Here is a 144,179-nt window from a genome sequence, read left to right on the forward strand (position 1 = left end):
AACACTCATCCACACTCAACCTACATCCCTTACCGTGCCTCTAAACACCCCAAATCCATTCTACATTATCAAAACAACCCAGAAACCATCATCACCCAATCTGCCGCAAGCAAGGGAAAGAAGACTGATTCACTCAATTGTTTGGCTCTTCATTCTGAGTTGTTGAACAATTTGAGGTGTATTCTATCTTATATTTCAATGTCTAATTCATGTAATCTTTGTTTTTCTTTGAGTATGATTGGCTAAATTTGTTTTGGCTAAGGGTGTATTCGAAACCATGATTATATATGTGAAATAAGTTGATTACTTCTAATTATCGTTGCATAAGTCATGAATACAATTTGCTTAACCGTTTGATTTAGAACTTATTCTTGTATATTGATTGAGAGTGCACGCTTAATTTGCATGCTTGAATCTGGTGCTAGGGTATAAGTTTGTTTCACCTAATCGTTATGAATTTATATTCACAAGTAGTGAAGGTCGCTAGTCACAATCGTGTTAAGTAGATTCCTGGCTGGAGTATCATGCTTTTCATAGTTACAAATGCCTTGTCGATGCTTATGATTTCCAAAGAACGTAATGATTCTAACTTGTGTCTTTATCATGTTGTTCATATAGAGAACTTGTTAGGAATAATTTGGTTGCGATGCATATTCATCCAATTCAATGATTCTAGGGAAATCTGAAGGTTAATTTAAGCGGACCTAATTAACTTGGAATGTCGAGGTTCATAACTTATTGAATTGATAACTGGAAATTGATTTACGTTGCATATATATCATATGTGGAGAAGAACCCCTTAGCTATTCCATCATCCATTGGTTCATCACAAATTGTCTTACAATCTGTTTTTCTTTACAATCTGTTCATTAAATTTAATTTCGTCCAAACACAATCCCCCCATATTTTCTTAAGTCTTAGTCATTATAATCTGTCTTATTTTGTGTTTTTAAGTATTTTGAGTCACAAGCACTTTCAAATTCGTCCATATCAAGTTTTAGTTTCTGTTTGAGTCAATTTGATTGTTTTAGGCAGTTTTGAGTGTTTCAAATCTGTTTTGAGTCATAGTAGTCTAGTTAGAGTCTGTAAGTTTAGTTTTTGTGTTTTTAAATCAATTTATATTAGATTAGCACCCCTAGTTAATCCCCGGTTAGAACGATCCCTACTTACATCATTACTACAATTGTCACAAATAGGGTTTAATTTGTGTGTCACATTCGTAACGCATCAAATTTTTGGCGCCGTTGCCGGGGATTAGCAAAGTTGCTAATCCCTTGTCTTGAGTCTTGTTTAAATTGTTTAGTTTTCTGTTTTGTCTTAAATTTTGCACCGTGTGTGCGTGTTTTGTTTTTGTGCCGTGTATAGGCGCCTTATTTTCTTACTTGTGCGGAGTCTATTAAGTTGGTTAATGACCTTGTTTGCTCTTGTGTGCAGGTACTAGTTTATGACCCGTAGCTCACAACCTGTTCGTGAGCATATCTTCGACTTTGACGACGATTTCGAGAGGATTTTGAGAAGAAGAAGGAAACTGCAAGAGTCTAATCCTCCTAGTCCCGAACCTGAATCAGAAGAGCAAGAAGTTGAGGTGGAAGTGGAGCCCACAACAAGGTTTGAAGAGGAAGTACCAACCATAGCAGCGGACAATCGAACCATCAAGGAGCTTTCTGCCTCGGGTTTGGACAATGCAGCCCCTTTTTGCATCCAATACCCTAGGGCAGCCCCTGAGAAGACCGATGAATTTGAGGTGAAGTCCAGTTTGCTACATCATATACCCAAGTTCCATGGGTTATCAATGGAGGACCCCAATAAGCATTTAAAGGAGTTCGAAGTAGTATGCTCAAGTATGAGACCGGTGAACGTGGACAGCAACATATTGAAGATGAAGGCTTTTCCTTTTTCTTTGTTGGAGAAGGCCAATGATTGGTTGTATGAGTTGGCTCCCAGAACTGTCACATCATGGGAGAGTATGAAGCGAGTCTTCTTAGAGAAGTTCTTTCCGACATCACGAGTCATTCTTCTTTGCAAGAAGATTAGTGGAATTCAGCAAAGCCAAGGTGAATCTTTTCCAACTTATTATGAATGTTTTAGAACTCTTGTTGCTTTATGTCCACGACACCAAATGAAGGAGGAGCTTCTTCTTTAATATTTCTACGAAGGTCTCTTACCAATTGAACGTCAAATGTTGGATGCATCCGCGGGAGGAGCTCTAGTGGACAAGACACCCATAGATGCCAAAACTCTCATTGCTAATCGAGCACTCAACGCACAACAATATGAAGGTGTTGGGCAGAGAGACACCCCACGGCCACATCATGTAAATGAGGTAAATTCTATTTCTGAGTTACAATCCAAAATGGCTAAGTCTATGTTATCTCAGTTTGTTGAAGGCCCCAAAACGCAAGGAACTACAATATGTGGTGTATGCTCCATTCAAGGACACCAATCTGATCAATGCCCTCAATTAATTGAGAATGGAGGGTGGGAATCTGCCAATGCCGTGGGTTATGGGAGTCAAAACCAACCGATGGGTGATCCTTTCTCTAATACATACAATCAGGGATGGCGTGACCACCCCAATTTCAGATGGAGAGATGCACCACAACCTGCCCAACAAAGTGGATTCGGACAACCCCTGGGTTTCTTTCCAAGGCTAATGGCACCACAACCACCTTCTCAAGCACAATCATCCCAAACCAACTCAGGTATGTCTATGAATGACGATAAAACATATCAGTTATTAACCACAATGGCACAAGGAATGCAGAACCAACCAAAGGAGCTTAATGAGCTAAAGAAGCAAATGGGCCAAATGGCAGAATTTTTGGGACAATTTAGTGAAAATGGTAAGTTACCAAGCACTACGGTGGTCAATCCCAAGGGTGGTTTCGAATCTGCAAAAGCTATCACACTAAGAAGTGGAAAAGAAGTGGGAAGCAAAGCACATGAACCTGCCCAAAACAAGGAAGATGAGAAGATACAAATTGAAGAAGAGGAGCAATCCTACCCCACGGCAAGGGTAGCACCACCCATGCCGCAGCCATCTAAGCACTCCCATCCATCCACCTCAGGTAATGTTGTCCCAAATGTTGTGATTTCGAACACTAATCTGCCCAATGTTCCTTTCCTTCGCAGATTTGCACAATCGAAGAAGGAAGAAAGCGAAAAGGACATTTTGGATACCTTTCGAAAAGTCCAAGTAAGCATTCCTTTACTTGATGCTATTAAGCAAGTGCCCAGCTATGCAAAGTTTTTAAAAGAGTTATGCACAACTAGGAAAAGAATTTCAAACAAAGAAGTTGTGAAAGTAAGTGAAAATGTATCCGCGGTTTTGCAACGAAAGTTACCTCCAAAGTGTAAGGATCCAGGGAGCTTTACTATCCCTTGCATAATTGGAAACACTAGATTTGAACAATGCATGTTAGATTTAGGTGCTTCTATTAATGTCATGCCATATTCCATTTATGCATCTATGAACCTTGGTGAGTTAAAACAAGATGGCGTTATAATTCAATTGGTCGATCGTTATAACGCTTATCCCAAGGAAGTCCTTGAGGATGTTTTAGTGCAGGTCAATCATCCTATCTTTCCTGCAGATTTTTATGTCTTAGAAATGGAAGATTCGAGCCATGGTCCATCATTGCCAATCTTGCTAGGCCGTCCATTCATGAAAACAGCGAGAACAAAGATAGACGTTTTTACGGGAACATTAACGATGGATTTTGATGGGGACATTATTAATTTTAATCTTTCTGAAACCATTAAATATCCAATTGAGGACCATTCTTGTTTTGCTATTGACATTGTTGATTCTTTGGCACAGGTACATTTGGATCAAATGAACGAAGATGCACTTGAGGTAGCCTTAGTGCACGGCATAGGAGCAAGAAAAGAGGGTGGGGGAATCCTTGCAACCCATGGCATGCAATCTGACCATATTGCCGTGGCCCCTTGTGGTGAAGTGATTGAAATGGTCGCTGCCCTCAAGTCATTGCCCTCATAATCTGGTAAGTCTCCACTCTCAATTTCAGATTCGGTTTTGACTAACAAGTTACTTCCATCAATTGTGCAGCCACCTACACTTGAGTTAAAGCCATTACCTAGTCACTTGAAGTATGTTTTCTTGGGAGAAGATCAGACACTACCCGTCATCATATCTAGCTCACTCACGGCCCAAGAAGAAGACAAGTTGATAAGGGTGTTAAAGGAGCACAAATCTGCCATTGGATGGACCTTGGTGGATATCAAAGGCATTAGTCCCACCATGTGCATGCATCACATCCTTTTGGAGGAAGGAGCCAAGCCATCTCGTGAAGCTCAACGTCACCTTAATCCACCCATGTTGGAAGTAGTGAAAAATGAGGTTATAAAATTGCTTGATTGTGGTGTTATATATCCTATTTCTGATAGTCTTGTCCACCAATGCTCCACCCGCCTAGGCATCGAGCATTTGACGTTCAATTGGTAGGAGCCCCTCGTAGAAGTATTGTAGAAGTAACTCCTCCTTCATCTGATGCTGTGGACAAGAAGCAACAAGTGATTTAAAACGTTCATAATTTGTAGGAAAAGACTCACCTTCTTCTTGCTGAATTCCACTTATCCTTTTACGTAAAAAGATGATTCGAGAAGTTGGGAAAAACTTCTCCAGGAATGCCCTCTTCATACTCTCCCATGATGTGACGGTTCTGGGAGCTAATTCATACAACCAATCTTTGGCTTTGTCCATTAAAGAGAATGGAAAAGCCTTCATCTTCAAAATACTTCCATCGACGTTGACGGGAGTCATGCTTGAACACACCACCTCGAATTCCTTCAGATGCTTGTTCGGATGCTCCATGGACAACCCATGGTATTTCGGAATATGGTGGAGCAAACTTGACTTCAACTCGAACTCTTCGGTCTTCCCTTGGGCAGGTGGGGGATATTGGATACACAAAGGTGCGGCATTATCCAATCCCGAAGCAGAAAGCTCCTTGAGTGTCCGGTTGTCCATGGCCATGCCTTGTGGCTCTTCAAAAATCCTTGTCGTGGCCTCTCCTTCCTCTTCTAGAACTTGTTCCTCAAGGTCAGGTTCTGGGCTTGGTGGATTTGATTCGTGTTGCTTCCTCTTCCGTCTCAAAGTCCTCTCAAAATCGTTGTCAAAGTCCAAGATATGCTCACGAATCGGTTGAGAACTCCGAGTCATACACTAGTACCTAAAACAAGAAAAACAAAACAAGGTCAGAAACTTAAACAAACTAAAATAAACAGAAAATAACAATCCAAGGGATTAGCAAAGTTGCTAATCCCCAGCAACGGCGCCAAAAATTTGATGCGAAATATATAAGCACACAAATTAAAACCCTCTTTTGACAATTGTAGTATATGTATAAGTAGGGATCGTTCTAAACCGGGGATTAGGAGGGATTGCTAAATCACTTGGAAACTGACTCAAAAACGTAAAACAAAGGTTAAAACACTAAACTAGACTAAAAGAATGCAAAACTAAACACTTAAAACACTAAAACAAACCAAAAGACTCAAAACAGCACCAAAACACTCAAAACTGCCTTAAAAACACAATCTGGGCAGTTTTGAGCACCTACACTAATTTGGACGAATTTGGGTGATAAATTGAATCAAAACACTTAGAAACACAAACTAAGACACTTTCTAACTAAATTGGACACTAAAGTAAAGGGGGATTTAGTTTTTGACGAAATTAAACAAAGTGCACATATTGGAATTAAAACAGATTGTAAATATGAATTTGATGAAAATATGGATGGAATGCTAGCTAGAAGGTTCTTCTCCACACATGTCACACTTGCATACAAGATGATTTTCAGTTGGTCTTTCGATGAATCATGAAACTCAACACCCCAAGTTAATTAGGTTCGCTTAAATTAACCTTCAAGTTCTCCTCAAGTTAATGAATTGGATGGGACAGCGCATACACAATTCAAAACATTCTCCAAAAGTCCTTTACGTGAAAAGCACAATAAAGATACAATCAAAGATCATTAAGCAACATGAAAACTATAAGTGTTGACGAGGCATTCGCTACTATGATGAGCATGAAACTAGTGCCAAGAATTCATTTAACGCGATTGTTTATAAGCAACCTCCACTACTTGTGAATATAAGTTTGTAACTATTAGGTGAAACTCACTTATATTCTAGCATCATATTCATGCATGAAAACTAAGCTTGCACTCTCGATAAACATACACAAATAAGTTATCAATCAAGCAGTTAAACGAATTGAATCCACAACTCATGAAATTCCAACCGAAGGTAATCAATTTATATTGCAAGCATAAACATGGTTTCGAATCACCCCCTAGCTAACTAGGGGTTTAGCCTCTCATGTTCACAGAAAGAGAAACAAAATTGAAATTATACATAGAGAACAAAAGATTCATTACACCTAAAACGCACAACGAATCCACTTTGAATTTCTGCACGTTTCAAGCTCCTCTTTCTCCTTCTTCTTGCTGCGGCAGAGAAGGTTTTATGGATTTTTGGGATGATTTTCTGGGTTGTAGATGGGTTTATGGGGATATGGTGGTGCGGCAAGGGGTGTGAGTGGTGGAGGAAGGTTGGGAATGGTGGCTGCAATGGAGGGAAGGTTGCGGCAGAGATGGGAGATGGATGGAAGTTGCGGCTGACAAGGTTTTAGTATTGATGGTGGCTGCGGCTTAGAGTGGGAATGATGAATGTGGCTGAATATGAAAAGAATGAATGAAAAGCAAGAGGCTCTAGGGTGAAATAAAGGGTACGGCTGAGATGTGGAATTAGGGTTATTGAAGAATGGATGGGAGTTGCGGCTGATATGGGATGATGAATGAATGAAAAGTGTGAATGAAGAGAATAGGGTGCAGCTAGGGTTTAAAATATATATGGTTTCAGAAAATAAAACCTTAGCTAATTTTTATTAACTAAAATTAAGTCAAAGGCTGCTAGAATTAGGAAATTAAATCAGAAATTAAAAGGGAAGTGGTTGCAAGGTGCGGCTAGGGTTTGGAGCATGTGTTTTAAGTGCATAACCTAGGACAAAATTGCCCCCCTTGCACGGCAAGGGAAGGGAAGAAGGGGAAAGGCACGACAAAGAGGTTTAAGGGGGCTAGGGCCTTTGTTTTGTGTCCTAAAGTGCCTACAAGGCCTTCAAAGTGGCTAGAAAATACGGACGTTTAAGATTAGGAAAGGTTACCAAAATGGGAAACCTAGGGTTAACTTTCCTACTTCAAGTAGGAATCCTTGTTGGAATAGGAATCCTCGTTGGAGTAGGAATTCATCGTTTCTTCAAGTCTTCAACTCTTTCGTTCCTTTTTTCCTCCAAAAGACTCCAATTTGCATCTTCTTGCACACTTTGGCTTTATAATCTGAAAATGCACAAAAGTGACTTTAAACACTAAAATAACTAAGGAAACACAACATAAATGCATGAGAACAAGCTAATTAAGTCGCATGAATATGCTCCTATCAAATTCCCCCACACTTAGCTTTTGCTAGTCCTCGAGCAAAACAAAACAACTAAAGAAAACAAGACGAAACAAAACAACCAAAACATAACCTAAACCTTCCAACGTTTGCCTCAGGGATTTCCAATTAACATAACATGTCAAAGATCATTACTCACATAGCTTTTAATCTTCCTTCTCCTCAAGCACATACTTAATCATAGTCACCATTCACTAGTTCGCATTTAATCAATTAAAACACATTTTGAATGTAGTAGCATGCCTTAGAGAATTCCCTCAATTCCTCACTAGTTATGCACTCAAATTTCACTCAGATTTTCTAACTACACACCCTACAATAGTTATATGTGAGAAGATTGATGTAAACATGAAAGACTAGTACTCACATATGTTATAACAAAGAAAGCAATTTCTGGAGTAATTAAACATGTTTCGATATGATCTCATGAATGGAATGCTACTACTTAGATGCGAGAACCAGTGACACCATATGCTCATACCAAATTCAAACTCCACAATTGAAATGCACAACACTCAAGATAGAAGTCAAGGGTTGTAACGGGGCTTGGGGTATTGGCTAACAAAGAAAGATAGGGATAAACAAAAGTTCTTTAAGCAATAGTGAGCAAAGTAATGAATTAGACACTTAGAATTCCCTTAGAACGCAAAAATCAACTTTGAACACCCAAGGGGAAGTCACACAAAACTTAGGGCCATATTCAACTTTTTGGACCCTTTAACAACCAATACTTGGGAACTCTTTTCACTTCTTTTCAACTCTTTTTCACTTTTTTTTTTTTTTCCTTCTTCTAGCTGTGCCTATGGCACATAAACTCACATCAATACTCCTTCCCCCACACTTATTTTCTGCAACGCATTAATCAAAAGGAATTCATTTTCAGTCATGCTTACTATGCTTCAAGAACAAGGACCAAGAGAAGACAACCTTCACGTGCCCCTTTGGCACCTTTGCATATAGGCGCATGCCATTTGGTTTGTGCAATGCCCCTGCGACATTTCAACGATGCATGGTGAGTATATTTTCTGATTATGTGGAGAAGATTATTGAGATATTCATGGATGACTTTAGCGTGTTTGGTAATTCATTCGATCATTGCTTGAATAATTTGACCTTAATTTTGAAACGTTATGTTGAAACGAATCTTGTGCTTAATTGGGAAAAATGTCACTTCATAGTTAAGCAAGGTATTGTTCTAGGACATATTATTTCTGAAAAAGGCATTGAAGTGGATAAATCTAAGGTAGACCTTGTTCGTCACTTACCCTTCTCCAACTTCGGTTAGAGAGGTTCGTTCGTTTCTTGGTCACGCAGGTTTTTATAGGTGTTTCATAAAGAATTTCTCCAAGATTGGACAGCCACTATGCCGATTTCTTCAAAATGAGGTGGCTTTCGAGTTTGATGATGCATGCTCCACGGCATTCAAACACTGAAAGGAAGCTTTCACTTCGACTCCCATTATCACACCTCCAGATTCGAGCCTTCCATTCGAGTTGATGTGCGATGCTTCAGACTATGGGATTGGTACTATTTTGGGGCAGCGAAAGAACAAACAATCTCATGTTATTTATTATGCATCTAGGACACTAAATGATGCTCAATTAAATTACTCAACCACTGAAAAAGAATTACTTGCTGTGGTATTTGCATTAGATAAGTTCCGATCATACTTCGTACTAAAGTTATTATTTTTACTGATCATGCAGCTTTCAAGTATTTGCTCACGAAAAAGGAGGCCAAGCCTAGACTAATTCGATGGATGTTGCTTCTACAAGAGTTTGACATTGAGATTCGGGATAAGAAGGGCGTGGTGAATGTGGTGGCTGACCACCTAAGTCGAATGGTGCATGAGGAAGCATTGCCAATTTCTGAAACCTTCCCCGTTGAACAATTAATGTCTATCCAGGTAAGTGAGCCTTGGTATGCAGATTTGGTGAACTTTTTGGTGTCTAAACATACCCCTAGCACACTTAATAGGAATCAACGTGATAAGCTTAAAAATTATGCTACGTTTTATGTTTAGGATGACCCATACCTCTAGAAATTTTGTCCCGATCAGATTGTACGACGTTGTGTGAATGAATCTGAGTTTCAATCTATTTTAACATTCTATCATTCATATGCATGCGGGGAACATTTTGGCACCCAACGCACTGCCCTTAAAGTCTTAGAATGGGGGTTTTATTGGCCAACCATTTTTAGGGATGCTAGGACATTTTGCCTTACATGTGATCGTTGTCAACGAATGGGTAATATAAGTGTTAAGGATCAAATGCCACAAAACCCTATACTTTCTGTTGAAATATTTGATGTGTGGGGAATTGATTTTATGGGTCCTTTTCCTTCATCACATGGTTTTCTCTATATCTTGTTGGCGATGGATTATGTTTCCAAATGGGTGGAAGCAAAAGCCACTTGTACTAACGATTCCAAAGTGGTTGCAAATTTTGTGAAGTCTAACATTTTTGCTAGGTTCGGAATGCCTCGAGTCCTTATAAGTGATGGAGGTTCACATTTTTGTAATCGCACAATCGAGGCACTGCTCAAGAAATACAACGTTACACATAGGGTTTCGACACCCTATCATCCTCAAACAGGCGGGCAAGCCGAGGTGTCGAATCGGGAGATAAAACAGATTCTTGAGAAGACGGTTGGGCCAACAAGAAAAGATTGGAGGTTGAGGTTAGAGGATGCATTGTGGGCTTATAGGACCGCCTACAAAACACCTGTAGGAATGTCCCCTTTTCGGCTTATTTATGGCAAACCATGTCACTTACCTGTGGAGTTGGAGCACAAGGCTCATTGGGCTGTGAGGAAGTTCAACATGGATGTAGATGAGGCGGGAATTCATCGTAAGCTTCAATTGAATGAACTTGAGGAGATACGGAATGAAGCTTACGAGAATGCTCGCATTTACAAGGAAAAGACAAAGGCCTTTCATGACAAGATGATTCGCACCAAGTCCTTCTCTGTTGGACAAAAAGTGTTGTTGTTTAATTCTCGCCTTCGTCTATTTCTGTAACTTTTCAATAATGTGGAGTTTGGAATTGATGTAAGCATATGGTGTCCCTGGTTCTCGCATCTAATTAGTAGCATTCCTTTCATGAGATCATATTCATATACATTCCAGAAAAGTGCTTTCCTTGTTATAAACATATGTGAGTGTTTAGTTTCATATTTACATCAATCTTCTCATATATACTTAGTGTAGGGTGTGTAATCAGAAATTCTGTGTGAAAATAAGAGAGTATCTTGTAAGGAATTAAGTGAATTCTCTAAGGCATGTTACTACATTCAAATGTTGTTTTAAATTGATTAAATGAGAACTAGTAAGTAGTGATTATGATTACGTATGTGCCTAAGCTTAAGGATGACTAAAATCTATGTGAGTAATGATCTTGAATATGTCATGTGCATTAAGAATCCCTGAGACCATTGTTGGAAGGTTTAGGTTTTGTTTTGTTTTTCCGTTTTGGTCGAGGACTAGCAAAAGCTAAGTGTGGGGGAATTTGATAGGAGCATATTTATGCGACTTAGTTTGCTTGTTTTCGTGCATTTATGTTATTATTTCTTAGTTATTTTAGTTCTTTAAGCTTCTTTTGTGTGTTTTCAGGTTCATAAGACGTATTTGGCGAAATGATGCATTTTAGAGCCTTTTGGAGCACTTTTGGGCACAAATTGGATAGCTAATGCTTGGAGCAAAGGAATGGACGAAATTGAAAAGTTGATGTCGCAAGGATTGCTACTACAACGAGGATTCCAATTACGAGAAGGTTTCCAAATTGAAGGAGGTTTCCCACTCACATGAGGATTCCTAGTTGGACGAGGATTCCTAATCACACAAGGATTCCTACTTGAAGTAGGAAAGTTAAGCCAAAGTTTCCTATTTTGGTTGACCTTTCCTAAATCAAGAACGCTCTAAGTTTTAGCAACTAAGATGGCTCCCGAGCACCCTTGGACAACAAACAAAGGTTCTTTGCAACTTTCCCTTCCTTGCCGTGCAAGGAAGGTTGTTTCCCTTTCTTTGTGTAAACTTCCCTATTTTCCATATGTGTTAGGACCTTTCCCTTATTCTAATACCTCTTGCTTTGTGTCTTACCTTTCCCTAAACTATGTGCCACACCCTTCCCTTGTGTTTCCTGATTTCAATTTCCTATTTCCTATTTTAATTCACTTTCCTAGTTCTAAAACTTTCCCTAAAGTCCTAATTTCTGATTTCTTTCAAGGAATGGACTTTTCCTTCCTTTTTTCGCACCAATTTCGTACCTTACCTTAAATTCTCTTAACTTGCTGTACAAGAGGTTTAATTTCTGATTCCTTGCAAGGCAATGACATTCCTTACTTGTTTAAAATTCATGCATTCCCCTTTTCTGATTTTATTTGGACTTTATTCACTTACCTTTTCTATTTAGACTAGGAAATCTGAATCATAACTCAATTAGGTATGTTATTAACTTCCCAAAACACTTATAATCAGCCCTTGGCCGAACCCTGGGGAGGATTCACCACCAAAACTCGTCCATTCACTCCCGCACACATCCATCCATCCCAAAACACCATCCTGCAACCGATAAACACAACCAGCCATTCCACCTTCTTCCACCATCATTGCCGAGTCCTCCACCACCTTCCAACCATCAAACACTCATCCACACTCAACCTACATCCCTTGCCGTGCCTCTAAACACCCCAAATCCATTTTACATCATCAAAACAACCCAAAAACCATCATCACCCAATTTGCCGCAAGCAAGGGAAAAAAGACAGATTCCTCAATTGTTTGGCTCTTCATTCTAAGTTGTTGAACAATTTTAGGTGTATTCTATCTTATATTTCAATGTCTAATTCATGTAATCTTTGTTTTGCTTTGAGTATGATTCGCTAAATTCGTTTTGGCTAAGGGTGTATTTGAAACCATGATTATATATGTGAAATAAGTTGATTACTTCCAGTTATCGTTGCATAAGTCGTGAATACAATTTGCTTAACCGTTTGATTTAGAACTTAGTCTTATATGTTGATTGAGAGTGCACGCTTAATTTGCATGCTTGAATCTGGTGCTAGGGTATAAGTTTGTTTCACCTAATCGTTATGAATTTATATTCGCAAGTAGTGAAGGTCGCTAGTCACGATTTTGTTTAGTAGATTCCTGGCAGGAGTATCATGATTTTCATAGTTACAAATGCTATGTCGATGCTTATGATTTCCAAAGAACGTAATGATTCTAACTTGTGTCTTTATCATGCTGTTCATATAGAGAACTTGTTAGGAATAATTTGGTTGCGATGCATATTCATCCAATTCAATGATTCTAGGGAAATCTGAAGGTTAATTTCAGCGAACCTAATTAACTTGGAGTGTCAAGGTTCATAACTTATTGAATTGATAACTGGAAATTGATTTACGTTGCATATATATCATGTGTGGAGAAGAACCCCTTAGCTATTCCATCATCCATTGGTTCGTCACAAATTGTCTTACAATCTATTTTTCTTTACAATATGTCCATTAAATTTAATTTCGTCCAAACACAATCCCCCCATATTTTTGTTAAGTCTTAGTCATTATAATCTGTCTTATTTTGTGTTTTTTAGTATTTTGAGTCACAAGCACTTTCAAATTCGTCCAAATCAAGTTTTAGTTTCTGTTTGAGTCAATTTGATTGTTTTAGGCAGTTTTGAGTGTTTTAAATCTGTTTTGAGTCATAGTAGTCTAGTTAGAGTCTTTAAGTTTAGTTTTTGTGTTTTTAAGTCAATTTATATTAGATTAGCACCCTTAGTTAAACCCTGGTTAGAACGATCCCTACTTACATCATTACTACAATTGTCACAAATAGGGTTTAATTTGTGTGTCACATTCGTAACGCATCAGATCGTTGTCAAAGAACCGGAAATATATGTCCAAAAGACCAAATGCCGCAGACATCTATCTATGGTGTTGAAAATTTTGATGTTTGGGGCACTGATTTTATGGGTCATTTTCCTTCATCTCAGGTTTCCTATATATTTTACTTGCGGTTGAGTATGTTTTGAAATGGGTGGAAGCAAAAGCCACCCGTACTAATGATTCCAAAGTGGTTGCAGATTTTGTCAAAACTAACATATTTGCTAGATTCGGAATGCCAAGAGTTCTAATAAGTGATGGAGGTTCCCATTTTTGCAATTGAACCATTGAAGCATTGCTCAAGAAATATAACGTCACACATAAGGTGGCAACACCTTATCATCCTCAAACAAGTGGGCAAGCCAAGGTTTCTAATTAGGAAATCAATCAGATTTTGGAGAAAATCGTTAGGCCAAACCGAAAGGATTGGAGTTTGCGTTTGAATGATGCATTTTGGGCATATCGTACGGCTTACAAAACACCAATTGGAATGTCCCTATTTCGGCTCATCTATGGGAAACCATGTCATCTTCCCATTGAATTGGAGTACAAAGCACATTGGGGCGTCAAAACTTGCAATATGGACATTGATGCCGCTGGAATCTATAGGAAGCTTCAAGTGAATGAGGTTGAGGAAATAAGGCATGAAGCATACGAGAACGCTTTTATTTACAAGGAGAAGTCAAAGGAATTCCATGACAAGATGATTTGTAGCAAGACGTTTGTTCTAGGGTAGAAAGTGCTACTCTTTAATTCCCGCCTTCGCTTGTTTCCAGGTAAGTTACATTCTACATGGATTGGCCCGTTTGTTGTTACTAATGTATTTCCTTATGGTGCAGTCCAAATTCAAAGTTTAAAGACCGGGCAAGAGTTCAAAGTGAACGGACATCGTTTGAAGCCATACTATGAGAACTTTGAGGAGCATATCGTGGATGGTGCAACCTTCTATGCCGTGGGCTCCAATGAAGCTTAAATGGAAGTATCATCCAACTGGAAGACGTTAAAGCAAGCGCTTCTTGGGAGGCAACCCACGCAAATAAAGAAGAACTAGGAAGCTCTAACACTCCACAACCAGATTTGCGTTCCTAAACCGTACTCTTTATTGCTTTTACTTTGCCATCTTTGTCATATTTGTTAGTTGTGTTATTTGGTTGTTTGTTTATGAGTCTATGCTTAAAACATTGAGGACAATGTTTGGTTTAAGTGTGGTGGGGGAAGGGGGGTAAACAAGCTGTTTTTGCATGATTTTCGTGGGATTTTATCACCTATCACTTCTAAAGTTGTTATTCATTGTTTTTAAGTGTTTTAAGTGTGTTTTGAAGTGTTTTTATGTGTTTTAAATAGAAAATCCGAAAATTTGAAACAAAAGAAAAATCGAAAAAGAGTGTTTTAAAAACCCAAAAAGAGTTGTTTTTAGAGTCATTTTTGTTTTTATGTTTGTTTGTGTCTTAGGGTACCTTCCAACACAATGATGAGGATTTGGTTTTTAATTGCATGACTATTAAAGAAAGTTACAAACATGGATGGAAGTTTGATATGCTCTTTCGTTTATGCTTAGTTGTAGTTGACATTTATGAATTCACATTTAATCACAAAGAAAAAAAATCAGTTTTTGTAACATGCTTGAAGGAAGAAACTCAAACTAACGCTACAACCCTGAGAGATTTCAGCCTAAACGTTCTTTGGAGAGTTATTAATCTTGATGTTTTTGTTTTCTAAAGTCATTGCATGATCTCATTATTCTTTGCTTGGTTGCTACTTAGAATGCGTTTCATCACTATAGTTCCAAATACTAGAACTCATGCCCATTTCATTCAAAGCATGATATTGATTGCATAACATACAATAAGATGAAGTTTTTTAGTTAAACCAGAGCTAAAACGCCTTACCCTATGCATATGTACTGTAGGTTTAACCCCTTTGAGCCTTAGTTAGCCTATTTTCTTTGATAACCACATTATCCTTACCTAGCCTAGAATAGGACTATCCATACCCTTGTTCTTAAAGTATAGTGAAGCATGACTTAGAAGGAATTCCTTTTGATCTAAAAATTGCAGAAAAACAAGTGTGGGGGAAGGATTTTCATGGAAATCTAGGAGGATGTATATTCATGTGCCAAAGAAAAAGAATAGGGCATGGAAAAAAGAAAAAAAAAGAAAAAAAAACGTGAAAAAGAAAAAAAAAGAAGAAAAAGTTGAAGAAAAAAAAGAAAAAAAGGGTTGACAATAAGTGAGAATGAACTCATAAATGCTGATTGTTGAAGAAAGGGTCCAAAAGTTTGAATCTGGCCCTAAGTATTGTGTGAAGTTTCCCTTGGTATTCAAAGTTGATTTCTGCATTCAAAAGTGAATTATAAGTGTCTATTTCATTACTTTGCTTACTATTGCTTTAAGAACTTTTGTTTATCCTTACCTTTCTTTGTTAGGCAATACCTCAGCCCCGTTACAGCCCTTAGACTTCGAGCTTGATTGTTATGCGTTTCAATATGTGGAGTTTAAAATTGGTTTGGGCATATGGTATCCCTGGTTCTCGCGTCTAAGTATTGGCATTCCATTCTTAAGATCATATACATGTTAATAATTCCAGAAAGTGCCTTCTTTGATTATACATATGTGAGTATTAGTCTACATGTTTACATCAATCTTCTCACATATACCTAGTGTAGGGAGTGTAATCAGAAAATCTGTGTGAAAATAGAGAGTATATCCAATGAGGAATTGAGGGATTCTCTAAGGCATGTGACTACATTCAAAATCATGTTTTAATTGATTAAATGGGAGCTAGTGAGTGGTGACTATGGTTAAAGTATATGCTCGAGGGTAGGGATAACTAAATTCTATGTGAGTGGTGATCTTTAATATGTCATGTTGCATTGGAAGACCCTGAGGCAATTGTTGGAAGGTTTAGATTGTGTTTTCTTTGTTTGGTTTATTTTGTTTTGCTCGAGGACTAGCAAAAGCTAAGTGTGGGGGAATTTGATAGGAGAATATTTATGGTACTTAGCTATGTTGTTTCCTTGCATTTAGTAAGCTAATTACTACTTATTATAGTGTTTTAAGCTATTTTCGTGTGTTTGTAGGTCCTAATGACAAAGTTGGCAAGAAAAGGTAATTTTGAGCCTTTTGGAGCAATTTTGGGCATGCATTGGATAGCTCAACTATAGAGCAAGGTGGATGGACGAAATTGAAGTCAAGAGAGGCTAGGAACATGCTACAAATCTGGAGAAACAAGTTCAAATACAAAGAAGATAAGGAAAGAGCAAGAAATAAGGAAAATTATCTAACCTTATCGTATCCTATCCTAACCAACCTTATCCTTTCCTCAATCTAGTATTATCCTATCTTATCTAATCTAAATCAGTTTGTGCCTAAATTCTAGCTATTTAGAAGGGATTAGTTATACATTTAAATACATAACTCAGATTCTAGAGATCTTATCCCTTTTGTGCCGCATATGTGCCATTCCTTGGTGGATTGGGAGTTGTAATCCCTCTCTTATATCCTTGCCACTTGTGTGGTGATTTAGAGTCAGAAATATGTTCTAAAACATCCTTTCTAGAAGCCCTATACTTGATCCTAATTGAATGCCGCAGGTTCTTAACCTTTTCCCTCTTGGTTTCTGCCAAACCCTAGTCCTTTTCCCATTGGATTATGCAATCCTTCTCCTTCAGAAATTGTGCAAGACCTAGCCTATAAATACAAGCCTTTGCCGCAGGTTTTAATCATTCCATTCACTCATTCATTCATTCATACATTTAGCCATCAAACACCATAATTCACACCACATCACCCTAGTGTCGCAAGCAAGGAAGGAAGGAGAAGAGGACTTGTGCAATTTGCCATCCAAGGGAGTGCCGTGCATGCCATTCGAGTGTGGAGTGTTTTTGGGTTCTTTCTATTGATAGGAGCATATTTAGGAGACTTAGTTAGCTTGTTTTCGTGCATTTATGTTGTTAGTTCATAGTTATTTTAGTAGTTTAAGGTATTTTCGTGTGTTTTTAGGTTCACATGGCTAAGGAAGCAAAAAGGTGCATTTTGGAGCATTTTGAAGCAAAATTGGACTTGGAATGGATAGCTTGTGCTTGGAGCAAAAGGAATGGATGAAATTGAAGACCTAAAGGTGTTAGGATTCCTAATCACAAGAGGATTCCTAATCACATGAGGAATCTTAGTCAAAGAAGGTTTCCTATTTGAAGTAGGAAAGTTAAGCCAAGGTTTCCTATTTTGGTTTAACCTTTCCTAATCCTAAAAGACCTTATGTTTCAGCAACATTGAAGACTCCTATGCAATTTAGGACACAAATCAAGCCTTCCTTGCACCTTAAGTGTCCTTGCCGTGCAACCCATTGTCTTTCCCTTCCTTGCCGTGCAAGGGAGGTCCTTATGTCCTATTCTAAGTCATTAAACCACATTCCTTTTTACCTCAATCTCAACCACAGCTCACATACCTATTCTATCCCAAAATCCTTGCCTAATTTGAGAATTAAATCACATTCCCTTTTCCTATCCTTTGCCGTAATTACCTTCCTTTTTCCCTTTTAATTTCTGACTTTATGACTTCTTTTCCTGATGGATTTAGGGTCTAAATCCTTTCCTAAACTATGTAATAAACTCTAGGGATTCTTGTTCCCAAATAAATAACTTAGCCAAACCCTTCATTCGGCCCTAATCACTTTCCTACACAACCTGCCATCATTCATAGAAACAAAGACTTTTGTCGCAGCCTTCCAACCATCCTTCCACCAGTCATACACATTCATACCTTCATCCAAGCATCCATACACCACCTTCAACCTTTGCTGCACCACCCTACCATCCTAAACCCATTCACAACCCAGAAATCCATCCACAAATCACCCTAGACCTCTTGTGCCGCAACTTTGCAAGGAAGAAGAGAAGAAGAGGAAGCCTTGGATATTTGTGCATTCAAGTTGGAGTGTTGAAGCGTTTTAGGTGTAATCTATCTTTTGTTTTTAATGTTTAATTCAATTTTCCATTGTTTTGTTGTGAACATGAGAGGCTAAACTCGTTTTAGCTAGGGGAGGCTTTGAAACCATGATTATGTTTATGATATGAGTTGATTAATTCCAATTGCAATTTCATAAATTGTGAATGCAATTTACTTAACCGTTTGATGGATAACTTATTCTTGTATGTTGATTAGGGAGGCCTACTTAATTTGCATGCTTGAATTTGGTGCCTAGAATATAAGGGAGTTTCACATAATCGTTACAAACTTATATTCATAAGTAGTTAAGGTTGTTTTCACAATCATGTTAAGTAAATTCCTAGCATGAGTATCATGATGTCATAGTTACAAGTTCTTTGTCAATACTTATGATTTTCATTGAACGTAATGATCTTTGATTGTATCTTTATTATTATGTCATGTAGGGAACTTTTAAAAAATGCTTTGGGTTGTCGTATGATGTCATCCAATCTAATAACTTAAGGAAAATCTGAGGGTTAATTAGTGATGTCACGGTTAATCTGGGGTGTTGAGGTTCATGGTTTATCGGAAAAGCAACTGGAAATCAATTTGTGTTTGAATATGTCATGTGTGGAAAAGTATCCCTTAGCTATCTAATCATCCATTGGTTTTTCCAAATTCGTCAAAATCTCTTTTAAGTCTTTTACTTGTTTTTCTCTTAAATTCGTCCAAAACCCAATCTCTTTTACTTACTTGTCTTAAATCTGTCCAAAAGTGTGTTTTTGAGTCTTTTGAGTACTTTCGTCCAAATTAAGTCCTAGAGTCTAAATTGAGTCTTTTTGATTGTCTTGAGTTGTTTTGAGTCTTTTAAGTTTGTTTTGAGTCATATAAGTTTAGTTAAGAGTCTTTGAGTTTGTTTAAGTGTTTTTAAGCATATTTTTGTATCTTTGAGTCAGTTTTCATTAGATTAGCAATCCCTCCTAATCCCCGGCCTAGAACGATCCCTACTTACATCTATACTACAATTGTCAAAAAGAGGGTTTAATTTGAGTGCTATCTTTTATCACATCAAATTTTTGGCGCCGTTGCCGAGGATTAGCAACTTTGCTAATCTGCCGTTGTTTCTTTTTGTTTCTTTTTCATATATCTTTGTTTTAGCTACTGACCTTGTTTCTTTTCTTGTTTGTAGGTACTAGTTTATGACTCGTAGTTGTCAACCTATTCGTGCAAACATCTTGGATTTTGACGACGATTTTGAGCGCACTTTGAGAAGGAAAAAGAATGACCCAGAACTTCACCAATCAAGTTCTAGTTCGGCTTCTAATTTTGAGGAGGAAGAGGAGCCCACGGCAAGGGAGGAAGAAGAGGTCCAAACCATGGCGGCGGACAACTGTACAATATTTAAAGATACTAGAGTATAAGGGAGTTTCACGTAATAGTTATTCACTTATATTCACAAGTAGTGGAGGTTGAAGTCAAAATCGTGTTAAGTGAATCCTTGGTATGAATCACAAGGAGTGGAGGTTGCTTGTCAATGCTTATGATTTTCACAAAACTTAATGACTTTTGATATGTATCTTTATTATGTGTTTCATATAGAGAACTTGAGAAAGATAATTTGAATGTAATGCATATTCATTCAATTCATTGAAATAAGGAAAATCTGATGGTTAGTTGTGCGATGCAACTAACTTGGGGCGTTGTCATTTATAGTCTAAAGGAATAATAACTGGAAATTGGTTTATATGCATTGTCATGTGTGGAGAAAGACCCTCTAACTAGCCTTTCACCCATTTAATTCACCCAACTTCATTTTTACATGCAAAGTTTCTGTTTTAAGTTTTAAATTCATCAAAAACAATCACCCTTTCATTTAGTCTTGTTATTTGAGTCAAAATGTGTTTTCCTTTAGTCTTTTGAGTCAATTTAAGTTTTATTATCGTCAAAACCACTTGTTAGGTCTAGAATTGAGTCTTTTTGATTGTTTGTTGATGTTTTGAGTGTTTAAAGTTAATTTTGAGCTATAGAGTCTAGTTAAGTGTTTTTTAGTCTTATTTGTGTTGATTAGCATCCCTAGTTAATCCCCGGTCTAAAATGATCCCTACTTGCATGTATACTACAATTGTCAACAATAGGGTTTAATTTGTGTGTCAAGTTAATTTTCACATCACTCACCAACTTGTCTTCTTCTTGTGCCGTGAGTGAGGAAGCCACAATGATGGGCAATGTTCTTGTTCTCCCAAGAAAACATACTTCAAGTGGTTTGGTAATGGTTTAAGCTCAAGGGAAGATGGTTGCATCACTGAAGGAAGCAATTTATTAGTAGAAACGGAATCTGAAATTGGGATTGGAGACTTACCATATTGTTGTGGCAATGACTCTAGGGCAGCCACCACCTCAATTATTTCTTCGCAAGAGGGCATGGCATGGAATTCTAGATTGGTGCCGTGGGTGCTGTTTGGTGCTGCTTCTTGGTTTTTTAGTCCTATTCCACTGATAATGACCGTTTCAAGTGCATCCTCATGTAATTGTTCAAGATGTTCCTGCACCAATGAATCAATAATATCAATAGAAAAACATGAATGATCATCATTAGGATATCTCATAGTTTCAGAAATATTAGAATCAATAACTTCCCCATCAAATTCCATCGTTAAAGTCCCTTTGAACACATCGATCTTGGTGCGGGATGTTTTCATGAATGGTCGCCCAAGTAGGATTGGCAAGGGCGTGAAATGGACCTATCTTCCATCTCAAGCACATAGAAATCAGCCGGGAAGTTCAAGTTATTAACCTGCACCAAAACATCTTCCAAAACTCTTTTTGGATATTCATTAGAACGATCGGCTAATTGAATAATAACTCCATCACTTTTCAGCACCCCTAAGTTCATAGATGCATAAATAGAGTATGGCATGACGTTAATTGAAGCTCCTAAGTCTAACATAGCATGTTCAAACTTAGTTTGGCCAATAACACAAGGGATTGTGAAACTACCTGGATCTTTGCATTTAGGAGGTAATTTCCTTTGTAAAACAGCGGAAACATTTTCATTTACCCTTACCACTTCTTTATTCGAAACCCTCTTCCTTGTTGTGCAAAGCTCATTCAAGAATTTGGCATACTTTGGAACTTGTTTGATTGCATCAAGGAGTGGAATGTTGACTTGCACCTTCCTAAATTTCTCAAGAATGTCCTTGTCATTCTCTTCCTTCTTTGATTGCATAAATCTGCGAGGGAAAGGTACATTGGGTGGAATAGGGTTAGAATTAATGGAACTTGAACCCAACTTACCTATATTGAACAAATTTGATGAATTGATGTCTTTAAGTGGCTGCGGCAAGGGTGTATCTACCCTTGCCGTGGATTGGCCTTGTCACTCTTCCTCAAATTGCAGCTTCTTATCCTCTTTTTGACTTGATTTGGATGGTCTTAGGTCAGTGCCAACTTCTTTATCACTTCTCAATGTGATGCCTTTGGTAGATTCGAATCCTCCATTCGGGTTAACAATGGTTTTACTAGGTAATTTGCCTTGGTCTCTAAATTGTCCCATGAATTCCGCCATTTGCCTCATTTGCTTCTTCAAATCATCCACCTCCTCAGCTTGATTTTGTACCCCTACGCCAAAGTGGTTAATAATTGAATAACCTTATCATTATCCAAAGATGTACCTAAATTTGATTGAATCGAAGGTGGTTGAGGTTGCATCGGTGTGAACGACTTTTGATATATCCCAGGGGGTGTTGGACGAAAACCTCCTTGTTGTTGAGGCTCTCTCCACGTCATGTTTGGGTGATCTCTCCATCCCGGATTGTAAGTATTGGAGTATGGATCATGCCTTGACTGATTTTGTCTTTGGCAGCCCACGGCATTGACACAATCCCATCCACCATTCTTAATCAATTGAGGGCATTTTTCATATTGATGTCCTTATATCAAGCACACACCACATATTGTGTTTTCTTGCATTTTGGGTTTTTCAACAACCTATGACACAAGAAGAGTGAGATTAGCCAATTGGGATTGAATTTCAGATATTGCACTTACCTCTTTCACATGTTGCTGCTGTGGTATGTCTCTCTGCCTAACTCTTTCATATTGTTATGCAGTCAAGGCTCGGTTTGCAGTCAAAGTCTTAGTGATGCGAAAATTAACTTAACACACAAATTAAACCCTCTTTTGACAATTGTAGTATATATGTAAGTAGGGATCGTTCTTAAACCGGGGATTAGGAGGGATTGCTGATGTGATAAATAATAGCACTCAAATTAAACCCTCTTGTTGACAACTGTAGTAAAGATATAAGTAGGGATCGTTCTAGGCCGGGGATTAGGAGGGATTGCTAATCTAATGAAAATTGACTCAAAGATATAAAAATATGCTTCAAAACACTTAAACAAACTCAAAAGACTCTTAACTAAACTTATTTGACTCAAAACAAACTTAAAAGACTCAAAACAACACAAAACAATCAAAAAGACTCAAACTAGACTCTAAGACTCAATTTGGACAAAAATAGAATTGGTTTTGACTCAAAAGACTCAAAAACACACTTTAGGATAGATTTGAAACAAGTAAGTAAAGAGGATTGGGTTTTGGACGAATTTAAGAGAAAAACAAGTAACTAAAAGACTTAAATGCAATTTGGACGAATTTGAGAAGAACAATGGATGATTAGATAGCTAGAGGATACTTTTCCACACTTGATACATTCAAACACAAATTGATTTCCATTTGCTTTTTCGATAAACCATGAACCTCAACACCCCAGATTAAACTTGACATCACTAATTAACCATCAGATTCTCCTTTAGTTATTGGATTGGATGACATCATACCACAACCCAAAGCATTCTTCAAATGTTCCCTACATGACACCATAATAGAGATACAATCAAAGAACAGTACGTTCTATGAAAATCATAAGTATTGACAAAGCACTTGTAACTATGACATCATGATACTCATGCTAGGAATTTACTTAACATGATTATGAAAACAACCTTAACTACTTATGAATATAATTTTGTAACGATTATGTGAAACTCCCTTATATTCTAGCACCAAATTCAAGCATGCAAATTAAGTAGGCCTCCCTAATCAACATACAAGAATAAGTTATCCATCAAACGGTTAAGTAAATTGCATTCACAATTTATGAAATCACAACTGGAATTAATCAACTCATATCATAAACATAATCATGGTTTCAAAGCCTCCCCTAGCTGAAACGAGTTTAGCCTCTCATGTTCACAACAAAACAAAGAAAACTTGAATTAAACATTAAAAACGAAAGATAGATTACACCTAAAAATGTTCCAACACTCCAACTTGAATGCACAAACATCCAAGGCTTCTTCTTCTCTTCTTCTTCCTTGCAAAGCTGCGACACAAGAGTTCTTGGGTGATTTTGGATGGATTTCTGGGTTGTGAATGGATTTAGGTTAGTAGGGTGGTGCGGCAAAGGTTAGGGATGATGTATGGGTGTTTGGGTAAAGGTGTGTGTGAATGGTGGAAGAAAGGTTGAAGGTTGCGGCAAAGGTTGGGAGACAGGATAAAGGATGGCTGATTGTATGGGTGAATGATTAGGGTTGAATAAGGGTGTGGCTTTGGGTATTTATTTGAAGGAAGGAATCCTAACTTTTATTACCTAGTTTAGGAAAGGATTAGACCCCAAATCTGCAAGGAAAATAAGACATAAAGTCAGAAATCCTAAGGAAAAGGGCAAGAAACTTGCGGCCCAATAGAGCAGGAAAGGGAATGTGATTTAAGGCTGAAATTAGGCAAGGATTTAGGATAGAATAGATGTGTAAGGTGCGGCTAAGAATGGGGTGAAAGAGGAATGTAATCTTGTGACACAAAATAGAAAATATGCATTTACCTTGCACGGTAAGGAAAGGGAAGTCTATGGAATGCACGGCAAGGGCAATTAGGTTGCAAGGAAGGCTTGGTTTGTGTCCTAAAATGCATGAGAATCCTTCAATGTTGCTGGAACATAGGGCTTTTAGGATTAGGAAAGGTCAAACCAAAATAGGAAACCTTGAGTTAACTTTCCTACTTCAAGTAGGAAACCTTCTTTGATTAGGAATCCTGATAGAAGCATATTTAGGTGACTTAGTTAGCTTGTTTTGGTACATTTATGTTGTTAGTTCATAGTTATTTTAGTTGTTTAAGCTATTTTCGTGTGTTTTTAGGTTCATATGGCTAAGGAAGCAAAAAGGTGCATTTTTGGAGCATTTTGGAGCAAAATTGGGCTTGGAATGGATAACATATGCTTGGAGCAAAAGGAATGGACGAAATTGAAGACTTAAAGATGTTAGGATTCCTAATCAAAGTAGGATTCCTAATCAAAGAAGGATTCCTAATCAAAGAATGATTCCTAGTCAAAGAAGGATTCCTACTTGAAGTAGGAAAGTTAAGCCAAGGTTTCCTATTTTGGTTTAACCTTTCCTAATCCTAAATATCTCTAAGTTCCAGTAACTTTGAAGGTACCTTATGTATTTTAGGACACAAACCAAAGATCCCTTGCACTATCCTAGTCCTTGCCGCATATATCCTTACCCTTTTCTTCCAAAATCTGCCATATATCTTCTTTCCCCTTTTCTCAAAGTTGTGCCGCACCTTTTCCTTCCCTTTTCCTCTTAGAATTCTAATTTGTTACCCTTTTTCTTGGAGGATTTGGAGTCTTAATACATTCCCAACTTAATTAATTAAGGCCTTAACCTTTCTCCCTCTATATATACATAATTTGCCGCACATATTGGAGACTCTAGACATCCATACACATCCATTCGAATTATTCCTCATTCTCCTCATTCATTCAGCCATCATCCACCCCCTACCACCATCCAACCTATCCATCCATCACCATAATTCATACCCAAACACCCTTGTGCCGCAACAAAGAAGGAGAAAGAAGAGAGGAGAAGCCTTGGACGTTTTGGCCATTCAAACTTGGATTGTTGGAGCGTTTCTAGGTGTATTCAATCTTTGTTTTCAATGTTTAATTTATATTCTCTTTGTTTTGTTGTAAACATGAGGAGCTAAACTTGTTTTAGCTAGGGGAGACTTTGAAACCATGATTATATTTGCAATATGAATTGATTAATTCCAGTTGTGATTTCATAAATTGTGAATGCAATTTACTTAATCGTTTGATGGATAACTTATTCTTGTTTGTTGATTAAGGGTGCACACTTAATTTGCATGCATGAATTTGGTGCTAGAATATAAGGGAGTTTCACATAATCGTTACAAACCTATATTCACAAGTAGTTAAGGTTGTTTTCACAATCATGTTAAGTAAATTCCTAGCATGAGTATCATGATGTCATAGTTACAAGTGCTTTGTCAATACTTATGATTTTCATAGAACGTACTGATCTTTGATTGTATCTCTATTATGATGTCATGTAGGGAACTTTTGAAGAATGTTTTGGGTTGTCGAATGATGTCATCCAATCCAATAACTAAAGGAGAATCTGAGGGTTAATTAGTGATGTCACGGTTAATCTGGGGTGTTGAGGTTCATGGTTTATTGAAAAAGCAACTGGAAATCAATTTGTATTCGAATGTATCATGTGTGGAAAAGTATCCTCTAGCTATCTAATCATCCATCGTTTTTTCCAAATTCGTCCAAATCCTATTTAAGTCTTTTAGTTACTTGTTTTTATCTTAAATTCGTCAAAAGCCCAATCCCCTTTATTTAGTTGTGTCAAATCTGTCCTAATTAGTGTTTTTGAGTGTTTTGAGTGATAGGAGCATATTCATGCGACTTAAATGGCTTGTTCTCGTGCATTTACGTTATGTTTCTTTAGTTATTTTAGTCCTTTAAGCTATTTTCGTGTGTTTGTAGGTCCAAAGGGCTAAAGGAGCAAAAAGATGCATTTTGGAGACTTTTGGAGCACTTTTGGGCTAAGGATGGATAGCTTATGCTTGGCGCCAAAATGTTGGACGAAATTGAAGACCAAAGTGTTGGAACTTTGTTCCCTTTAGTTTTAGGACATTTAAACCTTTCCAATTCCCTTATGCCGTGCATCTCCACCTTTCTCCCAAAACCATACACATGCTCCCATTACTTATCATAATCACATATCATATCACTTATCATTCACCACTTATCATTCATCACTTATCATTCACCACTTATCACTTATCATATCATTCACCACTTATCATTCATCAAACACATGCATTCACATGTTTTCACAATCTGCCATCATTCCAACCAAAACCGTGCACATGCTATCACCATGCATTCACATGCACTTGTTCCTCCATCATTCCATCCTTTAAAACATTGCACATGCACTTTAAACATTCACCCACATGCATTTCCACCCACATGCTATCCCATTTCAGATTGTCATTTCCCCTTTAATCAACACATGCATCCCCTCACCAAGAAATCATTCATTCCACATGCAATCAGAAAATCCACTTCATAACACATGCATCTTGGCAGATTTCACATGCACTCATGCACATTCACCTTAATCATTCACATAGCTTTAATTCACATGCAAACACATTGCATTACCATTCACCACCAGAAAATCACCATCATTGCCGTGAGTTTCATACACTTTCCAGCCATTCCACATGCCATTGTCATTCCACTTCATTTCACCTTGCATTTTCAGATTATTCCTTCATCATTGCACCACACATTCATTGCACATGCTTTCACATTCAACACACATCCAGAAATCCTCTCAAAACCGTGCATTCCCTTTCATTTCTGTCAACACACATGCAATTCCAGATTTCACATGCACACACAAACATTAGCACATGCAACCTAGCTGTCATGTTCCCCCCATTTCACCTATAAATACTCATTCATTCATTCTCATTCATTCACAATTCATTTCACAACAGAAATTGGTCCCTTGGGGCCGTGCCCTTCACAAAGTCCATCCATTCCATTCATACACTTTATCCATTGCAGAAATGTAGACCATAAACCCCCCTTTGTGCCTGATGCGAGATTTACTTGACACTCAAATTAAACCCTCGTTTGACAATTGTAGTAGAATGGATAAGTGAGGGATCGTTCTAGACCGGGGATTAGGAGGGCTTGCTAAAACCTTCTAAATTGACTTAAAAACATAAAAACTAAATTAAAATACTCTTAACAAGACTACTATGACTCAGAAAGGCTTTGAAAAACTCAAATTGTCTAAAACAAACAAAATGACTCAAATAGAAGCTAGAACTTGATTTAGACGAATTTGCAATTGTTTATGACTCCAAAAGCTTAAAGATACAAAAATAAAACAAATACGAATGATTAAGACTTAACAAAATAGGGGGGGGGGGGAATTGTGGTTGGACGATATTAAATTAAAAAGACAGAATATGATTAAAGGCAAAATGTAAATATGAATGTGATAAAAATATGGATGATGGAATAGCCAAGGGGTTCTTCTCCACACATGTTACACTTGCAAAACAAAATTGATTCTTAGTTGGTCTTTCGATAAGTTGTGAAACTCAATGCTCCAAGTTAATTAGATCCGCTTAGATTAACTTTCAGATTTCCCTAAATTCGTTGGATTGAATGGAATACGCATTACAACCAAATTATTCTTAATCAAAGTCCCTAACTATGGAATACGCATGATAGAGACATTCAACAAAGATCATTAAGTTCAACGGAAATCATAAACATCGACGAGGCATTTGTTACCATGGAATACGCATGAAACTTATGCCAAGAATTCGTTTAACGCGATTGTTTATAAGCAACCTCCACTACTTGTGAATATAAGTTCATAGCGATTAGGTGAAATTCACTTATATTCTAGCGTCATATTTATGCATGAAAATTAAGCTTGCAATCTCAATGAACATACATAAATAAGTTATCAATCAAACAGTTAAACGAATTGAATCCACAACTTATGAAATTCCAACCAAACGTAATCAATTCAAATTGCAAATATAAACATAGTTTCGAATCACCCCCTAGCTAAAGGGGGTTTAGTTCCTCATAACTTTGAAATCAAAGAAACACCTAAACATTCCAACAACTCAAACGTGAATTGTATGAACGTTTAGGCACTCTTCTCTTCCCTTCTCATACGTACAAAACAAAGAGAATTAAATTTAAACTTTGAAATCAAAGAAACACCTAAACATTCCAACAACTCAAACTTGAATTGTATGAACGTTTAAGCACTCTTTTCTTCCTCGTTGTTGTAGCACAAGGTCTAAGGTGAGCTTAAGGGCTTTAGGTGTATGTGGAATGGAGTAGGGAGTGGTTGGATAGTGGCTGCAATGAAGGAGAAAAACTGCACAGAAAATGGAAGGGGAATTGCGGCAATGGATGTGTATTTGTGTTGTGTGAAGTGTTATGAATGGAAATATGAGATATGAATTGAATGGGCCTAAAATAGGTTGGTTTGTATGGCATAATGTGTTATGTGATTGGGTTAGGGCCATTGTTTTGTGTCTTCAAGTGCATACAAGGCCTTCAAATTCGTCCATCCTCTTGGCTCCATGGATAAGCTATCCAATCCATGCCCAAAAATGCTCCAAATGGCCTCAAAATGCACTTACTTGCTCCCTAGGCCCTTAGAACCTGAAAACACACAAAAGAAGCATAAAGGACTAAAATAACGAGAGAAACATAATGTAAATACACGAGAACAAGCCATTTAAGTCGCATGAATATGCTCCTATCAAATACCCCCACACTTAGCTTTTGCTAGTCCTCGAGCAAAACAGAATAAAAACGAATAAACAAAACGACACTAAACACGTAAAACACAACCTAAACCTTCCAACAACCGTCTTAGGGATTTCCAATGCACATGACATGTTAAAAATCATCATTCTCACAGATTTTAGTCATCTTCACACTTAAGTACATTCTTAATCATAGTCACCATATACTAGTTCACAATTAAGCATTTAAAACCATGTTTTGAATGTAGTAACATGCCTTAGAGAATTTGCTCAATTTCTTTCAAGATATGCACTCAATTTTTACTCAGATTTTCTAACTACACACCCTAATCTAGTCATATGTGAGAAGATTGATGTAAACATGAAAACGACACTCACATATATGTATCACAAAGAACGCAAATTCTGGAGTTAATAATCAAGTTTAGATATGATCTCATGAATGGAATGCTACTACTTAGACGTGAGAACCAGTGACACCATAAGCTCATACCAAGTTCAAACTCCACAAATTGAAATACACAACACTCAAGATAGAAGTCAAGGGTTGTAACGGGGCTTGGGGTATGTGGATAACAAAGAAGGGATATGGAAAACAAAGGTTCTTAAAGAAATAGTGAGCAAGCATTTGAATCAACTTAGAATTCACTTTTGAATGAAAACTCAACTTTTGAACAAAAAGGGAGAATTTAGACAATTTACGCCCAGAATTGGTGTTTTGGAACCTTTCTTCAATCACTTATTCTTTTCTCTTTTTTTTTTTTTTTTTTTTTTTTTTTTTTGAATCTCAAAACAAAAACACTTAAACATTCTCTCCCCCACACTTATTTTCTTTCATAATGTAACTCAAAAGGAATTCAATTAAGTCATGCTCACTATCTTTTAAGAACAAGGGTAAGGACGGTCATATTCTAGGTTAGGTGAAGATAAAGTGGGTTAACAAAGAACATGGGTTAACATGGCTCAACGGGGGTAAAACTTACAACATATACGAAATATGGGACGCGAGGCTATTTGGCTATGGTGGCAACTACACAACTTCATCTTGATATATGTTATGCAAATCAATAACATGCTTTGAATGAAATGGGCATGAGTTCTAGCATTTGGAACTATATGATGAAACGCCTTCTAAGCAATAACCAAGCAAAGAATAATGAGATCATGCAACGATTTTAGAAAACAAGAAATCACAGATTATACTCTCCAAAGAACGTTATAGGCTCAAGTCTCTCAGGGTTGTAGCATTTGTTTGAGTTCCTTCCTTCAGGCATGTTACAAAAACTAAATTTTCTTTTATGATTGCATGTGAAGTCATACATTATAACCATAACCAAGCATATACCAAGAGTAAATCAAACTTTTCTCTATGTTTATAACTCTTTTTAACAGTCATGCAATTACAAACCAAATCCTTATCATTGTGTTGGAAGGTATCCTAAGACACAAACACACACACAAAAACAACTTTAAAACAACTCTTTTTGGGTTTTTCAAAACAATTTTTCAAATTTTTATGGGATTTTCGAATTTTTAAGACAAAACACACTAAAACAGTTTTAAAACAGTGAGAAACAACATGTGAAGTGATAGGTGATAAAATCCAACGAATTTGCATCAAATATACTTAGTTACCCCCCCACACTTAAATCAAACATTGTCCTCAATGTTTTAAGCATAGATTCACACAAAGCATAAGTAAATACACAAAAAACACTTAAACATACTAAACATGGCATAATGTAATTAACAAAGAGAAGAGTTTAGAGACGCAAATCTGGTTATAGAGTGTAAATTCCATCTTCTCCTTGGTAATTGCATTAAGGCTTTTGATCTTTGTGATTCCACAGGCTTACTCTTGAACTGGTTTCTGCCCATCGTTGATTTTCCTTTGTGCTACTTCTTGAACTGGGCAGCAGGATGGTTCTTTTGGTCTCCCCCGAAGGTCTGAGCTTATCCCTTTTATCTGTTTCTTTGTTCAATCTTTCCAATTCGTATTGAAAAGGGTTGGAGGATAACTCAGCCTATGTTTGTCTCCACATGCTTCAATGTATCATTTGCACTTGCCTTACTCGCTCCCCTTTGCAGAAGTGGTCCCTTCTCCGGAAGTGTATCAACCGTTGAAGATGACTACTCGAGAGCAACGCTAGGTAAGCAATCAGGAATAGATTTCAGGCAGTTGGCTCCAGAACGGAAGACTGACTCCAAGTGCCGGCTGATTGCTTGTTTTACTTTGCCATGCGAGTAAGAACAAGGACAAAGAAAAAGACAGGGAAAGAGCATGATATGAGATACTTTTGCTTTTGATCTTGATGATATGAGATACCTTTGCTTTTGAAGAAGCGGTGAATGAATCAGCACATGTATTTGTTGTGCTGTTTCCTCCTGGGTCATATGTACTCCAGGCATCTGGTATCATCTTTGGGGAAGAAGAAAGAATTGAGTCTTTCGAAAGGCTTTGCTGGGAGTACGCCCTCAGAGGTGAGGGAGAGTTGGGCATTTTTCTTCAGGTTTGCCCTGCCATAAAAGACGAAGGTCGACATATATAGAGATAATATCAAGTGGTGGTACTTTTTACCTTTGTCGACAAACGTTTTGATCCCGCAAATCTGGCTTTTTGAAATAGTGGCGCCTCTTCGATCTCTGAACACGCCTCTTCGATTTCTGAACACGCCTCTTCGATTTCTGAGCAGGCGCCCCTTCGATTTCTGAACGACGCCCCTTCGCTTTGAATGACACGTGGTAGTGCAGATGCAGCTCCTTTTGACAAAGCTGCACGCGTCTTCTGAAAAGCAGAGAAAGCGTCGCCGAACTTTGCGCTTGTCGGCTAAAGATGTGTAGTTGTGATGATGGCCTCCACGTGTTGTCTGAAAAGAAGAAATCTTTTGACAAAGTTGAACGCGCCTTCTGAAAAGCCGAGAAAGCGTCGCCTAAATTACGCCGGAGATTCCGGCTTTTTTTTTTTTTGAATTGGTGGACGCGTCGCCTTGGCTTTTTTATTGAGCTATCGATCACCACAACAAACACACTCTGCAGATTTCCCATTCTTGAAAATCGACTCCGGCCCTTTGAAATTTAACTCCATCCCTTCTCTTTGAACACTTTTGAAAAAAAAAAAATGGCAAACTCATCGAACCTTAGCTTGGAATTGAGCCTTAGCAGTGATACGGGCGCGCCGCGTCAAGGTAACGTATGGCGCCCTTCTTTCTTTTCTTCTAACGGTCCTCTCACAGGTGAAGACTCCGTGATGCAGGACGCCACAACAGCTACAATAGTAGCTAGGAACCTCCTCACTCCAAAAGATAGTAGGCTGCTGTCAGGACGGTCCGATGAGTTGGCCGTTCAAGAGTCCCTCGCACTTAGTGTTCAGTGTGCGAGTTCTGTGTCCAACATGGGCCAACGCCTGCTTGCCCGCTCCCGTCAGGTGGAATCATTGATGGCAGAGGTGGAAAGTCTCAAGCAGGAGATCCAGCAGCTGAAGTATGAGAATAGAAGTTTGCACGTGCTTGCAAACAACTACTCGACGGGCATGAAGAGGAAGCTTGATGAGCTGCAAGAGTCTGAAGGTCGGATTCACAGTGACCGTCAAAGGTTCTCGTCTTTCCTCCAGAGGCACCTTTTTCCTGGCTCATCCAGCGCTTGGCCAAGTATTGAGGCCTGGAATGCTCTATCTTCGATACCTCCCGCTCCGATGCCTTCTGTTCCTACGCCTTCCGCTCCGATGCCTTCTGTTCCTACGCCTTCCGCTTCAAGAGTAAAGCCACGTAGTGGGGCCTCAAGCAAACAACCTTTGTGAAGCACCATCTTTCTTTGTTTAGCAGTGCCTATCAATAAATCAAACATTTTCTCAATGTTACAATCATAGACTCACACAATTAATAAACAAACAAACAATAACAACTAAACAACCTAACAAGGCAGAAACGAAATAGCAACAAAGAGAAGAGTTTTTTTTTTTTTTTTTTTTATCAAATTTTCGGAGTTTTATACCAAGACACTATAAAACACACTAAAAAAAACGCTTAAAACAGCAAGAAACAACATTCTAAGTGAAAGGCGAATAAATCCCACGAAATTCATGCAAATACAAATTGTTTACCCCCCCACACTTAAATCAAACATTCTCCTCAATGTTTTAAGCAGAAAGTCACAACAGAGCAAGCAAATAAACAAATATGAGAAAGAAAGCAAAGTAAAGGCAGTAAAGAAAAAGAAAGGAATAAAAATAAGTCTCTTAAAGGGGTTTCCAAGTTCTTCTCTATTCGGATGCATGGGTTGCCTCCCATGAAGCGCTTTCTTTTACGTCTTGCAGCCGGACGGTACCTCCGTTTAAGCTTGACTAGGTTCCACGGCATGGAGGGGTACCTCCTCCACGACATGCTCCTCAAACAACTCGTAATAGGGCTTCAATCGATGCCCATTCACTTTGAATTCTTGCTGCGTCCTTGAACTTTTGATTTGCACTGCACCATGAGGGAAAACATTAGTAACAACAAACGGGCCAATCCATTTAGAACGCAACTTACCAGGAAACAAACGTAGGCGAGAGTTGAAAAGTAACACTTTCTGCCCAACTGTGAAGGTCTTGGTTCGAATCATTTTATCATGGAATGCTTTGGTCTTGGCTTTGTACATCCGGGCATTCTCATAGGCTTCATTCCGAATCTCCTTAAGTTCATTCAATTGGAGCTTCCTATGAACTCCCGCTGCATCTATGTCCATGTTGAAAATCTTCACGGCCCAATGTGCCTTGTGCTCTAATTCTACGGGCAAATGACATGGCTTACCATAGACGAGCCGAAAAGGTGACATCCCAATGGGTGTTTTGTATGCCGTACGATATGCCCACAATGCATCATCTAAACGTAAGCTCCAATCCCTCCTTGTTGGTCCAACGGTCTTCTCCAAAATTTGTTTTATTTCTCAGTTAGACATCTCGGCTTGGCCATTTGTTTGAGGATGGTAAGGTGTGGAGACCTTATGGTTGACATGGTACTTTTTTAGCAATACCTCAATGGTCCGATTGCAAAAGTGAGACCCTCCATCACTTATGATTACTCTCGGCATTCCAAACCTAGCAAAAATGTTAGTTTTCACGAAATCTACAACCACCTTAGAATCGTTAGTACGGGTGGCTTTTGCTTCCACCCATTTAGAAACATAATCAACGGCTAGCAAGATATAAGTGAAACCATAAGATGGAGGGAAAGGGCCCATGAAATCAATGCCCCAAACATCAAAAATTTCAACATTAAAGACAGGGGTTTGCGGCATTTGGTCCTTGGTTCCTATGTTACCCATTCGTTGGCAACGATTACAAGACATACAAAAGGTTCTAGCATCCCTAAATATAGTCGGCCAATAAAAACCACACTCTAAAACCTTGAGGGCAGTGCGTTGTGTGCCAAAATGACCACCACATGCATATGTGTGACAAAAGCTTAGAATTGAGTGAAATTCAGAATCATGCACACATCTACGTACAATTTGATCTGAGCAATACTTCCACAAATAAGGGTCATCCCAAACATAGAAACGTGCATCATTTTTAAGCTTATCACGTTGGTGCTTGTTTAGTTCATTTGGAATTTGTTTAGCCACCAAGTAATTCACTAAATCTGCATACCATGGTTCACTTACCTCAATGGATAGCAGCTGCTCATCGGGAAAAGTTTCAGGGATAGGTACGGCATGTTCATGCTCCTCGTGGATCATTCGGCTTAAATGGTCAGCCACTACATTCTCGCTTCCTTTCTTATCCCGGATTTCAATATCAAATTCTTGAAGAAGAAGAATCCAACGGATAAGCCTCGGCTTTGCTTCCTTTTTCGTGAGCAAGTACCTCAAAGCTGCATGATCAGAATAAACGATTACTTTAGTACCAATTAAATATGAACGGAATTTATCTAAAGTAAAAACCACAGCTAGAAGTTCTTTTTCCGTCGTGGAGTAGTTCAATTGGGCATCATTGAGAGTCCGAGAGGCATAGTATATGACATGCGGCCGCTTGTCTCTTCTTTGTCCTAGAACAGCTCCTAATGCATAGTCGGATGCATCGCACATGAGCTCGAACGGAAGGCTCCAATCTGGAGGTACAATAATGGGGGCCGAGACTAGCTTCTCCTTGAGTTGGTTAAATGCCGAATTACACTCTTCATCAAACTTGAATGGCACATCTTTTTGAAGCAATCGGCAAAGAGGGTTGGACATCTTGGAGAAGTCCTTGATAAAACGCCTATAGAACCCTGCATGGCCAAGAAACGAACGTACCTCTCTAACCGAAGTAGGAGAGGGTAAGTGACGTACAAGGTCTATTTTCGATTTATCTACTTCAATTCCTTTTTCTGAAACAATATGTCCTAAAACTATACCTTGTTTCACCATAAAGTGACATTTCTCCCAATTCAAGACAAGGTTAGTTTCAACACATCGTTTCAAAATTAAGGTCAGATTATCCAAGCAATTATCAAATGAACTCCCAAATACACTGAAATCATCCATGAAAACCTCAATGATCTTTTCAACAAAATCGAAAAATATACTTACCATACACCTTTGGAAAGTGGCCGGTGCGTTGCATAAGCCAAATGGCATGCGACGATAAGCAAATGTTCCAAAGGGACATGTGAATGTGGTCTTCTCTTGATCATCCGGGGCTATCACAATTTGGTTATATCCAGAGTATCCATCAAGAAAACAGTAAAAAGCATGACCGGCTAACCTTTCGAGCATTTGGTCGATGAATGGCAAAGGAAAGTGATCTTTCCTAGTCATGGCATTTAGCTTCCGGTAATCGATACATACTCGCCATCCAGTCTGAATGCGTGTAGGCACGAGCTCATTCTCATCATTCTTGATAACAGTTACTCCGGACTTCTTGGGAACGACTTGAACTGGAGAGACCCAATGGCTATCGGAGATAGGGTAGATCACTCCGCAATCCAAAAGTTTGATTATTTCCTTCTTCACCACTTCCATCATCGGAGGGTTGAGACGGCGTTGAGCCTCTCGAGTTGGTTTAGCCCCCTCCTCAAGAAGTATACGGTGCATGCATGTGGTAGGGCTTATTCCTTTAATGTCGGCCAAAGTCCACCCTATGGCCGTTTTGTGCTCTCGCAGCACCCTCACAAGCTTCTCCTCCTCCATTGCCGTGAGACTTGATGAAATGATGACGGGCAATGTTTCGCTTTTTCCCAAAAACACATACTTCAAATGGTCCGGCAACGGCTTAAGTTCAAGCGATGGTGCCTGAACAACAGAAGGTAGCATCTTAGTGGAAACTGAATTTGAAAGTGAGAGTGGAACCTTACCATATTGTTGTGGCAATGACTCAAGGGCTGCCACAACCTCAATTATTTCTTCACTAGAACCCATTGCAAAGAATTCCTCCTCCTTGTCGTGGCCTTGCATTGGCCCAAATCCTTCATTTTTGCGCTCTATGGCCTTAGTGATGGTTGTTTCCAGGGCGTCCTCGTTCAATTCTTCAAGGTATACCTGCGCCAAAGAATCGATAACATCAATGGAAAAACAAGAATGGTCATCAACGGGATATCTCATAGTTTCAGAAATATTAAAATCAATCACTTCCCCATCGAATTCCATTGTCAAGGTGCCTTTGTATACATCAATCTTCGTTCGGGCCGTCTTCATGAATGGCCTACCAAGGAGAATCGGCAAAGATGTAGAATGGGCTGAATCCTCCATGTCTAGGACGTAGAAATCAGCCGGAAAAATTAAATGGTTCACCTGCACAAGCACATCCTCCAAAACTCCTTTTGGATACGTGTTAGAACGATCAGCCAATTGTATAATTACACCATCTTGTTTTAATTCACCCAAATTCATAGATGCATAAATAGAATAAGGCATGACATTTATGGATGCACCTAAATCAAGCATGGCATGTTCAAAACGATTATGTCCAATTACACAAGGAATCGTGAAACTACCGGGGTCTTTGCACTTGGTAGGCAGTTTACGTTGCAAAACAGCGGACACATTCTCGCTTACCTTCACTACCTCTTTGTTTGCCCTTCTTCTCTTTGTATTGCATAGGTCCTTGAGGAATTTAGCATACTTTGGAACCTGTTTGATTGCATCGAGAAGCGGTATGTTCACTTGCACTTTCCGGAACGTTTCAAGAATGTCCTTCTCGCTTTCTTCCTTTTTTTCTTGCATGAACCTGCGAGGAAAAGGTACATTGGGCAGATTAGGACGTGAAGTACATGAATTTGAACTTAAATTACCTGATTTGGCCGAGTTAGGGTGATCTGCCTCAGGTTGTGTCGTCTCTTCATCTACTTTCTGGGCAGATTTGGGATTGTTTGGCTCGGTCCCAACTTCTTTTCCACCCCTTAGGGTGATGGCCTTGGCGGATTCGAATCCTCCCTTTGGATTGACTGTGGTTGAGCTAGGAAGCTTTCCTTGCTCTCTAATCTGCCCAAGGAACTCAGAAATCTGCCCTATTTGTTTCTTCATATCCATCATCTCCTTCTCGTTATTTGCTATCCGGTTGTTTTGATTTTGCAACCCCTGCGAAATAGAGGTTAGTAATTGCATAGCTTGATCACTTTCCAAGGACGTACCTGAATGAGATGATGTCGAAGGTTGTTGGGGTGCATACGGCTTGGAATAAAAACCAGGGGGGTTTGGCCTAAATCCTCCTTGTTGGGCAGCTTGTTGTGGCTCCCTCCATTTGAAGTTTGCATGGTCCCTCCATCCGGCATTGTAAGTGTTCGAGTATGGGTTGTTTTGATTTTGTCCTTGGAAACCAATTGCATTGGCAGATTCCCACCCACCATTCTCGATTAGTTGAGGGCACTTGTCGGATGGATGCCCTTGAATTGAGCACACGCCACAAACTTGGTGTTCTTGTGCTTTTGGACCAATCACAACCTGAGAAACAAGAGAAGTAAGATTAGCAAGTTGTGATTGAATTTCAGAAATAGCACTCACCTCATTTACACTTTGTTGCCGTGGGGCTTCCCTTTGGCCCACTCCTTCATATTGTTGAGCGTTGAGCGCTCGGTTGGCTATGAGAATCTTGGCATCCCTTGGTGTTTTGTCCACCAATGCTCCTCCCGCTGATGCATCAACCATTTGACGTTCGATAGGAAGGAGGCCCTCATAGAAATATTGAAGGAGAAGTTCCTCCTTCATTTGATGTTGAGGACATGAAGCTACAAGGCCCTTGAAGCGCTCATAATAAGCCGGGAATGTCTCACCATGATTCTGTTGAATACCACTAATTTTCTTCCGTAGGAGAATCACTCTCGAAGTAGGGAAGAATTTCTCCAAGAAAGCACGCTTCATACTCTCCCACGAAGTCACAGTTCCCGGGGCTAGTTCGTAGAGCCAATCTTTGGCCTTGTCCATAAGTGAAAATGGAAAGGCCTTCATCTTCAATATACTCCCATCCACATTGACGGGGGTCATGCTCGAACAAACCACCTCGAACTCCTTCAAGTGTTTGTTGGGGTCTTCCATAGACAAGCCATGGAACTTCGGAATATGGTGTAACAAACTGGATTTGAGTTCAAATTCCTCAGTCTTCCCCTCTGCAGCCGTGGGGTATTGGATACAAAGGGGCAATGCATTATCCAAACCCGAGGCCGAAAGCTCCTTGATGGTTCTATTATCTGCTGCCATGGCTTGTTCTTCTTCAAAAATCTGATCCGTGGGCTTTTCTTCTACACCTACTTCGTCTTCTTCAAGCCCAGGTTGTGGTGGAGGTTGTGGTGGAGGTTGTGGTGGCTCTTGTTGACTCCTCGTTCTCCTCAAAGTGCGTTCAAAATCACCGTCAAAGTCGGAGATGTTCTCTATAATAGGCCGAGAGCGACGAGTCATACACAGTACCTAAAAAAAAAACAAGGAAACAAACAAACTAAGAATTTGAAATAAGAATGCACGAAAAACAAAATATAAAAATAAAGACAAAGGATTAGCAAAGTTGCTAATCCCCGGCAACGGCGCCAAAATTTGATGCGAGATTTACTTGACACTCAAATTAAACCCTCGTTTGACAATTGTAGTAGAATGGATAAGTGAGGGATCGTTCTAGACCGGGGATTAGGAGGGCTTGCTAAAACCTTCTAAATTGACTTAAAAACATAAAAACTAAATTAAAATACTCTTAACAAGACTACTATGACTCAGAAAGGCTTTGAAAAACTCAAATTGTCTAAAACAAACAAATTGACTCAAATAGAAGCTAGAACTTGATTTAGACGAATTTGCAATTGTTTATGACTCCAAAAGCTTAAAGATACAAAAATAAAACAAATACGAATGATTAAGACTTAACAAAATAGGGGGGGGGGAATTGTGGTTGGACGATATTAAATTAAAAAGACAGAATATGATTAAAGGCAAAATGTAAATATGAATGTGATAAAAATATGGATGATGGAATAGCCAAGGGGTTCTTCTCCACACATGTTACACTTGCAAAACAAAATTGATTCTTAGTTGGTCTTTCGATAAGTGGTGAAACTCAATGCTCCAAGTTAATTAGATCCGCTTAGATTAACTTTCAGATTTCCCTAAATTCGTTGGATTGAATGGAATACGCATTACAACCAAATTATTCTTAATCAAAGTCCCTAACTATGGAATACGCATGATAGAGACATTCAACAAAGATCATTAAGTTCAACGGAAATCATAAACATCGACGAGGCATTCGTTACCATGGAATACGCATGAAACTTATGCCAAGAATTCGTTTAACGCGATTGTTTATAAGCAACCTCCACTACTTGTGAATATAAGTTCATAGCGATTAGGTGAAATTCACTTATATTCTAGCGTCATATTTATGCATGAAAATTAAGCTTGCAATCTCAATGAACATACATAAATAAGTTATCAATCAAACAGTTAAACGAATTGAATCCACAACTTATGAAATTCCAACCAAACGTAATCAATTCAAATTGCAAATATAAACATAGTTTCGAATCACCCCCTAGCTAAAGGGGGTTTAGTTCCTCATAACTTTGAAATCAAAGAAACACCTAAACATTCCAACAACTCAAACGTGAATTGTATGAACGTTTAGGCACTCTTCTCTTCCCTTCTCATACGTACAAAACAAAGAGAATTAAATTTAAACTTTGAAATCAAAGAAACACCTAAACATTCCAACAACTCAAACTTGAATTTTATGAACGTTTAAGCACTCTTTTCTTCCTCGTTGTTGTAGCACAAGGTCTAAGGTGAGCTTAAGGGCTTTAGGTGTATGTGGAATGGAGTAGGGAGTGGTTGGATAGTGGCTGCAATGAAGGAGAAAAACTGCACAGAAAATGGAAGGGGAATTGCGGCAATGGATGTGTATTTGTGTTGTGTGAAGTGTTGTGAATGGAAATATGAGATATGAATTGAATGGGCCTAAAATAGGTTGGTTTGTATGGCATAATGTGTTATGTGATTGGGTTAGGGCCATTGTTTTGTGTCTTCAAGTGCATACAAGGCCTTCAAATTCGTCCATCCTCTTGGCTCCATGGATAAGCTATCCAATCCATGCCCAAAAATGCTCCAAATGGCCTCAAAATGCACTTACTTGCTCCCTAGGCCCTTAGAACCTGAAAACACACAAAAGAAGCATAAAGGACTAAAATAATGATGCGTGATTTTATACGCACACAAATTAAACCCTCTTTTTGTCGATTTGTAGTATAAGTATAAGTAGGGATCGTTCTGGACCGGGGATTAGGAGGGATTGTTAATCTCTTAGAAACTGACTTAAAAACGTAAAAACAATATAAAACACTAAACTAGACTCAAAGAATTCAAAAATACTTTAAAACATAAACTAAACAGATTCTAACAAGTTCAAAAGACTCAAAACTCTTAAAAACACAAACTAAATTGATTTCTAACTAATTTGACATTAAAGTAAAGGGGGATTTAGGTTTTGACAAAATTAAACTAAATGAACAAATTGCAATTAAAACAGAATGTAAATATGAATGTGAATAAAATATGGATGATGGAATAGCCAAGGGGTTCTTCTCCACACATGTTACACTTGCATACAAGATTGATTCTCAGTTGGTCTTTCGATAAATTATGAAACTCAATACTCCGGGTTAATTAGGTCCGCTTAAATTAACCGTCAAGTTTTCCTTAAGTTAATGAATTGGATGGGTTAGCGCAACGCAATTCACAACATTCTCCAAAAGTCCTTTACGTGAACAGCACAATAAAGATACAATCAAAGATCATTAAGCATTATGAAAACTATAAGTGTTGACAAGGCATTCGTTACTATGATGAGCATGAAACTAGTGCCAAGAATTCATTTAACGCGATTGTTTATAAGCAACCTCCACTACTTGTGAATATAAGTTCATAACGATTAGGTGAAACTCACTTATATTCTAGCGTCATATTCATGCATGAAAATGAAGCGCGCATTCTTAATAAACATACATAAATAAGTTATCAATCAAACGGTTAAACAAATTGAATCCACAACTTATGAAATTCCAACGAAAGTTAATCAATTCATATTGCGAGTAATAAACATAATTTCAAATCACCCCCTAGCTAAAGGGGTTTTAGTTCCTCATATCTTTGAAATCAAAGAAACGCCTAAACATTCCAACAACTCAAAGTTGAATTGTATGAACGTTTAGGCACTCTTCTCTTCCATTCCTCATACGTACAAAACAAAGAGAATTAAATTTAAACTTTGAAATCAAAGAAACACCTAAACATTCCAACAACTCAAACTTGAATTGTATGAACGTTTAGGCCCTCTTATCTTCCTCGTTGTTGTAGCACAAGGTCTAAGGTGAGGTTTGGGGGATTATGGAAATGGATGAGGAGTGGTGGAAATGGAAAGATGGTTTTTGGATTACAAGGGAACTCACGGCAACAGGGGGGGGGGGGTTTGGATGTGTTTGTGGTATGTACAATGGAATGGATGTGTTGTGTGTGGAATTGTATGAAAATGAGATGTGAATTGAATGGGTGAATGCAAGGGTATTTATAGGAGTAGTGGAGGGAACATATGGCTATGTCATTTGTAGGTGAAGTAGGTGGATGTTGTAGGTGAAGTAGGTGGATGTTGTAGGTGAAGTGGATGTTGTAGGTGAAGTAGGTGGATGTTGTAGGTGAAGTAGGTGGATGATATGTTAAGTGATAAGTGATATGATATGTGGTTATGATATGATAAGTGGTTAAGTGGTGATGATAAGTGATAAGTGATTAAGTGATATGATATGTGGTGATGATAAGTGATAAGTGCATGTGGGTTAACTAATGAAGGAAATGCATGTGCAATGACAATGTGTTAGAATGGATGTGTGTTATGCATGGCATGATTGGGATTAGGAAAGGTTTAAATGTCCTAAAACTAAAGAGAACAAGGTTCCAACACTTTGGCTCCAATTAGGTCTTCAATTTCGTCCAACACTTTGGCTTCAAACATAAGCTATCCGTCCTTAGCCCAAAAGTGCTCCAAAAGTCTCCAAAATGCATCTTTTTGCTCCTTTAGCCCTTTGGACCTATAAACACACGAAAATAGCTTAAAGTACTAAAATAACTAAAGAAACATAACGTAAATGCACGAGAACAAGCCATTTAAGTCGCATGAATATGCTCCTATCAAATACCCCCACACTTAGCTTTTGCTAGTCCTCGAGCAAAACAAAACAACAAGAGAACACGAAACTAGACAAAACGAACAAAACACAACCTACACCTTCCAACAATCGTCTCACGGATTTCCAATGCACATGACAAGTTAAAAATCATTAGTCCCATAGATTTTAGTCATCTTCACACTTGAGTACATTCTTAATCATAGTCACCACATACTATTTCACAATTAAGCATTTAAAACCATGTTTTGAATGTAGTAACATGCCTTAGAGAATTTGCTCAATTCCTTACAAGATATGCACTCGATTTTCACTCAGAATTTCTAACTACACACCCTAATCTAGTCATATGTGAGAAGATTGATGTAACATGAAAACGAACACTCACATATATGTATCACAAAGAACGCAATTTCTGGAGTTAATAAGCATGTTTAGATATGATCTCATGAATGGAATGCTACTACTTAGACGCGAGAACCAGTGACACCATATGCTCATACCAAGTTCAAACTCCACAAATTGAAATACACAACACTCAAGATAGAAGTCAAGGGTTGTAACGGGGCTTGGGGTATGTGGATAACAAAGAAGGGATATGGAAAACAAAGGTTCTTAAAGAAATAGTGAGCAAACTCAACTTTTGAATGAAAACTCAACTTTTGAACAAAAAGGGAGAATTTAGACAATTTACGCCCAGAATTGGTGTTTTGGAACCTTTCTTCAATCACTTATTCTTTCATTTTTTTTTTTTTTTTTTCAAGCTCTTTTTTCTTTCTCTCTTTCTTTTCTCTTGAATCTCAAAACATCAACACTTAAACATTCTCTCCCCCACACTTATTTTCTTTCATAATGTAACTCAAAAGGAATTCAATTAAGTCATGCTCACTATCTTTTAAGAACAAGGGTGGGGATTGTCCTAAACTAGGCTAGGTGAGGAAAATGTGGGTAAACAAAGAATAAAGGCTAAACAAGGCTCAACGGGGTTAAAACTTACAACATATACGAAGTATGTGAAGTAAGGCTATTTGGCTATGGTGGTGGTCACTACACAACTTCTTCTTGAATATGTGTTATGCAAATCAATAACATGCTTTGAATGAAATGGGCATGAGTTCTAGCATTTAGTTCTATCATGATACAATTGCATTCTAAGTAGCAACCAAGCAAGGAATAATGAGATCATGCAACAACTTTAGAAAATAAAGAATCACAGAAAATAACTCTCCAAAGAAAGTAATGGCTCGAGTCTCACAGGGATGTAGCGTTTGTTTGAGTTTCTTCCTTCAAGCATGTTACAAAAACGAATTTTTCTTTTATGATTGCATGTGAAGTCATACATTATAACCATAACCAAGCATATACCAAGAGTAAATCAAACTTTTCTCTATGTTTATAACTCTTTCTAACCGTCATGCAATTATAAACCAAATCCTTATCATTGTGTTGGAAGGTACCCTAAGACACAAACACACAAAAACGACTTTTAAAACAACTCTTTTTGGGTTTTTCAAAACAATTTTTCAAATTTTTATGGGATTTTCGAATTATAAAACAAAACACACTAAAACACTCTAAAACAACTTAAAAACACCTTAAAACAACAAGGAACAACATTAGAAGTTATGGTGGATAAAATCCCACGTATTTGCATTAAATATACTTAGTTACCCCCCCACACTTAAATCAAACATTGTCCTCAATGTTTTAAGCATAGATTCACACAAAACATAAGTAAACACACAAAAAGCATTTAAACATACTAAACATGGCAGAATGTAATTAACAAAGAGAAGAGTTTAGAGACGCAAGTCTGGTTATGGAGTGTAAATTCCCTCTTCTCCTTGGTGATTGCACTGAGGCTTGATCTTGGTGATTCCACAGGGGTTCCTCCCATCATTGATTTTCCTTTGTGCTACTCTTGATCTAGGCAGCAGGATTCTTTTGGTCTCCCCCGAAGGTCTGAGCTTACTCCTTTGGTCTGTTTCTTTGTTCAATCTTTCCAATTCGTATTGAAAAGGGTTGGAGGATAACTCAGCCTAAGTTTGTCTCCACATGCTTCAATGTATCATTTTCCCCTTGCCTTACTTGCTCCCCCTTGCAGAAGTGGTCCCTTCTCTGGAAGTGTATCAACCGTTGAAGATGACTACTCGAGAGCAACGCTAGGTAAGCAATCAGGAATAGATTCCAGGCAGTTGGCTCCAGATCGGAAGACTGACTCCAAGTGCCGGCTGATTGCTTCTTTTACTTTGCCATGCGAGTAAGAACAAGGACAAAGAAAAAGGCAGGGAAATAGCATGATATGAGATACTTTTGCTTTAGACCTTGATGATATGAGATACCTTTGCTTTTGAAGAAACGGCGAATGAAGCAGCACATGTATTTGTTGTGGTTGTCTCCACATGCTTCGATCGACCGTTTCCTTCTGCCTCATTTGTACTCCAGGTTTCTGGTATCTTCTTTGGGGGAGAAAAAATTGAGTATTTCAAGAGGCTTTGCTGGGAGTGCGCCCTCAGAGGTAAGGAAGAGTTGGGCATTTTCTTCAGGTTTGCCTTGCCATAAAAGACGAAGGTCGACATATATAGAGATAATATCAAGTGGTGGTACTGTTCTTTTACCTTTGTCGACAAATGTCTCTTCGATATCAGAACGACGCCTCTTCGATTTCTGAGCAGGCGCCCCTTCGATTTCTGAACGACGCCCCTCCGCTTTCTGAACGACACGTGGTAGTGCGGATGCGGCTCCTTTTGACAAAGCTGCACGCGTTTTCTGAAAAGCAGAGAAAGCATCGCCGAACTTTGCGCTTGTCGGCTAAAGATGTGTAGTTGTGATGATGGCCTCCACGTGTTGTCTGAAAAGAAGAAATCTTTTGACAAAGTTGAACGCGCCTTCTGAAAAGCCGAGAAAGCGTCGCCTAAATTACGCCGGAAATTCCGGCTTTTTGAATTGGTGGACGTGTCGCCTTGGCTTTTTTTATTGAGCTATTGATCACCACAACAAACACACTCTGAAGATTTCCCATTCTTGAAAATCGACTCCGGCCCTTTGAAATTTAACTTCATCCTCCCCTTCTTTTTGAACACTTTTGAAAATGGCAAACTCATCGAACCTTAGCTTGGAATTGAGCCTTAGCAGTGATACGGGCGCGCCGCGTCAAGGTAACGTATGGCGCCCTTCTTTCTTTTCTTCTAACGGTCATCTCACAGGTGAAGACTCCGTGATGCAGGATGCCACAATAGCTACAATAGTAGCTAGGAACCTCCTCACTCCAAAAGATAGTAGGCTGCTGTCAGGACGGTCCGATGAGTTGGCCGTTCAAGAGTCCCTCGCACTTAGTGTTCAGTGTGCGAGTTCTGTGTCCAACATGGGCCAACGCCTGCTTGCCCGCTCTCGTCAGGTGGAATCATTGATGGCAGAGGTGGAGAGTCTTAAGCAAGAGATCCAGCAGCTTAAGTATGAGAATAGAAGTTTGCATGTGCTTGCAAATAACTATTCGTCGGGCATGAAGAGGAAGCTGGATGAGCTGCAAGAGTCTGAAGGTCGGATTCAAAGTGACCGTCAAAGGTTTTCGTCTTTCCTCCAGAGGCACCTTTTTCCTGGATCATCGAGCGCTTGGCCAAGTATTGAGGCCTGGAATGCTCTAGCTCCGATGCCTTCCGCTCCGATGGCTTCCGCTCCGATGCCTCCCGCTTCGATGCCTCCCGCTTCTATGCCTTCTGCTTCTATGCCTTCCGCTTCTGCGCCTCGTAGTGGGGCTTCACGTAAACAACCTTTGTGAAGCTCCACCTTTCTCCATGTTTAGTATCTTTTTTTTTTTTTTTTTTTTTTATGAACATGCTTTGTTTTATTCAGTGCATTGGGTTGCCTCCCAAGTAGCGCTTTCTTTTACGTCTTGCAGCCGGACGAAGAACCCAATCACTCCAGGATATGTTCACGAATCGGATGAGAACTCCGAGTCATGAACTAGTACCTAAAACAAGAAACAAAACAAGATTAAGAATCTAGAATAAAAACAAACGAAAATAAAACAATCCAAGGGATTAGCAAATTTTCTAATCCCCGGCAACGGCGCCAAAATTTGATGCGTGATTTTATACGCACACAAATTAAACCCTCTTTTTGTCGATTTGTAGTATAAGTATAAGTAGGGATCGTTCTGGACCGGGGATTAGGAGGGATTGTTAATCTCTTAGAAACTGACTTAAAAACGTAAAAACAATATAAAACACTAAACTAGACTCAAAGAATTCAAAAATACTTTAAAACATAAACTAAACAGATTCTAACAAGTTCAAAAGACTCAAAACTCTTAAAAACACAAACTAAATTGATTTCTAACTAATTTGACATTAAAGTAAAGGGGGATTTAGGTTTTGACAAAATTAAACTAAATGAACAAATTGCAATTAAAACAGAATGTAAATATGAATGTGAATAAAATATGGATGATGGAATAGCCAAGGGGTTCTTCTCCACACATGTTACACTTGCATACAAGATTGATTCTCAGTTGGTCTTTCGATAAATTATGAAACTCAATACTCCGGGTTAATTAGGTCCGCTTAAATTAACCGTCAAGTTTTCCTTAAGTTAATGAATTGGATGGGTTAGCGCAACGCAATTCACAACATTCTCCAAAAGTCCTTTACGTGAACAGCACAATAAAGATACAATCAAAGATCATTAAGCATTATGAAAACTATAAGTGTTGACAAGGCATTCGTTACTATGATGAGCATGAAACTAGTGCCAAGAATTCATTTAACGCGATTGTTTATAAGCAACCTCCACTACTTGTGAATATAAGTTCATAACGATTAGGTGAAACTCACTTATATTCTAGCGTCATATTCATGCATGAAAATTAAGCGCGCATTCTTAATAAACATACATAAATAAGTTATCAATCAAACGGTTAAACAAATTGAATCCACAACTTATGAAATTCCAACGAAAGTTAATCAATTCATATTGCGAGTAATAAACATAATTTCAAATCACCCCCTAGCTAAAGGGGTTTTAGTTCCTCATATCTTTGAAATCAAAGAAACGCCTAAACATTCCAACAACTCAAAGTTGAATTGTATGAACGTTTAGGCACTCTTCTCTTCCATTCCTCATACGTACAAAACAAAGAGAATTAAATTTAAACTTTGAAATCAAAGAAACACCTAAACATTCCAACAACTCAAACTTGAATTGTATGAACGTTTAGGCCCTCTTATCTTCCTCGTTGTTGTAGCACAAGGTCTAAGGTGAGGTTTGGGAGATTATGGAAATGGATGAGGAGTGGTGGAAATGGAAAGATGGTTTTTGGATTACAAGGGAACTCACGGCAACAAGGGGGGGTTTGGATGTGTTTGTGGTATGTACAATGGAATGGATGTGTTGTGTGTGGAATTGTATGAAAATGAGATGTGAATTGAATGGGTGAATGCAAGGGTATTTATAGGAGTAGTGGAGGGAACATATGGCTATGTCATTTGTAGGTGAAGTAGGTGGATGTTGTAGGTGAAGTAGGTGGATGTTGTAGGTGAAGTGGATGTTGTAGGTGAAGTAGGTGGATGTTGTAGGTGAAGTAGGTGGATGATATGTTAAGTGATAAATGATAAGTGATATGATATGTGGTTATGATATGATAAGTGGTTAAGTGGTGATGATAAGTGATAAGTGATTAAGTGATATGATATGTGGTGATGATAAGTGATAAGTGCATGTGGGTTAACTAATGAAGGAAATGCATGTGCAATGACAATGTGTTAGAATGGATGTGTGTTATGCATGGCATGATTGGGATTAGGAAAGGTTTAAATGTCCTAAAACTAAAGAGAACAAGGTTCCAACACTTTGGCTCCAATTAGGTCTTCAATTTCGTCCAACACTTTGGCTTCAAGCATAAGCTATCCGTCCTTAGCCCAAAAGTGCTCCAAAAGTCTCCAAAATGCATCTTTTTGCTCCTTTAGCCCTTTGGACATATAAACACACGAAAATAGCTTAAAGTACTAAAATAACTAAAGAAACATAACGTAAATGCACGAGAACAAGCCATTTAAGTCGCATGAATATGCTCCTATCAAATAACGAGAGAAACATAACGTAAATACACGAGAACAAGCCATTTAAGTCGCATGAATATGCTCCTATCAGTGCCGTGACTCTCCCTTACAATCCAAACATCATCCTTCCATTTCCATAATTCCCCAATCCATTCAACACACCAACAACATCCCTTAGACCTTGTGCTACGACGAAGAGGAAGATAAGAGGACCTAAACGTTCATACAATTCAAGTTTGAGTTGTTGGAATGTTTAGGTGTTTCTTTGATTCTACATCAGTTTTGCTTCAAGGGTTCTTTCTTCTTATTAATTCTATGTTCATTCATGTTTTATATTTTTATGTTAAATCCTTTGCAAACATGAATTGTAACTAATCCTCCTCTAGGGATTCGATGTAGCCTTGCAAAGTTTGCCATGTAGTTAATTCGGAATTCTCATTTAATCTATCTATTTCTTGCTTCATTCTCCGATTTAATTGTGACTTAGTGTGTTAATTTTAGTGCTTGATCATCATTTGAATTAACCACAGGTTGTTTAGCCAAGATTAAAGCACACATCATGCATAATCTTGGTGGATATGTGAATGAATGGAGGGAATGTTTTGCAAACATCCTGCCAAGTGTTCCCTTTGGTTTTGTGAAAGTTTCTTATGCACTACATAGTCTTGATTAGGAACCAAAGTTGCACATCACAATTAGGCTCATAATTAGAGACATTTGATCAAATCCACACATCATATGGCTGATCATATCTAAGTGAAACAAACCCAAGAAATAAGTAGAGGGATAAGTATAATCTGACTTAACAAGCATGGACTTGGCTTAGCAATGGTGAAATCGAATCTCTAGCTTCATCTTCATTGGTACTATCTTATTTTATTAGTTATTGATTCATTCATCTTGTGTTTACTTCATTTCCTTATGCTTTAATTTACAATCTGTTTGTTTCCAAGTTTCTGTTTTTATTTCAAGTTTCATTCAAAACCAATCTCCCATTTCTTTTAAAGTGTTAGATTAGTTAGAAATACATTTAGTTTGTGTTTATAAGTGTTTTGATTCATTTTGTTTCTCAAATTCGTCCAAAGTACTCAAGGTGCTCAAAACTGCCCAGAAAGTGATTTTTAGGCAGTTTTGAGTGTTTTGGTGCTGTTTTGAGTCTTTTGGTTTGTTTTAGTGTTTTAAAGTTTAGTTTTGCATTCTTTGAGTCTAGTATAGTGTTTCATATTGTTATTTTACGTTTTTGAGTCAAATTCAAGTGGTTAACAATCCCTCCTAATCCCCGGTCTAGAACGATCCCTACTTATACATATACTACAATTTGACGAAAAGAGGGTAAAATTTGTGTGCGTATAAATCTCGCATCATTGAGTCAAAACCAATTCTATTTTCGTCCAAATTGAGTCCTAAAGTCTAGTTTGAGTCTTTTTGATTGTTTTGTGTTGTTTTGAGCCTTTTAAGTTTGTTTTGAGTCATATAAGTTTAGTTAAGAGTCTTTTGAGTTTGTTTAAGTGTTTTGAAGCATATTTTTGTATCTTTGAGTCAATTTTCATTTGATTAGCAATCCCTCCTAATCCCCGGCCTAGAACGATCCCTACTAATATCTATACTACAATTGTCAAAAAGAGGGTTTAATTTGTGTGCTATTATATATCACATCAAATCCTTCTTTGATTAGGAATCCTAACATCTTTAGGTCTTCAATTTCGTCCATTCCTTTTGCTCCAAGCATATGCTATCCATTCCAAGTCCAATTTTGCTCTAAAAGGCTCCAAAGTGCACCTTCTTGCTACCTTAGCCAAATAAACACACGAAAATAGCTTAAAATACTAAAATAACTATGAACTAACAACATAAATGTAAGAAAACAAGCTAACTAAGTCGCCTAAATATGCTCTTATCAATTGCTAACACACTTTAAACTGACTCAAATAGATAAAACTAAGCTTTAAAACACTTAACTCCACTAAAAAGACTCAAAACAAGTTCACAAGACTCAAACTAAGCTAAAAACACTCAAAACTGCCTAAAAACACAAACTGGGTAGATTCGACTATAAACACAATTTTGGACGAATTTTGGTTTTAACTTGACTCAAATCACTTGAAAACACAATCTAAAACAGATTCTAACTAGTTAGACACTCTAAAATAAATGGGGATTTGGTTTTGGACGAAAATAAAGTAAACAAAACAGAAATTAGAACTAGGCAGATTTGCACGAATTTGGTGGAAATAAATGGATGATGGGCTATACATGCATACAAAACAATCTCCAGTTGCTTATTCAATGAACCTTGAACCTCAACACCCCAAGTTAATTAGGTACGCTTAAATTAATCCTTAGATTTTCCGTAAGTCATTGAATTGAATGGAATTAGCGCATGGCAATCAAATTATTCCTCAAAAATTCTCTATATGAAAGCGCATAATAGAGAAACAATCAAAGATCATTAAATTCTATGAAAACCATAAGTGTTGACAAGGCGTTCGTAACTATGAAAGCGCATGATACTTATGCCAAGAATTTACTTAACATGATTGTGATTAACCTTTACTACTTACGAATATAAGTTTACAACAATTAGGTGAAGCTTCCTTATATCCTTGCAACAGATTTATGCATGCAAACTAAGTGTGCACTCTCAACCCACATACACAAACATGTTTTAATTCAAACAGATAAGTAAATTGAATTCACAATTCCTAAAATCACAACTGGAAGTAATCAAATCATATTGCAAATATAGCCATGGTTTCAAAATTCCCCCTAGCTAAGAGGGGATTAGCTCCTTATACTCACAAAACAAAGATTCTTGAATTTAAACATTGAAAAACACAAGAAAGATTACACCTAAAACGTCCATCAACTTGATGTGAAATATTCTAACACTCAAATTAAAACCCTATGATTGTAGTATATGAAAGTAGGGATCGTTTTAGGCCGGGGATTAGAAGGGATGCTAATCAACACAATTAAGACTCAAAAACACTAAACTAGGCTCTATAGACTCTAAACTAACTTAAAACACTCAAAACAACAACAAACACTCAAAAAGACTCAATTTTAGACCTAACAAGTGTTTTGGATGAAAATAAACCTTAACTTGACTCAAAAGACTCAAAGAAAAAGAAGTTGACTCAAATAACAAGACTAAATGAAAGGGGGATTGTTTTTAACGAATTTAAAACTTAAAATGAAAACTTTGTAAAAAACACTTTGGAAAATAGAATTTAAGTGAATTAAATGGGTGAAAGGCTAGTTCAAGGGTCCTTCTCCACACATGATATATGCATATGAACCAATTTCCAGTTATTATTCCTTTAGACTATGAACGACAACGCCCCAAGTTAGTTGCATCACACAATTAACCATCAGATTTTTCTTATTTCATTGAATTAGATGGAATACGCATCTAAACCAAATTATCTTTCTCAAGTTCCCTATATGAAACGCATGATAGAGATACATTTCAAAAGTCATTAAGTTCTATGAAAATCGCAAGCATTGACAAGGCATTTATCACTATGAAACGCATGAGACTCATACCAAGGATTTAATGCGATTGTGACTAGCAACCTCCACTACTTATGAATATAAGTGAATAACTATTACGTGAGACCCCCTTATACTCTAGCATCAAATTCATGCATGCAAATTAAGTGTCGACCCCCAACCCACAAACATAAACAAGTTTTAATAACTTAGATAAGCAAATCACATTCATGCCTTAAAAAAAAATAACTGGATGGAATCAATTCATATAAAACATATAATCATGGCTTCGAATTCACCTCCAACTAAAAAGAAATTAGTTCCACATGCTCGCAAAACAAAGATAATTAAACTTAAACATTAAAAACAAAGATAAAATACACCTATAACACTCCAGGTGGCTCCTCCTTCCTTCCTTGCTGCCAACAATAGGGATTTGTGTGAATTTAGGCTCTTGAGGTATGGTGGATGGTGTGGTGTGAATTTGTGGTAAAAGGTGGTGGTTTATGGCTGTTATGGCATCATGTATTTATAGGGTGAAGGGAAGGCACGAATTTGGGCTGAAAATGAGAGGAATTAGGACTCCAAATCACCAAAGAACAAGGATACTTTCAATCAGATTCCAAGGAGGACAAGGAATGGTCCTTGTGGCAGATTCTAGAACTTCTAGAAGGGTTACATGTGGCATAAACTTAATGCACGAAAATAGGGCTTTTAGAACTTGATATTTAGGTGATTTAATGTGAAAAGGAGTCCTCTTTGAAGTTGGAATTAAGGTAGGAAAAGATTAGGATAGGATAGGATAAGATAAGGTTGGATAAGGTTTGGATAAGATAAGGAAAGTTGGTTAAGGTTCCTTATTTCTTGCTCTTTCCTTATCTTCTTAGCATTTGGACTTCTTTCTCCAGATTTTTAGCCTTTCCTAGCTTCTCTTGACTTCAATTTTGTCCATCCACATTGCTCCATAGTTAAGTTATCCAATCCATGCCCAAAACTACTCCAAATAGCCTCAAAATGCACTTTCTTGCTCCTTTTGCTCCTTTTAACTAAACAACTTCATCTTGTTTTATGTTATGCACTAAATTTTATGCTTTGAATGAAATGGGCATGATGATAGGAGCATATTCATGCGACTTAAATGGCTTGTTCTCGTGCATTTACGTTATGTTTCTCTCGTTATTTTAGTCCTTTATGCTTCTTTTGTGTGTTTTCAGGTTCTAAGGGCCTAGGGAGCAAGAAAGTGCATTTTGAGGCCATTTGGAGCATTTTTGGGCATGGATTGGATAGCTTATCCATGGAGCCAAGAGGATGGACGAATTTGAAGGCCTTGTATGCACTTGAAGACACAAAACAATGGCTCTAGCCCAATCAAACACATTATGCCATACAAACCAACCTATTTTAGGCCCATTCTATGTACTTAAACCCTAGCCCTTTAAACTAATTCATTTATCACTTATCAAACCATTCACTTATCACTCACCACATATCATTCACTTATCACTTAACATATCATTCATTTATTTCACTTCCATACTCCTCTTAATTCCACATGCATTCTCACACATGCACATCATTCACTCACATTTCCACCATTCATTCTTTATTCCTTTCCAAACATCTCACATGCATTTCCACCTTCCTACTTCATCATTTCACCACATTCTCCCTCTTTAACTCACATGCATTCATCATAATTCACAACACAAAACAACTTCATTGTTGTGGGTTCCCATTTCCTTTCCAAACATCTCACATGCATTTCTTCATTATTTCCTAACCCTACATGCATTATTTATTGCATCTTCACATGCATTCACACACACTTTACATGCATTATTTATTGCATCTTCATTATTTCCTATATGCCATTTTCAGATTTCCACCCACTAACCTAGTCATCAACACATGCACTTCCACCTTTCATCCACAATGATTCATGATTCATTCACTTTGCATCCTTTAAATCACATACTTTTCCATCATTAATTAGCCACTTGCATCTTAAACAAACAACCATATGTTCCCTCCACTACTCCTATAAATACCCTTGCATTCATTCATTCAAGAACATCTCATTCACAACACAACACCCCTCAAACACTTCCATTCTTTCCTTAGCCGTGAGTCCCCCCTCCCTACTAATCCAAACACCAACCATCTTTCCATTTCCATCACTCCTCACTCCATTCCACACTTCCATTCCCCCAAACCAACTATCCTTAGACCTTATGCTACAACAACGAGGAAGAGAAGAGGACCTAAACGTTCATACAATTCAAGTTTGAGTTGTTGGAATGTTTAGGTGATTCTTTGATTTCAATGTTTCATTTTAATTCTCTTTGTTTTGTACGTATAAGGAATGGAAGAGAAGAGTGCCTAAACGTTCATACAATTCAAGTTTGAGTTGTTGGAATGTTTAGGTGTTTCTTTGATTTCAATGTTATGAAGAACTAATCCCCCTTTAGCTAGGGGGTAATTCGAAATAAATGTTTATGCTTGCATTTTGATTTGATTACTTCTAATTGCGTTTCATAAGTTGTGAATTCAATTTGTTTAACTATTTGATTGATAACCTATTTATGTATGTTTATTGAGAGTGCACGCTTAATTTTCATTCATGAATATGACGCTAGAATATAAGTGAGTTTCACCTAATCGTTATGAACTTATATTCACAAGTAGTGGAGGTTGCTTATAAACAATCGCGTTAAACGAATTCTTGGCATAAGTTTCATGCGTATTCCATAGTAACGAATGCCTCGTCAACACTTATAGTTTTCAAAGAACTTAATGATTCTTGCTTGTATCTCTATTATGCAATTCATGTAGGGAACTTGTGGGGAATGCTTTGGGTTGTCGTATGCAATCATCCAATTCATTAACTTAAGGAAAACTTGACGGTTAATTTAAGCGGACCTAATTAACCCGGGGTGATGAGTTTCATAATTTATTGAAATGCAATTGGAAATCTTTTTATTATGCAAGTGTAACATGTGTGGAGAAGAACCCCTTAGCTAGCCATACCATCCATTCATTTCCGTCAATTTCATATTTACAATTTGTTTTCTTTACAATCTATCCATTTTAGTTTAAATTCGTCCAAAATCAATCCCCCCATATTTCGTTTAAGTCTTAGTCTTAATCTTTCTTATTTTTAGTTTTGAATTCTTCGAGTTTAGTATAGCATTTTAGTTTGTGTTTTTAAAAGCATTTTGAGTCTTTTGATTTGTTTTAGTGTTTTAAAGTTTAGTTTTACATTCTTTGAGTCTAGTTTAGTGTTTTATATTATGTTTTTACGTTTTTAAGTCAAATCCAAGTGATTAACAATCCCTCCTAATCCCCGGTCCAGAACGATCCCTACTTATACTTATACTACAATTGTCAAAAAGAGGGTTTAATTTGTGTGCGTATAAATCTCGCATCAAATTTTGGCGCCGTTGCCGGGGATTAGAAAATTTGCTAATCCCTTGGATTGTTTGTTTCTGTATTGTCTTTTAGATTTAGTTTTTTTTTTTTTATTTGTGTTTTGTTTGTTAAGAACAAGATGGCACTTGATAATGCTTCTCTTTTGTCACAACTCATGGAAAGGTCCCAAATGCAAAGAGTTGATATATTTAATCTTCAATCAAGGAATAACGTGTTTTCCAATACTTACAATTCGGATTGGAGTGATCATTCAAACTCTATGTGGTGGGAACCTCAAAATGCTCAACAAGGAGGATATTGGCAGCCACCACAACCTCATATTCAATATGCCCAACCAAATTTAAGTTCGTCAATAAATTATAACCAAAAGCTTGATGAATTAATTTGTTTGGTGCAGGGCTTACAAAATCAAGACAATGAGGCTCAACAAGAAGGATATTGGCAGCCGTATGAGGAGTTCTATTCAACGCCTATGCAGCCACCACAACCTGCCCAAAGGAATGTAGGTAATTCAAATGATAATGATACGATTTTTCAATTACTTACTACTCTGGAAAAGCAAATTGGGCAGATAGCGGAGTTCGAAGGACAATTTTGCGACCAAGGCGAACTCCCTAGTTCAACCATTGCAAATCAGAAGGGAGAATTTGAAACTGCCAAGGAAATCATGTTGAGAAGTGACAAGGAGGTTGGAACGGACCCTCAACCATCAAAATCAAATCACAAGGAAGAGGAATACACCCAACCCACGGAAAGGGTGGAAACACCTTTACCGGAGGCTCCTATGCCATCTAATACAGGTATGGTTCTTCCAAATTTCATTATTTTTAACCCTATTCCTTGCATATTCATGACTTCCAAGGAAGAAGAAGGTGAAAAAGACATCTTGGAAGCCCTTCCAAAGGTGACAAGTAGGGAATGTCATGAATCCATCAAAGAGGACGTTCTTGAAACCACAAAATCCAAAGAAGTTAAATTTGATGACATTGGACAAGTAATAACCATCACTTGCAATCTGGCCAAGTCCAATATCCCTGAAACTTTCAAAGGAGTGGTATTTGTCATTGAGTTCTTGTCGGACAAAACAAGTAAGTATTTTTTTCCAAATTCCATTAGATTTTATACTAACTTGCTATTTTTTTTGAATCAGGCACCCACACTAGAATTCAAACCAATGCCGGTTCACTTCAATTATCACCTTCCATTCAAGGACCAATTCTATGCCGTTTGATTTTATTTATGTTAATAAAAAAAAAAAAAAAAAAAAAAAAAAAAAAAAAAAAAAAAAGAAAGATACTAAACATGGAGAAAGATGGAGCTTCACAAAGGTTGTTTGCGTGAAGTCCCACTACGAGGCGCAGAAGCGGAAGGCGCAGAAGCGGGAGGCATAGAAGCGGGAGGCATCGAAGCGGAAGGCATCGGAGCGGGAGGCATCGGAGCTAGAGCATTCCAAGCCTCAATACTTGGCCAAGCGCTGGATGACCCAGGAAAAAGGTGCCTCTGGAGATAAGACGCAAGCCTTTGACGGTCACTGTGAATTCGACCCTCAGATTCTTGCAGCTCATCAAGCTTCCTCTTCATCCCCGACGAATAGTTATTTGCAAGCACATGCAAACTTCTATTCTCGTACTTAAGCTGCTGGATCTCTTGCTTAAGTCTTTCCACCTCTGCCATCAACGATTCCACCTGACGGGAGCGGGCAAGTAGGCGTAGGCCCATGTTGGACACAGAGCTCGCACACTGAACACTAAGTGCGAGAGACTCTTGAACGGCCAACTCATCGGACCGTCCTGACAGCAGCCTACTATCTTTTGGAGTGAGGAGGTTTTTAGCTACTATTGTAGCTGTTGTGGCGTCCTGCATCACAGAGTCTTCACCTGAAAGAGGACCGTTAGAAGATAAAAAAGAAGGGCGCCATACATTACCTTGACGGGGCGCAACCGGATCGCTGCTGAGACTCAAATCTAAGCTAAGGTTCGATGAGTTTGCCATTTTTTTCAAAAAGTGTTCAAAGAGAAGGGGTGGATGGAGTTAAAAATTTCACAAAGGGCCGGAGTCGAGTTTCAGGAATGGGAAATCTTCAGAGTGTGTTTGTTGTGGTGATCGATAGCTCAATAAAAAAGCCAAGGCGACGCGTCCACCGATTCAAAAAGCCGGAATTTCCGGCGTAATTTTGGCGACGCTTTCTCTGCTTTTCAGAAGACGCGTTCAACTTTGTCAAAAGATTTCTTCTTTTCAGACAACACGTGGAGGCCATCACCGCAACTACATATCTTTAGCCGACAAGCGCAAAGTTCGGCGACGCTTTCTCTGCTTTTCAGAAGACGCGTGCAGCTTTGTCAAAAGGAGTCGCATCTGCACTACCACGTGTCGTTCAGAAATCGAAGGGGCGCCTGCTCAGAAATCGAAGGGGCGCCTGCTCAGAAATCGAAGGGGCGCCTGCTCAGAAATCGAAGAGGCGTATTCAAAGATCGAAGAGGCGCCACTATTTCAAAAAGCCGGAATTGCGGGATCAAAACGTTTGTCGACAAGGGTAAAAAGTACCACCACTTGATATTATCTCTATATATGTCGACCTTCGTCTTTTATGGCAGGGCAAACCTGAAGAAAATGCCCAACTCTCCCTCACCTCTGAGGGCGCACTCCCAGCAAAGCCTTTCGAAATACTCAATTCTTTCTTCTTCCCCAAAGATGATACCAGATGCCTGGAGTACAGATGACCCAGGAGGAAACGGCGGATTGAAGTGTGCTGATTCATTCACCGCTTCTTCAAAAGCAAAGGTATCTCATATCATCAAGGTCAAAAGCAAAAGTATCTCATATCATGCTCTTTCCCTGTCTTTTTCTTTGTCCTTGTTCTTACTCGCATGGCAAAGTAAAAGAAGCAATCAGCCGGCACTTGGAGTCAGTCTTCCGATCTGGAGCCAACTGCTTGGAATCTATTCCTGATTGCTTACCTAGCGTTGCTCTCGAGTAGTCATCTTCAACGGTTGATACACTTCCGGAGAAGGGACCACTTCTGCAAAGGGGAGCGAGTAAGGCAAGTGAAAATGATACATTGAAGCATGTGGAGACAAACATAGGCTGAGTTATCCTCCAACCCTTTTCAATACGAATTGGAAAGATTGAACAAAGAAACAGACCAAAGGGGTAAGCTCAGACCTTCGGGGAAGACCAAAAGAATCCTCCAGCCCAGTAGCACAAAGGAAAATCAACAAGTGGAGGAGATCAAAAGATTCCTGCTGCCCAGTTCAAGAAGTAGCACAAAGGAAAATCAACGATGGGCAGAAACCAGTTCAAGAGTAAGCCTGTGGAATCACAAAGATCAAAGCCTCAATGCAATTACCAAGGAGAAGATGGAATTTACACTCTATAACCAGATTTGCGTCTCTAAACTCTTCTCTTTGTTAATTACATTCTGCCATGTTTAGTATGTTTAAGTGCTTTTTGTGTATTTACTTATGCTTTGTGTGAATCTATGCTTAAAACATTGAGGACAATGTTTGATTTAAGTGTGGGGGGGGTAACTAAGTATGTTGATGCAAATTCGTTGAATTTTATCACCCATAACTTCAAGTGTTGTTCCTTGCTGTTTTAAATGTTTTTAAGGTGTTTTTAAACTGTTTTAGCGTGTTTTGTTTTATAACTCCGAAAATCACATAAAAATTTGAAAAACAATTTTTTTGAAAAGCCTAAAAAGAGTGTTTTGAGTTGTTTTTGTGTCTTAGGGAACCTTCCAACGTTATGATGAGGATTTGGTTTATAATTGCATGACTGTTAAAAAGAGTTATAAACATGGATGAAAGTTTGATTTACTCTTGGTATATGTTTAGTTATGGTTATAATGTATGACTTCACATGCAATCATAAAAGAAAAATTCGTTTTTGTAACATGCTTGAAGGAAGGAACTCATAATAACGCTACATCCCTGTGAGACTCGAGCCATTACCTTCTTTGGAGAGTTATATTCTGTGATTCTTTGTTTTCTAAAGTTGTTGCATGATCTCATTATTCCTTGCTTGGTTGCTACTTAGAATGCAATTGTATCATGATAGAACTAAATGCTAGAACTTATATCCGTTTCATTCAAAGCATGACATTGAATTGCATAACATATATCAAGATGAAGTTGTGTAGTTGCCACCATAGCCAAATAGCCTTACTTCCCATATTTCGTTTATGTTGTAAGTTTTAACCCCGTTGAGCCTTGTTTAGCCCATGTTCTTTGGTAACCCATATCATCCTCACCTAGCCTAGATTAGGACCATCCGTACCCTTGTTCTTGAAGCATAGTAAGCATGACGGATAATGAATTCCTTTTGATTAATATGTTGCAGAAAATAAGTGTGGGGGAAGGGATTTTTTTTTTTTTGTGTGTATGTATGTGCCTAAGTCTTAAAGGAGGCACGGGAAAAAGAAAAAAAAAATGTGAGAAAAAGAAGAAGAAAAGAAAGAAAAAGAGTGAAAATAAGTGAGAATGGACTCACAAGTGTGATTGTTGAAGAAAGGGCCCAAAAAAGTTGAATATGGCCCTAAGTTTTGTGACTTCCCCTTGGGTGTTCAAAGTTGACTTCTGCGTTCTAAAGGGAATTCTAAGTACCTAATTCAATACTTTGCTCACTATTGCTTTAAGAATGTTTGTTTATCCTTCACCTTTCATTGTTAGCCAATACCCTAGCCCCGTTACAACCCTTTGACTTCTATCTTGATTGTTATGTGTTTCAATTTGTGGAGTTTGAACTTGGTATAAGCTTATGGTGTCACTGGTTCTCGCTTCTAAGTAGTAGCATTCCATTCATGAGATCATACCTAAACATGCTTATTAACTCCAGAAATTGCTCTCTTTATGATACATATATGTGAGTGTTCGTTTTCATGTTTACATCAATCTTCTCACATATGACTAGATTAGGGTGTGTAGTTAGAAAATCTGAGTGAAAATCGAGTGCATATCTTGTAAGGAATTGAGCAAATTCTCTAAGGCATGTTACTACATTCAAAACATGGTTTTAAATGCTTAATTGTGAACTAGTATATGGTGACTATGATTAAGAATGTACTTAAATGTGAAGATGACTAAAATCTGTGAGAATGATGATTTTTAACTTGTCATGTGCATTGGAAATCCCTAAGACGGTTGTTGGAAGGTTTAGGTTGTGTTTTACGTGTTTAGTGTCGTTTTGTTTATTTGTTTTTATTCTGTTTTGCTCGAGGACTAGCAAAAGCTAAGTGTGGGGGTATTTGATAGGAGCATATTCATGCGACTTAAATGGCTTGTTCTCGTGCATTTACGTTATGTTTCTCTCGTTATTTTAGTCCTTTATGCTTCTTTTGTGTGTTTTCAGGTTCTAAGGGCCTAGGGAGCAAGAAAGTGCATTTTGAGGCCATTTGGAGCATTTTTGGGCATGGATTGGATAGCTTATCCATGGAGCCAAGAGGATGGACGAATTTGAAGGCCTTGTATGCACTTGAAGACACAAAACAATGGCTCTAGCCCAATCAAACACATTATGCCATACAAACCAACCTATTTTAGGCCCATTCTATGTACTTAAACCCTAGCCCTTTAAACTAATTCATTTATCACTTATCAAACCATTCACTTATCACTCACCACATATCATTCACTTATCACTTAACATATCATTCATTTATTTCACTTCCATACTCCTCTTAATTCCACATGCATTCTCACACATGCACATCATTCACTCACATTTCCACCATTCATTCTTTATTCCTTTCCAAACATCTCACATGCATTTCCACCTTCCTACTTCATCATTTCACCACATTCTCCCTCTTTAACTCACATGCATTCATCATAATTCACAACACAAAACAACTTCATTGTTGTGGGTTCCCATTTCCTTTCCAAACATCTCACATGCATTTCTTCATTATTTCCTAACCCTACATGCATTATTTATTGCATCTTCACATGCATTCACACACACTTTACATGCATTATTTATTGCATCTTCATTATTTCCTATATGCCATTTTCAGATTTCCACCCACTAACCTAGTCATCAACACATGCACTTCCACCTTTCATCCACAATGATTCATGATTCATTCACTTTGCATCCTTTAAATCACATACTTTTCCATCATTAATTAGCCACTTGCATCTTAAACAAACAACCATATGTTCCCTCCACTACTCCTATAAATACCCTTGCATTCATTCATTCAAGAACATCTCATTCACAACACAACACCCCTCAAACACTTCCATTCTTTCCTTAGCCGTGAGTCCCCCCTCCCTACTAATCCAAACACCAACCATCTTTCCATTTCCATCACTCCTCACTCCATTCCACACTTCCATTCCCCCAAACCAACTATCCTTAGACCTTATGCTACAACAACGAGGAAGAGAAGAGGACCTAAACGTTCATACAATTCAAGTTTGAGTTGTTGGAATGTTTAGGTGATTCTTTGATTTCAATGTTTCATTTTAATTCTCTTTGTTTTGTACGTATAAGGAATGGAAGAGAAGAGTGCCTAAACGTTCATACAATTCAAGTTTGAGTTGTTGGAATGTTTAGGTGTTTCTTTGATTTCAATGTTATGAAGAACTAATCCCCCTTTAGCTAGGGGGTAATTCGAAATAAATGTTTATGCTTGCATTTTGATTTGATTACTTCTAATTGCGTTTCATAAGTTGTGAATTCAATTTGTTTAACTATTTGATTGATAACCTATTTATGTATGTTTATTGAGAGTGCACGCTTAATTTTCATTCATGAATATGACGCTAGAATATAAGTGAGTTTCACCTAATCGTTATGAACTTATATTCACAAGTAGTGGAGGTTGCTTATAAACAATCGCGTTAAACGAATTCTTGGCATAAGTTTCATGCGTATTCCATAGTAACGAATGCCTCGTCAACACTTATAGTTTTCAAAGAACTTAATGATTCTTGCTTGTATCTCTATTATGCAATTCATGTAGGGAACTTGTGGGGAATGCTTTGGGTTGTCGTATGCAATCATCCAATTCATTAACTTAAGGAAAACTTGACGGTTAATTTAAGCGGACCTAATTAACCCGGGGTGATGAGTTTCATAATTTATTGAAATGCAATTGGAAATCTTTTTATTATGCAAGTGTAACATGTGTGGAGAAGAACCCCTTAGCTAGCCATACCATCCATTCATTTCCGTCAATTTCATATTTACAATTTGTTTTCTTTACAATCTATCCATTTTAGTTTAAATTCGTCCAAAATCAATCCCCCCATATTTCGTTTAAGTCTTAGTCTTAATCTTTCTTATTTTTAGTTTTGAATTCTTCGAGTTTAGTATAGCATTTTAGTTTGTGTTTTTAAAAGCATTTTGAGTCTTTTGATTTGTTTTAGTGTTTTAAAGTTTAGTTTTACATTCTTTGAGTCTAGTTTAGTGTTTTATATTATGTTTTTACGTTTTTAAGTCAAATCCAAGTGATTAACAATCCCTCCTAATCCCCGGTCCAGAACGATCCCTACTTATACTTATACTACAATTGTCAAAAAGAGGGTTTAATTTGTGTGCGTATAAATCTCGCATCACATGAGTTCTAGTATTTGGAACTATAATGATAAAACGCATTCTAAGTAGCAACCAAGCAAAGAATAATGAGATCATGCAACGACTTTAGAAAACAAGAACATCAAGATTAATAACTCTCCAAACAAAGTTTAGGCTCAAGTCTCTCAGGGTTGCAGCGTTAGTTTGAGTTTCTTCCTTCAAGCATGCTACAAAAACTGATTTTTTTCCTTTGTGATTATATGTGAATTTGTAAATGTCAACTACAACTAAGCATAAACCAAAGAGCATATCAAACCTCCATCCATGTTTGTAACTTTCTTTAATAGTCATGCAATTAAAAACCAAATTCTCATCATTGTGTTGGAAGGTACCCTAAGACACATAAAAACAAAAACGACTCTAAAAACAACTCTTTTTGGGTTTTTAAAACACTCTTTTTCGATTTTTTTTTTCTTTCAAATTTTTGGATTTTCTGTTTAAGACACATAAAAATACTTCAAAACACACTAAAAACGCTTAAAAATAGTGAATAACAACTTTAGAAGTGATAGGTGATAAAATCCCACGAAAATCATGCAAAAACAGCTTGTTTACTTACCCCCCCAACACTTGAACCAAACATTGTCCTCAATGTTTCAAACAAACACTCACACGCAAACAATGAAACAACACAACTAACAAACATGATAATAATGGCAAAGTAAAAGCAATAAAGAGTAGGGTTTAGGAACGCAAATCTGGTTGTGGGATGTTGGAGATTCCTAGGTCTTCTTTATTGGAATGCATGGGTTGCCTCCCAAGAAGCGCTTATTTTAACGTCTTCCAGCCGGACGATACCTCTTTTTAAACTTTATTGGAGCCCACGGCATGGAATTGATCTTTGAATGGAAGGTGATACTTGAAATGATCCAGTAATGGTTTAAATTCAAGATTGGGTGCCTGAATCATAAACAACCTGTTAGTATAAAACGAAATTGAAATTGGATGAGGTGGCTTACCTACGTGCTCCAATAAGAACTCAAGGATAAACACATCTTCTTTGAACGTTTCAGGGACTTTGCACTTAGCCAGATTTGGTGTGAGGATTGGTCCTTGTCCTGTGTCATAAAATTCAACTTCTTTGGGGTTGTTTGCCTTAAGAACATCCTCTTTGACGAATTCTTGATATTCCATGCTTTGCATCTTTGGAAGGGCTTCCAAGATGCCTTTCTCACCCTCTTCTTCCTTGGATTGCATGATCCTGCAAGGAATAGGGACATTTGGTGGAACGGGGTTAGAAATAATTAAATTTGGAACAACCTTACCTGAATTGGATGGCGTAGGAGCAATAGGTGTTTCCACCCTTGCCGTGGATTGGGTGTGTTCCTCTTCCTCAAATTGCAATCTTTCATCTTCCTTATAATTTGATTTTGATGGTTTAGGGTCTGTTCCAACCTCCTTGCTACTTCTCAAGATGATTTCCTTGGCAGTTTCAAATCCTCCCTTCGGATTTGCAATGGTTGAGCTAGGGAGTTTGCCTTGGTCTCGAAATTGTCCTACGAACTCGCTATCTGCCTAATTTGCTTTTCCAAGTGGTCAAACCTTTTGTCTTGATTTTGCATTGCTTTGTTTTGATTTTCTTGCCCCTGAGACAAATGGGTGAGTAACTTAATAAGCGTATCATTATACAAAGACGTACCTGAATTTGTTTGGCAGGTTGTGGTGGCTGCATAGGTGTTGTATAGAACTCCTCATATGGCTGCCAATATTCTCCTTGTTAAGCCTCCTTAACTTGATTTTGTGAGCCCTGCACCAAAGAAATTAATTCATTAAGAATTTGATTATAATCTATTGACGAACCTGAGTTTGGTTGGGCATATTGTATATGAGGCTGTGGTGGCTGCATAGGTCTTGAATAGAACTTCTCATATGGCTGCCAATATCCTTCGTGTTGAACTTGTTGAGATTCCCACCACATAGAGTTTGAATGATCACTCCAATCTGAATTGTACATGTTGGAAAACAAATAGTTCTCTGATTGATTATGATCTTGATAATCCCAGGTATTAACAAATGGCATACTGTGACAACTAAGAATTAAGATTTGCTATTTGAGCTTGAAGATTAGCAATTGCCATGTCTTGCTTCTCTATTACCTGAAATCAAAGAAATAAAACTAAATCAAATATCAAAAGAAAAAAAAATAAACAAACAAACAGAGGGATTAGCAATTTTACTAATCCCCGGCAACGGCGCCAAAATTTGATGTGAAATATTCTAACACTCAAATAAAAACCCTATGATTGTAGTATATGAAAGTAGGGATCGTTTTAGGCCGGGGATTAGAAGGGATGCTAATCAACACAATTAAGACTCAAAAACACTAAACTAGACTCTATAGACTCTAAACTAACTTAAAACACTCAAAACAGCAACAAACACTCCAAAAGACTCAATTTTAGACCTAACAAGTGTTTTGGACGAAAATAAACCTTAACTTGACTCAAAAGACTCAAAGAAAAAGATGTTGACTCAAATAAGAAGACTAAATGACAGGGGGATTGTTTTTAACGAATTTAAAACTTAAAACAAAAACTTTGTAGAAAACACTTTGGAAAAACGAATTTAAGTGAATTAAATGGGTGAAAGGCTAGTTAGAAGGTCCTTCTCCACACATGATATATGCATATGAACCAATTTCTAGTTATTATTCCTTTAGACTATGAATGACAATGCCCCAAGTTAGTTGCATCACACAATTAACCATCAGATTTTTCTTATTTCATTGAATTAGATGGAATACGCATCTAAACCAAATTATCTTTCTCAAGTTCCCTATATGAAATTCATGATAGAGATACATGTCAAAAGTCATTAAGTTCTATTAAAATCGTAAGCATTGACAAAGCATTTATCACTATGAAACGCATGAGACTCATACCAAGGATTTACTTAACGCGATTGTGACTAGCAACCTCCACTACTTGCGAATATAAGTGAATAACTATTACGTGAGACCCCCTTATACTCTAGCATCAAATTCATGCATGCAAATTAAGTGTCGACCCCCAACCCACATACATAAACAAGTTTTAATAACTTAGATAAGCAAATCACATTCATGCCTTAAAAAACAATAACTGGATAGAATCAATTCATATAAAACATATAATCATGGCTTCGAATTCACCTCCAATTAAAAAGAAATTAGTTCCACATGTTCGCAAAACAAAGATAGAATACACCTATAACACTCCAGGTTGCTCCTCCTTCCTTCCTTGCTGCCAACAATGGGGATTTGTGTGAATTTAGGCTCTTGAGGTGTGGTGGATGGTGTGGTGTGAATCTGTGGTAGAGGGTGGTGGTTTATGAGTGTTGTGGCATCATGTATTTATAGGGTGAAGGGAAGGCACGAATTTGGGCTGAAAATGAGAGGAATTAGGACTCCAAATCACCAAAAAACAAGGATACTTTCAATCAGATTCCAATGAGGACAAGGAATGGTCCTTGTGGCAGATTCTAGAACTTCTAGAAGGGTTACATGTGGCATAAACTTAATGCACGAAAATAGGGCTTCTAGAACTTGATATTTAGGTGATTTAATGTGAAAATGAGTCCTCTTTGAAGTTGGAATTAAGGTAGGAAAAGATTAGGATAAGATAAGATAAGGTTGGATAAGGTTTGGATAAGATAAGGAAATTTGGATAAGGTTCCTTATTTCTTGCTCTTTCCTTATCTTCTTTGCATTTGGACTTCTTTCTCCAGATTTTTAGCCTTTCCTAGCTTCTCTTGACTTCAATTTCGTCCATCCACATTGCTCCATAGTTAAGTTATCCAATCCATGCCCAAAACTACTCCAAATAGCCTCAAAATGCACTTTCTTGCTCCTTTTGCTCCTTTTGCTCCATTAGGACCCAAAAGCATACGAAAATAGCTTAAAAGACTAAAATATATAGTAATTAACTAACTAAATGCAAGGGAACAACATAACTAAGTAGCATAAATATGCTCCTATCACAACTCTAAGTCGAATGGCATGCACGTCTTAGGGTTTTCCTCCTTCTTCTTGTTGCGGCACAAAGTGTGGGTGGTGGTGTTTGGGGTTTTGAATGGTGTCTTTTTGCTTAGGATGATGAATAATGGCTGATTAGGGTGGAAGGGTGCGGCAGGTTGTAGATAGAGGTGTGTGGAGTGAATGAATGATGGAGAATTAGGGTGGAAGGTTGCCGACAAGGATTTTCTGAATGGCATAAGGGGTTCACCCGAATTTGTGGCTGAAAATATGTATATATAGTTCGGCCAACCCTAGGGTTAATTAGATTAGGGTTACAACTTAGCAGATTTTATGGATTAGGGCCCTAGGGTCCGGCAACAAGTGATTTAAGTTCACTTAGGAGAGGGTTTGGCCCAATTAATTTCAAAAAAGGATTTGTATAACCCAAATCCACAAGGAATGAGGCCTAACAAATCAAAATCCACAAGGGATAAGGCCTAGAGGGGTGCGGCAAATTGGAGGGAAGGGAGAATGGATTGCAAGGCAAGGCAAGGCATTCTGGAAGGGAATAGGCACCACCTTTGTAGGGTTTCTAGAAACAATATGCTTTGTGGCTGATTTAGGCCTTCTAGAACGTAATGCTTCTAGAAATAGGTTCTAGAAATATATATTTAGGTCCCTTTGCAGCTAAGATTAAGGCATGATAAGGTTAGGATAGGATAGGATAAGATTAGATAAGGTTGGATAAGGTTGGATAATGTTTTGGATAATGTTTCCTCTTTTAAGCTGATTCCTTATCCTCTTTCTCTTGAGTTTAATTTCTTCATCTTCTTATCAGATTCCTAGCCTCTTAAACTCCAAATTCGTCCATCCATCTTGCTATCCATTTAGTGCCCAAAACTGCTCCAAAATGCACCAAAATGCACCAAAATGCAATTTCTTGCCACTTTAGCCCTTTGGACCTACAAACACACGAAAATGACTTGAAATACTACATTAACTAAGAAATAACAACACAAATGCATAAGAATAAGCTAAGTAGCATAAATATGCTCCTATCACTTAGCATCAATTGGCGTTTTGACAACCGAAGCTCCTCTCGCTGATGCATCTAGCATTTGTCTCTCAATTGGAAGAAGTCCTTCGTAGAAATATTGAATTAGAAGCTCTTGTTTCATTTGATGTTGAGGACATGTTGCAACAAAAGTCTTGAAATGCTCATAATAGGCTAGAAAGGATTCCCCTTGATTTTGTTGGATTCCACTAATCTTCTTCCTCAAGAGTATGACTCTCGAAGTGGGGAAGAATTTTTCTAAGAACGCTCTCTTCATGCTTTCCCAAGATGTGACGATGCCAGGTGCTAATTCATATAACCAATCCTTAGCTTTTTCCAAAAGAGAGAATGGAACAGCTTTCATCTTCAAAATGTTGGCATCTACGTTGATTGGAGTCATGCTTGAACAAACCACTTCAAATTCCTTCAGATGCTTGTTTGGATCCTCCATGGACAGCCCATGGTATTTTGATATGTGGTGCAACAAGCTAGACTTTAATTCGAACTCATCAGTCTTGTCTTGAGCTCCCCTAGGATATTGAATGCAAAAGGGTGCGGCATTGTCCATTCCCGAGGCTGAAAGTTCCTTGATGGTTCATTTATCCGCTGCCATGACTTGAACTTCTTCTTCCTCTCTTGCCGCGGCCTCTTCTTCCTCCTCAAAATCAGATTATGAGCTAGAACTAGGTGGATTAAGTTCTGACTCCTTTCTCTTCCATCTCAAAGTCTGCTCAAAATCATTGTCAAAGTCCAAGATATTTGCACAACCAGGTTGAGAGCTTCGAGTCATAAACTAGTACCTAAAAACAAGAAAAGAAAACAAGGTCAACAACTAAAACAAAACACATGAAAAAGAAACAAAAGGAAACAACGAGGGATTAGCAAAGTTGCTAATCCCCGGCAACGGCGCCAAAAATTTGATGTGATAAAAGATAGCACTCAAATTAAACCCTCTTATTGACAATTGTAGTAAAGATGCAAGTAGGGATCGTTCTAGGCCAGGGATTAGGAGAGTGATGTGAAATATTCTAACACTCAAATTAAAACCCTATGATTGTAGTACATGAAAGTAGGGATCGTTTTAGGCCGGAGATTAGAAGGGATGCTAATCTACTCCAAATTGACTTAAAAACACAAAACTAAACTTAAAAACACTTAACTAGACTTATATGACTCAATGATAGGAGCATATTTATGCTACTTAGCCTTCCTTGCATTTAGTTAGTTAATTACTACTTATTACAGTCTTTTAAGCTATTTTCGTATGCTTTTAGGTTCTAATGGCAAAAGGAGCAAGAAAGTGCATTTTGAAGCTATTTGGTGCAGTTTTGGGCATGGATTGGATAGCTTAACTATGGAGCAAAGTGGATGGACGAAATTGAAGTCAAGAGAGGCTAGGAAAGGCTACAAATCTAGAGGAAGAAGTTCAAATACAAAGAAGATAAGGAAATAGCAAGAAATAAGGAACCTTATCCAACCTTATCTTACCTTATCTTAACCAACCTTATCCTATCCTATCTTATATTATCCAAATCAGTTTGTGCCTTAATTCTAGCCATTTAGAAGGGATTAGTTATACATTTAAACACCTAATTCAGATTCTAGAAGCCTAATTCCTTTGTATGCCGCATGTAGACCATTCCTTGGGGATTTAAGAGTTGTAATCCCTCTTCTATACCTATGCCGTGAGTCCTTGTCCATTTAGGTCCAGAAATCTATCTCAAATATCCTTTCTAGAAGCCCTATCTTCCTCCTACAAAGGTGCTACACCTATCCTTCTAGAAGCCCCAAGTCCATGCCGTGTATTCCCTATCCCATTCCCCTTTGGTTTCTGCCAAGTCTTAGTCTTTTTCCCCTAGGATTGTGAAAACCTTTTCCCACCTAAATTCTACCACACCCTAATCTGATTTCCCTAGGGTTTGAGCCCTATAAATAGAAGCCTTTGCCACACCATTCAAATGATCCATTCACTCATTAATTCATTCAAACTTTCAGCCATCAAACACCACAATTTACACCACATCACCCTAGTGCCGCAAGGAAGGAAGGAAGGAAGGAAGGAGAGGAGGACTTGTGCAATCTGCCATCCAAGGAAGTGCCATGCATGCCATTGGAGAGTGGAGCGTTTCTTGGTTCTTTCTATCCTTAATTTTAGTTCAATGTTTATGTTAATTTGGTCTTCAATTATGATGAACATGTGGAACTAATTTCTTTTTAGTTAGAGGTGAATTCGAAGCCATGATTATATGTTTTATATGAATTGATTACGTCCAGTTATTGTTTCTTGAGTCTTGAATGTGATTTGCTTATCTAAGTTATTAAAACTTGTTTATGTGTGTTGGTTGAGGGTCGACACTTAATTTGCACGCATGAATTTGATGCTAGAGTATAAGGGAGTTTCACGTAATAGTTATTCACTTATATTCACAAGTAGTGGAGGTTGTTAGTCACAATCGTGGTAAGTAAATCCTTGGTATGAGTCTCATACGTTTCATAGTGATGAATGCCTTGTCAATGCTTATGATTTTCACAAAACTTAAAGACTTTTGATATGTATCTTTGTTATGTGTTTCATATAAAAAACTTGAGAAAGATAATTTGGTTGTAATGCGTATTCATTCAATTCAATAAAAGAAGGAAAATCTGATGGTTAGTTGTGCGATGCAACTAACTTGGGGCGTTGTCATTCATAGTCTAAAGGAATAATAACTAGAAATTCGTTTATATGCATATATCATGTGTGGAGAAGGACCCTCTAACTAGCCTTTCACCCATTTATTTCACACAAATTCGTTTTTACAAAGTATTTTCTACAAAGTTTTTGTTTTAAGTTTTAAATTCGTCTAAAACAATCCCCATCTCATTTAGTCTTGTTATTTAAGTCAAAATCTGTTTTCTTTGGGTCTTTTGAGTCAAGTTAAGTTTTATTTTTGTCCAAAACACTTGATAGGTCTAAAATTGAGTCTTTTTAAGTGTTTGTTGCTGTTTTAAGTGTTTTAAGTTAGTTTTGAGTCTATAGAGTCTAGTTTAGTGTTTTCGAGTCTTATTTGTATTGATTAGCATCCCTAGTTAATCCCCGGTCTAGAACGATCCCTACTTACATATCTACTACAATTGTCACAAATAGGGTTTAATTTGTGTGTCAAGTTAATTTTCACATCACTCAAAACAAACTAAAAAGACTCCAAACAGCACAAAACAATCAAATAGACTCAAACTAGACTCTAAAGGGTGATTTGGACAAATTCTAACTTAACTTTGACTCAAAACACTTAAAAACATAAATTTGGACAAATTCTAACTAAAAGACACAACCAAGTAAAGGGGGATTGGATTTTGGACGAAATTAAGGTAAAAACAAACAGATTTAAAGACTTAAATAACTTTGGACGAAATTAGGGAAAAATATGGGTGATAAGCTAGCTAGAAGGTCATTTTCCACACATGACACACCTAGAATTTGATTTCTAGTTGCTTTTTCAATAAACCATGAACCTCAACACCCCAGATTAACCGTGACATCACTAATTAACCCTCAGATTTTTCTTAAGTCATTGAATTGGATGGACAACGCATCTGCAACCAAATTATTCTTCCCAAGTTCCCTACATGAACTGCATATTAGAGACACAAGCAAAGATCATTAAGTTTCGTGAAAATGATAAGCATTGACAAGGCATTCGTAACTATGACATCATGATACTCATGCCAGGAATTTAACTTAACATGATTGTGACCGGCAACCTTTACTACTTGTGAATATAAGTTTGTAACGATTATGTGAAACTCCCTTATATTCTAGCATCAAATTCAAGCATGCAAACTGAGTAGGCCTCCTTAATCAACATACAAGAATAAGTTCTTAATCAAACGGTTAAGTAAATTGCATTCACAATTTATGAAATCACAACTGGAATTTATCAATTTATATCGCAATTATAATCATGGTTTCAAAGTCTCCTCTAGCTAAAACAAGTTTAGCCTCTCATGTTCATAGCAAAACAAAGAGAATTTAAATTAAACATTGAAAACAAAAGATAGATTACACCTAAAAACGTTCCAACAATCCAACTTGAATAGCCAAAAACGTCCAAGGCTACCTTTCCTTTCCTTCTTCCTTGCTAAGCTGCGGCATAAGGGTGTAAGGGTGTGAAATTGGGTTGTGGTGTGTTATGGTGAAGGATTGATGAATGGCAGGGAAGTATGATGGATGATAGGGTGTGGAAGTGTGTATGGGTGATGTTTGAATGGAAGGATGCGGCTATGGATGAAGAGAGGTATGAATGATGGCTGAAATTGTGTATATGAATGAATGGATGTGTGTATGGGTGCGGCAAAGGGTATATATTTTAGGGAAAGGATCCTAGCTTTAGTTAAATGTTTTTGGGAAAGAATTGGACCCCAAATCCATAAGGAAAAGGAGAATTAAAGTCAGAATCCCAAGGGAAAAGGGATAGGAAACTTGCAGCAAAGCAAATAGGAAAGGGAATGGTGTTTCCCTTGCACGGCAAGGAAGGGAGAAAGGGTAAGATGGTGTGGCATCCCTCTTTGGCTGGGATTAAGGCTTCTAGAACCTATATTTAAGTGTCCTAAATTAATTAGGAACCTTCTTTGGTAGCTGGAACTTATGTAGGAAAAGAATAGGGAAGCAAAGTCAAAATAAATAAGGCAGTTTGACTCATATTTCCTTCTTTGTGGCTGATTCCTTTACTTCCAAATCCTGAATTAATTTCTTCCATCTCTTTAGCAGATTCCTAGCCTCCTTCGGTCTTCAATTTCGTCCATCCACCTTGCTTCAAGCATGTGCTAACCATTCCAAGCCCATAACTGCTCGAAGTTGCACTTGCTTGCCACTTTAACCATTTGGACCTACAAACACACGAAAATAACTCAAAATACTAAAATAACTAAGAACTAACAACATAAATGTAAGAAAACAAGCTAACTAAGTCGCATAAATATGCTCTTATCAAAATTCATGGGCTAATTCAAAGAACAAGGCAAACTGCCAAAGCTATCACTTTAAGAAGTGGCAAGGAAGTTGGAACCGACCCACAACCATCCAAATTAAGCCAAAAAGAAGTGGACAAGCTGCTGGACAAAGAGGAAGAGCAAGGCCAAGCCACGGCAAGGGTAGAACCACCCTTGCCGCAGCCTCCTAGGGAGCTCAAATCATCCACCACAGGTAAGTTAGGTCCACCAAATGTGCCTTTCCCTCTCAGATTTATGCAGTCAAAGAAAAAGGAGAGTGACAAAGACGTTCTTGAGGCATTTAGGAAGGTGCAAGTCAATATTAACTCCTTGATGCAATCAAACATGTTCCAAAATATGCCAAATTCATGAAAGAGCTTTGCAAAACAAGGAAGAAGATTTTGAATAAGGAAGTGGTAAGGGTAAGTGAGAATGTTTTAGCGGTTTTACAAAGGAAATTGCCTCCTAAATGCAAAGATCCAGGTAGTTTCACAATCCCTTGTGTTATTGGCAATACTAAGTTTGAACATGCCATGTTAGACTTAGGTGCATCCATTAATGTCATGCCATACTCTATTTTTGCATCTATGAACTTAGGAGAGCTTAAAAATGATAGAGTTATTATTCAATTAGCCGATCGTTCTAATGCATATCCAAAAGGACTTTTGGAAGATGTTTTGGTGCAGGTTAATAATTTGATCTTCGATAGGAGCATATTTATGCGCCTTAATTAGATTGTTTTCTTATATTTATGTTGTTAGTTCCTAGTTATTTTAGTATTTTAAGCTATTTTCGTGTGTTTGTAGGTCCAATTGACTAAAGTGGCAAGAAAGTGCAATTTGGAGCATTTTGGAGCAGTTTTGGGCTTGGAATGGTTAGCACATGCTTGGAGCAAGGTGGACGGACGAAATTGAAGACCAAAGGAGGCTAGGAATCTGCTAAAGAGATGGAAGAAATTAATTCAATATTTAGAAGAAAAGGAATCAGCCACAAAGAAGGAAACATGAGTCAAACTTCCTTATTTTGACTTAGTCAATCCTAATCTTTTCCGACTTATGTTCTAGCTATCAAAGGGGTTCCTAATCAATTTAGGACACCTAAATATAAGTTCTAGAAGCCTTAATCCCAGTCAAAGAGGGATGCCGCACCACCTTACCCTTTTCCTTTCCCTTGCCGTGCAAGGCATCCTCGTTCCCCTTTCCCTTGTCCTTGCCGCAACTTTCTTATCCCTTTTCCCTTGTCCTTGTGACAACTTTGCTAATTCCTCGTTGTTTCTTTTTGTTTCTTTTTCGTGTGTTTTTGTTTTAGTTGCTGACCTTGTTTTGTTTTCTTGTTTTTAGATACTAGTTTATGACTCGAAGCTCTCAACCTGTTCGTGCAAATATCTTGGACTTTGACGATGATTTTGAGCAGACTTTGAGAAGGAAGAGGAAGGAGCCAGAACTTAATCTACCTAGTTCTAGCTTAGAATCTAAGTATGAGGAGGAAGAAGAAGCACAAGTCATGGTAGCAAGTAATCGAACAATCAAGGAACTTTCAACCTCGAGATTGGACAATGCCGCACCCCTATGCATTCAATATCCTAGGGCAGCTCAAGACAAGACCGATGAGTTCGAATTGAAGTCTAGCTTGCTGCATCACATTCCAAAGTACCATGAGTTGTCCATAAAGGATCCAAACAAGCATTTGAAAGAATTTGAAATGGTTTGTTCAAGCATGACTCCAATCAATATGGATGCCAACATTTTGAAGATGAAAGCTTTTCCATTCTCTCTTTTGGAAAAAGCTAAGGATTGGTTGTATGAATTAGCACCTGGAACTGTCACAGCTTGGGAAAGCATGAAGAGAGCATTCTTAGAAGAAAAACTTCCCCACTTCGAGAGTAATTCTCTTGAGGAAGAAGATTAGTGGGATTCAACAAAATCAAGGGGAATCCTTTCCAGCATATTATGAGCGTTTCAAGACTCTTGTTGCATCGTGCCCTCAACATTAAATGAAAGAAGAGCTTCTAATTCAATATTTCTATGATGGACTTCTTCCAATTGAGAGACAAATGCTAAATGCATCAGCGGAAGGAGCTTTGGTTGACAAAACACTAATTGATACCAAGACTTTAATTGCAAACCGAGCCTTAAATGCACAACAATATGAAGGAGTTGGACAAAGGGACATCCCACAACAGCAACCACAAGTGAATGAGGTAAGTGCAATTTCTGAAATTCAATCTCAATTGGCTAATCTCACTATTCTTATGTCACAGGTTATTGAAAGACCCCAAATGTAAGAAAACACAATCTGTGGTGTATGCTCTATACAAGGACACCAATCTGAAAAATGCCCTCAATTGATTGAGAATGGAGGATGGGAAAGTGTCAATGTTGTGGGCTATCAAGGACAAAATCAGCCAAGGCATGATTTATACTCCAACACTTACAATCCGGGATAGAGAGATCACCCAAACATGAGGTGGAGGGAACCTCAACAGCCTCAACAACAAGAAGGATTTCGTCCAACACCTCCTGGGATATTTCAAAAGCCATTTACACCAATGCAACCTCAACCACCTCCGGTTCAACCAAATTCAGGTATGTCTTTAGATAATGATAAAATTATTCAATTACTCACCTCTTTGACGCAAGGAGTACAAAATCAAAACAAAGAGATGCAAAATCAAGCTAAGGAGGTGGATGAATTGAAGAAACAAATGGGGAAAATGGTAGAATTCATGGGCCAATTCAGATAATAAGGCAAAGTGCCTAGTTCAACTATTGTGAATCCAAGGGGAAGATTTGAAACCGCCAAAGCTATCACTTTAAGAAGTGGCAAGGAAGTTGGAACCGACCCACAACTATCGAAATCAAGCTAAAAAGAAGAGGACACGCTGCTGCACAAAGAGGATGAGCAAGGCCAAGCCACGGCAAGGGTAGTTCCACCATTGCCGCAACCCCCTACACCCCCTAATCTGTCCAATATAGGTAAGATGGGTTCAAGTTCCGTTAATTCTAACCCTATTCTACCCAATGTACCTTTCCCTCGCAGATTTATGCAATCAAATAAAGAAGAGAATGACAAGGATATTCTTTAGACATTTAAGAAGGTGCAAGTCAATATTCCACTCCTTCATACAATCAAACAAGTTCCAAAGTATGCTAAATTCTTGAAAGAGCTTTGCACAACAAGGAAGAGCATTTCGAATAAGGAAGTGGTAAGGGTAAGTGAGAATGTTTCAGCGGTTTTACAAAGCAAATTGCCTCTAAATGCAAAGATCCAGGTAGTTTCACAATTTCTTGTGTTATTGGCAATACTAAGTTTAAACATGCCATGTTAGACTTAGGTGCATCCATTAATGTTATGCCATACTCTATTTATGCACCTATGAACTTAGGAGAGCTGAAAAATGATGGTTTTTTTTATTCAATTAGCCGATCGTTCTAATGTATATCCAAAAGGAGTTTTGGAAGATGTTTTGGTGCAGGTTAATAATTTAATCTTCCCGGCTGATTTATGTGTGCTTGATATGGAAGATTCGGCCCATTCCACACCCTTGCCAATCCTACTTAGGAGACCATTCATGAAAACAGCCCGCACCAAGATAGATGTGTTCAAAGGGACATTGACAATGGAATTTGATGGTGAGATTATTGATTTTAACATTTATGAAACTATGAGATATCCTAGTGATGATCATTCATGTTTTTCTATTGATATTATTGATTCATTGGCGCAGGAACATCTTGAACAATTACATGAGGATGCATTTGAAATAGTGATTACAAATGGAATGGGACTCAAAAACCAAGAGGCAGCACCAAATCACCCCTCATGGCACCATTCAAGAAATCCATCTCATGCCTGTTTGTGAAGAAGTATTTGAGATGGTGGCTGCTCTAGAATTATTGCCACAACAAAATGGTAAGTCTCCAATCCCAATTCCAATTCTCGTTTCTACTAATAAGTTGCTTCCTTCAGTGATACAGCCACCTTCCCTTGAGCTTAAACCATTACCAAACCACTTGAAGTATGTCTTCTTGGGAGAACAAGAGACTTTGCCCGTCATAGTTTCTTCCTCACTCTCGGCACAAGAAGAAGAAAAGTTGGTGAGGGTGCTCAAGAAAACTTGGCCGATATCAATGGAACAAAACCTCCTACATGCATGCATCGTATACTTTTGGTGGAGTGGGCACCATCTCGAGAAGCTCAATGCCGACTCAACCCTCCAATGATGGAAGTCATGAAAAAGGAGATTATCAAGCTACTTGATTGTGAGTGATCTATCCAATCTCTAATAGTTGCTGGGTTTCGCCGGTCCAAGTTGTTTCAAAGAAATCTGGAGGCACTGTGGTGAAGAATGAAGAGAACGAGCTTATGTCCACTAGTATCCAAACAGGTTAGAGAGTTTGCATCAATTATAGGAAGCTCAACGCCACCATAAGGAAAAATCACTTCCCTTTGCCATTCATTGATCAAATGCTTGAAAGGTTAGCTGGTCATTCTTTTTATTGTTTTCTTGATGATTATTCGGGATATAATCAAATTGTTATAGCTCCGAATAACCAAGAAAGACCACTTTTACTTGTCCATTTGGTACTTTTGCTTATCATCGAATGCCACTTGGTTTGTGCAATGCACCAGCCACATTTTAAAGATGCATGGTAAGTATATTTTCAGATCATGTTGAAAAGATCATAGAGGTATTCATGGATGATTTAGTGGTTTTGGTGATTCGTTTGATGATTGTTTACATAATCTCACTTTAATCTTGAAACGATGCTTTGAAACTAACCTTGTTTTAAATTGGGAAAAATGTCATTTTATGGTAAAATAAGGCATAGTTTTGGGTCACATAATCTCTGAAAAAGGAATTGAAGTTGATAAATAAAAAATAGATCTTGTACGCCACTTACCTTTCCCACTTCAGTGAGAGAGGTTCATTCTTTTCTTGGACATGCAGGATTTTATAGGCGATTAATCAAAGACTTTTCAAAAATTTCACAACCCCTTTGTCGTCTCCTTCAAAAGGAAGTGTCATTTGAGTTCAACAAGGAATGTGAGAAGGTATTCAAACACTTCAAGGAATTGCTTACCTCGGCCCCCATCATAGTTCCACAAGATTGGAGCATACCTTTTGAGCTCATGTGTGATGCCTCAGATTATGCAATAAGGGTTGTTTTAGGCCAAAGGAAGAACAATAAGCCACATGTCATCTATTATGCATCCTGGACCTTGAATGATGCTCAATTGAACTAACTAAGTTGCAGAAACAAACTAAGTTTAATACGAAATTGGGTGAATTAATGGGTGATAACCTAGCTAGAGGGTCATTCTCCACACATGACACACTTGCATACAAATTGATTTCTAGTTGCTTTTTCAATAAACCATGAACCTCAACACCCCAGATTAACCGTGACATCACTAATTACCCTCAGATTTTCCTTAAGTCATTGAATTGGATGGAATATGTATCGGTGACCAAATTATTCTTCAATAGTTCCCTACATGAACAACATAATAGAGATACAATCAAACATCATTAAGCTTTTTGAAAATCATAAGCATTGACAAGGCATTCGTAATTATGACATCATGATACTCATGCCAGGAATTCAACTGAACACGATCGTGACCAAAGACCTTCACTACTTGTGAATATAAGTTTGTAACGATTATGTGAAACTCCCTTGTATTCTAGCATCAAATTCATGCACGCAAACTAAGTATGCATCCTTAATCAACATACAAGAATAAGTTCTTAATCCAACAATTAAGTAAATTGCATTCACGATTTATTAAATCACAACTGGAAGTAATCAATTCATATTGCAAATATAATCATGATTTCAAAGTCTCATTTACCTAAACAAGCTTAGCTCCTCATGTTCAGAGTTAAACAAAGAAAACTTAAATTGAACATTGAAAACAAAGATTGAATACACCGAGAAACCCTCCAACAATCCAATCTTGAATGGCAAGCACATCCTAGGGGTCTTCTCTCATTTTTCCTTGCAAAACTGCAGCACAAGGGTGTTTGGGTATGAAATTGGGTTGTGGTGGATGGATGGTGCAAATTCTGGTGGTAGGGGATGGATTATGGCTCAATGAATGAATGATGAATGGCCTTCCAATTCCTTCAACAATGGTTTTTTCAAGGGCATCCCTATTTAAGAATTCAAGATATTCCTACACCAAAGAATCAAATACAACAATAGAAAAACAAGAATGATCATCAATAGGATACCTTATAGCTTCAGAAATATTAAAGTTAATGACATCGCCATCAAATTCCATTGTTAACGTCCCCTTAAACACATCTATCTTGGTTTGGGCTGCTTTCATTAAAGGTTTTCCAAGTAAGATTGGCAATGGTGTAGAAGATGATGAATCTTCCATCTCAAGCACACAAAAATCTGTTGAAACATCTTCCAAAACTCCTTTCGGATATGCATTATAATGATCAGTTAATTGAATAATAACACCATCATTTTTAAGCTCTCCTAGATTCATAGATGCATAGATAAAGTAAGGCACGACATTAATGGAAGCACCTAAATCTAACATAGCATGTTCAAACTTAGTATTACCAATGACACAAGGGATTATGAAACTACCAGGATCTTTGCATTTAGGTGGCAGTTTTCTTCGCAAAACTGTAGAAACATTCTCACTTACCCGTACCACTTCCTTGTTTGAGATCCGTCTCCTTGTTGTACAAAGCTCTTTCAAAAATTTAGCATACTTTCGAACTTGCTTTATCACATCAAGAAGTGGGATATTGACTTGTTCTGACATCCCACATCGCCCAGGGGAGTGATCCTTATATGTATATTCTCATACCTACCTAGCGCGAGGCCTTTTGGGAGCTCACTGGCTTCGGGTTCCGTAGGAACTCCGAAGTTAAGCGAGATGGGGGCTAGAGCAATCCCATGATGGGTGACCCACTGGGAAGTTGCTCGTGAGTTCCCAAAAACAAAACCGTGAGGGAATGGTAAGCCCAAAGCGGACAATATCGTGCTATGGGGGTGGAGTGGGCCCGGGAAGTGGTCCGCCCTGGGCCGGGATGTGACAATTTGGTATCAGAGCCTAACCCTGGTCGCGTGTGTGCCGACGAGGACGTCGGGCCCCTAAAGGGGTTGGATTGTGACATCCTACATCGCCCAGGGGAGTGATCCTTATATGTATATTCTCATCCCTACCTAGTGCGAGGCCTTTTGGGAGCTCACTGGCTTCGGGTTCCGTAGGAACTCCGAAGTTAAGCGAAAGGGGGGCTAGAGCAATCCCATGATGGGTGACCCACTGGGAAGTTGCTTGTGAGTTCCTAAAAACAAAACCGTGAGGGAATGGTAAGCCCAAAGCGGACAATATCGTGCTACGGTGGTGGAGTGGGCCCGAGAAGTGGTCCGCCCCGAGCCGGGATGTGACACTTGTACCTTCCTGAAGGTTTCTAAGATGTCTTTTTCATTCTCTTCTTTCTTAGATTGCAAAAACCTATGAGGGAAAGGTACATTTGGTGGAATAGGGTTGAAAGGAATTAAGTTTGAACCAACCTTACCTAAATTGGGTGGCATAGGAGCCTTAGAAGGCTGCGGCAATGATTGTTCTTCTCTTGCCGTGGCCTTGTCCCCCTCTTCTTCTTCGAGCAGCAGTTGTTCATCCTTTTTTTGGCTTTGTTTGGACGTTTTTGGATTGGTTCCAATCTCTTTACCACTTTTCAAGGTAATAGCCTTAGCAGTTTCAAAACCTCATTTTGGATTGACAACGGTTGAACTAAGAAGTTTGCCTTGTTCTCTAAATTGTCCCATGAATTCTACCATCTACCCGATTTGATTCTTTACTTCGCCCATCTCTTTAACTTGATTTTGTAAACCTTAAGTCAAAGAAGTTAGTGCTTGAAGAACTTTATCATAATCCATTGACGAACCTGAATTTGGTTGGGAAGATTATGGGGGCGGCTGTGGTGGTACAAATGATCTTTGATAAAGCCTTGGAGGTGGCTGTCTATATCCGCCTTATTGTTGAGTTTGTTGAGGTTCCCTCCACTTCATATTTGGATGATCTCTCCAGCCCCAATTGTAGATGTTGGAAAATGGGTCACTCCTTGGTTGATTTTGGCCTTAATAACCTTTGGCATTGGTGTTTTCCCATCCCCCATTCTGTATTAATTGAGGACATTGATCAGTAGGATGTCCGTGCATAGAGCATACGCCACATACCGCTACACTTTGCAGATTGGATCCTTCAACAACCTGTGATATAAGAGTAGAGAGATTAGCCATTTAAGATTGAAGTTCTGGAATAACACTTACCTAATTGACTTGGATTGGGCGTGTATGTTCTCTTTCTCCAACTCCTTCATATTGTTTTGCATTCAAGGCTCGATTCGTTATTAAAATCTTCACAGCAACTAGGGTTTTGTCAACTAAAGCACCTCATGCTGAAGCATCAAGCATGTGTCTCTCAAGTGGAAGTAGACCTTAATAGAAATATTGAATTAAAAGCTCATCCTTCATTTGATGTTGTGGACAAGATGCAACTAAAGTCTTGAAACGCTCATAATACGCTGGAAAAGATTCTCCTGGGCCTTGTTGAATTCCACTAATTCTCGTCCTCAAAAGAATGACCTTGAAGTTGGGAAGAATTTCTCTAAGAATGCTTTATTCATTCTTTCCTAAGAGGTGACGGTTCCAGGTGCTAATTCAAAGAGCCAATCTTTAGCCTTTTCCAAAAGAGAGAACGGAAAGGCTTTCATCTTCAAAATATTCCCATCTACATTAATTGGTGTCATACTCGAGCATACTACTTTAAATTCCTTAAGATGCTTGTTTGGATCTTCCATGGATAACCCATAGTATTTGGGAATGTGATGCAACAAACTAGACTTCAGTTCAAACTCATCAGTTTTACCTTGAACTGTCGCAAGGTATTGAATGCAAAGGGGAACGACATTGTCCAATCCCGAGGCTGAAAGTTCCTTGATTATTCGATTGTCAACAACCATATCTTGTTCCTCTTCCAATTCCACTTCAATTTCAGCTTTAAATTCAGATTCGGAACTAGAACTAGGTGGATTGAATTCTGGCTGCTTCCTCTTCCTTCTCAAAGTTCGTTCAAAATCATCGTCAAATTCCAATATATGCCCACAGACAGGTTGAGAACTTCAAGTCATAAACTAGTACCTAAAACAAAGAAAACAAAAACAAACCAAAATAAAAAAACACAAGAAAAGACACGAACAGAAACAAAGGGGAGGATTAGCAATTTTGCTAATCCTCGACAATGGCGCCAAAATTTGATGTGGTAGAAACTAACACACAAATTAAACCCTATAAAGTATGCAATCGTAGTATGAGTAAGTAGGGATCGTTCTATTCCGGGGATTAGAAGGGATGCTAATCAACACAAATTAAACTTATAAACCTGAAAACTAAGTTAAACTAACAACAAAACAATGACTGGGGGGATTTTGGATGAATTTAATTAAAGCAAAAGTAAAGTGCAGCGAGTAAATTAAGTTGTGAATGAAATATGGATGAAAGGATAGCTAAATGATTCTTCTCCACACATGAAACATATGCATACAAATTGATTTCTAGTTATTCTTCCTATAAACCATGAATGACAATGCCCCAAATTAATTGTGAACAACACTAATTAACTCTCAGATTTTCCTAAGTTCATTGAATTGGACTCAGTGACACAACCAAATTCTTCTTCTCAAGTTCCCTAACTATGAAAAGCATGATAAAGATACATCTGAAAGATCATTAAGTTCTGTGAAAATCATAAGCATTGACAAGTCATTCATAACTATGAAAAGCATGATACTCCTACCAAGAATTTACTTAACTCAGTCATGACTAGTCACTTTTACTACTTACAAGTATAAGTTCATAACGATTAGGTGAAATTCCCTTATATTCTAGCATCAAATCCCTGCATGCAAACTAAGTGCTCACCCTTAATAAACATACAAGAATAAGTTCTCTATAAAGCAAATAAGTAAATCGCATTCATGTTTTATGAAACAATAACTGGATGTAACCAATTTATATAAAACATATGATCATGGCTTCGAATACACCTTTAGCTAAAAAGAAATTTAGTTACACATGTTCATCATAGCTTTAAAACAATCTACAATAAACATTGAAACTTAAAACAAAGAGAGAAAGAACTCTGAAAATTCCAGCAACTTCAATCAATGAATGGTAGGCGTAGAACACTTCTCCTCCCTTATTGGCGAAAATAATGTGTATATATAGGGTAAAGGCACAACTGAATCCCAGGAGAAAAAGGATTTGGTTGTTTGAATTATTTTAGGAATCGAATTAGATAGGAAGTGTGCGAATGTAATAAGGATTCATTCTTGCAGTTGGAGATAAGATAATATAAGATAATGTTTGGATAAGATAAGATAAGATTAGGTTGGATAAGATAAGATAAGATTAGGTTGGACAAGATAAGATAAGGTTCTTCTCCAAATAGGATTCTTTTTTTTTTTTTTTTTGTGTGTGTGATTCCTTGTCTTCCAAGCCTCAACTTTAATTTCTCCAGACTTTAGCACGTGTCTAACACCATTTAAACACCAAAAACGTCCAGCCTATATGCTATCCACGCATGCTATCCAATCCAAGTCCAAAACTGCTCCAAATTGCTGTATTTGACTATTTATTGTATCTTTACCAATTGGACCTACAATAATATGAAAATAACATAAACTACCAAAATAAATGGAAATTAACGAAGTAAATGAAAAGAAATTAGATAACAAAGTCGCATAAATATGCTCCTATCAATGTACTCCTAATATGCAACCTAGCTGTGATGTTCAACTTAGATTACCAAATAAGAATCCATTAACAACAAAACTTCAAAGAACCAAAGAAATCACATGGCAGGATGTATGCGAAGCAGTTTCCTCAATCATTCATATGTCCACCAAGATTAAGCATGATGTGTACTATAACCTTGATCAAATAATTCATAAGCAGTCCTAATGGTGATCAAACATTAAAAGTAACAAACAAATTAGACTATAAAATTCGTGAATGAAACAAGAACACAGATTGATAATTTGAATACTTTAACTTAATAACATGGAGTAGGTTTGCAAGGCTACATTGAAATCCCCAGCTATGAACGTAATTACACAACATGATTACAAATTATATAAATATTAAGAATAACATGAGCGAAACTAAGGTTCATAGAAGAAACTCTCTTGAAGCAATTCTGATGTTGAACTTCTTCAAGAATAGCTCGGCTGTGTGGTTTCTTCTGTGGCAGTAGATGGCGAAGGGAATTAGGGTTTTGTTTCTGGAAAAAAGGCCAAAGAAAGAGAAAAGAAGGTGCTCTGGGTGACCCCAAGGGGGCTTTGTGTAAAAGTGATCTGAAACCTTAGTATTTATATGCTAAATGGGGCTGCAGCTGATTGCAAGGTGATCCCAGCCATTAAGCCAAGGTTTTGAACGTTTTTCCTTATTTGGCTCCTCCAAATTAGGCTAGATATTCCAATTCCTATCCCATTCTGCTCTTGGTCTTCTAACAAGCTAGATTCTTCTTGGATTCTTTATTTGGGCTTCAAATCAGGCCACTAAACTTCTTTCCACGTTTGAATAATGGTTAACCCCAAAAATAGCATGTTTTCACTTCTTTTTCCTTCAAATTAATCCTAAAGTACATGTAACTTCACAGTAACACAAAATAAGGTAAAATGCAACCGGTTTAACTCAAAAACATCACAAAAAGATAGAAATGGATGGTATAAATGCATGAAATATATGAGTTATCAAATACCCCCAAACCTAGTTTTTGCTAGTCCCCGAGCAAAACTATAACTAAAAACACACAAAAATAATAAAATCTAACTATACCACTTTCGTTGGCTAAACGATTGCACTGAGCATGTGCAACAAGCCTTTAAACCTCATGGTGTCCCTAGTCGGAGGAGTTGTGTCTCCTAAGGGTTTACAGTGATGACGCCCACAAACATCTACAGACACTGCAAACGAATTCGTTAAAGCATACTTGAAACAAGCTAATAAGAACCGATGAAAGTTTAGTCATACATCCAAACCAAAAATTTGCCACTTCAAAGAATCGTATCATGTGTAAAGTGTAAAAAAATTACTCCATGACTGATGTGAAAATTAACTTGACACACAAATTAAACCTTATTTGTGACAATTGTAGTATATATGCAAGTAGGGATCGTTCTAAACCGGGGATTAACTAGGGATGCTAATCAACTCAAATAAGGCTAAAAAACACTAAACTAGACTCTATAGACTCAAAACTAACTTAAAACAGCAACAAACAATTAAAAAGACTCAATTCTAGACCTAACAAGTTATTTGGACGAATTTTAACTAACTTAGACTCAAAACACTAAATTGGACAGATTCAAACACTTTTCTAACTAATCTAACACACTTAATATAGGGGGGAATTTATTTGGATGAAATTAATTAAATTAGGTAGATTGCAAAACTAAGTAGATTAGACACTAAATTAGGTGAATTGAATGGGTAAAAGACTAGTTAGAGGATCCTTCTCCACACATGCACATATGAAACAAAAATTGATTTCCAGATGTTATCCCTTTAAACCCATGAATGACAATGCCCTAAATTAATTGTGAGAAGCACAAATTAACTTTCAGATTTTCCTAGTTTCATTGAATTGGATGGAATACACATCGACAACCGAATTATTCTTATCAAGTTCCCTACATGAACCGCATAATAGAGATACAATCAAAGATCATTAAGCTTTTTGAAAACCATAAGCATCGACTAGGCATTCGTAACTATGAATTGCATGATACTCTTGCCTAGAATTTACTTAACACAATCATGACTAGTGATTTTTACTACTTGTGAATATAAGTTCGTAACGATTAGGTGAAATTCACTTATATTCTAGCATCAAATTCATGCATGAAAACTAAGTATGCATCCTTAATCAACACACAAGAACACAAGTTCTCAATAAATCAGTTAAGTAAATTTCATTCACAATTCAAGAAACAAGAACTGGAGGAAATCAATTCATATAAAACATATGTCCATGGCTTTGTATTCACCTCTAACTAAGAAAAACTTAGTTACACATGTTCATAACAATTGAAAAGCAAATTAAAATAAACATGGAAACGAAACGAGGGAAGAAAGAACTGTAAAAGTCTCCAATGGATCAGATTGCTTGCGGCATAAGGTTGTCTTTCTCTTACGGAAGCCACGGCAACTCCTTCTCCCTAGGTTTGTGGCACAATGTTATATTTCTAAGTGTATGGTGTGTGGTGTGAATGAATGAATCAATGGAAGGGTGAATGGCTGCATAGGGCGTGTAAGGGGGTGCGGCACATTAAGATACATATATATATAGCACGGCAACACACTAGGAAATCAGAGTTAGGGTTAGACTTAGCAGAAACAAGTGATTAAGGTTCCTAGGGTGCGACAGGGCTTGGAAATTAAGTCATAGGCCAATTAATTTCTGATATGGACTTATACAATCCAAATCCAAGAGAAAAAGGGCCAATTTAAATTAGAATCCAAGAGGAAAAAGGTTAGGGAAATTCGCCAAAGCTTGGGCCTTCTAGAAACAAGGTGTTTTGTGGCTGATTTTGGCTCTTCTAGAAGAAATAAAAGGGGGAAGGGTGCGGCACCCTTTTAGGATCAGATAAGGCTTCTAGAAATCATGTTTTTAGGTCCACTTGCAGCTAGAATTAAGGTGGAACAAGATTAGGTTAGGATAAAATAGGATAAGGTTTGGATAAGATAAGGTTGTTAGGATAAGTTTCCATATTTCTTGCTCTTTCCTTATCTTCTTTGTCTTAAACTTGTCTCATCTAATTTGTAGCATGTTCCTAGCCTCTTTTGACTCCAAATTCGTCCATCCACCTTGCTTCATGTACAAACTATCCATAATAAGCCCAAAACTGCTCTAAAAGGCTCAAAATTGCCTTTTCTTGCCAACTTTGTCATTAGGACCTACAAGCACACAAAAATAGCTTAAAACACTATAATAAGTAGTAATTAGCTAACTAAATGTAAGGAAACTACATAACTAAGTAGCATAAATATGCTCCTATCAAATTCCCCCACACTTAGCTTTTGCGAGTCCTCGAACAAAACAAAATAAACAAAACAAACAAAACACAACCAAAACCTTCCAACATTACCTAAGGGATTTCCAATGCAACATGACATATTAAAGATCACCACTCACATAGATTTTAGTTATCCCTACCCTCGAGCACATACTTAATGATAGTTACCACTCACTAACTCACATTTAATCAATTAAAACAGGATCTTGAATGTAGTAACATGCCTTAGAGAATCCCTCAATTCCTCACAAGGGATACTCTCTATTTTCACATAGATTTTCTGACTACACTCCCTACACTAGGTATATGTCAGAAGATTGATGTAAACATGTAGACTAGCACTCACATATGTATAATGGAAGAAGGCACTTTCTGGAATTATTAACATGTATATGTATATGATCTCATGAATGGAATGCTACTACTTAGACACGAGAACCAGGGATACCATATGCTCAAACCAATTTTAAACTCCACATATTGAAACACATAACAATCAAGATCGAAGTCTAAAGGTTGTAACGGGGCTAAGGTATTGGCTAACAAAGAAAGGTAAGGATCAACAAAAAATCTTAAAGCAATAGTAAGTACATTAATGAAATAAACACTTAGAATTCACTTTTGATGCAGAAACCAACTTTAAACACCCAAGATCTTCACACAACACTTAGGGCCAGATTCAAACTTTGGGACCCTTTCTTCAACAACCAATACTTGTGAGTTCATTCTCACTTATTTTCAACTCTTTCTTTCTTTTCTTTTTCTTCAACTTTTTCTTCTTTTTTTTTTCTTTTTTTTTTCTTTTTTTTTTCTTTTTTTTTCTTCTCATATAAACCCTTCCCCCACACTTGTTTTTCTGCAATTTGTAGAACAAAAGGAATTCCCTCTAAGTCATGCTTCACTATCCTTTAAGAACAAGGGTATGGGTATTCCTATTCTAAGCTAGGCAAGGATAATGTGGTTAACAAAGAAAATAGGCTACATAAGGTTCAAAGGGGCTAATCCTACAATACATATGCACAGGGGTAAAGCTTTTTGCCTCTGGGCTTGAACTAAACAACTTCATCTTGTTATTTGTTATGCTAATCAATTTCATGCTTTGAATGAAACGGACATGAATTCTAGTATTTGGAACTATAGTGATAAAACGTATTCTAAGTAGCAACCAAGCAAAGAATAATGAGATCATGCAACGACTTTAGAAAACAAGAAATCAAGATTAATAACTCTTCAAAGAACGTTTAGGCTCAAGTCTCTCAGGGTTGTAGCATTAGTTTGAGTTTCTTCCTTCAAGCATGTTACAAAAGCTGATTTTTTTTCTTTTGTGATTACATGTGAATTCATAAATGTAAACTACAACTAAACATAAACCAAACAACATATCAAACTTCCATCCATGTTTGTAACTTTCTTTAATAGTTATTCAATTAAAAACCAAATCCTCATCATTGTATTGGAAGGTACCCTAAGACACAAACGAATATAAAAACAAAAACGACTCTAAAAATAACTCTTTTTGGGTTTTTCAAACGCTTTTTTCGATTTTTTTTTTTCTTTCCAAATTTTCGGATTTTCTGTTTAAGACACATAAAAACACTTCAAAACACACTAAAAACACTTAAAACAGTGAATAACAACTTTAGAAGTGATAGGTGATAAAATCCCACGAAAATCATGCAAAAACAACTTGTTTACACCCCCCCCCCCCGCCCCCACCCCCCCCCCCCTCACACTTAAACCAAACATTGTCCTCAATGTTTTAAGCATAGACTCACAAACAAACAAACAAACAAATAACACAACTAACAACATGACAAGCATGGCAACGTAAACGCAATAAAGAGTAGGGTTTAGGAACGCAAATCTGGTTGTGGAGCTAGAGTTCCATTATCTCCTCGTTTAAACACATGGGTTGCCTCCCAAGAAGCGCTTGCTTTAACGTCTTCCAGCCGGACAATACCTCCTTTTAATCTTTAATAGGGCTCACGGGATGGAGGGGTATGTCCTCCACTGCATGCTTATTGAAATTCTCGTAGTAGGGCTTCAAACGGTGTCCATTCACTTTAAATTCATGTCTCGTCTTCAAACTTTGAATTTGGACTGTACCATAAGTAAAGATATTAGTAATAGCAAAAGGACCTATCCATTTAGAACGTAACTTACCCGGAAACAAACGAAGACGAGAATTGAAAAGTAACACATTCTGCCCTATTGAGAATGTCTTGCTCCGAATCATCTTGTCATGGCAAACCTTTGTGTTCTCTTTGTAAATGTGCGTGTTCTCATAAGCCTCATTCCTTATCTCCTCAATCTCATTCAATTGAAGCTTTCTATGAATTCCAGTGGCATCTATGTCCATATTGAATGTCTTGACAGCCCAATGTGCTTTTTGCTCCAATTCAACGGGAAGATGGCATGGTTTCCCATAGATGAGCCGAAATGGGGACATCCCAATTTGTGTTTTGTAGGCAGTACGATATTCCCACAATGCATCATTCAAACGCAAGCTCTAATCCTTCCGAGTTGGCCCAACGGTCTTCTCCAAAATCTACTTGATTTCTCGATTAGAAACCTCTGCTTGCCCACTTGTTTGAGGATGATAAGGTGTGGAAACCTTATGCGTGACATTATACTTCTTGAGCAACGCCTCTATGGTCCAATTAGAAAATTGAGAACCTTCATCACTTATAAGAACCCTTGGCATTCCAAATCTTGCAAATATGTTAGTTTTCACAAATTCTGCAACCACTTTGGAATCATTAGTACGGGTGGCTTTTGCTTTCACCCATTTCGAAACATAATCAACTGCAAGTAAAATATAAATAAAACCATAAGATGAAGGAAAAGGACCCATGAAATCAATACCCCAAACATCGAAAATTTCGACAGAAAAATGGGATGTTGCGGCATTTGGTCTTTGGCACCTATATTGCCCGTTCTTTGGCAATGATCACAAGTCACACAAAAAGTTCTAGCATCCTTAAATATAGTAGGCCAATAAAATCCACATTCTAAAACTTTATGTGCTGTTCTTTGAGTGCCAAAATGACCCCCACATGCATAAGTGTGACAAAAAGTTAAAATTGAATTAAACTCCGTTTCATGCACACACCTACATAGAATCTAATCAGGGCAATATTTCCACAAATATGGGTCATCTCACACATAAAAACGTGCATCCTTTTTAAGTTTATCACGTTGGTGATTGTTTAGGTTGCTTGGAACTTGTTTACGATTCATCAAGGACTTTTCCAAGATTTCCTAACCCCTATGCCGACTTCCCCAAAAGGATGTACCATTCAAGTTCGACGAGGAATGTGAGAAGGCCTTCAAACACCTCAAGGAGATGCTTACTTCGGCCCCTATCATAGTTCCACCAGATTGGAGCCTTCATTTTGAGCTTATGTGTGATGCCTCAGATTATGCATTAGGAGCTGTTTTAGGCCAAGGGAAGAACAAGCAGCCACATGTCATATATTATGCATCCCGGACCCTAAATGATGCTCAATTGAACTACTCCATAATAGAAAAAGAACTTCTTGCTGTTGATTTTGCTTTAGATAAGTTTCGTTCTTATTTACTTGGTACTAAAGTTTTAATCTATTCTGATGATGCAGCGTTGAAGTACTTACTTACGAAGAAAGAGGCCAAACCAAGGCTTATTTGTTGGATGCTTCTCCTTCAAAAGTTCAATATCGAAATTCGAGACAAGAAAGGAAGTGAAAACGTGGTGGCTGACCACTTGAGCCGTAGGGTGCATGAGGAGGATGTCGTGCCTATCCTAGAGACATTCCCAGATGAGCAGTTGTTGTCTATAGAGGTAAGTGTGCCACGGTATGCTGATTTAGTGAACTATTTAGTGTGAATCCTGCATGTCCAAGAAAAGAACGAACCTCTCTAACCGAAGTAGGAGAGGGTAAGTAGTGTACAAGATCTATTTTTGACTATCAACTTCAATACCCTTGGCCGAAACAATGTGTCCTAGAACTATTCCTTGTTTTACCATAAAATGACATTTTTCCCAATTTAAAACATGGTTAGTTTCAATGCATCTTTTCAAGATTGATGTGAGATTATCTAAATAATCATCAAACGAATCACCAAACACGCTAAAATCATCCACGAAAACTTCAATAATCTTCTCTACAAAATTTGAAAAGATACTTACCATGCATCTTTGAAAGGTGGCTGGTGCATTACATAAACCAAATGGCATTCGACGATAAGCAAAAGTACCAAATGGACAAGTAAAAGTAGTATTTTCTTGATCATCTGGAGCTATAACAATTTGATTATATCTCGAATAACCATTAAGAAAACAATAAAAAGAATGACTGGCTAACCTTTCAAGCATTTGATCAATGAACGGCAAAGGGAAATGATCTTTCCTTGTGGTGGCGTTTAGCTTCCTATAATCAATGCACACTCTCCAACCTGTTTGGATACGGGTTGGCACAAGCTCATTCTCGGCATTCTTCACCACAGTCACTCCGGATATCTTTGGCACACTTGAACTGGTAAAACCCAACAGCTATCCAAGATAGGATAAATTACTCCACAATTAAGTAATTTGATAATCTTTTTTTTCACAACTTCCATCATTGGAGGGTTGAGCCGGCGTTGAGCCTCTCTAGTTGGTTTAGCCCTCTCCTCTAGAAGTATGCGATGCATGCAAGTTGTAGGACTGATACCCTTAATGTCGGCCAAGGTCCATCTTATGGCTGTTTTGTGCTCCTTCAACACCAGAATCAATTTCTCCTCTTCCATTGCCGTGAGGGATAAGGAAACTATAATGGGCAACATCTCATTTTCTACCAAATAGACATACTTCAAATGATCCGGCAATGGTTTAACCTCAAGAATGGGTGCCTGAATCACTGAAGGTAACAACTTGTTAATAGAAACAGGAATTGGAATTGGGTCTGAAAGCTTACCAAAGTGTTGTGGCAACGACACAAGGGCAGCAACCATCTCTGCCTCATCTTCACATATAAGCACGGCAAGGAATTCTTCATGCATGTTATGGGTTTTATCTTTTCCTGCCCCTTGATGTTTGAGTCCCATTCCTTTAGTAATGGTCGTTTCAAGGGGATCCCTCTCCGAGGAGTCAAGAAAGTCATGCGCCAATGAATTAAATATATCAATAGAAAAACAAGAACGATCATCTTTAGGATATTTTATAGTCTCAGAAAGATTGAAATCAATAACTTCCCCCATCAAATTCCATTGTTAACGTCCCCTTGAACATATCTATCTTGGTGTGGGCTGTTTTCATGAAAGATCTCCCAAGGAGGATCGGCAATGGGGTAGAATGGGCCAAATCTTCCATGTCGAGCACATAAAAGTCCACTGGAAAGATCAAATTGTTAACTTGCACTAAAACATCTTCCAAAACTCCTTTTGGATATGCATTAGAATGATCAGCCAATTGAATAGTCACACCGTCCATTTTAAGCTCTCCTAAATTCATAGATGCATAAATTGAGTAAGGCATGACATTAATTGAAGCTCCTATGTCAAACATAGCATGTTCAAACTTAGTATTGCCAATAACACAAGGAATTGTAAAACTACCCGGATCTTTGCATTTAGGTGGTAGTTTCCTTTGTAACACTGCAGAAACATTCTCACTTACCTAGACCACCTCCTTGTTTGAAATCCTCTTCCTTGTTGTGCAAAGCTCTTTTAAGAATTTGGCGTACTTAGGAACTTGCTTGATTGCATCAAGGAGCGGAATATTGACTTGAACTTTCCTAAAGGTTTCCAAAATGTCCTTTTCATTCTCTTCTTTCTTTGATTGCCTAAACCTGCTAGGAAAGGGCACATATAGTGGAATAGAACTAGATAAATTTGAATTTGGACTTACTTTGGTGGTGTGGGACGGTTTTGGTGCACTAGGGGGCTGCGGCAAGGTTTGTTCCACCCTTGCCGTGGCTTTGTCCAATTCCTCCTCTTTGAGCAGTAGTTTTTCATCCTCTTTTTGACTTGATTTGGTTGGTTTGGGGTTAATTCCAACTTCCTTGCCACTTCTCAAGGTGATAGCCTTAGCAGTTTCAAAACCACCTTTTGGATTGACAATGGTTGAGCTAGGTAGTTTGCCTTCTTCTCTAAACTGCCCCATGAACTCCGCCATTTGCCCAATTTGTTTCTTCACTTCCTCCATCTCCTTGGCTTGATTTTGTAATCCATGAGACAAAGTAGTTAGTAATCGAAGAACATTATCATTATTCATTGAAAAACCTGAATTTGGTTGAGTAGGTTATGGATTAGGTTGTATTGGTGCAAATGGCTTTGGAAACATCCGCGGGGGGGAGGGGGGTGGTGGATGAAGTCCTCCTTGTTGTTGAGTTTGTTGAGGCTCCCTCCACTTGAAATTTGGGTGATCTCTCCACCCCGGATTGTAAGTGTTGGCGTATGGATCATGCCTAGGTTGATTTTGGCTTTGAAAACCTATGGCATTGGCAGATTCCCATCCTCTATTCTCAATCAATTGAGGGCATTGCTCAGAGGGGTGTCCTTGCATGGTGCACACGCCACATACACTAGCTTTTTGCATTTTATTTCCTTCAACAACTTGCGACACAAAGAGAGTAAGATTAGCCAATTGTGATTGAATTTCGGACATGGAACTTACCTCATTCACTTGGTGTTGCCATGGGGGGGGTCCCTTTGTCCAACCCCTTCGTATTGTTGTACATTCAAGGTTCTATTTGCAATTAGAATCTTTGCAGCAACTGGGGTCTTGTCCACTAAAGCTCCACCCGCCGAGGAATCTAGCATTTGTCTTTCAATTGGAAGGAGTCATTCATAAAAGTATTGAATTAGAAGCTCTTCCTTCATTTGGTGTTATGGGCAGGATGCAACAAGGGCTTTGAAACGCTCATAATATGCTGAAAAGGTTTCTCCTTGGTTTTGTTGAATTCCGCTAATCTTCTTCCTCAAAAGAATTACTCTTGAAGTTGGGAAGAATTTCTCCAAGAATGCTCTTTTCATGTTTTCCCAAGAAGTAACGGTTCCAAGTGCCAATTCATAGAGCCAATCCTTAGCCTTTTCCAAAAGAAAGAATGGAAAGGCTTTCATTTTCAAAATATTCCCATCAACGTTAATGGGTGTCATGCTTGAGCATACAACTTCAAACTCCATCAAATGCTTGTTTCGATCTTCCATGGACAGCCCATGCTATTTGGGAATGTGATGCAACAAGCTTGACTTCAATTCAAACTCATCGATCTTGCCTTGAGCCGCCCTAGGGTATTGAATGCATAATGGCACGACATTATCTAATCCTGAGGCTGAAAGTTCTTTGATTGTTTGATTGTCCGCCGCCATGGCTTGTTCTTCTTCTTCCAGTTCTTCTTCTTCAGATTCGGCCTCTGAACTTGAATTAGGTGGATTAGGTTTTGGTTGCTTCCTCTTTCTTCTCAAAGTTCGTTCAAAATCGTCGTCAAACTCCTAGATGTTTGCACGAATAGGTTGAGAACTACGAGTCATAAACTAGTACCTAAAACAAAGCAAACAAAACAAATCAGCAACCACTTCTTAAAGGGCACGGCAAACACAAACAAAAACAAAGAATAGGGCACGGAAAACACAAAAAGAAACAAATACACACACAACACTCTTGACCTTAGGACACACTTTGACACGACACAAACAAAAGGGATTAGCAAGTTTGCTAATCCCCGGCAACGGCGCCAAAATTTGATGTGAAAATTAACTTGGCACACAAATTAAACCCTATTTGTGACAATTGTAGTATATATGCAAGTAGGGATCGTTCTAAACCGGGGATTAACTAGGGATGCTAATCAACTCAAATAAGGCTCAAAAACACTAAACTATACTCTATAGACTCAAAACTAACTTAAAACACTTAAAACAACAACAAACAATTAAAAAGACTCAATTCTAGACCTAACAAGTTATTTGTACGAATTTTAACTAACTTAGACTCAAAACACTAAATTGGACAAAATTCAAACACTTTTCTAACTAATCTAACACACTTAATAAAAGGGGGAATTTATTTGGACGAAATTAATTAAATTAGGCAGATTGCAAAACTAAGTAGATTAGACACTAAATTAGGTGAATTGAATGGGTAAAAGACTGGTTAGAGGATCCTTCTCCACACATCCACATATGAAACACAAATTGATTTCCAGATGTTATCCCTTTAAACCATGAATGACAATGCCCCAAATTAATTGTGAGAAGCACAAATTAACTTTCAGATTTTATTAGTTTCATTGAATTGGATGGAATACGCATCGACAACCAAATTATTCTTATCAAGTTCCCTACATGAACCGCATAATAGAGATACAATCAAAGATCATTAAGCTTTTTGAAAACCATAAGCATTGACTAGGCATTCGTAACTATGAATTGCATGATACTCTTGCCTAGAATTTACTTAACACAACCATGACTAGTGATTTTTACTACTAGTGAATATAAGTTCGTACCGATTAGGTGAAATTCCCTTATATTCTAGCATCAAATTCATGCATGAAAACTAAGTATGCATCCTTAATCAATACACAAGAACAAGTTCTCAATAAATCAGTTAAGTAAATTGCATTCACAATTCAAGAAACAAGAACTGGAGGAAATCAATTCATATAAAACATATGTCCATGGCTTTGTATTCACCTCTAACTAAGAAAATCTTAGCTACACATGTTCATAACAATTGAAAAGCAAATTAAAATAAACATGGAAACGAAACGAGGGAAGAAAGAACTCTGAAAGTCTCCAATGGATGCAGATTGCTTGCGGCACAAGGTTGTCTTTCTCCTATGGAAGCCACAGCAACTCCTTCTTCTCCCTAGGTTTGCGGCACAAGGTAATATTTCTAAGTGTATGTGTGTGGTGTGAATAAATGAATCAATGGAAGGGTGAATGGCTGCATAGGGTGTGTAAAGGGGTACGGCACATTAAGATACATACATACATATATATATATATATATATATATAGTACGGCAAAACCCTAGGAAATCAGAGTTAGTGTTGAACTTAGCAGAAACAAGTGATTAGGGTTCCTAGGGTGCGGCAAGGTTTGGAAATTAAGTCATAGCCCAATTATTTTATGATATGGACTTATACAATCCAAATCCAAGAGAAAAAGGGCCAATTTAAATCAGAATCCAAGAGGAAAAAGGTTAGGGAAATTCGCCAAAGCTTGGGCCTTCTAGAAACAAGGTGTTTTGTGGCTGATTTTGGCTCTTCTAGAAGAAATAAAAGGGGGAAGGGTGCGGCACCCTTTTAAGGTCAGATAAGGCTTCTAGAAATCTTGTTTTTAGGTCCGCTTGCAACTAGAATTAAGGTGGAACAAGATTAGGTTAGGATAAAATAGGATAAGGTTTGGATAAGATAAGGTTCTTAGGATAAGTTTCCATATTTCTTGCTCTTTCCTTATCTTCTTTGTCTTAAACTTGTCTCATCTAATTTGTAGCATGTTCCTAGCCTCTTTTGACTCCAAATTCGTCCATCCACCTTGCTTCATGTACAAGCTATCCATAATAAGCCCAAAACTGCTCTAAAAGGCTCAAAATTGCCTTTTCTTGCCAACTTTATCATTAAGACCTACAAACACACGAAAATAGCTTAAAACACTATAATAAGTAGTAATTAGCTAACTAAATGTAAGGAAACAACATAACTAAGTAGCATAAATATGCTTCTATCAATGACTCATGACTTCAAAGACACCATAGTCAAATGCCAAAGATAGAATTCACCTCAACTCTACTCCTCACAGATATCACTCAAATTTTCACTCACTTCCTAAGTTGTAGTCTCTCCACAAACACTTGTGAGTGAAATCATGTACAAGGGATTAAAAAAATCTCACATATGAAATTTGAAATAAATGCACAATTTCTGAAAAAAATCTCATGAAATGAATCAAATACTAAGAATATGGATAACACACATACTTACCATCACCCATGAATACATCGTCAAAGATTAGCTAGGTCTTTCACACGGTTGTAATGTAAGGCTTAGGATGTGGGCTATGAAAGAAATGATAGGAAATACTAGAGCTTAGGACATACCAAAGTCTCTTTGTTATGAAATAAGTAGGCTCTTCACCCAAATTGGTCTTTGTTATTTGTTCTTGCTGTCTAGGACCAGGTGTGTGATAGTGGGAAGAATTGGAAATTGCATCTTCTTTGATTTTTCTTTTTCTTTTCTTTTGTTATTTTCTTTCCATTTCTCTTTTTATTTTGGAACTTCTTTTATTTTGCAATTCCAGCACATGTTACCTCAGCACACGCCAATTTTTTTATGTCACTTTTTTGATGTAAAGCTCAATCATTATCTTTGTCTTCATCACCTTGCTATTCCCCAAACTATAGGGTATGGCTGTAATGGGCTAAGTATCTCTGATTGAGATGAACGTGTAGGGAAATATAATGGTGAGAAGAGAAAAAGGCTAAAAGTATTTGGCTTCAAAACGGGGTAATGGCACACATATAAAGGTAGGGAATTTAGCCTTTTGATGGTTAAAACATGCATAGCCCAACATCGTCTCATTGAGTTCATTCATGAATGACACCAAACACACGGTATCTGCAAAAGAGAATAATTCTGAGCATTCAATCAAACATAGAGTAGGTTTGCAAGGCTACATCAAAATCCCTAGCTATGAAATTAATTTCACAACGTGATTACAAATGATATGAATACGAAGAACAACATGAGTGAAACTAAAGTTCATAGAAGAAACCCCTTTGAAGCAATTTTCATGTTGAACTTCTTCAAGAATAGCGCAGTTGCGTGGTTTCTTCGGCGGCAGCTGATGGCGAAGGGAATTAGGGTTTTGTTTCTGGAAGAAAGGCCAAAGAATGAGAAAAGAGATAGCTCTGGGCGACGCCATGGGGGCCTGTGTAAAAGTGATCTAAAACCCTAGTATTGATATGCTAAATGGGGTTGCAGCTGATTGCAAGGTGATCCCAGCCATTAAGCCAAGGTTTTGAACGTTTTTCCTATTTGGCTCCTCCAAATCAGGCTAGATATTCTAATTCCTTTCCCAGTCTGCTCTTGGTCTTCTAACAAGCCAGATTCATCTTGGATTCTTTATTTGGGCTTCAAAACAGGCCACTAAACTTCTTTCCACGTTTGAATAATGGTCAACTCCAAAAATGGCATGTTTTCACTTCTTTTGCCTTCAAATTAATCCTAAAGTACAAGTAACTGCACACTAACACAAAATAAGGTAAAATGCAACCAGTTTAACTCAAAAACATCACAAAGAGACTTGAAATGGATGGTATAAATGCATGAAACATATGAGTTATCACTCCATTTGAAGAATTTAGTGGAAGGAAACTTGGAATTAAGCACTTGAAAGTGTTTGGTTGTGTGCGTCATAGTCATATTCTGATAGGAGTATATTTATGGGACTTTGTTATCTTATTTTTTTGCATTTACTTTGTTAATTTCCATTTATTTTGGTAACTTATGTTATTTTCGTATTATTGTAGGTCCAGTTGGTAAAGATGACAATAAATAGCTAAATGGAGCAATTTGGAGCAGTTTTGGACTTGGATTGGATAGCATGCATGGATAGCATATAGGCTGAACATTTTTGGTGCTTAAATGGTTTTAGACATGTGCTAAAATCTAGGGAAATTAAAGTTGAGGCTTGGAAGGCAGGGAATTACACAAGAAAGAGGAATCCTAGTTGGAGAGGAACACGACCTTATCTTATCTTATCTTATCCAACATTATCTAATCATGTCCTATCTTATCCAACATTATCTTATCTTATCTCTAGCTGCAAGGAGGAATCCTAATCACATTCTAGTTTCTACCTGATTTTTAAAGTCCTAAAATAACTCAAAAATGCCAAAGCGCTTTCCTTCTTATATTCAGCCATTTTCCCCTATATATATGAAATTCCTGTAGAGATTTTGTGTGCCATGCCTACCATTCATCCATTGAAGTTGCTAGAATTTTCAAAGTTCTTTCTATCTTTGTTTATGATGAACATGTGTAACTAAGTTTTTTTTTAGTTAGAGGTGAGTTCGAAGCCATGATCATATGTTTTATATAAATTGAGTACATCGAGTTATTGTTTCATAAAACATGAATGCAATTTACTTATCTGCTTTATAGAGAACTTATTCGTGTATGTTTATTAACGATGCATACATAGTTAGCATGCAGGGATTTGATGCTACAATATAAGGGAATTTCACCTAATTGTTATGAACTTATATTTGTAGGTAGTAAAAGTCACTAGTCATGATTGAGTTAAGTAAATTCTTGGCAGGAATATCATGTTTTTCATAGTTACGAATGCTTTGTCAATGCTTATGATTTTCACATAACTTAATGATCTTTTAGATATATCTCTATCATGCTTTTCATAGTTAGGGAACTTGAGAAGAATAATTTAGTTGCGTCGTTGAGTCCAATTCAATGAACTTAGGAAAATTTGAGAGTTAATTAGTGTTGTTCATAGTTAATTTGGGGCATTGTCATTCATGGTTTATAGGAAGAATAACTGGAAATCGGTTTGTATGCATATGTTTCATGTGTGGAGAAGAATCCTTTAGCTATCATTTCATCCATATTTCAATCACAACTTAATTTCCTTGCTGCTATTTACTTTTGTTTTAGTCAAATTCATCCAAAATCTCCCCCTTCATTGTTTTGTTGTTAGTTTAACTTAGTTTTCAGTTTTATAAGTTTAACTTTTGTTGATTAGCATCCCTTCTAATCCCCGAAATAGAATGATCCCTACTTACTCGTACTACGATTGCATAATTTATAGGGTTTAATGTGTGTGTTAGTTTCTACCACATCATATTCCAGGAGACTTGAGACACAAGTTAGAGGAATCTTTTGTGAAAGGAATATTCCAATCCCAAAATAACCTAACCGACCTTTACTCAAAGTGATTGCCAAAATCAACCTTTCAGAAGCTTGTTCAAGGAATTAGTAATGCGTAACTATCTCATTTGCAATGCTCGTAGTTCTCATTAGGAAGTTTTATGAAACTAGGAGGAGTATCCATAAGTATACTCACTTGACCTTAATGTACTAATTTTCCAGTAGTTTAGGAGCATTTTTCTTACTGGGTTTTGCTACCTGACGATATTTTATCGAGGCACTTATCTTAGGATGGTCATACCCTTGTGTGCATTTTGCTGGCATCTTGAAAGCGTTTAGTTTTAACTTAAAGGAACTTCTCACTTTTCTCCTTAAACTACGGCTATCTTGGGTTTTTCCCTAGCCAGGTTTTGTGACTTTTAATCCTTATCATGCATTCTTTCATTTGCTTTGAGACTTGCATTCGCATATCGACTAGACGAAACGACTTCATCAACTGCTTCTATAGCATCCATAAAGATCTGATGTGCCATCTACTTAAGTATTTAACACTCAAGGGAAAGTGTTGTGATATAAGTTTTAGTACATATGAGATTTTGTAAATCATTAGTAGATTGTATTTAGGATACTAGAAGATCTTATTCCTTTAGGATGTATTGCTTGCAAGGCAAGGAATCCTCTTTAGTTTATTATAAATGAAGGCACAAGTGATGGGAAATACACATCATAGAAATTCCTCAACTCTCTTTTTTCTCCCTTTGCCACACCCTCTCTATCCCTTTAGTAAAATAGACCACAACAATTTATGAATTAAGTTGTGTGTATTTGCATTATAATTTATGAATTTTTTGTGATTAAAGAAACTTAACTTCTTCAACATATCATTTTATAATTCATCATTACTATGCAACGTTGGACAGTAAATATTGATGATTATAATGTTATCTTGCATATTTTCTAATTAAGATGGATAATTTTAAAACTTAACATCAGGTTGTACTAGCCTTCATTTAAAGGTTGTCAATACTATCATTAGTAGAAAAAATAGCTTCCACAACAATATTTTGTGTGACAAAGAAGATTTCATTGCATAAGTGTAACTTGCACGATGGAAACATACTTTGTCACATCCCGGCCCGGGCCCCCACCACATCCCAGGCTCGACTCCACCGTAACACGATATTGTTCACTTTGGGCCCCAACCATGCCATCATGGTTTGTTTTTGGGAACTCACACGAGAACTTTCCAGTGGGTTACCAATCCTGGGAATGCTCTCGCCCGAACTTACTTAACTTTGGAGTTCCGATAGAACTTGAAGCCAGTGAGCTCCCAAAAGGCCTCATGCTAGGTAGAGATGGGAATATACATATAAGGCTTATAGAATCCACTCCCCTGGGCAATGTGGGATGTTACAATCCACCCCCCTTAGGGGCCCAACGTCCTCGTCTGCACACTTCCAGCCCGGGCCCCCACCACATCCCGGCCTCGACTCCACCGTAGCATGATATTATCCGCTTTGGGCCCCGACCACGCCCTCATGGTTTTGTTTCTGGGAACTCACATGAGAACTTCTCAGTGGCTCACCCATCCTGGGAATGCTCTCGCCCGAACTCGCTTAACTTCGGAGTTCTAATGGAACCCGAAGCCAGTGAGCTCCCAAAAGGCCTCGTGCTAGATAGAGATGGGAATATACATATAAGGCTTATAGGATCCACTCCCCTGAGTGATGTAGGATGTTACATACTTACGTCGTGCAAACATCAGAAGAATTCAAAGAAACAAAAAAACTTTGCGCAACGAATAGTTTCATCGCGCAAAAGGACTTAATGCGACGATTACTATTGTTCATCATGTAAGAAAAGGCAAGTAAATATAATTTGGCACCAAAAGTTTGAACGACGAGTTTTTCTACATATTCGTCAAGCAAAGTGCTGCTGAAAACGGTTAGCCACGCATTAAATGCTCCCATTTATAGTGCGCATTTATAACACACTTTGTACGACTAAGCATTCGTTGCACAAAGTGTGTTGGGTTTTATATAAACACAGTTTCAGAACCCTATTTTGCAAAGATTTTGTTTTAAACAATGGCCGATTCGATTTCAGATTCAACGAAAAGTTGGGAGGGAGAAGGCTCTCATGAAGGGAAAGGTACAAAAAACAAATTATTGTTGAATTAATTTTTTTACATTTGATATGGTTGAAATTATCGTTTTAATAGGCTATTACGTTTTAAATGTTTGTGGAAGCAGAAAAAATGAAGAAAGTTGTGCTGACAATAGAGAGGTACTGACGTAAGCGTTTGCCCTCATTTAATGACAAAAGTTCGGTTAAAGCGTATGTTAAACTTAGGTTTGATATGAGGGGATTGGTGTGGAAGAAGTGTTCCATCGAGTTTAAGTCTTGGAAAATGGTGCCTGTGGACTTGAAGAAGTCCATGATGCAGAAATTATCGGTAAGTTTGTATTAAAGAATGTGCAATTGTTTTTGTTTAAAAATAATATTTTTCCAATAACTAATTTAATTTTATTGGCATTACAAATTTTTTGGGATATTGATGAAACCGATCAGAAGAAGCGGATGTTTGTGGACCACCTTTTCAAGTTAAAGTTTCGGCAGTACAAGTTTGATGTACAATGAGATGCAAAGCGTGCACAAGTTGACGATACCACTACTGATGGCCCAAGGAAGAGTGAACTTAATTTGGTTTTGTTTTTTTTTTGTTTATTAAATAAGATTTATTAAACGTTATATTGGACTTTATTTTAAAATTTAGGTTGCATGGACGGCTTAAAGTTTACATTAGTTATAAATTAGTTTTAATAAATATTTTGGTAATATATAATTTGGTTTGATAATTTTAATTGGATAAAAAAAATTTACATTAGTCAGAAAGAATTTAAAACATAATAGTTTATATTATTAAATTAAAATGAAAACGACAAAGAGAATTTTGCAATAAAAAATTTGACACTTGCGCGACGAAGTTATATTTGGTGGCACAAAAGTAACTTGTGCAATGAATTCTATGTTCTTCGCGCAAAGTGATTATTCCCAAAGTAATCTTTATAACATGACTTTAGCTGCAGAGGTAGAAAACTGCAGAAAAATTGCAAATTTCGCCTTTGCACGTTCTTTCCCTTCATTTTCTTCAATTTGGGATTTGTAATTCCCATTTCTCACAATTTCTTCCTCTAATATTTCGTCCATCTAAATCTCTATCTTCTCTAGGTTGATCGAGCTATTTCGGTGTGTTTGGTAAGGGTTTTTGTTATTTTCATTTAAAATTATAAATGTCAATTCATACTAACACCATAAAATTTGTTGTGTATAGGGATATTGTGTGTGACTAGCGCTCGGTGGATAATGATTTGGAAGGTATTTTCTTCATTTTATTTTAAAAAAATATAAATTAGTTAAATTATATTGAAATTATGTTGTTATGGTTATATTAAGTTGTTAAATTATATTTATTGCAAAAAAAATTTCTGTTATAATTATGTATAATGTTGAATTGCATATGTACAAATTTGTACATGATGTACAAATATGTGTTATGATGTAAGGAGTTAATTGTAATTAACTTTGTACTTGTTTTTTTTTTTTTTTTTTTTTTTTTTTTTTTTTTAGTAAAACTTAGTTTCTTGTTTGAGGATTAGTTGGATGTCACACATTATTTGGACAGTTTGGGAATGCAAAGTTATGACGCGTAGTTTACGGTTAAAGGATTAGGTTTCGGTCGTGGGGATTTTGGTGTCATCTCTGTACATTCTTGGAGTGACACATAGGTATTTCATATCTATGTCGTGCACTTGAAGAACTTTACAGAGATGTTTCCAAAATTTCTCCATGTCGAAATCTAATATGAAGTAGCTGTAAATTACGTGACATAATTTTGCATTCCCGAATGGGATAAGGCCCTTACCAGAGGCATAAGGTGACAAGATCATGTTAAAGTTGTTGTGATTGTTGTACTATTATTGTGGTTGCAGGAATGATGGACAGAACGTGGATGCAAAACTCAAACAGATGTGTCAACGAATACTTGAAAGGGATCAAGGATTTTATTGACTTTGCACGTACACACAACCTGGGTACAACTAGAATCCGATGTCCTTGTTGGAGGTGTAACAACACATTAAGGGAAACTATTGAAAATATTTGATTTCATTTAGTAGGGAACGAAAAGGTGGAGACCTATAATATTTGGAACCATCATAGGGAACAATTAGACAATGCTTTGTCTTCAAACGTGACAAGAGTGGGCAATGTCGAACCTAATATGGGTCCTAATGAACAAGTCATGGAAATCTGAAATGACATTTATCCATTTGCATCGACAAGTACCAATCAGGAAGTGTAGGATGATGTGCCTATGCCAATGAATAGTGGAGAATTCGAACAATATGAAAAACTATTAAAAAATACCAACCAAGAGTTATACCTGAGGTTAGAGGGCTTTTCACTTCTTACAGCTATTGTAGAACTAATGCACTAGAAAATAAAGTATCGTATGTCGAACTAGTGTTTTGATTACTTTTTGGGGATTTTCAAGAGAATGCTACCAAAGGACAATTGTTTGCCGAAAGACCATAGAAACACTCAAAATGTGTTGAATGGTCTCAAATTGGGTTATGAAAAAATTCACGCTTCCAAAAACAATTATGTATTGTTCTACAAGGAAAATAAAACGTTGGATAAATGCCCTGTATGCAATGGGTTGAGGTTCAAAATGACATCTAAGAATAGATCAACGAAGATCCACAAAAAGTCATATGTTATTTGCCTTTGAAGCCTAGGTTGCAGCGGTTGTATATGTCAACGCACATTGCCACCAACATGAGATGGCATAAGGAAAAGTAGGTAGATGATGATGATGTCTTGAGGCATCCTACAGATGGGGAAGCATGTAAAGAGTTTGATCGAACATTCCCTGATTTTGTAGCCGATCCTCAGAACGTTAGATTGGGACTTGCCACTGACAGATTCAATCCATTTGGGGTTCTAAACCAACACCATATCACTTGGCTGATTTTCGTATAATTTGCTGCCATGGAAATGTATGAAAAAAGAATACATGATGATGACTATATTGATAACTGAGGATCTTGGTAGGTCAATTGATGTATACTTATTGTCTCTGGTGGATAAGCTAAATGATTTATGGACACACGGTGTGCCCATATACGATAAGTGTACTACCAAAATGTTCACTTTATGGGCAGCATTGATGTGGACTGTGAACGATTTCCCCACATATGCAATGGTTTCTAGGTAGAGCACTAGGGATATATGGCATGCCCTGTATGCAAAGAAGATGTAACATCTAGTTGGCACACTGGAAAAGTTTGTTACCTTGGTCATCTGAGATGGTTGCAATAGGACCACGAGTGGCAAGAGAAGCGTAAAGAGTTTGATGGGGAAAAAGAACCTCGCCTCAGACCTAGAAAATGGTCCGATGATTCATATTTTGGAACAGCTTAATCGTTTAGATTTTTCTCTTCAAGTAAGACCAGACCTTCTACACATATGAACCGGACGCACAAGTCCATGTTTTTTGAGTTCCTGTATTGGTCGAAACTAAAATTGAGACATGACCTCGATGTTATGCATGTTGAGAAAAATGTATTTGACACATTGGTTGGCACAATTCTAGATATTGAGGGCATGAAAAAGTTTGTTGGTATTCGACATCTCTTGTGAGTTAATGTAGTGAAACCAATCATGTTGTTGTCCAACTTTTTTTTGCAATTAACGTTAAGATCGTTGTGAAAGACGAACATAAATCAGTTGCGCCATGACATTGTGCAAGTTATATGCAAGTTTGAGATTATATTTCCTCTAGCTTTCTTCACAAGTATGATCCACATAATGGTTCACTTACTGGAGGAGGCACTGCTTACTGAACCAGTCAACTTTCGATGGATGTATCAAATAGAAAGGTATATAATCCTCGTCATTTTTAGTAATCAATATCTTACGATTAGAAAAATTTGTATCGTATCATTTTATTTTGTTAGGCAGCTCGGACACTTGAAGAAAAGTGTACGAAACAAAGCGAAGCCCGAAAGATCAATTATACAAGCTTGGGTGGCTTATGAGGCGCTTACATTTTGTTGAATGTATTTAAAGGATGTGGAGACAACTTTCAATCGTCCTTCTCGCAATGATGATGAGGGTGTGAGAAAAGAGAAACTTGTGCCCAAATCACTTAACCCTTTGGAGATTCGATACAAGGCAAGTTGTTTTCCAAAAAGAACATGGAGGTAGCACAATTGTTCGTACTGAACAATTGTGATGAGGCAATGTCGTACTTAGATGAGCATGAAGATATAATGAAGCAGGCATATCCTTCACATTTGTATGCCAAGAAACACCATGAATTGTTTCCACAGTGGTTTCTCGAATATGGAAGTTTGAAGTGTTTTGTATTGGACATATATATTGTACCAATTATTTTGCTCAAACTAACAAATTTAAGTGTTTGTGTAATATTAGGTGAATCAATTGAAAGCATCGAATTCCCTTGTGTACAGTGAAGAGTTATATAACTTGGCATTTAGACCGATTCACGTCAAGTTACCATGTTAACGGAGTCAAGTTCTTAGGGGTTGCACGAGATGACAACTTGTGTACGCAAAACAGCAATGTTCATGTCCCAGGTGTAAGCGAAAGTACAGACATTGAATTCTATGGCAAACTAACAAGTGTCATGCAATTGCTTTACAAAGACCGATGTCAAGTGATTTTATTTAAGTGTCGATGGTTTGATACAAACCCAAATAAGCAAGGAAGTGTTAAAAGAGATCATGGATTACTATCAGTGAGCACTACCAAAACTTGGTATGATGACGACCCTTACATCTTAGCAAACATGGCAAAACAAATTTTGTATCTATAAGACCCTAAAGCCGAGAGTGGTTAGAAAGTTGTTCAGAAGATGGATCATAGGAACATGTATGCTATACCAGAGCAAGACCCAACTGACGACAACATTGACAATGTCGCTGACCAACGTCTAGAATTTTCGATGGAAATTGGTGCGGAAACACTCTAAGATACTAATCTTATCCAAGAACCATTTCAGATAGAAGGAGTATCTTTAATCAAAATACCGATTCAATCAATCATAACTAACCTCGGTAATCTTCCACGATACGATGGTCCAGTGGGCACAAACGATGATGGTAACGTACCTATCGATGATGATGAGGAATGGGATAATGAAAATGATGATAGCGACGAAAGGGAAAGTTATTATAGTTCGGATGAAGAATAATGCAATTTATTTGTAATTTTTGTTGTAAAATACGTTAAATGGTTAATGCATTTTATATGTGAATTACTTTGTAAATAAATTTGTTTTATTAGTATTTTATAATAAATTTTAATCAAATTTCTAAAAAAAAAAAAAAAAAAACCACTTTTAAACATAATTGCGTGAAGCACAACACTTTTTCATCATGCAAGCGTTTCAATTTTATGCGGGGATTTAATTTTTAGACACTTGCTATAGATGTAAACATTTTGATTAGATTATAAATAAAGTCTATCTTTTGACCAAAAAAAATAATAATAATTTCATACACTTGCGCGAGGAATACTTACATTTCATCACGCGAAGGATATTTGTGCGACGAAATCTAGGAGTCATGCAAGTGTCTGAAAATTAAGGCGCCTTTTTTTTTTTTGCTAAAATTTTAAAAAACATCGCGACGAAGTTTGTAACCTTGTGCGCAAGCTTCTATGTATTTATTGATCTTCTTCCTCCCCTCACTTTTCTCTTCTTCCTTGTTTTTTCCCAATACCCTCTCTCTCTTTCTTTCCCTCTTTCTCTACTGACTGAAGGAATAATTTGTGAAAACAAGTTTATTTGAGCAACATCTATGCATGCAATTAACAATTAAAGGTGGAATCATGCTTGTACACACTCAAAAACAAAACTTTACCCATGAAATTCAAGGCCTAGTAGTTGTGGTGAACCAAGACTCAACTCAAATCTTAAAGAAAGGAGTTGAGAAACTTTTGAAGCACCTCTTCACTTAGAAAAGGATATTCACCCATGTGAGGGCATTCTTTCCTTAGTCTTCATGCTCCTTGGCTCCATGGATGTGGATGGAGGAACTTTGCTTCTTAGCTCCATGACTTCTTGGATATGGATGAAGGAATCAATTCTCCAAGTTCCTAAGAAAGGGAACCTCTAAGTTTCCACACCAAGGAGAGCATTGAGGAAGAGATGAGTGACCTAGGAAGAGATGGATGCTAGTCCATTCTTCCTAGGGTGGCTGGCCTCCTAAGAGAAGAGAGAGCTTTTTTGTGTTTTTCTCTTTTCTCTCTTGAAAACCCTTGATGAGGGAATGGGTTATAATTTCCTTTCTATAGCTACTTACATTGAGTGGCATAATTGAAATTAAAACCAACTCTCCCTCACACTCTCTATGGCCGACCATGTGGGTTCATTGGGCTTTCATGCCCTTTGTGTTTTTCAAGTTGTCATACAACTTGAGTTATTGGACTTGACATTCGAAGCCCATTGGGCCTTAAGGTCCAAAAGTAGCCCGAGGTCTAAAACAAACTTATTGTTTGATTAATTAACATATTAATTAATCCTAGCCATAAATAATTAAACCATTTAATTATCCTTACTCATCTCCGTTGTTTCTTCAATCTTTACCTTACATAGTGTATGATCCATTAAGTTCCTTTTAGCGAGGCAGTGGGCGATTAGAACTCTTTAAATCGATTGTGAATTGAAATTTACTTTTCAATTCTCCCTTTTACTGATTATACACTTTTAGAGCTTCCACAAACCATGAGTGACACCTAGCAGTATGTCATGGCTACCCAAGCTAATCAGAAGAGGTGGAGAACCTATTCAATTTGAGATTACAATGCAATACGGTCTTTCTCTACTACAATACTCTTGACCACATTGTTTGATTTGATAGTTTGTTCATGTCTACTATCCAATGTGATTCTCTTACTTATATGATTACCTTGAATGTGATTTGGAACAAATTCCTAAATCTCATTCATACTTTGGCTAGAGATTCTTAATCATATCATGGAGTATTCTCCCTCAAACAGTTTGAAGGTTAGGGATCCCTTGTTGTGCATCCACTTGCCTCGATAGCTAAGTGGCTTAACCCCAACTATACTGTGGATACCTTTAACGGAGTGACTTTGACATAGTCAAAGATCAAGGACCTAACCATAAGACAACTATGATGCCTCAGGTCAAAGAACTACTTTGCATTATCACATTCTCCCAATTACACATTCTTTGGACTTATCGTTTAAGCATATAACATTTACATGAGACGGCTTAAACAATAATCTTTGCCCTTTATATTAAACTAGATTAGTTTATTATATGATTGGCTTTAGGGCATATTTCCAACACTAACGCCATTGCCGCCCATCTCTCAAACTTAGTTCTTCTTCATCAACACCCTTTCTTACCCTTGGCATTACCACTCTCCGTTGCTCACCTCATCTCCCCCCTTTCTCTGTCACTCACTGTCACATCCCGGGCCCGCTCCACCACTGTAGCACGATATTGTCCGCTTTGGGCTTACCATTCCCTCACGGTTTTGTTTTTGGGAACTCACGAGCAACTTCCCAGTGGGTCACCCATCATAGGATTGCTCTAGCTCCCTTCTCGCTTAACTTCAGAGTTTCTACGAAACCCGAAGCCAGTAAGCTCCCAAAAGGCCTTGTGCTCGGTAGGGATAGGAATATACATATAAGGATCACTCCTCTGGGTGATGTAGGATGTTACAATCCACACCCCTTAGGGGCCCAACATCCTCGTTGGCACACACGAGGCCAGGGTTAGGCTCTGATACCAAATTGTCACATCCCGGCCCAGGGCGGATCACTTCCTAGGCCCGCTCCACCACCGTAGCACGATATTGTCCGTTTTGGGCTTACCATTCCCTCACGATTTTGTTTTTTGGAATTCACGAGCAACTTCCCAGTGGGTCACCCATCATGGGATTGCTCTCGCGCGCTACTCGCTCCGCCACATCCCAGGCCCGCTCCATCATCGTAGCACGATATTGTCCGCTTTGGGCCTCGACTACGCCCTCACGGTTTTGTTTTTGGGAACTCACACGAGAACTTCCCAGTGGGTCACCCATCATGGGAGTGCTCTCGTGCGCTACTTGCTGAACTTCGAAGTTTCAATGAACTCCGAAGCAAATGAGCTCCCAAAAGGCCTCGTGCTAGGTAGGGATGGGAATATACATATAAGGATCACTCCCCTAGGCGATGTGGGATGTTACACTCACCTCGTCTATCCGTCCCTTTCTTCAGTCGTTGCATCTTCATCTCCAAGAGGTAATTTCCTCTTAATTTTTTTTTTCACTTTTATTTATTTACCATGTTAATTAGGGTTTAAAGCTTTAATTTTTTTAATTTTTTTTTTTTTTAAATTGGGGGTTAGAATTAGGGTTAGATTTAGATCTTAAATTAGGGGAACAATTTTGGGCAGTGAGGTTAGATTAGGGTTTTCTTAAATTGGGGATAGATTAGGGCTCTTAAATTAGGGTTATTGATTTTAAATTAGGGGTTAGAATTAGGGAAGTGAGTTGCAATTAGGGTCCTTAAATTAGGGATTAGAATTAAGGTTCTTAAATTTGGGGGTTTTTTAATTTTAAGATAGGGGGTAATTAGGGCAGTGGGGTTAGGTTTAGGGTGCTTAATTCTATCAAAAACCCAATTCCTAGTATTTGCTGTGGTGTAGTTGAAATCATATAAAATTAAAATCCCAGATCTGAAATTTCCCATGTTTTAGTTTCTGTAGGATTTAAAGTTCAATTTTTTGCAGCTCCTTTTCTGGGAGTAGCATAGTGCATTGGTCCATGACATTGGGCACTTTGTGCGGACCTTTTTCCCTATGTGGTGGAAGTCTTGGAAGGCGAGGGCGGAGGAGGTGAAGAACACGGTGTGCAATCATTTATTGGTAAGTATCGTCACCTTTTTAATGCTTTTCTTGTAAAATTTATATATTTATATTTATTAATGTCTTTTATTACTAATACCTTTGTAATATTTGTTACAATGCAGACAAACTACAATTTTGATAACATCAACAACGACATGTTGGCGTACCTCAATCGGCTCTTTTTTGAATGTTACAAGTAGTAGAAGAGTGACATGCACCTATATTTCGAGATGTTTAATGATCCGTAAGTTGCTCTCGAGGAGGGTTGCTCGAAGGAGTTCGAGGATGATAGGAGCAAATTTATGCGACTTTGTTATCTTATTTCTTTGCATTTACTTAGTTAATTTCCATTTATTATAGTAATTTAAGTTATTTTCGTTTTATTGTAGGTCCAAATGGTAAAGAGGACAATAAATAGTCAAATGGAGCAATTTGGAGCAGTATTGGACTTGGATTGGATATTAGGTAGGGATAGCATATGGGCTGGACGTTTTGGTGTTCAAAAGGTGTTAAACATGTGCTAAAATCTGGAGAAATTAAAGTTCAGGCTTTGAAGGCAAGGAATCACACAAGAAAGAGGAATCCTAGTTGGAGAGAAGTTGTTACTTGTTTTGAAGTCCAATAATGAATCAAAGATGAATCTAGCTTGTTAGATGAATCTGGCTGCAAGAATGGGAAAGGAATTGGTATATCTAGTCTGATTTGGAGGTGCCAAATAAGGCAAAAACGTGCAAAATAAAAGGCTAAGTTGCTGGGATCACTTTGGAATATCTTGCAGCTTCTTTTACCCCATAAAAACTTGCCTTTTTGCCACTTTTACATGCCCTTTTTATTCTAGGCGAATTACCCAATTTTGATTACCTATTTTTCCTCTCTTGTCATTCACTCTAAAAGAAAACCCTAGTCATGCCCTATATATATATATATATATATATATATATATATATATATATATATATATATATATATATATGAAGTGTTCTGCAACGTTAAGAGGTGTGCCACATCTACCATTCATCCATTGAAGTCGCTGGAATTTTCAAAGTTCTTTCTCTCTTTGTTCTAAATTTCAATGTTTATTTTACATTGCTTTTCAGTTATGATGAACATGTGCAACTAAGTTTCTTTTTAGCTAGAGGTGAATTCAAAGCCATGATCATATGTTTTATATAAATTGATTACATCCAGTTATTGTTTCATAGAACATGAATGCAATTTACTTATCTACTTTATAAAGAACTTATTCTTGTATGTTTATTAAGGATGCATACTTAGTTTTCATGCAGGGATTTGATGGTAGAATATAAGGGAATTTCACCTAATCATTATGAACATATATTTGCAAGTAGTAAAAGTCACTAGTCATGATTGAGTTAAGTAAATTCTTGGCAAGAGTATCATGCTTTTCATAGTTACGAATGCTTTGTCAATGCTTATGATTTTCACAGAACTTAATGATCTTTGAGATGTATCTCTATCATGCTTTTCATAGTTAGGGAACTTGAGAAGAATAATTTGGTTCCATCGCTAAGTCCAATTCAATGAACTTAGGAAAATTTGAGAGTTAATTGGTGTTCTTCACAGTTAATTTGGGGCATTGTCATTCATGGTTTATAGGAAGAATTATTGGAAATCGATTTGTAAGCATATGATTCATGTGTGGAGAAGAATCCTTTAGCTATCCTTTCATCCATATTTCATTCACAACTTAATTTATTTGCTGCCATTTACTTTTGTTTTTATTAAATTCGTCAAAAATCTCCCCAATCATTGTTTTGTTGTTAGTTTAACTTAGTTTTTAGTTTTGTAAGTTTAATTTGTGTTGATTAGCATCCCTTATAATCCCTGGAATAGAACGATCCCTACTTACTCAAACTACGATTGCATAATTTATAGGGTTTAATTCGTGTGTTAGTTTTTACCACATCAGAGGACTGAGAAGATAGTTGGGTTTGGCTCTGCAGTCATTTTCAGGAGACGCGCTATGTGGTGCGTTTTTAAATAAGACTTTTTTCATTTTACTTTTTAAAATTTTTACTAGTGTTTATTACTTTTTTTTTTCTTCTTTAAATATTACAACTAATACGCTTATTTTGTGTATAACGGAAGAAGGCGAAGGTGAACGAACAAGATCAATCGGGAGAAGAAGACTCTTCTCCACCATTCGAGTTTGAGGCCTTTCTCATATAGGATGGACGCGCGGCAGAATGTATATATTAAAGCTTTCATTTCCAATTTTAAAATGTCTCTAATAATTTTTTTTTTCCGTACTAACATTTTCCTTATCTTTTTCTATTCTAGGGGAGTTCAAAATTCCCGAAGATCGACGTCTTTGCTGACGTTTATGTTTGACCCGAGGATGAGTTGACCGAGTCCCTTCATGTAATTAATTTCTTATGGATTAAAGATTTATACTAATTATTTCAAATTGTTTGCTATTAATATTCCATGTTTTATTTCACAAGCGACTATGGTGGAGAAGGGTCAGTCGATCCTTGAGGAGTACGCCTCCCAGCTTCCCCCGAATACGCCGATCAAGTCTGTGGATCCCCCTAAGGATGCGAGCTTTCAAAACCTTACAGAGACGTTGGACCAGGCTTTCGGTTGGAGGCCAGGGACATATTGTTGATGGATGGGAAATGCTAGGTGGCGGGAGAGTGAAGCCTCTTCATCCTCCCAGTCAAAGGGCGAGGTTACGGCTTTGAAGTAGGAAGTCACTGGCCTGAGGAGTGAGCTCGCATCGTACAAGACTCAGATGTCATTTATTGTATAGGCCCTCAATTCCTCTAGGATCCGTCTCCCCGATTTTCTGCACCACCACCGTCAGAGCCCCTTCACCCCAAGCATACACAGCAATCAGATTCGTTGACCTCCAACCCCATCCCCAACCCCACCCCCTTCCAGTAGCAAGATTACCAAGCACCTCCAAACGACTTGCCTATAGATTATGCCTCATTTTTTTCGTAGTTTCTTTATCCTGCTTTCTTGTTGAACTTTGTATTTGCACGTACATTTTTATTTATATTATAAATAAATTATTTTTCTATTCATTAATTTGTTTTTTTTTTTTTGTCAATTGTATGCAATATATTTTTAATAACATTCTATTTTTTCTATTTATTACATTCTTTTTTTAATAAAAAATTACACTTGCACAATGAAGATAAGTCGTCGTACAAAACCACGCGTCTTACATGTTTCGTCGTGCAAACATTTTTGAGACAAACCATAGAGGCCCCCAGAAATTTCTCATCACAAAGCACACTTCTACCCTCTTATATCAATGTGACAAAAACCTTTGTCCATATACCATTCTTGTGACAAGCAGTAAAGCGTCGCGCAATCGTTTTGCTGCGTGATGAAACTGCACTCTTCGTTGTGCAAGGTCTTTCTTCACGACCTTAGTGTGACAAATTCTGCGCTACGTTGTTTGCATCGTCACAGGTTTTATGCAACCTGGAAATGCTTTGGACGACAAATATTCTTGGTGGTGCAAAGTATTTAATGTTGTAGTGTATGTAAAATGTCCAGCTCTAACTTTTATAACCTCTGTATTATATATGATTATTTAGCGCTGGACAGTAAATTTGATGAGTGATTATTGTATAATCTTACAAAGAGTACCAATACCCTAAACAAGGGCACCATAGAATTATTCTTTGCAAAATTACTTTGTTAGAACAATTTTTGTTGTTTGTGTGAGTCGAGTGTTTTGTCATAGTGATGCAAGCACACAGAATCTGTAGAGACCTACAATGTAATTATGTTAAAAGAAAATTGCTAAGGATACTCTTTTAAAATGGGACTCTTCATGGACTCTGTGTCATCTCACAATTTATCTCTAATTCCCGTATTAATATTATAAAATATTATGCTAAAAACATGAGGTGTCAGAGAGTTCATAGAGAGTCCCATTTTTGAGATAATCTCTTTAGCATTTCTCATATTATAAACTTAAAAGTAAACTACTTCATTCTTAGATATGAATGATCGGTGATATTTACTTTTCCACACACGCACCCAGAAAATCCAAATTTGTTTATCAAAAAGACATGAAAAGAAGATGACCAAAACTAAAGTGGAATAATGAGACAGCTTGCCCAATTATGGCTAATTTGACCACCTCAAACGTAATCAGTTAAGACTTAATAAAATAAATATCATCCGTGAACTCAGTTTTGGATATTATGTACGCAAATTTAAGCCCCATAATTATAATCGTCTGAAAATATTTCCACCTTGAAATGTGAAGCGTGCATGTATACATGCATATATTATATTGTTCGCTCATCAAACATAAAGATGAAAGAGTATGTACGTGTTAGCTGAGCTGCTGCAGCCTGCAAATGGGTGGACAATCTAAAAGCATGCACATGATGTTTTTCTCATAATTAAGTGGATTCAAGCTTGTGGTAGCACTGTAACTTAACATAAATTTTACATCATGACAGCATCGACAAGATTTAGGTTCACACCAAATCTTACTTCCCACGACCAAAGTTTTAAAACTGGAACTTCACCACATCATTATTACATTTATTTATTTTAATCCTTGAACCAGATGGGCCCTGTAAACATGATTAGTAATTAACAAGGATGGCCATTAATTTGAAACCCATGATTAGAAATTCCATGTAGTAGTTATATGACTTATGTCCCAATGATGATACGACCAAGCCTTTGACTGAGAGGCTGGGAAAAAGCAAAGGAAAGAAAAAGGCAGAATGATAAAAGGGGAAAACCTAATGCTTGCCCCCACAAACAATTCTTTGTCTTAATCATGTCACTTGCCTCCTCTGCTAGTGCTAGTGCTAGTGCTACTACTATCTCATACCAATATATTGCCCATCAAAGAATTAAGGAGGATTTGATCCTCCATCGCTAGTACGCTAGTATTTCAATGTGACCGGAATAAAAGGTGGTATGCCATAAGTTATTATACGAGTGGAGATAAGTTGTTTTTTTTTTTTTTTTCAAGTCTCCACTTGTGTAATAACATCTGACGTATGTGTCCGTGTTCTAAACACTAAAAAAATCTCTCCTAGATAACATTATAAATGCACCCACAGGTGATCCATGTATGGACCTAGGACCACCCAGAAGTTAAGAAGTGCTTGTGAGGACCTTCGAGGACTACCCAACAGGTCTGGGCAGTTGGTGGAAGAGAGAAGTCCACCATGGTTATACAAATGATATATATGCAACATAAGCTTTGAACCAAGAAGAATATACTCATGACTCTGCTGTTCTTGGACCTTGGTTTCATCATAAAGTAATACGACATCAAAAAAATATTTTGTAAAATATTATGAACTCTTAATCACTTGAAATTTTATCTCATACCATCAATTCACTAAATGAAGCAAAAGTTGTGATATGATGTATGTTATATGTCAAATGATAATCTCACCCACATTAAAAAGTTAAAAAGTTAAAAAATTAGAATACTATTTCCCCCACCCACTATTATTCCCAAAATAACCTTTAACATATACATACATATGAAATGATAAAACAACATATAATTTCATAATGCATCTTAGACGAAAAAGGAAGGGATTGTTTGATTTGCTTAAAGATTTTCGTAGGTGAGTTTTGTGTTTCTCAACATATGTTGGCTAGATTCAAATAAGTAATAAAAATAAGGATATGTTGGCCAAATCTTTTTTGCTGATCTTGAAGTCACTAGTATGCAAATTCAATTGGAAAACCATAGAGGTATCCAAATTCAAAAGGACAACTTCAACAATGACAAATTCAAATATATGATGCGGTAAATTCAAATGATCCCTGTACAAAATTATTCCTTTTACTCTTCAATAGAAACATAATCTTCTACCTCTTCCATAGAAGCGTCATCTTCTTCTTCTTCAATGAAAAGTCTTCTAAATCCATTGCTTTGTTTTTTTTTTTTTTTTAAGCTTCTCTGAATGAAAGGAGATGTGGAAAGATGAGTTAGGGTTTAAGGTAGACTGAGTGTGGAACCCAACCCTTTTTTTTTAAATGCAAAAGAGGATATTAATGTCCTTATTAGTTATTTTACAAATGAACAAATTCCAATTAAAAAAATCCAATAAAACATGGATGGGAAGATAAGACATTGGGGTAGGAATAACATCACTCATGATTAAAGGCAGACGCAAGATGCAAAACATTGTGTTGTGTTCCTTCTGAGTGCGATATATGGTTAGTATAATGGCGCAAGTAAGGGTGTCAAACCACATGGACTGATTAGACCTCTATAAATGAAAACAACAAATTAAATGTAGGTTGTGTGCTGTTAATGAGAATAACTAAAAATGCAAGAAAAATGTAACAACGAATGATTTATTGATTAAGAAACGATGAGGATGGGTCCAGGGATTTCGAGTTCACAATTACAAAACCAATTCCATGTTTATAAAGTTAAACCATATTCAATTACCAACTTGTTTCCAGAGTTCATTTTACATATATATGATCAGCCATATCATGTGCGGTTTTGACCAAATTCTCCTAATCTACAACCTAATTGGGATGTTCAACTTCGGTTCCAAATTAAGAGTCTTTAGCATGCAAGAAAACGTTAAAGAACCAAAGAAAATACATGGTAGGATGTTTGCATAGCATTCTCTTCATTCATTCACATGTCTACCAAGATTAAGCATGATGTTTACTATAATCTAAGAAATCCTAATGGTAATCATTCATTAAAATTAACAAATAAATTTAACAAAAGATTTAGTGAATGAAACAAGAGACAGATTGATGAATTGAATACTTTAACATAAAAACATGTATCCATTGTGTAAGGCTACATCGAAATCCCTAGTTATGAATTTAGTTACACATCATGTTCATAGAGATGAAATTGGAAATACATAACATGAGTGAAAATAAATGAAAGAGAAAGGAAACCCTTGAAGCAATTCTGATGTTGAACTTCTCTAAGAACAGCCTGTCGGGATGAGTCTTCGATGATGTTGGAGAGTATAGAATGGGTACAGTTTTGAGTGTGGTTGAAAAGAGAAATAAAATAGTGACTGAAGTTGTGAAATTCACTCAAAATGAAAGGTGTATGTAAAAGTTGCTGAAAGGATAGGTTTTATGGTGTTAAAGAGTTGTTATAGATTACCAATACATTCCAGTAATTGGGCATTTAATTCCCACATTTTTCTGCTATTATTGTTCTTATAAAGAGCCATATTCATCGCCATATTCAATTTCCACTTTTAATTCTTTGTCTACATCAGCATCCTTATTCAATTCTCCACTTTTAGCACCATTTTGCCTTATTGGTCCTCAACTGTGCTCCAAAATACGATTAGTTGCACACCAACACAAAAGAGGGTAAAATGCAACTAGTTTAACTCAAAAAATATCACAAAGCGACTAGGAATGGATGGCATAAATGTATGAAATATATAAGTTATCAAATACCCGCAAACCTGGTTTTTGCTGATCCTCTAGCAAAACTAAAACTGAAAACAAACAAAACAAAGAAAAATCTAACTAGACCACTTTCTCTGGCTAAACGATTGCACTGAGCATGTGCAACAAGCCTTTAAACCTCTAGGTGTCCCTAGTAGGAAGAGTTGTGTCTCCTGAGGGTTTACAGCGATGACGCCCATAAACATCTACAGACCCGACAAATAAATTGGTTAAAACTCACTTGAAACAAACTAATATGAACCAATGAATGCTTAGTCATACCATCAAACAAAACACTGCCACTTCAAAGAATCATATCATGTGTGTAGTGTAAAAGTATTGCTCCATGACTCATGACTTCAAAAGCACCATACTCAAAGATGGAAGATAGAATTCGCCTCAACTCTAATTCTCACAGATTGTCACTCAAATTTTCACTTAGATCCTAAGGTTTTGTCTCTCATCAAACATATATAAGTGAAGTTATGTAAAAAGGAATCAAAATTCTCACATATGAAATATGAAATAAAAACACAATTTATGAATAGATCTCATGAAATGAATCAAACACTAAGAATATGGATAACACACATACTTACCAGCACCCATGAATATATCCCCAAAGATCACCTAGGTCTTTCACAAGGTTGTAATGTAAGGCTTAGGCTAGGGCTACGAAATAATGGATAGGAAATACTAGGGCTTGGAACGTACCAAAGTGTGTTCCTTGTGAAACCAGCAAGCTCTCCTCTTGAACTGACCTTTGTTGTTTGTTCTTGGCATCCAGGACACACATGCGATAGTGAAAGATTTGGAAATTGCATCTTCTTCGTTCTTTTTTTTCTTTTTTTTTTCTTTTTTTTTTTGTTTAAAACTTTTTTCTTTCTAGCACATGTTACTTCGGTACACGCCACATTCTTGATCTAGAGCTCAATCTATCTTTGTCTTCATCACTTTGGTATTCCCCAAACTATAAGGTATGGCTGTAATGGGCTAAGATGGGTAGAATTTGGTGTGGGTGATGAAAGAACTAGGCTAAAAGTGTTTGGCTGCAACAAGAGTGAATGGAGCACACAAAGGGTTGGGAATAAAGCCATTTGATGGTTAAAACATGCATAGCCTAACATCGTCTCAATGATTTCATTCATAAGTGATAAGAAGCACATGGTATCTGCAACATAGGATTGTTCTTAGCATTCAATCAAAGAGAAATAATGAGATTATTTGAAATGAAATTGAAAGAAAAAGATAGGAGCAGAAACACTTTAAACCCTCTCAAAGAAGCAAATAGGCTCAAAATAACTAATTAGGGTAGTCTCCACTATTCTTCTTCAATAATTTGAGCATGACACTTTAATCACCATAATTCAAGAGTAATAACTTTGTGAACTACAAAAATTATGATATGGAACTTTTCATGATAGCACCATAGTCAGATTGTATACACAGCCATCATATACATTCACATTAGTAAGCAAAAACAACCTTTAGCCAAAACTAAAAGCAAAAGAAAAATTTCAATTTCCAACACCCCCAAACTTAAACTAAGCATTGTCCTCGATGCTTAAAAAAGAATGGAATGCATCCAATGCGAATAGGTAGAGTGCACATGAAATGAAAATAAAACAAAAACAAAAAAACACACAAATAAAAGGAAAGAACACAAACCCAGCTAGGTTGCCTACTAGCAAACGCTTTATTTAATGTCTAGGCAAGACATGACAGCGTGTCTAAGTTGTCGTAAACTCGAGAGAATCTACAACTTGATAGGCTGATCCTCTGTAACATTCTCCAAATAATGCTTCAAACGCTGCCCATTGACCTTAAAATAGGTGCTATTCTTGATGTTCTCTATCTCCACAGCTCCATGGGGAAATATTTGAAGCACTTTAAAGGGTCCAACCCATCTAGACTTCAATTTACCTGGAAAAAGTCGCAAACATGAATTGTACAAAAGCACTTTCATACCTGGTTGGAACTCTTTCCAGAGAATTGCTTTGTCATGATAGAGCTTGGTGCGTTCTTTGTAGATCTTAGCATTCTCATATGCTTCATTTCTGATCTCTTCCAACTCATTAAGTTGGAGCTTCCTTGAGATCAAAATTGAACTTTTTTATGGCCTAATATGGACGGTGCTGAAGCCTCATTGGCAAATGAAATGCCTTTTCAAACACAAGTCGATAAGGGCTCATTCCAATTGGAGTCTTGTATGTTGTTCGATAAGCCCAAAGTGCATCATTCAACCTAAGTGACAAATCCTTCCTTGTAGGGCTGACGGTCTTCATCAAAATTTTCTTTATTTCCCTATTGTTGATCTCCACTTGGCTCGAGGTTTGAGGATGATATGGAGTTGCCACCTTATGTATGATGTTGTACTTCTTCATCAATGCCTCGAAGGGTTTGTTGCAGAAGTGGCTACCACCATCACAAATGATAGCTCTCGGAGTTCCAAACCTACAAAAAATCAGATCCTTAAGAAAATTCAAAACAACCTTGTGATCATTAGTTCGTGTAGCTGCTGCTTCAACCCATTTGGATACAAAATATACTGCCACTAGTATGTATATGTATCCAAAAGGGGATGGAAATGGTCCTATGAAGTCGATTCCCCACACATCGAACAGCTTCATCACTAAAATTTTGTTCAATGGCATTTCATTCCTGCGGCTGATGTTTCCCATTTTCTGGCACCTATCACACTTAGAACAAAAATCAAAAGCATCTTTAAATAACGTAGGCCAAAAGAAACCAGATTGTAAAACCTTTAAAGTTGACTTTTTGGCACCAAAATGTCCTCCACATGCCAATGCATGACTGAATGTTAATATTCTTTGCTGCTCACTCTCTGGGACACATTTTCGAATGATTTGGTCAGGGCAATACTTGAACAAATATGGCTCATCCCAAACATAGTGTTTCACCATTGAAAGGAACATCTTTTTCTCCTGAAAAGTGAAATCATCTCTAATTACACCACAAGCAAGATAGTTAACAAAATCAGCATACCATGGCTCTTTTTCTTGAATGACAAAGAGTTGTTCATCCAGGAATGATTCGTTGAGAGGCAAAATTTATCCATCTCCATGGTTTTCATCAACAATGCAGGACAAGTGGTCAACAACAACATTTTCACTCCCCTTTTTGTCTCGAATTTCCAAGTCAAACTTTTGTAACAAGAGTACCCATCTAATCAAGCGTGGTTTGGCATCCTTCTTTGTCAACAAATGCCTAAGAGCTGCATTGTCAAAGTAAACAATTACTTTAGAGCTAATAAGATATGAACGAAATTTCTATAAAGCAAAAACAACAGCAAGCAACTCTTTTTCGGTTGTGGAGTAATTGAGTTGAGTATCATTTAATGTCTGGCTTGCATAGTAAATCACATGTGGGAGTTTATTCACTCTTTGACCTAAAATAGCACCAATAGTGTAGTCAGAAGCATCACACATTAATGCCCAAAAGGTAAAGACCAAGGTATTATGCATTCATACAATCTTTATCAAAGTTACAACATCTTTAACCAAAAGATTGCACAATGGATGGGTGATCTTGGAAAAATCTCTAATGAAATGACGATAAAAACCAGCATGTCCTAGAAAGCTTCTGACTCCCTTTATTGAAGTAGAGGCTGCCATATTTGAGATGATGTCAATTTTTGCTTTGTCAACTTCAATTCCCTTGCTAGATATTACATGACCCAACACAACACCTTGTTTCACCATGAATTGACACTTTTCCCAATTGAGAACCAAATTTGTTTCCTGACATATTTGACGCATTAAAGATCGGTGGTTAAGGCAATCATCAAAAGAAGAACCAAAAACTGAAAATCATCCATAAATATATCAATAAATCTCTCAACCATATTCGGAAAAATCGTTAACATACATCTTTGGAAAGTTTATGGGGCATTGCAAAGGCCAAAGGGCATCCTCCTCTATGCAAAAGTGAAAAATGGGCAAGTGAATGTAGTTTTTTCTTGATCTTCTGGAGCTATTGCAATTTGATTATAACTTGAATATCCATCAAGAAAACAGTATGTGAGTAACTAGCTCATCGCTCAAGCATTTGATCAATAAAAGGCATAGGAAAATAATCTTTCCTAGTGTGCGAATTCAACTTCCTGTAGTCGGTGCAAACATGCCAATTAGCTGCAGGTTTTGTGTGTACAAGCTCTTTGTTCTCATTTTTTACCACCGTGATTCCAATCTTCTTAGGCACTACTTGAACAACAATGATCCATGATCCATTTGCTATCAGAAATTGGGTATATAATACCACATCTAGCAACTTCAACACTTCCGTTCTCACTACTTCTTTCAGGTGTGGATCACGGGTTGCTTTTGCTCCCTCCTCTAATAAAATTCGATGCATGCACATGGTAGGGCTTATTCCCTTAATATCTGCAATAAACCAACCAATCGTTGATTTGAACTCTTTTAACACCCTAATTAGCTTATCTTCTTCTATTGGGTTAAGGTTAGATGCTATGATAACTGGAAAAGTTTCAAGTTCAGCTAGGTAAGCATACTTTAGATGTGGTGGAAGTGGTTTAAGCTCAAGTTTTGGAGGTTTAACAATGCAAGGTATCATATGTGTGTCAAATGGTTGTAATGACTCTATAAGAGGTGAAATGGTGGAGGGATATGGTTTTAATGCTTCCAAGGCAGCCACCACTTCCATGAGTGCATATTCTAGTGCATATTCTTCATCAAAATCATCTTGAGATTGACTCAAAACAAATTGTAACGGATCATTAGATTGTGTCTGTAAAAACTTAGAGAAAACAAGTGAATCAAACACATCAACCGAACAACAATCAAGTGAACTATAAGGGTGAGAAAGAGATTCAAACACTTTGAATTGTACAGTTTCTTCTAGCACGGTCATGGTGAGAAGACCATTTTACACGTCTATGATAGTCTTTGCAGTAGGCATAAAGGGTCTTCCAAGCAAAATAGGTAACTCATGATCATGTATAGGAGCTTCTTCCATATTCAACACCACAAAATCAGCAGGCAAAATTAGTTTGTCAACTTGAACAAAAATATCTTCCCCTATACCTCTTGGATATTTCACTGATCGATCAACAAGTTGCAATGAAATAGTTGTTGCCTTCAAATCCCCCAAACCTAATTGAAGGTACACTGAATAGGGCATTAAATTGATGTTAGCACCCAAATCGAGCATAGCCTTTTCCACTAGCTTGTCTCCAATGGTGATATTAACAGAAAAACTGCCCGGATCCTTAAGTTTTGGTGGGAGCTTTCTTTGAAGCACATCACTCACATTTTTCAGACACCACCACCTTCTTATTAGGTCCATACTTTCTCTTATAGTTGTTCAACTCCTTGAAGAATTTCCCATACGCTTGCATATTCCTAATAACATCAAGTAAAGGTAAATTAACATTCACTTTACTTAAAATATCAAAAATTTCTTTAAATGACTTATCCTGCTTGCTTTTGGCAAGTCTTCCAAGAAAATGGAATGGGAGAAGTGTAAGGTTTTTCAGCCTTATGAATATTTAGAGCTTCAAATGAAGAAGTGACATTGCTTAGTTCGTCATTTGGTTTCTCATTCTCTTCTTGAGTCGCACCTGCATTCATATGATCAGATTCATTATTAACTTCATTGCCAACTCCATTATTAATAACCTTACCACTTCTAAGTGTAGTAATTGCTTTGGCCTGCTTTTGGTTCCTTTGAATATGACCGGCTGTCTCAAAAACTTTTCGGCCTTTCTTTGACTCAAAGCATCTGCAATTTGACCTAATTATGTCTCCATTTTGGTTAGACCAGCCGAATGTTGTTGGAGAGTATTATTGGTAGTTTGCTGGAGTGGAACGGTGTTTTGGGCTAACAATTTGACCGTATCTTCAAGTGTAGTGGCAGGCTTTGGTTGGAAATTTTGAAACTGATTGTTATTCTTCCATAAGAGGTTTGGATGATCTCTCCAACTAGGGTTATATGTATTAAAGTATGTGTCATTCCTTGGCCTTTGATTGTAAGAGTTCATGAGATTCACTTGCTCTTGGACGAATTCGGGATAAGCCTCACTAGCTGAGCATTGATAAGTAGGATGACCTGGTATGTTCCAAATGACACATACCTCAACTATCTTAGGCACCATATTGAGCACAAAATCGAGCTTCTTTTCCAAACTAGCCACCTGCAATGCAAGATTATTATTAGAACTCATTTCATACACTCCAGCTTGTTTACCTCTTGTATCTTTGTATTGAGCATTAGATCCCAACATGTCATAGATGTTATATGACTCTTGAGCTTTCTTTTTCTTCAAAGCTCCACCTGCTGCATTGTCAACAGTAGATTGACATGTTTGGGTTAATCCATCATAAAAAATTTGCATTTGTAAGTAAGGAGGTAACCCTTGATGTGGATATTGAAGCAAAAGGCCTTTGAAGCGCTCCCAACATTCATTGAAAGGTTCTCCATCATGTCATGCAAAGTTGAAGATTTGCCCTCTCAAAGTAGCTGTCTTTTGAGTAGAGAAACATTTCTCCAAAAATTTCTTAACTACGATATCCCAAGTGGTGAGCGAACTAGGTGCTAAAGTCATTAGCCAACCCTTAGCCTTATTTTTCAATGTGTACGAAAAGACCCTCATCCTTAGATTTGCTTCATTCACTCCCTGCAAAGGTACACCACTCACAACATTATAGAATTCTTTAATATGGGCTAATGAATCTTCGTTAGGTAAACCATAAAAAGAAGGAAGCATGTGAAAATGTGAAGATTTGAGATCATAGTTTCTAGCTTCAAGAGGCAGCAAGATGCATGAAGGTGAATTTGGTATAATCGGTTGAGCATAATCCTCCAAAGCTCGATTGTCATCACTATTTTCAGCCATCTCTTCTTCTCTGTCTGAATTAGAGTGCTCAGAATATGCACCTACACTCGCTGATCTAGAAGATTGATCATCCTCTTCTTCACGGTTAATTTGAGCACTAGTTGATAGAAAGTTCTCAAAAATGTTGCTTTTTATACGTTCAAGTCTTTGGCCTATCTCAGCAAGTTTGTTGGACATATACTACCTGAGAAATAGAACGAACACAAATGAAATTTAGACTGAAAAGGAAAATAAATAAGGTTTGAAGAACAAGCAATTATAGGGGGTTAAAATCAGTCCCCAGTAACAGTGCCATAATTTTGTTGTGTTCCTTCCGAGTGCAATATATGGTTAGTATAATGGCATAAGTAAGGGTGTCGAACCACAAGGACTGATTAGATGTCTATAAATTATTAGCCTTGAAAGAACCCTAACTAAACAATGAAAATAACAAATTAAATGTAGGTTGTGTGCTGTTAATGAGAATAGCTAAAAATGCATGAAAAATGGAACAACGAATGATTTGTTGATTGAGAAATGATGAGGATGGGTCAAGGGATTTCGAATTCACCATTACAAAACCAATTCCATGTTTATAAAGTTAAAACGTATTCAATTACAACCTGTTTCCAGAGTTCGTTTTACATGTATATGATCAACCATATGATGTGTGGTTTTAGCATGCAAGAAAACGTTAAAGAACCAAAGAAAATACATGGCAGGATGTTTGCATAGCATTCTCTTCATTCATTCACATGTCTACCAAGATTAAGCATGATGTTTACTATAATCTTGATCAAATGATCTGTAAGAAATCCTAATAGTGATCAATCATTAAAATTAGCAAACAAATTTAACAAAAGATTCAATGAATGAAACAAGAGACAGATTGATGAATTGAATATTTTAACATAAAAACATGGATCAATTGTGCAAGGCTACATCGAAATCCCTAGCTATGAATTTAGTTATACATCATGTTCACAGAGATGAAATTGGAAATACACAACATGAGTGAAAATAAATCAAAGAGAGAGGAAACCCTTGAAGCAATTCTGATGTTGAACTTCTCCAAGAACAGCCTGTCAGATGAGTCTTCGATGATGTTGGAGAGTATAGAATGGGTGGAGTTTTGAGTGTGGATGAAAAGAGAGAAAAATAGTGACTGAAGTTGTGAAATTCACTCAGAATGAAAGGTGTATGTAAAAATGGCTGAAGGGCTAGGTTTTATGGTGTTAAAGAGCTGTTACAAATTGCCAATACATTCCAGTAATTAGGCATTTAAGTCCTACGCTTTTTTTGCTGTTATTAGTCTTATAAAGAGCCATATTCATCACCATATTCAGTTTCCACTTTTAATTCTTTTTCTACATCAGCATCCTTATTCAATTCTCCACTTTTGGCACGATTTTGCCTTATTTGTCCTCAACTGAGCTCCAAAATACGATTAGTTGCACACTAATACAAAAAAGGATAAAATGCAACTAGTTTAACTCAAAAATATCACAAAGGGACTAGGAATGGATGGTATAAATGTATGAAATATATGAATTATCACATTGTAATTTCCAAATTGGAACTTTGACACAAGTGGCCTTTTACCACAGTAGTGGAAATGTGTTGAGTGTTGTGTTCTTTTCAAGTCCAAATATAAGGATAGTATAATGGCACAAGCAAGGGTGTCGAACCACATGGATTGATTAGAACTCTACAAATTACTAGCTTTATGTGAACCCTAACTAAGTAATGAAAATGAAAACTAAATTTAGATTTTTATAAGCTAAAATAACTCAAAATGAAAGACAAGATAAAGATGAAATGATAGGTTGATTCAAAAATAATGGGAATGGAACTAGGGATACCGATTTCACCATTACAAGCCAATTCCATGAAAATAAAGTCAAAACGCGTTTAACTCTCCAATCTGCAACTAGGGTTCGTTTTACTCATTTACGATCATCCATTTGATGTGTGGGTGTGATCAAGTACTCCTAATTTGCAACCTAGTTGTGATGTTCAACTTAAATTACCAACTAAGAATCCATTACGAACAAGAAAACACCAAAGAACCAAAGAAATCACATGACAGGATGTATGCATAGCAGTTTCTTCATTCATTCACATGTCTACCAAGATTAAGCATGACATGTACTATAATCTTGATCAAATAATCTGTAAGAAACCCTAATGGTGATCAAACATTAAGATAAACAAACATATTAAACTATAAAATCAGTGAATGAAACAAGAAAACAAATTGATGAATTGAATACTTTAACTTAATAACATAATAGTTTTGCAACGCTACATCGAAATCCCCAGCTATGAACTTAATTACACAACATTATTACAGAATATATAAATATTAAGAACAACATTAGTGAAATTAAATTCATGGAAGAAACCCCCTTGAAGCAATTCTGATGTGGAAATCCTTCAAGAACAGCGCGACTGCGTGGTTTCTTTGGTGGCAGTGGATGGTGAAGGGAAATAGGGTTTTGTTTCTAGAAGAAAGACCAAAGAAAGAGAAGAGAGAGAGCTTTGGGCGACCCCCAAAGGGGGCTTGTCCAAAGGTGATTTGAAACCCTAGTATTTATATGCTAAATGGGGCTGTAGCTGATTGCAAGGTGATCCTAACCATTAAGCCAAAGTTTTGAATGTTTTTCTTTATTTGCTCCTCCAAATCAGGGTAGATATTCCAATTCCTTTCCCATTCTGCTCCTGGTCTTCTAACAAACCAGATTCGTCTTGGATTCTTTATTTGGGCTTCAAAACAGGCCACTAAACTTCTTTCCACGTTTGAATAAGGGTCAACCCCAAAAAATGACATGTTTTCACTTCTTTTGTCTTCAAAGTGGTCCTAAAGTACATGTAACTGTGCACTAACACAAAATAAGGTAAAATGCAACCAGTTTAACTCAAAAACATCACAAAAAGATTAGAAATGGATGGTATAAATGCAAGAAATATATGAGTGATCATTGAGTGCTTGCATGATGGTATGGATTTGAACCCCGTTAGTGACTAATTTAACATCTAATCTAACAAAATCTATCATTTGAGGAGGACAAAAAAAAAAAAAAAAAAAAAAAAAAGAAGGAACTTTAGCAGTTAGATTTCGTTTTGTAAACATTGACGAATAAACAAAGTATTTATTTATATGAAACAATACTGTTCACTATCATTTAAAATGACTCCAAACTCCAAACTCAAGCATAAAAAGGCAAGCATATTTGCCTTTAACCAACTAGCACAGCCCCATCAAACAACCATGGTAATATCATACCTTAATTTTTCATCCATAAAAAGTTATATGGACACCAAAAACTAATGTGGGTCGACTTATACTTTTTTTCCATTCCTTGATTTTTAGGATTTTCACGGTGATTCATGTGAATTTGATTTCTACATATAAAAAATTAGGTTTTTTTAGTTCGATTTTTATAACACAATTACTACAAAAGAGTGAATTTGATTCTTTTTCCTTAATAGAATTGAAATTACTCTCCATATTATTCAAAATTTGAACCCACTATGGATTTTCATGTTTGATAACCAAAATCAATTTTTCGACGCACCGTGGATGTCACATCCCGGGCCGGGATTTGACAATGGAAGGCTTAGTACACACATCAATAAGAATCATGCATACTCATTTTCTTTCATACTCATGTTGTCATTAAATGAGATCTTAAATTTACATCTCTGATATTGAATTCAAACTTCAAAGTACATCTCCCAAAAATATAAAATAAGATGTAGATATCATTTTTCTATCTCAAATTTGCATCTTTCCTTAGAGATGCTAATAAATTAAAAACCAAAAAATCATTAATCCCACATTACCCGAGATCAATAGAAAGGCTGAGCAGGACCCTTTGCACAACTTTCATTCATTTGCAGAGCGTTCCCCCAGAAAAAATAGTTGGCTCTAAATTAGGAGCAAAAGAAGTTTCCAACTTTCCATCGACACACACCCTCTCTCTTTAAGCAACTTTCACCACTATCTTTATAGAGGCAAGCAGCAGCTGCAAATCCTATGCATTTTTATTTTTGTTTTTCCGGTTCTAAATCCTATGCATTTTGACTCTCACCTCCTCAAATCAATCGACTTTTAACCAATATACCCAAAAAGTTTCCTCACCCAATATCGATCCTTCCATACCATACCATACCATACACCTCTCTTTGCCTCACACACGACCAATATCTTCCTTCAGTTGTTGAAGAATCAAGAGAGAGAGAGAGTATATGCGGCCATGAAATATTATTGGGGTAAGAGAAGGAAGCAGCAGATAAGAGTGAGAACAAGAGAGGTGGCTTGCTTGTCTCTGCTGGTGTTGATGCTGCTTCAGTTGGAGACTCCAAGTTTTGCAGCGGCAGCAGCAGCAGCTGGATATAACAATTATAAGGTAAAGTCCAGTACTAGCAGATTCAAAGCAATCCCAACAACAACAGCTTCTGAAATCAATCCCCTTAATCCTCCACCCAAAGGTGTTTTCAAGACAAATGCAGATCATAAAGTGGGTGATCATGATGCCGAAATCTTTGGCGTTGATAAGAGGACCATCTATACTGGCCCAAATCCTCTCCACAATTAGATAAGTTTTGATTAATTAATCAGTATCTTCTGTTTGGGGAGACCCTCTTTGTCTCTAATGCTTGAAATTTATATTTCCACATCTCCCCACTTCTTTAAATTACCTTCGAATTTTTGGGGCATTTTTCTTCCGTAAGGTTGTGCTTAAAACTGTTCAAAGCAATGTTTTCCTAGTGGTCTTACAGATGTATATCAATGTTTACCTTCGAGATTTTTATGAGAAATTATACTTGAATTTTATATTTTATTTGTGCGATATCCTAATCTATTTAAGTTACGCTACAAGGGAAAAAAAATTGAATCGGTGTGCAAGAGCAGCACAGTCTTCTATCTAACTTGACTGAGCCGACCACTGTAAACTGTATTCAAGTACTCGTAGGAGTAAATCTTTGTCAGGCAATTATGTATAAACATGAATGCCATTAATGGGGTTGGTTGTGTAATGAATATTGGTCTGCTGACTCTGCTTTACCTCTTCATTGTGTCTGAAACACAAGCAGTAGACCATGTGTTATTATATAATTAGAGGGAAATTTTATTTTTTAAATTGTTAATTTTTTAACACAAATATCTCATAGTTTATACATTGACACGTTATGTATTATTTCGTGTTTGGAACACATTGAAAAAGTTCTCATTCATTTGGTGCTATTGATATTGGTGTAAAAGATTGGATCCTTTTTTTAAACGGACTTTTGAAATCATTTGGTTTTGGTTGTCCAATTATAGTTGGCTATATGAACATACATGCATGCATCTAACCAATGTCTCATTCTCCTAATGTGTGTTACCATTTTTCCATTTCTGAAAATGTAGATTTAGCAACAATTTATGTTTATTTTATAGGAATTGATTTGGCTACTCAAACAATGAGAAGGAATTCCTTCTCAAAACACTTTGTGATCAATTTAGAGAACTGTGTGCTTATGAACTATTAAAATTATAAAAATGAAAGGTCATCTCTAAAAAAAAATAATAAAATAGGAGATTTTTAATCACTATTAAAATTATAAAAATGAAAGGTCATCTCTAAAAAAAATAATAAAATAGGAGATTTTTAATCAGCGAACTGTATAAAAACAAATAATCAAACTTAGTAAAAGCATTACGACCATACGTCTATTTGCTACAGTTAATAAATGCCCTTATTTTAAATTAATTTTTTACATAAATAATTTTTTAAAATAATTTATAATATCAATTGTTCTGACCATCAAGAACCAATTGGTATAAATTTACAATTATATGTGGATTTTGTTGTTCTTTTACTTCTTTACTTTTTCTTTGGCCTGAAGTTTGTCGCACCTTTGGGAAAACACCAATATGAGTGCTTTGACTGAATAAAAAAAAATGAGTGCTCAAGTGCACCGTACATAGGCGTGACATGCACTAGCTAGCAAGAGATGTTTAGAATATGAAATGGTATACTATGTATCACTCCGCTTAAAACATGGGACATTTCTATGTTTTACGGTTTTTACTTTTTTTTTCTTTTGTTTTTTTAAAGATCATCTCCAGTTATGGGTTATGTGGAGATTTATAATACATATGTATTTCTCGTCGCCTAGCAAGCTATCTAATGGACAATCCTAAAGGAATATGAAATACTTATATTGACAAAAAAAATTTAAATTTTTGTGTACATGTATGTTTTTTTTTTTTTTTTTTTTTTTGCATCTCCAAGAGAAAAAAGAAAGTGATAATCACATGGGTCCGGGAGGATGTGATATCAAATTTGACTTTTATCTCCGTCGTTGAATCAAAAACCACATTTACATCTATGATAAATATAAAATGAAAGTAAATGTGATATTTAACATCTCAATTTTACACTTATCAATTACAGATGCTCTAAAACATTTTTTGCTCAGTCGGAAGATTTAAATGTTGATCCATCCCCATGTGTTGCAACAGGGTTATCTTTATTTTACTGAATTTATTACTGAAGAAAAATATCATTAACTGTCACATCCCGGTCCGGGGTCCACCACATTCTGGGCCCGCTCCACCACCGTAGCACGATATTGTTCATTTTGGGCCTCGACCCCGCCCTCACGGTCTTGTTTCTGGGAACTCACACGAGAACTTCCCAGTGGGTCACCCATCATGGAAGTGTTTTTGTGCGCTACTCGCTTAACTTCGGAGTTTAGATGGAACCCGAAGCTAATGAGCTCCCAAAAGACCTCGTGCTAGGTAAGGATAGGAATATACATATAAGGATCACTCCCCTGGACGATGGGGGATGTCACAATCCATCCCCCTTAGGGGCCCGATGTCCTCGTCGGCACACTTTCGGCTAGGGATTGACTCTGATACCAAATTGTCACATCCCGACCCAAGGTCCACCACATCTCGGGCCCGCTCCACCACCGTAGCACGATATTATCCGCTTTGGGCCCCGACCACACCCTCATGGTTTTGTTTCTGGGAGCTCACACGAAAACTTCCCAATGGGTCACACATCATGGGAGTGCTCTCGTGCGCTACTCACTTAACTTCGGAGTTCCGATGGAACCCGAAGCCAGTGAGCTCCCAAAAGGCCTCGTGCTAGGTAGGGATGTGAATATACATATAAGGATCACTCCCCTGGGCGATGTGGGATGTCACATTAACAGTACATTTAGATGAGAAAATTTAGGATTACTAATATATCAATAAGAGAGTAGTTAGTAATGCTAGTGATGGTGGCGGCACCAGTGATGACGGTAGTGGCAGCGACAACACCTATGGTGAGGGTGTTGGCCATGAAAATGTCATTATGGTAGTGGTGACGGTGGTGACGTAATGGGTGGCAGTGGCAATAGTGGTGGTAGAGGAATGGTGGAAACATGATCATGGTCAAAGGAAAAATGTGGTGATGACAAAGAAGATGATGGTGGGTTGGCAACAATTACAATGGTGGGAGTAGCGATGATGCCCATGGAAATGTGGTGGTGGGGATGTGGTGGCAATAGTGGCAGCGGTGATGGTGGAGGAATTGTAGCGGCCATAGTTGTTGTACATATTAAACTACAACATTTATTTTTATTTTTATCTAAATTCTAAATTTATTTCTCTCATCCAACACGGTAGTACTTAAACAATTGGTCGTAGTGAAAAAATTAAAATGTATCTAGAACCTCCCATGAAAAGGGTTACTATATTATTTTTCATGTCGTGTGCTTCAAATATAATTAGGAAAAATACTTCTCTCTACAAAATTGGCGAGGATTTCCTACACAAAAACAATTGGCGAGGATTTCCTCCTTATGATTGGAATCAATCATATCATAAATGACTCTATAAAAATTAACTATGCAAATACTTAATAAAATATGAGACAATTTAGTCATCAAACTGTATAAAAGCAGATGATTATAATAAATAAAAATATTATGAAACGTTTATCTCTTTGTTAATATTAAATGCTATAAAATATTTATTTTAATATAATTTTTACAGCAATAATCTGTATAAAATATTTTATATACAAATTGTCCGTATCATAAGCATATAATTGTTTTAATCGACCACAAACTTATTTTGATTTCCTCTGTAACATCCCACATTATTTAGGGGAGAGGATCCTCTATGCCTTATATGTACATACCCACCTCCATATAGCACGAGGCTTTTTGGGAGCTCACTAGTTTCGAAACTCCGAAGTTAAGCGAGTTCGGGTTAGAGCAATCCCAAGATGGGTGATCCACTGGGAAGTTCTCATGCTACAATAGAATCGAGCCCAAAACGAACAATATTGTGCTACGATGGAGTCGAACCTGAGATGTGACATACTCCGTAATTTTGTGAAATCAAGTATGTCTCTATAGGCAGTGTGCGATGAGAATAGCTTATTTTAAGCCATATTCTTATAAATGTTAATGATAACTCAGGTAGACTCGTGTCGAATTTGTCCAAGGCCATCCGTCAGTCTTAATTTCTTTGTCTACAATGATTAAGGGGCAGGCCCCATGCAGTTCTCATTTTATTCTCCTTTACATGATTTACCGATCTACATAATGAGATAAGACTTTTTTTATTGTTGTTCTTGTTGATGTTGCTATTGTTGCTATTGTCATTGCTGCATTATTTGTCAACCATATATAAATGTCGATTTATACAAAAAACAGTGGAGCAACAATTTATATGTTATTTTCTCAAAAAAAAAAAAAAAAAAGAAACAATTTATATGTTATGGCCTGATTGGTAGGAGAATGCCTTATACAGTACAAACTTATCACCATTATAACGTACTAGTCTAATAATGTAGTGTTATGTGTTTTTTTTTTTTTCCCATGTGAGTAGCGACATAAGTTATTAGATTAGACTCTTACATGGGCCGTGAACCCATTTTATGCAAATTACTCTAGCCTGTTGGTTTTCTAAATTTAATTTAATTTAATATATAATAAAACTCAAAACAAACTGTTTTACTGTTCGTAAGCATAGTGAAGAGACGATTTTACCCCTTTTTAATATTTATTATTGCATGTCTACCACTGTCTGATAAAATATTACGCTCTTTATTTAAAAAAAAAACCCTCTCCCCACATTCAATCTAACTATTAAATCTACCTCTAGAAATTCAATCATCTATACCCTTCGATTATTAAGTTGGTGCCCTGTTGGAACCAGAAAAACGACAAAAGCCTCTGTGAATGAAAGTTCAATATGCACTTGAATTGCAGGGAGAATTTCTTATTGAATTAAAGAGAATCAATGGCGTATGATAGCCTTACAACGAAAATGAAAAGAAAGCAACAACCCACGATTTTACAGCTCCTAGAATTGTGGTATTTGACTAGGTTGAAATAGAAAATGCAACAAAACTTGTACCTAAAGAATAGGAATTATTATCAACTACGTGAAGCAAATCCTAAAAACAAGGAAGTCTAACCTTAGTGGCTGATAGAAGCATATTTATGCAACTTTGTTATTTTATTTCTTTACATTTATATAGTTATTTCCTTTTATTTTGGTAATTTAAGTTATTTTCATATTATTGTAGGCCCAGTTGGTAAGGATGACAATAAATAGCCAAATAGAGCAATTTGGAGCAGTTTTGGACTTAGATTGGATAGCATGCATGGATAGCATATGGGTTGGACGTTTTTGGTGTTTAAATGGTGTTAGACATATGCTAAACTCTGGAGAAATTAAAATTGAGGCTTGGAAGGCAAGGAATTACACAAGAAAAAGGAATCCTAGTTGGAGAGGAACATTATCTTATCCTATCTTATCCAACATTATCTTATCTTATCTCCAACTGCAAGGAGAAATCCTAATCACATTCCAACAATTCTAATTCTGAGAGTTCTATAATAATTTAAAATGCCAAAACCTTTTCCTCCTTGGATTCAGTTGTTCCCCATTACATATATGAAATTCCTGTAGCGATTTACGATGCGCCACACCTACCATTCATCCATTGAAGTTGCTGGAATTTTCAAAGTTCTTTCTATCTTTGTTTTAAGTTTCAATGTTTATTTTAGATTGCTTTTCAGTTATGATGAACAAGTGTAATGAAGTTTATTTTTAGTTAGAGGTGAATTCGAAGCCATGATCATATGTTTCATATAAATTGACTACATCCAGTTATTGTTTCATTAAACATGAATGCGATTTACTTATCTGCTTTATAGAGAACTTATTCTTGTATGTTTATTAAGGATGCATACTTAGTTTGCATGCAAGGATTTGATGCTAGAATATAAGGGAATTTCACCTAATCGTTATAAACTTATATTTGCAAGTAGTAAAAGTCACTAGTCATGATTGAGTTAAGTAAATTCTTGGCAAAAGTATCATGCTTTTCATAGTTACGAATGCTTTGTATTGGCTTATGATTTTCACAGAACTTAATGATCTTTGAGATGTATCTCTATCATGCTTTTCATAGTTAGGGAACTTGAGAAGAATAATTTGGTTGCATCGCTAAGTCCAATTTAATGAATTTATGAAAATCTGAGAGTTAATTGGTGATGTTCACAATTAATTTGGGGCATTGTCATTCATGGTTTATAGGAAGAATAAGTGGAAATCGATTTGTATGCATATGATTCATGTGTGGAGAAGAATCATTTAGCTATCCTTTCATCCATATTTCATTCACAACTTAATTTACTTGCTGCCATTTACTTTTGTTTTTATTAAATTCATCCAAAATCCCCAGTCATTGTTTTGTTGTTAATTTAACTTAGTTTTTAGTTCTATAAGTTTAATTTATGTTGGTTAGCATCCCTTCTAATCCCCTGAATAGAACCATCCCCACTTACTCATACTACGATAGCATAATTTGTAGGGTTTAATTTGTGTGTTAGTTTCTACCACATCAAATTTTGGCGCCGTTGTCGGGGATTAGTTAAATTGCTAATCACTCTGTTTTTTGTTTATTTTTCTTTTGATATTTGATTTAGTTTTATTTGTTTGATTTCAAGTACTAGAGAAGCAAGACATGACAATTGCTAATCTTCAAGCTCAAACAATGAATCTTACTTCTCTTATGTCGCAGTATATCGAAAGGTCCACAATACAAAGTGTGGCTACATTTAGTGTGTCCTATAGGCAAGGATATCAACCTAGTCACCATCCTTAATTAATTGAGAATGGAGGTTGGAATAGTGTCAATGCTTGGTGTTATCAAGGCCATGATCAATCAAGGAATAACTTGTTCCTTGGTGAGATCACGAAGAAAGTGAAAACGAACATCGATGTGTTTGCTACGACCATGCATTACTGGATTCTTTGAAAGTTTGATGGTTAAGATGTTGTTGCAGTACACCATTGTAGACTTACATTGATTATGACTGAGCTCCTTTAAAATTCTCCTTAACCATACTATGCGACAAGCACTAGATGCCACAAAAATAAACTTGGCTTCAGTGGTGGAAAAAGTAACCACCGGCTGTTTCTTTGAGGACCAGGACGCAACACCTGAACTCATAAAAAAAATAACATATCCCAAAGTTCTCTTTCTATCATCCTGATCACCTTCATAATCACTATCCAGGTAGCCCATAAGTTCCCGATTTCCTTTCTTCTTGTAGAATGCCCCAAAATTGATTGTTTCCTTCACATATCACAACACTCTTTTTGCCGGTTGTAGATGCATCTCTATGGAACACTCCACATATCTACTGATCAAACTAACTATGACCATTATGTTAGGACGTGTGGCAGTCAAATACATGAGGCTTCCGACTATCTATTTGTAAACTGTGTTGTCTACCTTTACTCCATCTTCATCCTTCATGAGCTTAGACCAAGGAATTATTGGATTATGCACTGAATTACATCGATCCATATTAAATTTATCCAACACCTCCTGTGCATATTTTCGCTGGCCAATAAAGACACCATCTGGCCTTTGCATTACCTCAATACTAAGAAAATAACTCATGTTTCCAAGATCAGTCATATCAAATTTAACCATCATGGATCTTTTGAAATCATTGAACATAATTTCATCATTTCCAGTGAATATGAGATCATCAACATAAAGACAAACAATCAGAATTTACCTCTATTTGCTATTTTGATAAATAAAGGATGCTTATATGGGCACTTCTTGAAGCCTTCCTTGACAAAATAAGACTCTATACGATTGTACCACGATCGAGGAGCTTGGTTCAGTCCATATAAAGCTTTCTTAAGCTTGTACACCTTGTGTTCTTAACCCCTTTTCTCATAGCCAAGAAGTTATGCAACAAAAGCTTCTTCATTTATCTCTTCATGTAGGAAAGCAGACTTGACGTCTAGTTGGAAGATCATCTAACCTTTATGCACATCAAGTGAAATCACAACTCGAATGGTATCCAACCAAGCCACTGGTGCGAATACCTCTCAACATAGTCCACTCCATACTTTTGACTGTAACCTTTTGCAACGAGTCGAGCCTTGTACTTGTCCACTTCTCCATTCTCATTGAGTTTTGTTTTATAAACCCACTTCACCCCAATAATCTTGCCGCCAAGTGGTAGTTTTTCATTTCCCAAGTATCATTTCTTTCTATTGCTTCAATTTCTGAGTTCATAGCTTGCCTTCACTTCTCATTTTTTCACTGCATCTTCATAAAATATGGGATCACTGTCAGTGAACAAAGCTAAGTAAGGAAAGTCCACCTCTTCTTCCTCAGAAAGACCTTGACCACTCTCATAGTCTCTCATCCAACCTGGTGGTCTTCGTGTTCGTCCTTCATGAGGTGCATTCTCGTCTATCTCCACATTAGACAAGTCTTCTGGCAAATCACTATGATCTATTTCACCAATGCTTTCATCTTTTTTAGTAATGCTAGCTTCAGAGTCTTCTTCATTGTCTTCACCTTCTGTACCCTCTTCTTCATCTGTCGCCTACTTAAGATCAGCCACAATGCTTCTTTGTGACTTTCATCCTAATTCCAACTTTAATCTTCTTCAAAAACTACTTCTCGGCTTACAATTATTCTTTGAGAAATTGGATCAAATAATCTATAAGCTTTCGACTCTTCACTTACCCCCAAAAATATGCATTTCAGACACTTGTTGTCAAGCTCAACCCTTTTGGTATCAGGTACATGGACATGAGAAATACATCCAAAAATCCTAAAATGACTCACCCTAGGTTTTGTTCCACTCCACGCCTTTTCTGCAATCTTGCTTCTCACAGCAAGTGTTGGGCTTCTGTTAAGAACATGCACAGTCTAGTTGACTACTTTGTGTGATATATAATAAGACACAAATTAAACCCTATAATTGTAGTATGTGTAAGTAGGGATCATTCTAGGCCGGGGATTAGAAGGGATGCTAACTACTCTAAACTGATTTAATAACACAAATTAAAAATTAAAAATAGAAAACTAGACTTATATGACTCAAATTAAGCTAAATAGACTTAAAACACACAAACTAAGTTAAATTGACTCAAAACAGGACCTAAGGAGTAATTTGGATGAATTCTAACTTATGTTGACTCAAAACACTATAAAGAAACCAATTTAAACAAATTCTAACTAATTTGACACAACAAAGCAAAGGGGATTGAGTTTTTGACGAATTTAAAGTAAAGACAAACATATTTTAAAGACTCTAAATAACCTGGACGAAATTGGGTGTTTAAATGGGTGAATGGCTAGCTAGAGGGTCATTCTGCACACATGACACATATGCATATAAATCGATTTCCAGTTATTATTCCTTTAAACCATGAATGACAATGCCTCAAATTAATCGTGAAAAGCACAAATTAACTTTCAGATTTTCCTAATTTCATTGAATTGGATGGAATACGCATCGGCAACCAAATTATTCTTATCAAGTTCCCTACATGAACAACATAATAGAGATACAATCAATGATCATTAAGCTTTGTGAAAATCATAAGCATTGACATGACATTCGTAACTATGGACTGCATGATACTCCTGCCATCGATTTACTTAACATGATTGTGACTAGCAACCTCCACTACTTAGAGTCTTTAAAATTGCAACCTGCGGCAGATTCTAGAGTTTCTGGAAGGGATGTTGCGGCACCTTTTTAGGAGAAGAGATAGGCCTTCAAGAACCAAGTTTTTATGTGTATTAATCTAAAATTAAGTCCTCTTTGCAGCTGGAATTAAGGTGGAATAAGATTAGGTTAGGATAAGATAAGATAAGGTTGGATAAGGTTTGGATAAGATAAGGTTGTTTGGATAATGTTCCTTCTTTGTAGCTGATTCCTTATCTTCAATGCTTCCAAATTTGTTTCTCCAGATATTGAGAACATTCCTAGCCTCTCTTGATCTTCAAATTCGTTCATCCACCTCGCTCCATGATGTGCAATCCATTCCAAGCCCAAAACTGCTCTAAAATGCACCAAAATGCACTTTCTTGCCTCTTTTGCCATTTAAACCTACAAACACACGAAAATAGCTTAAATCAGTATAATAAATAGAAACTAACTTACTAAATGCAACGAAACAAGCTAACAAAGTCGCATAAATATGCTCCCATCAAATTCCCCCACACTTAGCTTTTGCTAGTCCCCGAGCAAAACAAAGAAAACAAAACACAACCTAAACCTTTCAACAATTGCCTCAGGGATTTTCAATGCAACATGACATGTTGAAAGTCACTGCTCCCACAAATTTTAGCTATCCCTACCCTCAGGCATATTCTTAACCGTAGTCATCACTCACTAGCTCGCATTTAATCAATTAAAACAACATTTTGAATGTAGTAACATTCCTTAGAGAATCCCTCAATTCCTCACCGGATATACTCTCTATTTTCTCACAGATTTTCTGACTACACTCCCTACACTAGGTATATGTGAGAAGATTGATGTAAACATGTAGACTAAAACTCACATATGTCATGATCAAGAAGGCAATTTCTGGAATTAATTAACATGTATATGATCTCATGAATGGAATGCCACTACTTAGACGCGAGAACTAGAGATACCATATGCTCATACCAATTCTAAACTCCACATATAGAAAAACATAACAATCAAGATCAAATTCTAAGGGTTGTAACGGGGCTAAGGTATTGTAACATCCCGTCCCGAAACTAGCGAAACGTACGTGTGAATTTACAACTTTACCCCCCTAGTCGTTATTTTACGTGTATTTTTGTGTTGTGTGGTGTTGTGGGACCACCCACACTCATACATTTTCTTTTTCTTTCCGGGATTCCCTCCCTCATTCCCTCACTCTGTCTTCTCTGTCTTCTCTCTCTCTCTTTCTCCCCGAGTTCCTCTCTTCTTCTTCTTCTTCAACATACGGACTACACACAAACATACTCAAAACCTTCACCAATCAAGAAACCAATTACACCATTGAACTCGTGAGGTTGTGAGGAGCACAACCATACCAATTCCAGGTAAGAATTCGAACGTTTTCACGTCGTTTCAACAATGGTCGAATTATTGCACTGTTCATGCAAACCTAAACTAGTGTGTTTTTGGAATTTCTAAGCTTGTAGATGTGTTTGTGAGGTCCCAAGGAGCCTCGGAGTGGTTCGTTGGGTGAATTTGGACGTTGGGAAGGCTAGGTTCGAAGTTGGCCGAACTTTGAAGTTGTGGACAGGTATGATCTAGCAATTTTTAGGCCTTAAAACTAGTCTAACGTGATTCTACTAGTCCTAAGCTTCATTTTGGTATAAAGATCGTGAAAAATGGTTGAAAAACGAAGGAGAAAACTTAGTTTGAAAATTACCCAGTTTTCCGGCGCCGTCGCCGGCGCCGGAGTCTCGCCGGAGAAGACAGGGGAATATTCCGTTAAGTCTAACGGAATATTCCTAACGGCAGTGGACGGAATCTGGTTAGATTTAACGGAATATTCCGTTAGTTGACGGAATATTCCTGACGGCGTCAGCTGACGCCGTCAGTGTGCAGTGCACGTGGGGGGCGCGTAGGGCCGTGCCTGTTCAGGCGCGTGGGGGCGTGTGCGGGGTCCAAAAATTTTTCTAAAAATATGGGTGTGATCCTGAGGTTGTGTAGGTCACGTTTGTATATTCATTTGTCCAATTTGAGCAATGTATGAGAAGTTATTACGAGAAGTTGCTTAGGTGCTTTTAAATTAACGTTTTCGTAACTTTGTCGCGTTTAGGTGATTCGTATTCCGAGGACGAGCGTACGCACTCGAGGCAGGGGGGCTACGACCCTTCTAATTATCAGTGAGTGGGCTTTTGTTTTCCGTATATACCTATATACATATTAATTCCCAGAAATAGATTAAAAAGAATAATTGTTTTATGCCATACATTTTATTATTAATACTTATGCATCATCACATGCATTAGTAGTGACATACATATATATAAATGTGTATTTGGTGCTGTGGACGCACAGGTAAGTGCCAGGTAAGCGGTACTCGTGTGGTTATGCATTCCTGTTTATTATGCAATAGTAGTTTGAGATGCTTAGAGAGCTCATAATCTGCACCCCCGGTGTTAGTGCTCCCGCCCAGAGAGGGGCAGAGTCCTTCACGTGTATGTTCACCAGCACCACACGCTCGCCTTGGATCCAAGTTAGGTGCAAGCCTTGTCGTGCAGACCACATTAGGTGGTTCCGACTCGTAGGTGACCCGCGATTATTCGCATAGTCTTCACGTGATCGTAGCACTAGAGCGTATATATTACACCCAGTCTTGTCGTACAGACCACGTTAGGTGGCTCCGACTCGTGTGCAGATTCAGATGTTGAGTTGAGATTGGAGCTCTATAGGCAGCGGTACATGTCACGTTAGGTGACTCCCGGCTGCCAGATTATATGTTATTGATGTGGTTATGCTTGAGCATTTATATTTGATTATGAGATTCTGTTGTGGCATATTCTTAAGCATGAATGGCATATTGTGGAGCATGATTGGCATACCTATACATACGTATATATGTTCATTTTCTGGGAAGTATACAGGTTTTACGGCGAGGGGTTAGAATGTATTTTGCTAAAGAGTTTTCAAAGAACTTTGTTTTTGCCCACTCACGCTTTTGTTTTTGCGCCCCTCCAGGTTCTAGTGGTCTAGTGAGTTCGGTGGTTTATCCCAGAGGGCGTCCCGGCATTTCTGACAGACATTCACCATTGTAGGGTCACCTTCGGGTGTACATATGTCGTATCTTTCCTTTTGGACTGTTGTAGACTTGCTCTGAGTTCTGTCTCACATACACTAGTACTTTGTATGTTATTAGGTTTTTAATTATTCGTACTTTTATATTACCTTCTCATTAGTTTCCGCACGCGCACATGGTTACGTCACCTTCGCGTGACGGCCAGCACGCCCTGATCTCGGTCGGGGTGTGTCAGCTTGGTATCAGAGCCTAGGTTTGGCAGTCCTGTGTCTTTATGAGTATTCTAATAGTTGGTGTCTTCTGTCAGAATCATGCCGCCTCGTCGGGAACCACGTCGCTCAGATGAGTCTAGTTTCCCTGATCTTACTCAGTTGGGGGAAGTGATTGCTACAGCCCTTCAAACAGTGATGCGCCCTCCCAGAGGACTCCTCTGGAGACTATGTATAACCTGAAGTTGGATAAGTTTAAAGGTAACGAGGGTCATGAAGGCGCAGAGCGTTGGTTGGAACACATAGAGAAGACTTTTCGTGTGTTGCATAACCAGGGGAACCTTCCTATGGATAGGTGGGTTGAGACAACCTCTTGGTTTCTGGAGATGGAGTCTGCAGCTTGGTGGGAGCAAGAACTTCGTAGGTTGACTCCAGCTCAGAGGACCGATTGGAATGTTTTCAAGGATGTATTTCAAAGGAGATTTGTACCCCCTGAGTATATCGACCGTAAGAAATAGGAATTCACTGAGTTGAAACAGCGAAAGATGACGGCTAACGAGTATTATCGTAAGTTCACTGATTTGTCTCGTTACTATCCTGATGTCGCTGGTAATCAGGCGGAGATGCTTCGTCGTTTCCGTTTGGGCACTAGAAAGAGATGGCGTTCTATGGCCACTACTACTCACTGTGAGTCCTACCAGGATTTCTATGAGATACTATTGAGGATAGAGGACTCAGAGAATATGTCGAGTGACAGTGATGAAAAGAAAGATGACAAAGGGAAAAGTCAAGTGTCGCTTGGGCCTCGCCAGACTCAAAACTTCAAAAGGGGTGGTGCCAGTTCGAGTTCGTCTAGTGGTGGTTTCAGTGCCTCTGGACAGGGACGTGGAGGTAGGTTTTATGGAGGTGTTCGAGGCCAGAGACAAGGTGATGGTGGTCGAAACCGAGTTCCATTTTGCCGTAGATGTAATAACCGACATTTCGGCGAATGCAGGCGTGGCAGCGGTGTTTGTTTCACTTGTGGACAGGCGGGACATATAGCAGTGAATTGTCCCCAGGGTCAGCAACAGAAGCCGCAGCAGACCTTTATGCCGCCACCTGCACCAATTCGGCAAATCCAGGGTCCGAGTAATTATGGTCAAGCAGGTAGAGGTGGTGCTTACCACTATCAGGGTGATGTTGTTCCCTATGCCCCGGGACTGTATCAGTACCCCCAGGACCCGTATTCACAAGGTGGTTATCCCCCGTATCCCAGCAACTACATGCCGTATCCTCCAGCTCCGGTAGGTGGTTCTCAGTGGTACCAAGGAGGACAGTATCAACAGGGTGAGATTGCCACTAGTAGTGCAGGGTCTTCGAGACAGATGGGTCAGCCCAGTCAGGGGCGTGGAGCTCAAGGTCGCGGTGTTCAAGCGAGCAGAGGTCGTGGCGGACGACAGCAGGGCCAGGGGCGTATTCACAATATTTCCCTGCAGGATGCTCAGAACAACCCGGACTTGATTATGGGTACGTTAAACATTATTGGTTGTTTTGCTAGAGTCTTAATTGATTGTGGAGCTACACATTCCGTTATTTCTCATACATTTGCTCA

The 144,179-nt window shown here is 37.4% G+C and overlaps 1 protein-coding gene across 1 annotated transcript; it reads right to left on the reverse strand.

Moving 5' to 3' along the window:
• Positions 1-20,775: 20,775 nt before the first annotated feature.
• LOC148691302 (uncharacterized) lies at positions 20,776-111,021 on the reverse strand. Its single transcript, XM_088683980.1, has 5 exons — positions 110,952-111,021; positions 38,022-38,539; positions 36,477-37,193; positions 21,032-21,084; positions 20,776-20,833 (listed from the first exon to the last, which is right to left on the reverse strand). The coding sequence occupies exons 1-5, from the start codon at positions 111,019-111,021 to the stop codon at positions 20,776-20,778; spliced, it is 1,416 nt and encodes a 471-aa protein (XP_088540106.1).
• Positions 111,022-144,179: the final 33,158 nt, after the last annotated feature.

Source organism: Pyrus communis, chromosome 14 (genome assembly GCF_041283825.1).
Source record: "Pyrus communis isolate YQ-2024b chromosome 14, ASM4128382v1, whole genome shotgun sequence".
Taxonomy (NCBI): domain Eukaryota; kingdom Viridiplantae; phylum Streptophyta; class Magnoliopsida; order Rosales; family Rosaceae; genus Pyrus; species Pyrus communis.

Coding starts and splice junctions, on each gene's coding strand:
- LOC148691302 (XM_088683980.1), bottom strand. CDS start 111,021: ATGATTGCACACCGTGTTCTTCACCTCCTCCGCCCTCGCCTTCCAAGA. Junction 38,540..110,951: donor TCCACCACATAGGGAAAAAG/GTCCGCACAAAG, acceptor CCACGGCTGCAG/AGGGGAAGACTGAGGAATTT. Junction 37,194..38,021: donor CACCAAGGGATGCCAAGATT/CTCATAGCCAAC, acceptor ACTTCACGTCCT/AATCTGCCCAATGTACCTTT.